This window comes from Lygodium microphyllum, chromosome 9 (genome assembly GCF_053477565.2).
Source record: "Lygodium microphyllum isolate KBCC chromosome 9, Lygodium_microphyllum_v1.1.10, whole genome shotgun sequence".
Lineage (NCBI taxonomy): Eukaryota > Viridiplantae > Streptophyta > Polypodiopsida > Schizaeales > Lygodiaceae > Lygodium > Lygodium microphyllum.
The window spans coordinates 141,734,796-141,878,974 of NC_141143.1; the positions used below are offsets into that span (position 1 = coordinate 141,734,796).

The 144,179-nt window shown below is 40.5% G+C and overlaps 1 protein-coding gene across 1 annotated transcript; it reads right to left on the bottom strand.

The window, feature by feature from the left end:
- Nucleotides 1-134,153: 134,153 nt before the first annotated feature.
- LOC148031662 (phospholipase A1-Igamma1, chloroplastic-like) lies at nt 134,154-136,365 on the bottom strand. The gene has a single exon (XM_087685778.1). The coding sequence runs from the start codon at nt 136,230-136,232 to the stop codon at nt 134,502-134,504; it is 1,731 nt and encodes a 576-aa protein (XP_087541904.1). The 5' UTR covers nt 136,233-136,365; the 3' UTR covers nt 134,154-134,501.
- Between the last annotated feature and the right edge of the window lie 7,814 nt (nt 136,366-144,179).

Genomic DNA, 144,179 nt, shown 5'->3' on the forward strand with positions numbered 1-144,179 from the left:
AGGCTGAGCAAGCTCCAGCGAGGAGCTTGTTGGCCCTTCTATTTCCCTCTCCCCTTCCAGCACGACCGTCGCCGATGGGAGAATAAGAAAAAAAAAATTCCCATTCACCTTAATAGGAGGTTCAATATTTGATATATTACATATAATGACCCGAATAGAGGAGCATTCAGGCCTCAAATGAAGAGAGTTCAAGGTCAAAATCAGGGACAAAGAAAGAAAGCAAGAACTAGCAATGTCAACAACTTTGTTCCTACTCAAAGCAATGGCCGAAACCTCTGATGTTTCCACTGTAACGAGCCCGATCACTTCAAGAGGCAATGTCCCAAACTTGGAGGAGGACATCGCCAAGCACATTTCCAAGGAACGGGCCATGGTCAAGGAGCCGCTACTCGAGGCAGAGGAAGAACCGCTTGCATTGCCAATAGGCAAATGTACGAAGAAGAAGAAGATCCGACCATGGAAGCAGAGTTTGAAAGGGCGACAGTCCATGCCACTCTTCACAAGAAAGGCCCAAATCACCAGTTCTCAGTGATTCAGACACCATTGGACTATCAAGGTAAAGGTTTCAAGACCTTGATTGATTGTGGCAGTACACATTCCTTTATCTCACCAGCTTGTGCAAAAAGATTAGGAATAGCCACAGTAGAAGCACCTATTTTTCTTGTAGAATTGGCAAATGGTCGTGAGGTTACTTATACCAGGTAAACTGCTAAGGTGGAATTCTTTCTGGGAGGGAAGATGACTTCGGTCAAAAATTTAAGTTCATGAATTTAGGTATCCATGAGTGTCTACTCGGAATGGATTGGCTTAAGACTAATGACGCCCACATTCATTGTGGGAAGGGCCAAATTTCCTTTCGTAACTCTAAAGGGGATTTAGTCACAACTCAAGGTGAGGCTGGAGTGCCAAAAATTCAATTGGCCAAGGCATCTCAGATTATAAAGGGAGTCAAAAAGGGACTACCTGTCTACTTGATTAAGCTCAACAAGTTAGATCAGAAGCAAGAGTCTAGTGAAGGACCTTCTTGGCTAAAGAAATACGTGGATGTATTTCCTGAAGAGTTGACAAAACTCCTGCCTCAAAGAGAAGTGGATCCTGAGATCAAGCTAGTACTTGGAGTTGCGCCAATTGCAAAGAGACCTTGTAGGATGTCTATACCAGAAGCAATTGAGCTGAAGGAATAACTCAAGCAACTGCTAGATCAAGGCTACATCCGTCCTAGCAATTCACCATGGGGAGCTCTAGTATGTTCCAGAAAAAGAAAGATGGAACACTACGACTATGTATTGATTACCAAGGATTGAATCAATCAACGGTCAAGAACAAGTACCCTATTCCCAGAATAGATGAGCTTCTTGATCGTCTTCAGGGTGCAAAGATCTTCTCCAAGATTGACCTCAGGTCAGGTTACTATTAGATAAGGATCAAGGAAGAAGATATCCCCAAGACGGCCTTCAATACAAGATATGGGCTTTTTGAATTCCTAGTTATGTCATTCGGACTTACGAATGCACCTACCACCTTCAACAGGTTAATGCAGGATATCTTTAGGCCATATCTTGATGATTTCGTGCTTGTCTTCTTCGATGACACTTTACTCTATTCTAAACAGGAAGAAGATCATGAACCCCAACTTCGAATTGTCCTTGAGACAATGAGGGCACATAAGTTGTATGCTAAGATGAAGAAGTGTGCATTCTCCAAGCATGAGATTGAATATCTGGTATTCATAGTATCAGTAGATGGAATCTAGTGGACCCAGCCAAGGTCAAAGATGTGCTAGAATGGCCAATACCAACATCTGTCAAAGAAATACGCAGCTTTCTGGGATTGACAGGATGGTATAGGGTCTTCATAAAAAACTATGCTTTGATTGCAGCACCTCTGACAGACTTACTGAAGAAGCAAACTTCCATTGCATGGTCAACTCCCGAACAAACTAGCTTCGATAGGTTGAAGCAGAGTTTGGTATCAACACCTATCCTCAAACTTCTAGACCTCAGTAAGGAGTTCCAAGTGGTAACTGATGCTAGCGCACTTGCCTTAGGATGTGTGCTCATGCAGGAAGGTCATCCTGTAGCATACTCTTCAAGGAAACTTAAGAGTCATGAGAAGAATTATGCTACTCATGATCTGGAATTGTTACCTATCATCCATGCTCTAAAGCTTTGGAGACACTATCTATTGGGTAACAAGTTTACCCTAGTGACTAATCATAAGAGTCTCAAGTGGATCTTCACCCAGAACGAGCTCAACATGAGGCAACATCGGTGGATTGAAGTGCTGGAAGAGTACAACTTTGAAATCAAGTATCGACCTGGGAAAGAGAGTGTAATTGCCGATGCACTCAGTCACAAGGCATTCCTTAATTCTCTAATCTTGCAAAATCCATCAACAGCTAGATCTCTAGCTACAAAAGTATCGATGCCAAACAATCCAATACTTGAGTTAGCTAGAGAGGATGCATGCCATGATCCAGCCTACCAAACAATGCTAAGGGAGATCTCTATCAAGGATTAGAACCAAAAGCTGCAAGCTAAGTATCTTGAATTCTCTATCAATAGTGGACTTGTCTACTATAGAACGAGGTTGTGTATACCAACAAGCCAGTCTGTAATATTTTCGCGTATCCGTACCGTAAATATTAACCTTCCGCACACCGTGTAAACCCTGTGCAAAGGGTATCTCTTGCATTGAAATTATTGACAGTGTAATGTGTGACTAGCGCGCGTGAAATGGGATCCTCCGCTTTGGTAAATCAAGACTGGGAGATCAAAACCGCAAGACCTGCAAAAACACCCTCTTGGGAGGGACAATTTAATTAAATTAAGGTAAATTTTTTTACTATTACCCCTTCCCCCAGCCGATGCATGGCTGGAGGAGAGGGAGTGTGGAGGGGGATGGCCAAGTGAGGGATTGCATGAGGAAGTTCTCCACGTGGGTGGAGACCCTCTTCCCCACCCCCATTCCTATATAAACACCCCTCATCAAGGGGGTGTGGGAAGGAGGGAGACTGTGGAGGAGGAATTTAGGGAGAGAGAGAGGGCCGTGCTGCAGAGGGAGGGCCGTGCTGGCCGCCGTGGAGAGGATCATCGACGCCGCGCTGCCGCCAGCTGCCACATCTGCCGCCCAGCCCTGTCCACCAGCCGCCTTCGCTGCCGCCACAGCCGCCAGACAGCCAGCACCCGCCCGCCACACTGATCGCGACCCCCACGTGGTACTGAAGAAGCTGAAGCTTCTTAGAAGCTTCTTAGAAGCTTCTAAGGGGGGGGCGGGGCCTCTTTAACCCCCTTTCCCACCATTTTCCCAAAGGCCCCTTCCCAATGGCCCCTTCCCACCACAATTCCGAAAAAAGCCCTTTCATATCCCTTCCCGGGATTTTTGAAGAGGGGACGGTGAAGCCATAAAGACCACCGCAAGATCCATCGAAAAGACTTCCGCAAGAAGATTTTAAGCCGCAAGCCGTCCGAGGATAAATACCGTGCCGATTCGAGTTCTTGGAGGACTCCTAAAACTTTTGCCGCAAGCACCATCCCGAAGAGGAAATCTCCCGCATACAAGGATAAAGGCAAAGGTCGGAAGGCCGCATTCCGAGGGCCGTCACTCCGTAGACCACAAAGGCAAATCGGAAGTCGAATTTACGACTACGATGGCCCCAAAAAGATCACAAGATGCGACCGCGGGAGGCTCATCTCCGAATGTACAAGTGGACATCTCCCCGACTCCACAAGTCCAGGTTCTTTCAAGTTATTCTCGCGTGATTAGGCACGCTTAGCTCATAGAGGAAATTGCATTTTTCGCTTAAATTTAATGCATACGGAAATTGGAAAGGAATACATGTGATAAAACATCTCTGGAAATATTAGGCAAGATTGAATTATGTCATAAATTTGGACGAGTTATCCACTTTAGAAGGCTAGTTGCATGTAGCTTTTGGTACATCATCAAAGTAAAGGGTCTAAACTTAGGCAAAGAAATGGAATTTATAAATGCATTATCTTTCGTCCTAGACATGGTAGGAATAAGCGGGTACCGCACATTAGGCAACATGCTTCTCATAATAACTTCATGAGGCAAGGTTAACACCATAAGGTATTATCCCAAAATGAATAATAGAGAACGAAGATGATCTTATGAACTTGTAAATAGCATGTAAGATGGAATAAGTTAGCACTAGCTTTGGATGAGTTCATTGACTACTTCGTAGCTAGGAGAATGTTGTGAAATGCGTAGTCGTCATGTGAAAAATGTCATTAAGAACCGCAATTAGGAGTCAAAGCATAAGATGCCAAAGTGTAGACAATAAGGTTGTAGGTATGACTATTGATGTAAGACCTAGTAGTCCTAGGAAAAGTTAGTACCCAGATTATCGTGCACCAAAGAAAGATAAAGTTATCATGGGCCATGTGATGCGTAAAGGCAATAAATCGCATGTTTACGCGTGTTGGTGTAGTTGTAAGTATTGTTACCCGTTAGATTTAGATTATTACCCTTGAGAAGGATCATCCTTGTCGCAAGACAAGCATAATTGAATTGACTAAGTAATCTAAACCACAAGGATTCGTATGGACATGATTGAGTCGATATGATAGGAATCCTAAGTGTTAACTAGGGTTTAGTGCAATTTGACCTAGCTTTAGACAAAAACCGTGATTCTAAAGATCCTACACACGTTCACAAAATGTCGAAGCAATGGGATGTTCATGCATAAAATGATCTAAGGTTTCATCCTAAGGATCACTCGTACAGATGACGAAACTCCGACTGAGTTGGAAATTCCTAGGGCCATGGGCCAATATAACTAGGAATGGATTGGGTAAGAAGATACCCTAAACCCTGCTACTCATCTGGAGGTAACCCCGTGACCCGGAAAACGCCATTCAATGGGTGGAATGATCCCGTGGAATAGATGCAATACATGTGCAAAAGCTGCAACTTTGTATAGACTTGAGATTTGGCCACCAGAGAGTTCATCATCTCTCGAAATGAGGTTGGCAAGTTAATTTACAAGAGGATGAGTAATCATCCTGTTACTCACTTTTCTTGGGGAATAATTGCCAAGGAAAAAGAAAGTTAGGTATTTGCGAATGACCCGACAATAAACGAAAGCGACATGGTCGCTGGATCCTGCCACAACAGAACCTTAAGCATTGGTAGGGTATGACCCTAACCCAAGAATGATAGGAATCTTGCCAAGTGGCAATTGATTCCGGATCGAATGCGGGTTGCATTCGGAGAAAAGGAGTCACTCCTTAACAGTTGCTAGCTAAACGACCATTGAAATTGATTGTGCTTGTAACAGTTTAGAAAGGACTGTTTGCATTGTTTGCTCAATGAACTAAAGGATGAAAAGATATCTAAAAGCTTCAGGTTGGTGCCTGAAGGGAGAGGCAGCTTCAGTTACCCCCGACTGCCTGCCTGACCCTAACCAAGGGGGTTGTTAGCCGCGCCGGGAACGTGGACCGAACCCGCCGTGAGAGGTCTCTCCGTTGAGTTCTGCTTGGAGCAGGAGGACGCTTGGGTGCCAGGGGGGGCTCTGGCTGTAAATCCCTCGCCTTCCCAGCCCTGCACAAGAGACTAACGTGACTCGAGATTGGATCTCGAGGCCCGCATACTAGTCTACGAGTGGAAACTTGGATTAGTGATCCCTGGTGGATTACTGGATAGCCTTCGGGCGGATTATGAATACGCCTACGGGCGGAAACTCCTTGTATTTCAAAGATAAAAGGTTATAATGATAATAAAGGAGTTGTTTGGCATTGTTTTCTTTATGTCCTGTGATAAAATTACGTGAAGGAACCAGTGCATAACAGGGTTAATCAAAGAAGCTGTTTGTATATGTCAAACTAATGTGGTAGGTAATTACATAACTAAAACAAACGGAGGAAAGCGCGGAGAATGGACCATGGGTCCGTCCTATGGATGGGTGGTCCCGGTTAGCCGGGAACTTTTCTCAAAGTCTTCAACGAACAAAGGATGATCGTCATCACCGAAACAAGTAACGAGAACGATGACTTAGAATTAACTATTACCCGATTCACGTTGTTTTAGGGGAACGGAATGGGACTATGCCTTATGGCAGAGAGGTCGAGCCTTGTATCCCTCTCGTTTCCCATTCTCCTTGAACCAAGTGCAGCATGAATCCGCTTCGGACCTGGCGTCTCTGCGTAAAGTAGTTCGCTCGGGTCTGACGCTAGTTGCTGCTAGCTAATGACCAAACAGGAAAAACCCAAATTCAGGTCGATCCTAAGTGGGAACGGCCAGGATACTTCCGCTACGTGGCAGACGCGGGAAGACCTAGATCGCAAGTCCCGTAACATTCCATGGGAGTGCCGGGCGGAGTCTTCTAGACATCCTTTCCGATGGACTGCTAAGACGTGTCCGGGATGATTCTAGTGGACACGTTACAGTTGGTATCAAAGCGAACCAACAAAGGAATTGTTTGTAGGAAATTTTTATAAGAAGAAGTAAAGCAAATGTTGTGTCCCAAACATTTCCTTACTTTGAATACCGTCTTGCAGAATTATGAAACATGGAACAGGTTTTTAGTGTTCCGAGTCTTGTTTATGACCGCGATGCATTCCACGGATTATCGACAAAGGGTTGAGATGATGAACATCCTAGATCGCATTTACAATCCATCACCTGTGTACGTGGAATGGAGATGGATGGGTGTTACAGGGATCTATTACATAACTGCCTATCAACCTGCGTACCTTCAAATTAACTTGAAGAGAATCAAGTGGATAGAGGATTTGAAGATCGTAAAGCTGTTCGTCTTTATTGAGGCTCACGCAAACGCGACCCTACAGGTTGGAGGTCGAAGGGTTAACCAGAATAAGTATGTGTACGGGGAAGTGATTCAAAGAATCCCTGCCGACCGAATCAAGGTTTTGGGGCGTCGTGAGAAGAATGGATATCGAAGGAAGAGATACCCTAATCTTCCAATGAACTACCGATTCCTGAAGATCAATGACCCCAATCCGTACTACTACTCAGTTCCTGTAGCTGAATGCAACAATATCTTATTCTCCTCGAATTAATGTATTAACTTGTTCCATCGGTCCAAGAAATAACTATACCATGAAAGGGCTATGCTGATATGAATGGAATAAAACTTTTTCCGATTGTATTGACTATGAATATTGATAAAGAAGTAAGGTGAATTGGTCACTTGGCTGAAGGAATATGTGGACGTAGTTTCTAAAGAGTTAACAGAACACCCGCTTCAAAGAGAAGTAGATCATGAGATCAAGATAGTAATAGGAGCTGCGCCAATTGCGAAGAGACCCTATAGAATGTCTATATCGGAAGCAATTGAGTTGAAGGAACAACTCAAGCAACTACTAGATTAGGGCTACATCCATCCTAGTAGTTCACCATGGGGAGCTCCAGTCCTATTCCAGAAAAAGAAAGATGACACTTCGACTATGTATTGATTACCGTGGGTTGAATCAATCAACAGTCAAGAACAAATATCATATTCCTAGAATAGATGAGCTTTTTGATTGCCTTCAAGATGCAAAGATCTTTTCCAAAATTGATCTCAGGTCAAGTTACTATCAAATCAGGATCAAGGATGAGGATATTCCTAAAACGGCCTTCAATACAAGATATGGGCACTTTGAATTCTTGGTTATGTCATTCGGCCTTACAAATGCACCTGCCACTTTCAATAGATTAATGCAGGATATTTTTAGGCCATATCTTGATGATTTCATGCTTGTCTTCTTCGATGACATTTTAGTCTATTCTAAACAGGAAGAAGATCATGAACCCCAACTACGGATTGTGTTGGAGACAATGAGGTCTCATAAGCTGTATGCAAAAATGAAGAAGTGTGCATTCTTCAAACGTCAGATTGAATATCTAGGATTCATAGTATCATCAGAAGGAATATCAGTAGATCCAGCCAAAGTCAGAGATATGCTTGAATGGCCAATACCAGTATCTGTCAAAGAGATACGTAGTTTTCTTGGCTTGACAGGATGGTATAGGATCTTTATCAAAAACTATGCTTTGATTGCAGCACCTCTTACTGACTTACTAAAGAAGCAGATTTCTATTACATGGTTAACTCCCGAGCAAAATAGTTTCGACCAACTGAAGCAATGTTTGGTATCAGCACCTATTCTGAGACTTCCTGATCTCAGTAAGGAGTTCGAGGTAGTAACTGATGCTAGCATTCTTGCCTTGGGGTGTGTTCTTATGCAGGAAGGTCATCCAGTAGCATATTCTTCAAGGAAATTGAAGAGTCACGAGAGGAATTATGCCACTCATGATCTGGAGTTATTAGCTGTCATCCATGCTCTAAAGCTTTGGAGACACTACCTGTTGGGAAATAAGTTCACTCTAGTAACCGATCATAAGAGTCTCAAATGGATTTTTACCCAGAACGAGCTCAACATGAGGGAACGTCGATGGATTGAAGTATTGGAGGAATATGATTTTAAGATCAAGTACCGACCTGGAAAATGTAGTTGTTGATGCATTCAATCGCAAGGCATTCCTTAATTCATTAATCTTGCAAGATCTATCAATAGCCAGATCTCTAGCTACAGAGGTGTCCATGCCAAACGACCTAATACTTGAGCTAGCTAGAGAGGAAGGATGCCATGATCTAGCCTATCAAAGGATGCTAAGGGAAGTCCCTATCAAGGACCAGGAACAAAAGCTAGAGGCTAAGTATCGTGAATTCTCTGTCAATAATGGACACGTCTACTATAGGACGAGAGTATGTATACGAGCAAGCCAGTTATTTAAATAGAAGATATTGTGTGAAGCTCATGATTTCACTTTCTCGGGACATCAAAGCTGCGAAGGATAGACAGAAGGCATACACGGATTTGAAGTGTCAAGATAGAATATTTGAGGAAGGAGACATGGTCTTCATTCACGTATGCCCAAAGAAGAGTTCTCTATCCTTAGGAGATTGCAGGAAGCTAAGTCCAAGGTATTGTGGACCATACAAGATCCTCAAGTGCTTAAGACCTAATGTTTATAGACTGCAATTCCCTGAAAACCTGAAGGTTCATAATGTATTCCATAACAGTCTATTGAAGAATGAAGTATGTACCTAACCCTAATCATGTACTTGTTGACCAACAAATTGTAATGCCTAGTCAAGGAGTCCTTGAACTAAGGACGGACAAGATTTGAGATGCTAGGGTGAGACAACTGAGATCCAGAACCTTGAAAGAATGCCTCGTCCAGTGGAAAGATTATCCTAAGGAAGATGCTACCTGGATGGATGAAAGCTCTCTCAATCTTCAATATTCCCAGTTTATCTCGAGATGAGGACATCTCGATTCTTCTAAGGGGGAGAGAATGTAATATTTCCGCGTATCCGTACCGTAAATATTAACCTTCCGCACACTGTGTAAACCCTGTGCAAAGGGTATCTCTTGCATTGAAATTATTGACAGTGTAATGTGTGACCAGCGTGCGTGAAATGGGATCCTCCGCTTTGGTAAATCAAGACCGGGAGATCAAAACCGCAAGACCCGCAAAAACACCCTCTTGGGAGGGACAATTTAATTAAATTAAGGTAAATTTTTTTACTATTACCCCTTCCCCCAGCCGATGCATGGCTGGAGGAGAGGGAGTGTGGAGGGGGATGGCCAAGTGAGGGATTGCATGAGGAAGTTCTCCACGTGGGTGGAGATCCTCTTCCCCACCCCCATTCCTATATAAACACCCCTCATCAAGGGGGTGTGGGAAGGAGGGAGACTGTGGAGGAGGAATTTAGGGAGAGAGAGAGGGCCGTGCTACAGAGGGAGGGCCGTGCTGGCCGCCGTGGAGAGGATCATCGACGCCACGCTGCCGCCAGCTGCCACATCTGCCGCCCAGCCCTGTCCGCCAGCCGCCTTCGCTGCCACCACAGCCGCCAGACAGCCAGCACCCGCCCGCCACGCTGATCGCGACACCCATGTGGTACTGAAGAAGCTGAAGCTTCTTAGAAGCTTCTTAGAAGCTTCTAAGGGGGGGGCGGGGCCTCTTTAACCCCCTTTCCCACCATTTTCCCAAAGGCCCCTTCCCAATGGCCCCTTCCCACCACAATTCCGAAAAAAAGCCCTTTCATATCCCTTCCCGGGATTTTTGAAGAGGGGACGGTGAAGCCATAAAGACCACCGCAAGATCCATCGAAAAGACTTCCGCAAGAAGATTTTAAGCCGCAAGCCGTCCGAGGATAAATACCGTGCCGATTCGAGTTCTTGGAGGACTCCTAAAACTTTTGCCGCAAGCACCATCCCGAAGAGGAAATCTCCCGCATACAAGGATAAAGGCAAAGGTCGGAAGGCCGCATTCCGAGGGCTGTCACTCCGTAGACCACAAAGGCAAATCGGAAGTCGAATTTACGACTACGATGGCCCCAAAAAGATCACAAGATGCGACCGCGGGAGGCTCATCTCCGAATGTACAAGTGGACATCTCCCCGACTCCACAAGTCCAGGTTCTTTCAAGTTATTCTCGCGTGATTAGGCACGCTTAGCTCATAGAGGAAATTGCATTTTTCGCTTAAATTTAATGCATACGGAAATTGGAAAGGAATACATGTGATAAAACATCTCTGGAAATATTAGGCAAGATTGAATTATGTCATAAATTTGGACGAGTTATCCACTTTAGAAGGCTAGTTGCATGTAGCTTTTGGTACATCATCAAAGTAAAGGGTCTAAACTTAGGCAAAGAAATGGAATTTATAAATGCATTCTCTTTCGTCCTAGACATGGTAGGAATAAGCGGGTACCGCACATTAGGCAACATGCTTCTCATAATAACTTCATGAGGCAAGGTTAACACCATAAGGTATTATCCCAAAATGAATAATAGAGAACGAAGATGATCTTATGAACTTGTAAATAGCATGTAAGATGGAATAAGTTAGCACTAGCTTTGGATGAGTTCATTGACTACTTCGTAGCTAGGAGAATGTTGTGAAATGCATAGTCGTCATGTGAAAAATGTCATTAAGAACCGCAATTAGGAGTCAAAGCATAAGATGCCAAAGTGTAGACAACAAGGTTGTAGGTATGACTATTGATGTAAGACCTAGTAGTCCTAGGAAAAGTTAGTACCCAGATTATCGTGCACCAAAGAAAGATAAAGTTATCATGGGCCATGTGATGCGTAAAGGCAATAAATCGCATGTTTACGCATGTTGGTGTAGTTGTAAGTATTGTTACCCGTTAGATTTAGATTATTACCCTTGAGAAGGATCATCCTTGTCGCAAGACAAGCATAATTGAATTGACTAAGTAATCTAAACCACAAGGATTCGTATGGACATGATTGAGTCGATATGATAGGAATCCTAAGTGTTAACTAGGGTTTAGTGCAATTTGACCTAGCTTTAGACAAAAACCGTGATTCTAAAGATCCTACACACGTTCACAAAATGTCGAAGCAATGGGATGTTCATGCATAAAATGATCTAAGGTTTCATCCTAAGGATCACTCGTACAGATGACGAAACTCCGACTGAGTTGGAAATTCCCAGGGTCATGGGCCAATATAACTAGGAATGGATTGGGTAAGAAGATACCCTAAACCCTGCTACTCATCTAGAGGTAACCCCGTGACCCGGAAAACGCCATTCAATGGGTGGAATGATCCCGTGGAATAGATGCAATACATATGCAAAAGCTGCAACTTTGTATAGACTTGAGATTTGGCCACCAGAGAGTTCATCATCTCTCGAAATGAGGTTGGCAAGTTAATTTACAAGAGGATGAGTAATCATCCTGTTACTCACTTTTCTTGGGGAATAATTGCCAAGGAAAAAGAAAGTTAGGTATTTGCGAATGACCCGACAATAAACAAAAGCGACATGGTCGCTGGATCCTGCCACAACAGAACCTTAAGCATTGGTAGGGTATGACCCTAACCCAAGAATGATAGGAATCTTGCCAAGTGGCAATTGATTCCGGATCGAATGCGGGTTGCATTCGGAGAAAAGGAGTCACTCCTTAACAGTTGCCAGCTAAACGACCATTGAAATTGATTGTGCTTGTAACAGTTTAGAAAGGACTGTTTGCATTGTTTGCTCAATGAACTAAAGGATGAAAAGATATCTAAAAGCTTCAGGTTGGTGCCTGAAGGGAGAGGCAGCTTCAGTTACCCCCGACTGCCTGCCTGACCCTAACCAAGGGGGTTGTTAGCCGCGCCGGGAACGTGGACCGAACCCGCCGTGAGAGGTCTCTCCGTTGAGTTCTGCTTGGAGCAGGAGGACGCTTGGGTGCCAAGGGGGGCTCTGGCTATAAATCCCTCGCCTTCCCGGCCCTGCATAAGAGACTAACGTGACTCGAGATTGGATCTCGAGGCCCGCATACTAGTCTACGAGTGGAAACTTGGATTAGTGATCCCTGGTGGATTACTGGATAGCCTTCGGGCGGATTATGAATACGCCTACGGGCGGAAACTCCTTGTATTTCAAAGATAAAAGGTTATAATGATAATAAAGGAGTTGTTTGGCATTGTTTTCTTTATGTCCTGTGATAAAATTACGTGAAGGAACCAGTGCATAACAGGGTTAATCAAAGAAGCTGTTTGTATATGTCAAACTAATGTGGTAGGTAATTACATAACTAAAACAAACCGAGGAAAGCGCGGAGAATGGACCATGGGTCCGTCCTATGGATGGGTGGTCCCGGTTAGCCGGGAACTTTTCTCAAAGTCTTCAACGAACAAAGGATGATCGTCATCACCGAAACAAGTAACGAGAACGATGACTTAGAATTAACTATTACCCGATTCACGTTGTTTTAGGGGAACGGAATGGGACTATGCCTTATGGCAGAGAGGTCGAGCCTTGCATCCCTCTCGTTTCCCATTCTCCTTGAACCAAGTGCAGCATGAATCCGCTTCGGACCTGGCGTCTCTGCGTAAAGTACTTCGCTCGGGTCTGACGCTAGTTGCTGCTAGCTAATGACCAAATAGGAAAAACCCAAATTCAGGTTGATCCTAAGTGGGAACGGCCAGGATACTTCCGCTACGTGGCAGACGCGGGAAGACCTAGATCGCAAGTCCCGTAACATTCCATGGGAGTGCCGGGCGGAGTCTTCTAGACATCCTTTCCGATGGACTGCTAAGACGTGTCCGGGATGATTCTAGTGGACACGTTACACAGTCGCTTAAGCAAAAGATATTGTGGGAAGCTCATGATTCCCCTTTCTCAGGACATCCTAGCTATGCCAAGACTCTCAATGCAGTTAGAAAGAGCTACCATTGGGAGAGGCTTAAAGGTGACGTTCTCAAATATGTCACCAAGTCTTTGTCTTGTCAACGTATCAAAGCCGAACGTGTCAAGATGCCAGGGAAGCTGCAACCGCTTGACATTCCCGAAATGAAATGGAAATTAATCAGTATGGACTTTGTTGTTGGCCTACCCTAAGTTCAGGGAGGATTCAAATCCATCATGGTTGTGGTTGATATGCTAACTAAGGTTGCACATCTTATTCTAGTAAAGACAAACTATAAAGCCTCGATCATTGCAAGATTGTTTATCAAGGAGATATTCAAGATACATGGGCTACCCAGAAGAATCATTAGTGATCATGATTCTCTCTTCACATCACACTTTTGGAAAGCTATCTTTGAAGCCATTGGGACTCAACTCTATTTTAGCATAGCTTACCATCCCCAAACGGATGGCCAAACAAAGCGAGTAAATCAAGTCATCGAGGATATGCTTAGGGCATACTGTTGTCGTGAGCCGAAGAGGTGGATTCAATACTTGCCTTTGGTTGAATTTGCCTACAATGCTTCTTACCAACAAAGAATTCAGATGATCCCTTTCCAAGCATTGTATGGTCATGACTGTCGTAGTCCCCTAAACTTCTCAGATCCAACCTTGAGGGTTCAAGCTTCAAGGCAGATGTTGAAAGAGATGGATGACCAAATAGAGTCAATAAGACAGGACATCCAAGTTGCCAAGGATAGACAGAAGGCCTACGCAGATTTGAAGTGCTAAGATAGAATTTTCGAAGAAGGAGACATGGTCTTCATTCGCGTACGCCCTAAGAAGAGTTCCCTATCCTTAGGAGATTGCAAGAAGCTAAGTCCAAGGTATTGTGGACCATACAAGATCCTCAAGTGCCTAGGGCCTAATGCTTATAAACTGCAACTCCCTCAGAACCTAAAGGTTCATAATGTATTCCATATCAACCTATTGAAGAAGTATGTACCTAATCCTAACCATGTACTTGATGACCAACAAGTTGTAATGCCTAGTCAAGGAGTCCTTGAACTAAGGCCTGACAGGATCTTAGATGTTAGGGAGAGACAACTAAGATCCAGAACCTTGAGAGAATGCCTCGTCTAGTGGAAAGATTATCCTGAAGAGGATACCACTTAGATAGATGAAGGCACTCTCAACCATCAATATCCCCAGTTTATCTCGAGATGAGGACTTGTTGATTCCTCCAAGGGGGAGAGAATGTAACATTCTGAGTTAGCATGCGTGAACCCTCTTTATAGCCATAAGGATAATTTCTTTAAGGCAAATTTTTTTAGTTTCCCCTCTCCTCTAGCCGACAGTTGATCTAGAGGAAGAGGGGAATAGCATGTGGAAGCAAGCTCCTTGCTGGAGCTTGCTTAGGCTATGGGGCATGCCCATTGACGCGTGGGGATGGGAAGATCTTATCCCCTCCCCTTATTTAAATTGTGGCTGCTAGGAGAGGTTGGGAGCTGCTGCTGTGAAGACCTTAAGGGAGTGCTACTGCATGTCATAAGAGAGAGAGAGAGAGAGAGAGAGAGGATTATTACACCGTGCTACGACACTACTCATGAGGGAGAGTGAGATTGAGAGTGTGGCTGCTGCCATAAGTGGGCTACTGTGGAATGAGAGAGTCTGATGCCTCTGTTGAGAGGGAGTTCTGTCAACGCCGCCAGTCAGCAGCCGCACCGTTCAGCCCGCCATCCGATGCCAGTTCGCCAAGTAACCCCCTTTCCCCCCCACGTGCCTTCCAGGAAGCCCTTGGAAACTTCCAAGGGTGGGCTTCCTAAGCCCCCCTCCTGTGGCCTTAATACTACCCCCCCCCCCCCCCCTCCAATTTTTCCCTTAAGGGCTCCTTTAGGCCCTTTTTCTTATAGCCTTTAAGACTACCCTTTCCCCACCCCCCTGGAATTTCTCCCTTAGGGCTCTATAAGCCCTTTCCCCCCCAAATTCTCCTTGGAGGGCCTTTAAGAGGTCTTAGGCCCTTTTCCCCCCTAAAAGCTTTTACTTTAAAAGCCCTTATCCTCCCCCCTGTATCTCAAATCCCCCTAAGGGCCCCCTTAGCCTTTTCTTTTTCCCCATGCAAAAATACCCCTTTTAGTCCCTTTCATACCTTCTTTCCCCCCCCCCCCCCCCAACACACACACGTAAAAGAAAAGAGGGTGTTAAGGGTTGTTTTTGTGACATCTTCTTTTCCCATACCAAAAGCCCTCGTAAGGGTTTTTTTTTACATTTTCCCTTTTCTTGTAAATCGTTAAAAGGCCATTAAGCCTTCCCCATGGCTTTAATGAGCCCTACTCAATGAAGGATTTTAAAATACCCCCTTTTCGGGTTTTGAATCCTTTTCGTGGTTTCCCCCCTCCTCCACAAGTATCCCTTCAAAGAGCTTCTATGAAAGAAAAGAACAAAAGACTCATAAAGTACGGTGGCATTTCAAAAAGGAGTTGCAAAGCTACATCCACGACGAAAAGGCTGCATTCCCGATGCCTCCTAAGAAAGCCCAAGGCGCAACTGCAAGAGGAACGTCTCCTAGCATCCACGTGGACATCTCACCACAAGTCCAGGTTTTCCTTCCTAATTTTTATTTGGTATTGTTATAATCATGCGAGGAAAATTTTTGGAAATAGAATGCATTTTTCGTCTTAAATGCTTTAGAAAATTGATATGCATTTAGTCCATATTTATAGAAACAGAATTAAGATAGTGCACTCCGTTTAGGCATGGAAGTATAAAATTGCATGTCACATTATTAGGCCATATCTTCTTCGCAATAAGTCATCATGGGAAGTGCTAATAACCCATAGTGAATTGCAAGGCATGAAATGATTCTTACGTTGCATAACTCTAGTCAATTATCGTTTTTCAACTGTATAACTACTAGTAAAAGGTTGCTTGTTTAGCGTGAATCTTGTTCGCAAGTTATAGGATGACTAGTTGGAATTAGGCTATAACCTAACCTATGCTTGATCTTAAATCGATAAGTTAGGGTTGAAAATCAATTTATGCGTAGACAATGAGTCATGTGTTTATAGAGATGATAGCGTAATTATCTTCGAGAATTAAACAAATTGGCATAAACCTAAACACCTAAACCCGGGGAGTACTCATTTTAGAAAGAGTTAATTCAATTCCAAATAACTCACTAGGATTTAATACGTGATCTAATCGCACGTATTGCTAAAACAGAAACTCCTATACCCTAAATACTTGCCCATATTCACCGAATGTAGGGACAGTGGAACATATTTGTGAAGTGATCTAGGGTTTGTCCCTAAGAATCTTACGCTAAAAAGATGGAACTTGGAACCCTAGGACTGACGACGTCAGCCTAATGTAATTAGGAACAGATTGTTTCATGACTCCATTTGATGAGTAGAATAGACTCATAGTTCGAAGTGACACTTGTGCAACAAGTGCAGAGTCATATGATCTTGTGATTGGATCACAAGGGAATGCCAAATTCTCGCAATGAGGTTGGTAGCTACTTACACAAGTTATCTTGCAAGAGGATGAATAATCATCCTAATATAATATCTTTCTTGAGTAAAGATAATTGTTTGGAAGCAAAAGACCAGCCGAAAAATTGGAATAATCTATGAACTTAAGGTTTGATCAAGTCAGGTTAATAGGGTACGCCCTAACCCAAGATATAGGGGATCTTGCCAAGTCGCAAGTCATCCCGGATCAAGCGCTGGATGCATTTGAAAAGAAGGATTCACTCCTTAGCAGTTGGCCAATAATAAACGACCAATGGAAATGATTGTGCTTGTTATAGATTTAAGAGCACTGTTTTGCTTTGTTTGATCAATGAATTAAAGGATAAATGGATATCTAATGCTTCAGGTTGAAGGCCTAAAGGAAGAGGCATTTTCAGTTACCCCCAACTACCTGCCTGACCCTAACCAAGGGGGTTGCTAATCGCACCGGGAAAGTGGACCGAACTCGTCACAAGAGATCTCTTCGTTGAGCGCTACTTGGAGCAGAGGGACGCTTGGGTGCTAGGGGGGCTCTAGCCATAAATCCCTCGCCTTCTGGGCCCTGCACAAGAGGCTAACGTGACTTGGGATTGGATCTTGAGGCTCGCATACTAGTCTACAGGCGGAATCTTGGATTAGTGATCCCGGTGGATTGCTGGATAGCCTTTGGGCGGATTGTGGATAAGCCTACAAGCTGGACTTTATGTATTTCAAAGATAAATATGATAACCTATTAACAAGGAACTTGTTTGACATTGCTTTTCTATGTCAAGTGATATGATTACGTGAAGGAACCAGTGCCTAACGGACTAATTAAGGAAGCTGATTGATACATGTCCAACTAAATGTGTTAGGTAATTAAATAACTAAAACAACCTGAGGAAAGTGCGGTGGATGGGCCATAGGTCCGTCCTACGGATGGGTGGTCCCAATTGGTCGGGAACTTTTCTCAAATCACGATGGACAGCCAGAAGATCGTCAACAAACACGAACAATAAAAGCGTTGACCAAGAGTTATGATTCATCCCGATTTACACTGTTTTAGGGGAATGGAATGGGACTATGCCTTATGGCAGAGAGGTTGAGCTTCGTATCCCTCTCGTTTCCCATTCTCCTTGAACCAAGTACAGCTTGAATCCACTTCAGACCTATTGTTTCTGCATAAAGTAGTTCGCTTGGGTTTGATGCTAGTTGCCGTTAGGAAATGACTAATAAGCAAAACCCTAATTCAGGTCGGTCCTAAGTGGGAACGGCCGGAATACTTCTGCTACGTGGCAAACGCGGGAAGTTCTAGATTGCAAAACCTGTAACATTCCATGGGAGTGCCGAAGTTGAGCTTTCTAGACATCCTTCCTGATGGACTGCTAAGACGTGTCCTAAAGATAATAGGTGGACACGTTACATTGTCGTATTGCTGCGCATTTGAGGCGTGTAAACCACCCAAAAGTTGTGCATGAGATTTGTTACTTTGTACATATTTAGTTGTTATGTTTGCTCTTTCATTCTATGCCGAAGATGGAGAGTTGTTGGATCGCATTCTCTCACGGGTGAAAGATACTCTGAGGAGGATGCAAAGGTTATTGTGGTGCAAATTTTGAACATAGTATCCTTCTACCACTTGCAAGGTGTTGTTCATCGGGGTCTGAAGCCAGAGAATTTTCTTTTCACAACGAAGGATGAAGCTGCATCAATGAAGGCTATTGATTTTGGTCAATCGGTTTTTGTCAAGCCAGAGGAGAGACTTAATGACATCATGGGAAGTGCCTACTATGTTGCACCTCATATAGCACAGAGGCTGATGTTTGGGAGCATTGGAGTTAATACTTATATTCTTCTTTGTGGAAGTCGGTTTTTTTTGGGGCTTGTACTGAGGTGGGAATATTTCAGGCTGTAGAGAGCTTTATGGGCTGTTTGTTTGCTTTTTGGGAGAACCTTAGCTTGGAATGGGGCTTAATTAGAGAATAGGAAAATGACGATGGAGGAAAGCGGAGGGGAAGCCTCGCTTTAGAAAAGGAGGAGCCTATTTTGGAAGAAAGGAGAGAAATAGAGGGAGAACAGGGAATCCGAAAAAGAAAAAGAAAGAGTTTGTTTTGAATCGGGTAGGAGGGAAAATAGGGAGAGGAAAGAAAGCAAAAGGGGAATGCTCCTGCGACGACTGTGGGGGGAAAGGAGCATAGGGGAAACAATGGAGTTCAAGACGGAGGAAGACGAGCGAAGGGGAGTTAGTCTCTCGGCCTCTTCTGGACCATACTGCTGTATATACTGATACTGTTGATGGTGTACCGCACTGCGTTTACGACCTGCCGATTCCATTGTAGAGACACTTTTGACCTTGCAAACACCGGCCCAGTAACCGGGCAGGCTATGACGTATCCCACGTCTCTGACATTCAAACCTTCTCCGACTCCCACCAGAATCAGAGAATCTACACAGTGACGCACTGAGAGATGAGGCGAATCCTGTTTTGGGAAAAGGAGGAAGCTATTGTGGAAGGGGCATATGGAGCCTTGCTGTTTTGGCACGAATAATCCGGTACTGTGGGAGAAGCCAAGGGTCGTTTTGCTAGTCCGCGAGCTGGAAGAGTTACTGGTTAATGCTGAACTAGATGGACCACCAGTAGATGAAGTTGCTGAAGGTAGCACATTTGCACCAGAAGGAGAAGACGACGATGACGACTGGGGTCCTGAAGTGTATAGTTTTAGACCAGAGGGTCCAGTTTTCTACCCTGGAATGACGTATGACCCAGAGGATCTTGATATATCAAGACCTTATAAACCACGGGAGAGATCACCGAGACAAAAATTGATTTTTTTCAGTACAAGAAGTCATTGACAAGGCAGATTTTCGGAATGTGAGGTTTAGAAAGTCACCAACTAGTATAAGCTAATCCAGGTATTCTATTTCATGATTCAACTACAACGACAGAGTACCAACACAAGATCACCATGTAGTGGAGAAATATCGGCTGCTGACGATCAGATCGATAGCCTATGCGAGCTCTGCCAGAGATATCATTCGGAAGGACAATCCTTCTTCAGATTCCAGTGCGAATGTCATTATACAGATTGATCAGGAGAGCATCGCAACAGTGGAGACCGAATCGACTACCCTGGAGGCTCCTGATCCGCGACAGAGTACGACTATGAAAGCTATTGCTGATGAACATCAGGTAATGTGAGGTTTTTGACAAAGTTTATCTCAGAAACTGGTACCATTCGGGCACGGAAGGAGTTCGATATGCGGAACAAGTCACATAACAAAATCACAAAGGCTATCAAAAGTGATGAAGAACTCTAGAGGATAGACGTACACTATGCATTTGATCGAAAGATCCTTTCCGAGATGTTGTTCAATCTTAGAGGCAAAGGAGGCATCAGATGAGCTTTGGATTCCATGAAGTGATGCTGCTTGTGATGATGCTCTTGAGGAATTTTATCAAATCTGGATTTTTATTGACCAGAAAGTCCTCTGTTTCTGAGGTGAATGTCTGCGACAGAGAGGAGAAGCAATAGAATGAAACATTTTTGACACCCTGCATCTATACATGAAAGGGAAAGAAGGGCAACATTCTGGACTTGGAGTCTGTGAACTGAACAGGGGCTCTCTGCCAGCAGTTTAGAGTGAAAGTCATGCTCAATTCTACTACTTGAAATTCTTACTCAAATCATGTTAAGAGCAAGGAGAGTTCAGCTTGATACTCTGATTATATGACTTGCTTAAACCTTCACATCTTGCTTGTAAGAGTGTATTTCATATAACACTGGAGTTCCTTCCGTCACAATGAAGATTTTCTATAGGGTTCAGAACTTTTCAAAGGATTCTCAAAGGCCATGGATGTGAATATAGTCAATAATTACCTGTCTAAATCAAAAGAACAAGCTGTTATAACAGAGTTCAGCTTCTCTGATGTAAAAGAGGGAGTTATTAAGCTAATAAGTTGTTTGTCTCATCAGTCTTCTGAAGAGTTGTTGGAATGTAAATATGATCCTTTGTGGAGGCCGCCACTATTGACCTTCTATCCTGAAATTATTCAAAGGCCTCTGTGGTCACGACTTTGCTTTTGAAAACCCTTCGACATCTTTGGTGAACCTGACGTGAAAGCGTCGCAGAAATTTCAGGATGGGAGACACTTCAGCCTCTATTTCAGCTTCTTCTACAACTCCTGCTGCCTCTACTTCAACTCCATCTATGACTGCTGCGTCAAGTACTTCAACGGAGGATCCAAAACAGATTTTGCAGAATATGTCCATGTATATGCAGCTCCAAAATCAGCAAACTCAAATGTATATGCAGCAGCAACAACAATTGCATCAACAACAGTTGTCTCAGCAAAGGCAACTCTATTCGGAGCAGGAGAATGCAAACAGTGCGACTAAGGCTATTGAAGCAGTTGAGAGTGAGAAGAAGCTATTTGACGGGCGTAATGTTTTAGCATATTTGAAGACATATGAGATCAAGATGGGGTTTTTTGGAGTTCCTGCTGGACTTATGAGTAAGTACTTCCTTCGTCTTGTCACACCTGCTTTGAGGACAAAAGTGACTGATTTATTTATTCAAAATACACATTGGCAAGATTTTAAGAAGGCTCTTAAAGAAGAATATTTCCTTGAGGACTTTGGTATGGCTACTCGACGGTCATTCCGAGAGTGGGTCTACATGCCAAACAAGGGTCTTGCTGCTTCGGAGTTGATTCGAGAATTCGAAGAGAGGTATAGTCAGCTTGATGCCATTGAACAAAGAGCATTGGATGTTGAAAAAGTTGAGCTTTTCTTGCAAGCTGCAGATCCTGCTCTTCAAGAAGAATTGGGTGAGCTTCTTGAAGATCGCACAAAGCCTATAGGTCTTAAAACTGATTGGCAGGATGCTCAGGATGCAGTTTCGACATTGACCAAGAGGAGGATATGGAAGACTCGTCTACAGAATGGTTCCATGACACCTACACCATCATCAGCTCCTATGCCTACTTCTATTCTTGTTATTTCTTCTCCTCCTCAGCCAGTTTCTTGGCCTATGCCAGTGCCTACTGTTTCTACTCCACCTATTCCTCCTGTTCCACGACCGATGCCTACACCTTCTGCTCCAAAACCATCCGCTCCATCGCTGCCTACTTCTCTTGATGACATAATCAAAGGTATCACAGATTTGACACTTGAGTCAGTCAAAGCGGAGTTGGTGGGTAAGTTGAAGGAGCAGTTTGCTTCGACTGTGCCCACTACTTCTTCTAGTGCTCCTACTGTACCTAGGAGTGCTCCTAGTGCTCCTAGGAGAGATCGGAGATGTATTTGGTGTGATAGTACGGAGCATCAGCATTGCAGGGATTGTGACTCTTTCCAGGATGCAAGGAGGCAGAATTTGGTATATTGGGGGCAAGATGGTAAGATTTGGTTGACTGAGACAGGAGCTCCACTTGCTACCAACTTTGGTAAAGGTGGAATGAAGAAGTTAGTGGAGGACATGGCTGCGCGTACTTCTTATGTGGCAGCTAGAGGTGATGCTTCTGCATATGGAGTACAGATTGAGAAGGGATCAGAGACTCAGTCCGCACTATGGACTTATGCTATGGAGACTGCAAACAAGGGGAAAATTCAGCAAACTGTTTTGACTAGCGTAGGCTCTAGCATCAGATCAGAGACAGGATGGGACTCGCCTGTTGACAAGTATTCTATTTATGCTTATTTGGTTAAATCTCATGGTGCAGATGTATTTGTTGAGGAGAAGCGTAAGAGGGATGAAGAAAATCCAAGTGCAGCTAAGAAGACTAGAGGGGGTGAGTTTGTTACTCCACCTACTGCAGGACCGTCTTCACGATCAGGGCCAGATCGACAGATGGAGGATGCTCAAAAGAGGGAAAAGAGGCAAGAGCCTAGAGAGAGAAAACAGCCAGGATTCAGATTGATGTCTGACATTGAGACATCCACAGACATGAAGAAAATCTTTAATGATAAGATACTTGGCAGTGAGGTGACTTTCACTATTTCCGAGATTTTGGGCATCTCAAAAAGAGAGTTTCAGGATCAGTTTCAGGAGGTCCTGAAGAGGAAAAGACATGCATTGTCTACCACTGATACACAGGGAGTTTTGATTGGAGAGTTGGATGAGGATGATGATGAGGTTATGGTTGATAATGCTTCTTTTTTGCCACAGGTAGAGAAGAGGGTTCAGCCTATGCATTATGCTGAAATTGATGAGCCTGTTTTGATACTGCGTAGTCACTTTTCGCGGAGCCATTGGGCTAGGGCAACTACAGAGACGATGGTAAAGGTTGGAGAAAAACAGGTGCCTTATGTTGCATTGGTTGATCATGGTTCAGAGATTAATCTCATTGTTCGTGGAGTTTATGAGAGTAATAGATGGCCTATGGATGTAGAGCATGGGTGGCGTATGAGAGCCGCCAATAACACTGCAGGTGATTTATATGCTGCTTGCCCTAGTGTCAGGGTTTCTATTGGTGATGTAGAGGAGGATTTTCATTTCTTTGTGCAGGATTCATGCTCATATCCTATAATTCTTGGTCAGCCATTCATTACAGAGATGCGCATGGAGACAAAGGTCATGGATGATGGATCTGCTTATGCACGGATTCGCAGTAAAGATGGTATGAGAGCAGTTCAGTTTATGACTGTATGTGTGAACCATGTTAGAAACAGAGATACTCTCAGAGATGCACCCTTACCCACTGTGAGGGATTCGGGTTTTCATTAGGTACCGCCGTTTCGCGAGACGACGGTGGTACAGAGGAGAGGAGATTGGAGTTCTCGCCTCCTGGCAGCGGTGTTTTCTCCTCCGGTTATGTTGGGATTTCAGCAAACAGTTCGATGAGCTATCAGAAGACTTCGAGATTGTCTAGAGCTGCCAGGCAGTATATATGCAGGAAGGAGAAAAATTTGAAAAATGCAGGAATTTTGGAGGATGATGAGCACATAGATGGTATGTATGACAGTGTGATTTGTGCAGATACGATGGCAGAGATGGGAGATATGCTGAAAACTGATATGCTGAATTGTCATGGTAATGTATTAGTGCAATCCCTGGACATGTTTCATGAAATTGCAGATTTTATGTCACAGATTGAGTCAGAGGCTGAGGTAACTCAGCAAAGAGTATTGAGTGCTGAAGAAATTCAGCAAACAGAGTTTCCAGCTGGTTATGATCAGCTTTCAGAGAGACAGAGGGCTGAAAATTTTCAGCCAACAGAGTTTACTGCTGAAATATTTCAGCATTCAGAGTTTGGGGCTGTTTCTATGCAGTCCATAGAGCAGAGGGCTGAGAATATTCAGCCATTGGAGTGCAGAATTGCTGATTTACAGCAAGATTTATGTAATGCAGAAGGGCATAATGAAGCCAGGGTTGACACGAAATACAAGACTGTGGATAAGAAGGTGGATTTTATAGGCAAGATTATGGAGTATTGTTCTACCACTTCAGAGATACAGAGATTCATTGGAGCTTGTGTGTTTTACATGATTTGGACACCCCATTTTGCACACATAGCAGATTGTTTATATGAGCTGTTTCGAAAGGGGCAGAAACTATTTTGGGATGAGAGCCACACTAGAACCATGCGGAAAATGAGGAAGTTATTGCAGATTTTTCAGAAGATGGTGAAAACATGGTTTGGGCCATACATAGTCAGACATGTCTTTGATAATGCAACATATGAGCTGACAGAATTGGATGAAACAGTGCTTAGAGTGCCTATTGCTGGAAAAAGAATCAAGATTTTCAAGAAAAGAGATGATGAGGAATATGCATTGGAAGAATTTTCGAGAGAAGAGCAACGACAAGAAACTCCAATGGAAGAGACAGATGATATGGCTGGATATCTTGTTGATCTACCGGAAATGCATAACGAAGAGATTGATTTGTTTGTGGATCTTGATGATAATGATCATGGGTAGTTGGCCCATTCGGAGGATGCGCAGGATTAGAGGGGGTGGATGTCGTATTGCTGCGCATTTGAGGCGTGTAAACCACCCAAAAGTTGTGCATGAGATTTGTTACTTTGTACATATTTAGTTGTTATGTTTGCTCTTTCATTCTATGCCGAAGATGGAGAGTTGTTGGATCGCATTCTCTCACGGGCAAAAGATACTCTGAGGAGGATGCAAAGGTTATTGTGGTGCAAATTTTGAACATAGTATCCTTCTACCACTTGCAAGGTGTTGTTCATCGGGGTCTGAAGCCAGAGAATTTTCTTTTCACAACGAAGGATGAAGCTGCATCAATGAAGGCTATTGATTTTGGTCAATCGGTTTTTTTCAAGCCAGAGGAGAGACTTAATGACATCATGGGAAGTGCCTACTATGTTGCACCTCATATAGCACAGAGGCTGATGTTTGGGAGCATTGGAGTTAATACTTATATTCTTCTTTGTGGAAGTCGGTTTTTTTTGGGGCTTGTACTGAGGCGGGAATATTTCAGGCTGTAGAGAGCTTTATGGGCTGTTTGTTTGCTTTTTGGGAGAACCTTAGCTTGGAATGGGGCTTAATTAGAGAATAGGAAAATGACGATGGAGGAAAGCGGAGGGGGAGCCTCGCTTTAGAAAAGGAGGAGCCTATTTTGGAAGAAAGGAGAGAAATAGAGGGAGAACAGGGAATCCGAAAAAGAAAAAGAAAGAGTTTGTTTTGAATCGGGTAGGAGGGAAGATAGGGAGAGGAAAGAAAGCAAAAGGGGAATGCTCCTGGGACGACTGTGGGGGGAAAGGAGAATAGGGGAAACAATGGAGTTCAAGACGGAGGAAGACGAGCGAAGGGGAGTTAGTCTCTCGGCCTCTTCTGGACCATACTGCTGTATATACTGATACTGTTGATGGTGTACCGCACTGCATTTACGACCTGCCGATTCCATTGTAGAGACACTTTTGACCTTGCAAACACCGGCCCAGTAACCGGGCAGGCTATGACGTATCCCACGTCTCTGACATTCAAACCTTCTCCGACTCCCACCAGAATCAGAGAATCTACACAGTGACGCACTGAGAGATGAGGCGAATCCTGTTTTGGGAAAAGGAGGAAGCTATTGTGGAAGGGGCATATGGAGCCTTGCTGTTTTGGCACGAATAATCCGGTACTGTGGGAGAAGCCAAGGGTCGTTTTGCTAGTCCGCGAGCTGGAAGAGTTACTGGTTAATGCTGAACTAGATGGACCACCAGTAGATGAAGTTGCTGAAGGTAGCACATTTGCACCAGAAGGAGAAGACGACGATGACGACTGGGGTCCTGAAGTGTATAGTTTCAGAACAGAGGGTCCAGTTTTCTACCCTGGAATGACGTATGACCCAGAGGATCTTGATATATCAAGACCTTATAAACCACGGGAGAGATCACCGAGACAAAAATTGATTTTTTTCAGTACAAGAAGTCATTGACAAGGCAGATTTTCAGAATGTGAGGTTTAGAAAGTGACCAACTAGTATAAGCTAATCCAGGTATTCTATTTCATGATTCAACTACAACGACAGAGTACCAACACAAGATCACCATGTAGTGGAGAAATATCGGCTGCTGACGATCAGATCGATAGCCTATGCGAGCTCTGCCAGAGATATCATTCGGAAGGACAATCCTTCTTCAGATTCCAGTGCGAATGTCATTATACAAACTGATCAAGAGAGCATCGCAACAGTGGAGACCGAATCGACTGCCCTGGAGGCTCCTGATCCGCGACAGAGTACGACTATGAAAGCTATTGCTGATGAACATCAGGTAATGTGAGGTTTTTGACAAAGTTTATCTCAAAAACTGGTACCATTCGGGCACGGAAGGAGTTCGATATGCGGAACAAGTCACATAACAAAATCACAAAGGCTATCAAAAGTGATGAAGAACTCTAGAGGATAGACGTACACTATGCATTTGATCGAAAGATCCTTTCCGAGATGTTGTTCAATCTTAGAGGCAAAGGAGGCATCAGATGAGCTTTGGATTCCATGAAGTGATGCTGCTTGTGATGATGCTCTTGAGGAATTTTATCAAATCTGGATTTTTATTGACCAGAAAGTCCTCTGTTTCTGAGGTGAATGTCTGCGACAGAGAGGAGAAGCAATAGAATGAAACATTTTTGACACCCTGCATCTATACATGAAAGGGAAAGAAGGGCAACATTCTGGACTTGGAGTCTGTGAACTGAACAGGGGCTCTCTGCCAGCAGTTTAGAGTGAAAGTCATGCTCAATTCTACTACTTGAAATTCTTACTCAAATCATGTTAAGAGCAAGGAGAGTTCAGCTTGATACTCTGATTATATGACTTGCTTAAACCTTCACATCTTGCTTGTAAGAGTGTATTTCATATAACACTGGAGTTCCTTCCGTCACAATGAAGATTTTCTATAGGGTTCAGAACTTTTCAAAGGATTCTCAAAGGCCATGGATGTGAATATAGTCAATAATTACCTGTCTAAATCAAAAGAACAAGCTGTTATAACAGAGTTCAGCTTCTCTGATGTAAAAGAGGGAGTTATTAAGCTAATAAGTTGTTTGTCTCATCAGTCTTCTGAAGAGTTGTTGGAATGTAAATATGATCCTTTGTGGAGGCCGCCACTATTGACCTTCTATCCTGAAATTATTCAAAGGCCTCTGTGGTCACGACTTTGCTTTTGAAAACCCTTCGACAACATTCTCCCCATTTGTTTGCTTGGAAATTATACTTGGATATGGAGTGCGTTGAAAGATCCAAGGGATAACATTATGGTCTCCTTGGGCACTTTGGTTGATGCTAGCCACCAAATTTTCTTTTCGGACTGCATACTACACAATCGGATAAGCATGTTATCTTTTGCATAGACCATGGTATAATTGATCAATGTAAGACACATCTCTCCAACTTGCGTTTCTTTACGATTTGGCATTTATCAAACTCGATAACAAGCTCGAAGGTTTAAATCAAACTTAGGAGAAACAAATGTACTATATTAAATCCATAATGTTAGATTAGGATATAGGTTTTGAGCATTACACCTTGTAGAAAAGAGCCATGGTACATTGTAACTTAAACAGGACAAAAAAATATTGTTGAAATTATCATAGTCATAAGAAATCTTTCCAACTTTAGCTCCGTCCACTTTTATTTTAGAAGTGATAAAAGAATAATTTTCTATTGAATCAAAAATGGATATATTTATGCTCGTCTTATAACTCTTAACCAAAATGGATGAGGCAAAATCATGTGATTTATTTTGTTATGAGCCAATGATATTATTATCGTATTGTATATGGTCTCATAGCCTTATTGACTAACCCTGATTGTATCACATACTATTTGAATTTCTTCTATGGATAAACTATTAAGAACATACCTAAGAACCTCATTTAAAATAGTAAGCCATAGTGATTGATATTGAGGGTCTCTCAAAATTCCAATCAAATGCTTGCATTTTAAGAATGCCTTTATTAGAAGCTTCACTTGTTGACTCTCATCTTGGCCTCCAAAATTATTGAAATTTTTTGTAACAAAGAATAGACATTCTTAGAGAATAAAGTAGATTTAGATTGTCCTTCAATACAAAATGATTAAGCTTAATGCTTACACACGTCTTTTCCATGCTCCACCATTTAAGGATAATGATAGTTGGAACCCCAAGAAGAACACCAATAAAATGGAAAATGTACTACAAGAAAATTTATCTTGTCATATCAACAAGCATGTTCTTCATATTTTAATCAACCACAAGAAGAAAAACAACACCAATCTTCACACAACATCACATAATAATTCTCCCATGGATTTATCATAATCAATATGAATCAACACATTCTTCATATTCTTCATAAAAATCATCAAAGAACCACAGTGACAAAAAGAGAATATCAAATTTGAATGGAATTCATCACATAGTATTCATCTTTCATCATCTTCATAGTCTTGCTCATGTAGATACAATGTTTCTCATAGAAAATTGACTATCTCTCATACTCTATCTCTCTCACATATACTCTCTCTCTATAGTACATTGAAATTATAATGAATAATTCTATCTAGGTTGTGGATACCCCTCCCAAGCGGTATGCCTAATATGAAGAGTCACCAAAGCCACTACAGTATTACTTGAGAACTTACTCATATTGTTAGTGTTACTAGAGTCTTCACTTTAAGTCTTCTTTAACTACTTATTCTACTTCTTCAAGCTATTTTGAGCTTATATTATTTCTCTTCTAAAATTACAAAACATTCTGCAAGCTAAATATCCAACCATTAAAACAAATATAGAAGCAAGTAGAGGCTTATAGAACAAAGACAAATGCTCTATAGAATACTACAAAGGTCAACAAAAGGCATAAAAAGCATATAGTTCAAACCAAAACCACTTCAAACCATCTAAAATTATCCAACACACTCTCAATCATTGCTCAAAATACTTATTCACAATCCCAACCTCACAAACAAAAAGAAATCAAATCAAAAGCGAGGCAAAATAGACCCTATTAGAACCAAAAACGGACTCATTACAAAACCTATGAGGACATCATATCTCAACCGAAAAATATCATGAGCTTCTCAAACATACTCCACCCATCTCAACACATTCCAAAATACTTCTAACACACCAAAAATCAATCAATAGATCTTGAAAATCAACCATTCAGCTCACAAAAATGGTAAAAATGAGTCTAGAAAACAAGTTAATTTAGCCCTCAACATAGGGATTTTTAATGAAATTTAAAGGTTTTTTTTAAATCTAATATTTTATCCAAAATTTTTAGCTAAAAATTGTGAGCCAAAAATATCATTGAGTTTTTGAAAAAAAATTGGATTTTATTTGAGTTTTTGTATATATTTTAAAAGATTTAACACATGTACTGGGATTCATGACATTGCATGTAATTAGTAATAATATCTCAGCACCACTAAAACTCCATGTGCATCCTCGAGTGTAAACGACAACTAAAGGAACACATCTAGATGCAAGAGAAAATTCCACGGAAACAAAGACGGACAAAACATGAATAAAATAAGGTATTGGAGTGGTTTTAGTTTAAAGGTCATATCCACCAGGGATGAGAGAGAAAACAAAGTAGAGAAAATGTGATAAAAGAGAAGAAAAAGAATAGGCAGGAGATACAAAAGATAAAGACAAAGCTTAATGATTCAAAGTACTATATAATGATAGAACCTGAGAAAATAAACAAAATCCTTGTATGAAACTCCAAATATACTTCAACCCTATGTATTCCTAGTTATCACAATAGTCATAAGCTAATTTTTTGATGGCTAGACTCCAAGACAAATGGTTATTGGATTATCTTGACAATGTCTATTACTAGTCGTCAAAAGCAATCTCCAAGTATTAGATCTCCTAGAGCTCCCTGTTATAGCAAAAATGCGCACCAGACACTTACTTCTCCTTTGCTACTCAAATGGAAAATTTGATGGTTCCATTGCCTCTAAAAGGGGGGTGAAATCCTAGGATGCTTGATTAGAATTTTACCAAATCGCTCCTTATTCTTCATCCCATTCTAGAGTGATGTTTGCTACTTGAAAACTCTGATTAAGCACCTGTAACATGTCCACCTGTTGACAAGACAAACACTTGGCTTTGATACATTGACAAGAAAAACACTCGGTGACATATTTGAGAATGTCACCTTTAAGCCTCTCCCAATGGTAGCTCTTCCTAACTACATTGAGAGTCTTGGCATAGCCAAGATGTCGTGAGAAAGGGGAATCATGAGCTTTCCATAATATCTTCTGCTTAAGTGATTGACTTGCCGGTATACATAGCCTCGTTCTATAGTAGACAAGTCCATTATTGATAAATAATTCATGATACTTAGCCTACAGCTTTTGGTCCTGATCCTTGATGGAGATCTCCCTTAGCATCATTTGGTAGGCTGGATCATGACATGCTTCTTCTCCAGCTAAGTCAAGTATTGGATTGTTTGTTTTTTTAATAGATACCTTTGTAGCTAGAGATCTAGCTGTTGATGGATTTTGCAAGATTAGAGAATTAAGGAATGCCTTGCGACTGAGTGCATTGGCAGCTACATTCTCTTTTCCTGGTCGATACTTGATTTCAAAGTCATACTCTTCCAGCACTTCAATCCATCGACATTGCCTCATGTTGAGCTCGTTCTGGGTAAAGATCCACTTGAGATTCTTATGATCAGTTACTAGAGTAAACTTGTTTCCCAACAGGTAGTGTCTCCAAAGTTTTAGAGCATGGATGATAGCTAACAATTCTAGATCATGGGTAGCATAATTCTTCTCATGACTCTTCAGCTTCCTTGAAGAGTATGCTATAGGATGACTTTCTTGCATGAGCACACATCGTAAGGCCAGTATGCTAGTATCACTTACTACCTCAAACTCCTTATTGAGGTCTGGAAGTTTTAGGATAGGTGTTGATACCAAACTTTGCTTCAATCTATCAAAGCTGGTTTGTTCGGGAGTTGACCATGCAATGGATGTTTGCTTCTTCAGTAAGTCTATCAGAGGTGCTGCAATCAAAGCATAGTTTTTTATGAAGACCCTATACCATCCTGTCAATCCAAGGAAACTGCGTATTTCTTTGATAGTTGTTGGTATTGGCCATTCTAGCACATCTCTGACCTTGGCTGGGTCCACTGAGATTCCTTCCGCTGATACGATGAATCCCAAATATTCAATCTGACGCTTGAAGAATGCACATTTCTTCATCTTATCGTACAGTTTATGTGACCTCATTGTCTCAAGGACAATCCGAAGTTGGGTCTCATGATCTTTCTCCTGTTTGGAATAGACTAAAGTGTCGTTAAAGAAGACGAGCACGAAGTCATCAAGATATGGCCTAAAGATGTCCTGCATTAACCTATTGAAGGTGGCATGCGCATTCGTAAGCCCGAATGACATAACTAGGAACTCAAAGTTTCCATATCTTGTATTGAAGGCCGTCTTGGGGATATCTTCTTCCTTGATCCTTATCTGATAGTAACCCGACCTAAGATCAATCTTGGAGAAGATCTTTGCACCCTAAAGACGATCAAGAAGCTCATCTATTCTAGGAATAGGGAACTCGTTTTTTATAGTTGATAGATTCAACCCTCTATAATCAATACATATTCGAAGTGTTTCATCTTTTTTTTTTCTAGAACAGTACTGGAGCTCCCCATGGTGAACTGCTAGGACGGATGTAGCCCTGATCTAGCAGTTGCTTGAGTTGTTCCTTCAGCTCAATTGCTTCTGGAATGGACATTCTATAATGTCTCTTTGCAATTGGCGTAGCTCCTGGTACTAGCTTGATCTCATGATCCACTTCTCTTTGAGGCGGAAGTTCTGTCAACTCTTGAGGAAATACGTCCGCATATTCCTTTAGCCAAGAAGGCCCATCACTAGACTCTTGCTTCTGATCTAACTTGTTGAGCTTAATCAAGTAGACAGGTAGTCCTTTTCTGACTCCCTTTATAATCCGAGATGCCTTAGCCAATTGAATTTTTGGATTTCCAACCTCTCCTTGAGTTGTGACTAATTTCCTTTCAGAGTTTCGAAAGGAAACTTTGCCCTTTCCATAATGAATGTGGGCGTCATTAGGTTTAAGCCAATCCATTCCAAGTAGACACTCATGGAAACCTAAATTCATGACTCTGAATTTGACCGAAGTCGTCTTTCCTCCCAGAGAGAATTCCACCTTAGCAGTTTGCCTGGTACAAGTAACCTCACGACCATTTGCCAATTCCACAAGAAAGATAGGTGCTTCTACTGTGGCTATTCCTAATCTTTTTGCATAAGCTGGTGAGATAAAGGAATGTGTACTGCCACAATCAATCAAGGTCTTGAAAATCTTACCTTGACAGTCCGACGGTTTCTGAATCACTGAGAACTGGCGATTCGGCCCTTTCTTGTGTAGAGTGGCATGGACTATCGCCCTTTCAAACTCTGCTTCCATGGTTGGATCTTCTTCTTCTTCTTCGCACCTCTGCCTATTGGCAATGCAGGCAATTCTTCCTCTGCCTCGGGTAGCAGCTCCTTGACCACGGCCCGTTCCTTGGAAAGGTGCTTGGTGATGTCCTCCTCCAAGCTTGGGACATTGCCTCTTGAAATGACCGGGCTCATTACAGTGGAAACAACAGAGGTTTTGGCCATTGCTTTGAGTAGGAACAAAGTTGTTAACATTATTAGTCCTTGCTTTCTTTCTTTGTCCCTGATTCTGACCTTGAAGTCTCTTCATCTGAGGCCTGAATGCTCCTTTGTTCGAGTCATTATAAGACCAAGTTTTTTTACCTCTTGGTCTAGACTGCACCTCTTGAATTATAGGGGTAGCTCGAATGAGTGCATCCTGAAGATCTGATGGGCGCATCAATTCGAGATGGGTATTCACTAGTGGGTTTAAACCAACACAAAATTTTGACACCTATTGTGTCATGTCCATCTATGGTGTATACTTTAGAAGTGAGAAAAATTTAGAGTAGTATGCGTCAAGAGCGAGTCCCAGCTGTTTTAGCTCGTAGAACTCGTTCATTTTCTGCATGCGATACGCAGGTGGTAGGTATCTTCCCTACACGGCTTTCTTCAGCTTCTCCCAGGTAACGGATCCTTCCGCGATCCCTTGATCTCTGCACCATTGCTTCCACCAAAGTCTAGCTTCGCCAGTGAGCTTCAACTTGATAAGCATAGCCTGATTGGCGAGTGCAGTCCCGGCTTCTTCAAAGTAATCCTCCATGGATTCAATCCAAATTTCAGCATCTGCTTGGACGGACTTGCCTCTCCCGTCAAATTCGGGCGGCTTAATCCACTTGAGAAGAAACTTCTTCTCCTAGATTACAACAGTACTTGATGTAGGAGGTGAACTGGGATAAAGGTTTCTTTATTGCTTGCACTCTTTCAATGAAAATAAGAAGCTTACATAAATCCAACATAGAGTTTCTTAATCGAAGAGATGTAAATAGATTTTGTAACAATATAATATAAGCCCATAGGAAAATTTGGTGGAAAACCTGCTCTATGGGACTTCTTGCAAGACATAGCTACAAATATGTTTCAACCAAAGGGAGAGAGGGAGGGTTAAATTTTTTTAAAGAAATTTAAAAATTTCTTTGGGGGGGTTCCTAAGGGAACATTACAATCAAGAACCATATGATAAGAAAGAAATAAGACGTCAATAGAGAAGCTACATTCTTACATGGAGAAACATAAAAGTGAACCTCGCAAGGATGTTCAAGGAAACGCAGAAGAGGACAATAATGTGATTGATGAAGTTATTGAGCAATATAGCAACACATCTGATAGTGGGATAGACTTATTTGTTTCGTTACCTCTTGGTAACATAGACCTAGAAGTAGATAGTTTAGCAAGGGCATGTCAGCTATCAATCAAGCAATCTAACCACTTAACTTTTATCAATTCTCATGCACAAACAGACATTGATAAAAGAAATTCTTATTGTATTTATATGGGAATAGCCCTTTCGGAATACAACATTTCTTGTGATGATAAGCCAACTGTTTACATTTAGTTTGGGGAGAATAATGTTGTATTACATTTATCTACAGGAACTGTATAATAGTATGGTTTTGGGTCATGGATCTTCAAGAATCGGTAAGTCATTGAAAGATCAAGGTATCATTTCCTTTGGAACCCATTCTTCTCATGGCGCCCCAACACTTTAATCCTATCAGCGGGGATTACACGGGTTACTTCCTCATATACATATGAGTTCAGCTCAACCCTCCGACCTCGAATATGCAAGGTTGAGTTTACGTGAGCTTCCACAAAAATGAACAGCTTCACGACTTTCAGGTCTTCCAACCACTTGATCCTCTTTAGGTTGGTTTGTAGGTATGCAAACCGATGGGAAGCTATATAGTAGATTCCTGAGGTTCCCATTCATCTTTGTTCCATGTACAAAGGTGATGGATTATAGATACGCTCTAGGATGTTCATCATCTCAACCCTTTGTCGATAATCCGGGGAATGCATCGCAATCATAAACATGACTCGGAACACTAAGAACTTGTTTCATTCTTTGTAATTCTGCAAGACAATATTGAAAGTAAGGAATTGTTCGGAACATCAACATTTGTTTTACTTCATCTCATTAAGATTTCATAAGAACAAATCCTTTGTTGGTTGGCTCTGACACCAACTGTAATGTGTCTACCTATTATCTTCAGCACACGTCTTAGCAGTCCATCGAAAAGGATGTCTAGAAAGCTCCGCCTGGCACTCCCATGGAATGTCATAGGGTTTGCGATCTAGGACTTTCCATGTCTGCCACGTAGCGGAAGTATTCCGGCCGTTCCCACTTAGGACCGACTTGAATTAAGATTTTCCCTATTGTAACCTTCATATGGCAATCATGATGAGTGTCCATAGGCCATGCACCATTCTCATATAATCCCCTCTTAATCTTGGGCTTGTATGCAAGCAAAGTAACACAAGGAGTCTTATGCTCCCCTATTTTCACTACCCTGCTTTAGTGGTAGCCCTTGCCTAGTGATGTCTTGTGTAATGAATCTGAAGGATAAATCCTAGAGTCTCTTCCCCATATTTTTGCATTTGCCTTACTCCACCATGCATATTGCGATAAGACAATGCATTTTCAGCCACTTTCTTCTCTTTTCCACATGCTATCCCACTAATTAGCAATATCCTCCCATTGATAAACCAAACACTTACATCATGCTTATATTCAATATGAATGTGATGTACTGACCATTAAATATAGTCAATAATGTTTGGTGGTCGTCTGTAATCTCTCCTAGTTGCCACCATCCACACTCCATTGGAATGTTTGGACTTTGATTATAGTCTAGGCAACTCGAGGTCCACCTCGCAGGTGAACGTTCTGCCTCATCCCACGAGGATCGACCTGAGTGTTTCCTACTGACCTAACAATCTCCTATCTTTAGCTAGCTCATGTTTGGAGATGTCCTTTGAGAGGCTTCTCATCTGAATAGAGAGGGGTCATTACCCTTGGTTCATGGAGTGCAATGTTTTTTTTCAATAATGGGCTCTGGTTCGTGGAACCCTAATGTGTTCTGGCACAGTCCTTGCACCTTTTCCCTAAGATAATGATCAGCACAGGTTCTAAGACTCTAACTCCATGGTAAGTCATCATGTCAGCTTGTATCCTATTTTTCCCTTTCAAGAATGCACCCAACTCATTGGGTCATCCCTACTATTGAACGCCTTTTGTCAGGAAAGGTCGCTTGCCCACTTTCCTTTAAACGATGTTTTCTTTAGTTTTCTAGACAGAGCATATAACCATGCTGTTGAACACATATTAAAACAGCTTCATTAATTATCCTTTTAGCACAGGGTTCATTTCACATCTTCATTAATTCACAACAAAAAAATCATGAAGCCAGTCCTTTCAAAACATTGGATAAAAGCATATATATATATATTCAGTTCCACCCTCAAAACTAGAGGTGCGCCTGCCCTCTAAAAGTAGAGAAGTGCTTCCAGCCTGCATCTCTAAGCTCCAATGCAAAACCGCATTGATAACAATACAGATTTCTTCTCTATCTTAGGACTCTTAGGGATGACTACATATTCTATGAATAAGTTCGGATTAGAGCCCCTCATGGTTATGAGTTACCATAAGAGGGAACCTTCCGTACTGGACCGTCCATCCTAGGCGATGGTCAGCACTAGTAAGATGCTCTAGGCATACCAAAAAATATATCCAGCTTATTCGATCTCCAATAGTTGACCCCAGGGAAAAGTCGACCACTAAAATATCCCTTAATCTGGGCAAGAATATTTCCTTCCATTGGTGAAGAAATCACAATCGCATCCAGATTTTGAAAATCAGAAACCATCAACCATTCAGTCCTTTACAGTCAATATTTCTTGAGCAATTAATGCTACTAAAAACAATAATTCATAAAGCCGGTTATAACTTTATCGAAAATATTTTTCAATGACTTTGATTTTTCTAAGGATTTCCATTCCCTGCTTCTTCCTTTTTGCAGCTATTGAATTTTCTACGAGAAGACTTTGCTTGATTTGTTTTGCAAATTTCTTATTTTTTCAAAATTATGGCAGCCAATTTTTTTCTTTCTTCGATTACCTTCTTTCCCTACGACATTTTTTTCTAAGTTTACTAAATCAATCATTTTCTATACTTTCGTATTTATATGTTTTGTCACCCAAGAGTTAAAGGAGTCTTCAATTCTATTAACAATTATCATTATCATAGAAATAAATCCTATATGTTGAAACATTTATAGAAACGGTTAATTTTTAGTCAAGAGGGTAACTCAAAGTTCAATGATGCATCTAAATAATTATTACTATAATTATTTTTTACTTTTAGAGATGGACTTAACTAATTTATCCTTAGTTTATATGTAGTATTTCTAAGGATTCCACTAATGTCATTCTTATAAGTGTGATACTAAAATTTATGGTTAGCTCAATCATGGAAAGAATTCTAATATTCTATATATATTTCTTTAATACTAATTCTAATATTCTAATAATGTTAGTTGTCTAATAGATTACTCTGGATAAGCGTTAAACTAGACATGATGCTAAATAAGATTTTTGACTTAAAATTTTATGTAAAATTTCCTGGAGCATAACAGTTAGCATAATATTCTAAGTTAGAAAATTTTCAAGCATACTTGTTTATTCTTAGTATAACATTCCATATTAGGATTTTTCTAGAGCATAACAAATTTTTTTTAAATGGAATTTATTGTCCCATCCATATATACAACTAATTTTCTAATTATTTCGAATGACTAGAACCTAATCTAACTTTAACTATAATTATCACTAATTCTTTCTTTCTAAAAAATAATTATCATTCGATAAAGAAAAAGATCATTAAAATGCTAACATTAAAAAACAATTTTGATCATTAATTTATTGAGCTTTTCTACTTTAAAGTAATAATCTAATTCATGCTTTCAAGAATAAAATGACTTTTATTATTTTTCTAAAATAAAATAGTATTTTCTTAATTTATTTTAGAACTTGGTTTTGGCTAGGATAGCTGGCTCCACATTAAGTAACGATCTTGGTGGCATAGCCACATTTGGGGGTGATGCCATACCTCATCTTCTTGGTGGCATAATGAGGATGTTTTTGGATTTTAGAGAAATAAGAAAATTAAGAGAAGATTTTGGCAGCATAAGGGTGTCGTTATCGCTTCTTTGATCGCCCTTCTTCATAGCAGAGTCTGTTTAGCTCCACACTCATGCTCTCACAATGGAGGGGAGGGGTCTTATTTATAGGAGAGGGGGGGTGTGTGGGATTCTCCCTGCATAAGCGGCATTTGAGGTGTCACATATGGCACCATGAAAATCATGGGTAATTGGCTGATTAACTAGCTGTCAACTTATTAAAATTTCCTAAATTCTTTTTAACATGAAAATGCCATATGTAGGATATTTCTAATAAGATGGCAGTTTGAGATTTTTCAAAAAAAATCTCGTTTTTTAATTTTAAGAGAAATTTAGAAAGAGAGTATGAGGTGTCTTGCTAAGATTGGAAGTGGCTAAAAATATCCCATTTTTTTAATGAAAATTGGAAAAACTGGAGGAGGAGTACTGATGTGGCAACTTAGGAATTTTCAATCAATAAAAGATAATCTCATTTTTGGATTTTCATGAAAAATTAGGATATGAAAAATGAGGTGTCTTGTGGAGGTTTAAAAATACTAGGATTTTTATTTTAAAAATTACATGATAGTTGGAAAAATAGGGGAATGAGTACTTATGTGGCAAGCGATGGGAGGAAAAGTACGCACTCTTTCTAATCATTGCTTATCTCTCTTGTAAAGTCCTACTTACAATTGAATTCTTTCTCTTCTTTAGTTAACTACTCTTTGGCTTTTAGTTAGAATTAGACTAACTAGATGTTTTTTCTTTTCTTCCCATTTTTCCTTTTCATGTAGGTATAATTTCTTACGTATTTTGTTGATGATTAAGGTGGAGTTTTCATGATAAGGAATAAAGGACCTACACTATTGAAAATAATTAGCCCGTGTTTGCAAAAACTATTCTTTTTGCACATGTTCGTGTACTTTTATGTAAATGCACAACTATACATCAAGAGTGAGTTCACAAGCATAAATTATATCTTTATTTATGAAATGTGCATGCACATGTTCACGTGTATACGCGTGCTCGTATACCTAAGGAGGAGTTCACATGGATAACTTTTCCCCACCGATTCGGTACTTTTAAGACTTAAGTCATTTTCCGCACCGATTCGTATACCTAAGGAGGAGTTCACATGGATTTTGCTCATGTATACGATGAAGAAAATTGCCATGGGAGATTTTTTAATTTTTTTGTGTGTACATTTTGTGTTGTCAAGGCGGTTTGTTGCATCTTCTTCCCATTGGAGAAATCGAGATGTCCTCATCTCGAGAGAAACTCTGGGCGGTCTCTCCAAAGAATGGACTCCTTGATCCAAGTGGCATCTTCTTTAGGGAAGTCTTTCCATTGTAGAGGGTACTTTGGAAGAGTACGATTTCTGAGAGGCTTCTCTCTAACCTCTAAAATTCTCTCACGCTAGACTTCTAAGATTCCTTGAGTTGGCATTTCAATCTTTCCATCATCTAAGACATGATCAGGACTTGGGACATATTGTTTTAGAAGATTTACATGGAAAACATTATTTTGAGATGAGGGAAAAGTTCTAATTTGTAGGCCTCCCTACCAAGACATTTGATAATTTTGTAGGGGCTATAATATCTAGGGCATAGCTTCTTGAATTTTCTAAGAGATAGAGAACTTTTCTTAGGTCGAACCCTTAAGAAGACCATCTTGCCCTCCTTGAATGTGCGAGAAGTTCTCTTCATGTCTGCGTAAGCCTTTTGCCTGTCTTGAGTACCCTTAATGTTTTAACGAATCGCTTTGGTCTGCTCTTTCATTTCTTCCAGCATTTTCCTAGATGCTTCTATCCTCAAGGTTGGATTTGAAAAATTTAGAGGACACAAGCACTCCTGCCCATACATAGCCTGAAAGGGAGTCATACCAATGCTTTGCTGGTACGAGGCATTATATGCAAATTCCACAAAGGAAAGATATTGGATCCACTTCTTAGGCTCTTTGCAGTAAGCCCTTAAAATGTCCTCCAGTACTTGATTGACCCATTCAGTTTGCCCATCTAATTGTGGATGATAGGCAATACTGAAGCACAATTAGCTCCTTGACAAACAAGCTAGCAATGTCAGCAAATCCACAACTACTAGGATGGAATCATAACCTCCTTGCACTATAGGAGGGCCAACCACAAAGTCCATATTGATACCTTCCCATTTCATTTGTGGAATGTCAAGGGGATGTAACTCTCGAGGAAGTTTGATCCTTTCTGCCTTGATTCACTGGAAACTCAAGCATTGATTCACATACCTTAGAACATTAGCTTTCATTCCTGGCTAGTGATAGCTCATCCTAACAGCATTGTCAGTTTTAGCATAGTCAAGGTGTCTAGCTACGAGACTATCATGGGCCTCCTAGAGAATCTTCTTTTGGAGGTCCCAATTGTTAGGCACACATAGCTTATGCTAATAGTACAACAACTCTATTTCAAGGTAATAATGTTTGTATCTAGGCTTAAATTTTGAATCATCACATCATGCTGTGATGGTCTCTCTTAACTCTAGATAATCTGTGTCATTGGGAATCTCTGCAGCCACTACTTCCAAGATGGGATTGTTTGGCATGGAAGTTAGGCTAGTAAGAAATCCTCTGTTACTAGGGTATTTTAAGAGTAAAGCATTGAGGAATGATTTCCTGCACAAGGCATTAGCTACCACATTTTCCTTTCCAGGGTGGAACTTGATCTCAAAATCAAATTCTTGAAGCACTTCAATCCATCTCCTCTACCTCATGCTTAAATCTAGTTGTGTGAAGATCCATTTAAGACTTTTGTGATCAGTCAAAAGTGTAAACCTTCTATCGAACATATAATGATGCCAAAGTTTCAAGGCATGGATGACTACTAAAAGCTCCAGGTCATGCGTAGCATAATTCTTTTCATAAGGTTTTAGCTTTTGAGAAGAATACGCAATCGGACAACCTTCTTGAGTAAGGACAGATCTGCGATGACCTCAAATTCCACTGAGAAGTCCAGAAACTTTAGGATAGTAGTAGTGGTGAGACACTCTTTTAGCTTGTCAAAGCTTTCTTGCTCTTCTTCTGTCCATACAATCTTAACTTGCTTCTTGAGAAACTCAATGAAAGGTGCCACAATCAAAGAATAATCCTTGATTAAAATCCTGTACCACCCTGTTAGACTTAGAAATCCTCTGATTTCTCTAACTTTTTGAGGTGGTGACCAATCTTGGATATCCTTGATCTTTGTGAGATCTACAAATATTCCTTCCTTTGAGACAATGAATCACAAGTATTCTATTGTCTTCTTGAAGAAAGAACACTTCTTCTTCTTAGCGAAGAGCTTGTTCTTGTGAAGCAACTCGAGAACAATCCGTAGATGAACTAGATGTACTTCTTCTTCCTTGGAGTAGGTGAGAATGCCATTAAAAAATGTGAGTACAAACTCATCTAGATAGGGCTTGAAGATATCATGGATCAACTTGTTGAAAGTGGCAAGAGCACTTGTCAGCCCGAATGACATTATTGTGAATTCATAATGGCCATACCTAGTATTAAAAGTTATTTTGGGAATGTCCTCTTCTTTTATCCAAATCTGATAATCCAGATCTCAGGCCAATTTTTGAGAAGATCAAAGCTCCTTGTAATTTATCCAGCAATTCATCAATTCATGGAATTGGATACTTATTTTTTATTGTAACCTGATTCAGACCCCTATAGTCAATGAATAATCTAATGGTTTTGTCCTTCTTCTTCTGGAATAGAACATGTGCACCCTAGGGAGAATTACTAGGAATGAAGCCTTGCTCCAGCAATTGCTTCAACTACTCTTTCAGCTCAATAGCTTTGGGTATCGACATCTTGTATGGCCTTCTTGCAACTGGTTCAGCTCCAGGGATTAATTTTATTTCATGGTCTACTTTCCGTTCAAGAGGTAGTTCAGTTATCTCCTCAAGGAAGACATTCGTGAATTCACCCATCAGCCATGAAGATTCTTCATCGTCTTTGTTATCCTCTACTTTGTTTAATTTTATGAGATAGACAAGGAGTCCTTTCCTAATACCCTTCAGGATTTGACTGGCTTTAGCTAGCTGGATTTTTGGCTTGCTTCACCGTCCTTGTGCTTGGATTGTTTCACCTAAGAGATTCTTAAATGTAACTCTCCTTCTCCATAATGAATATTTGCTTGATTGGGACTCAACCAATCCATTCCTAGCAGACAGTCGTATGCCCCTAAAGGCAAAACCCAAAAATTTTCTTTTGTGGTTTCTCCATCGAACTCAAATTGTATGCTAGTTACGGCATGAGTTGAGACTATTTCTCTACCATTTGCTAGCTCTACCATCAGTTTGCTAGCACGCTCAGGATTTAACTTCAGCCTCTTAGCACATTTTGAAAAAATAAAGGAATGATTTGCACCACAATCACCTCAATGAGGATTTTAAAAGGAATACCTTGATATTCTACTAGTGTTTGGATGACAGAAAACTGTCGTCCAACGCTCTGATTATTCATGGACGCATGAATGGATCCTCTCTCGACTTCTTCTTCCATAGTTGGATCCACTTCTTCTAGTGTGATGGCACATGCGTGGATTCTAGCTCCACAACTTGCTCCCTACCCCATTCCATGACCAACTCCTCACCTTGCTCCTCGCCTAGCTCCACGTCCACGTCCTCTATAATTATGAAAATTCTTATTTCTTTGAGGACATTGCAGTACGTTGGCATTGGCATTGGCATTGGTCCCTTTATTTGGGCATTCAGAGCTAAAATGACCTGGCTGATTACATTGTGGCTCATTATTCTAATTTTTATTTGTGTTGTTATCCCCACCACAATTCGGAGCAGCACTGACGGTATTAGCTTGTCCTTGATTGTAACACCTTTGTTGTTAATATCCTACCCGTGCTCTTTTGGAGTAGGGAAATCTATTATTGAACATATTATTTGACTTAGGGTAAGCCTTTGCCAAAGGTTGTGCCCTTAGTAGTGCATCTTCCAAGTTCATAGGCCTCATTGCGTCCAGCTATTCATTAAAGGAAAATTCAGACCTTGGTAGAAATGTGCCACTTGTTGCTTCATTGAAAAGTGAGGAGCATACTTTTGTAGGGTACAAACTGAGAATAGTACCCTTCCAAGGTCATTCCCAGCTACTTGAGGTCAAAGAACTCATTCTTCTTGAGTTTCTGATAGACAAGGGGTAAGTAATGATTTTGGATAGCCTCCTTAATCTGATTTGAGGTAATAGTAGGCTCAAAGAGTGATTTGTCTCTACACCACAGTTTCCACCACAGTCTCGCCTCACTTGTAAGCCTCAACCTTACTATCATTGCATGATTAGCAACATTTGTGCCAGCAATGGACAAATAATCCTCCATCTTCTCTATCTAGGTTTCGGTATTAATGGCGACTTTTTCTCCTTCGTCATTAAATTTTGGTAACTTTACTTCTTTGAGCAAAAACTTTCTTTCTTTCTCCTCAGCTACCAATTGCGTGACTAGGACAACAACTGCCATCGGTGTAGGATTGGAGGGAACCTGAAATTTGATAATTTCTTAGTGTTAAGAAATTCATGATTTATAATCCTTAGAGATGATAAGTCTTCTTTATCTCAAACCAAGATTTTTTTTCAACCATGAAAGAATCTTTCCCAAAAAAAAGTATATTATATATTTTTAACAAGCACCATAGGCTTTAGAAAATTTTTTGTTTTCATGGACTCATCCTGCAAACTACTAAAGCTCTATACATATTTTTTGACCTCTTGTATTTAAGAAAATTTACAAATTTATCCATGGATTCTGGATAAAGACACGGAGTAATAAGTAGGAGGTTCTTTGGATGTATCCAATGCCGAATAGCTATTAGGAAGATTTGGCAGTTCCTCCACCTCATAATTATCTTGACAAGTATGATAGGCTACCATCACATGATTTGATTGGATGATGTTGACAATGAAACTGTAGATCCATTAGAGACATTTTCTCGCCATTGTTGTGCACTGTTGGATTCATATCACTTCTATGAAATATATAGAGCTATACTCAATACTGCTTGTTCTATCAACAAAAGTTGGCCAGTAAGTAGGTGTTTGTGTCCAATTTTCCTTTAGGGTCCACCACTCAAGATCAGCCTAAATTTCTAGGGGAATAAAAATATTTTCCATAATGCGGAAAATTTCATCTCTCTATGAAAGAGAACATTGGTTTCCATGTTGACATATTTCCTAAAATATTTCACAGAATAATCGTTCTTCATCCTACACATAATTTCCAGGATGAGCAATGTTATTTAAGAAAAATTCAAGTGTGAGATTAGTAATATATTTTTGACCAATAACCTATGGCCTCAAACTGCATCATTTTACCCATAGATCCATTCGTAAATAATTCCTACAAATTTCCTTTGCAGAATATTTTCCACAGATTGTGCTTATGGCGATTTCTCTCTTAATGTGCTTAGATTCTTTACAATATTTTTCTTTTAAAAAACTATTTTTAAATTTTTGAAAAATAAATTTTTCTTGCTCTGATACCGCGTGTGACGTACTGACTGCTAAATATAGTCGATAATGTTTGGTGGTCGTCTGGGGTCTCTCCTAGCTACCGCCATCCACACTCCACTAGAATTTTTGGACTTTGATTAGTCTAGGACCCGAGGTCCACCTCACAAGAAAATATTCTGCCTCATCCCGCAAGGATCGACCTAAGTGTTTCTCTTGACTTAACAATCTCCTATCTTTAGCAAGCTTACGTTCGAAGGTGTTCTTCGAGAGGCTTTGCATCCAAATGGAGAGAGGTCATTACCCTTGATTCATGGAATACAACACTTTTTTCCAGTAACAGGCTTGGGTTCTTGGAACCCTAATGCATTTTGGCATAGTCACTGCACATTTTCCCTAAGTTAATGATCAGTCTGGGTTTTAAGACTCTAGCTCTAGGTTAAGTCATCGTATCAGCTCTTATCCTATTTTTCCCTTTTAGGAAAGCACCCGACTCATTGGGTGGTCCACCCTGCCATCGAATACCTTTCATCGGGAAAGGTTGCTCGTTTGCTTTCCTTTCAACGTTGGTTTCTTCACTTATCTAAATAGATCATACTAAAACACTATTGAACACATAAAATAGCTTCATTAATTACCATTTTAGCACAGGGTTCATTTCACGTCTTTGTTAATTCACGACACAAAAGAAGTGGAACTAGTCCTTTCAAAACATTGGATAAAAGCATATTTATATATTTTTAGTTCCACCCTCAAAACCAAAGGTGTGTTTGCTCTCAAAAATCAAAAAAGTGTTTCCAGCTTCTATCTCCAATCTCTAATGCAAAACCTCATTGATAATAGTACAGATTTCTTCTTTGTCTTAGGGCCGACTACATATTCTACAAATAAGTTCTGACTAGAGCCCCTCATAGTTATGAGTCGCCATAGGAGGCAACCTTCTATACTTGACCATCAGTCCTAGGCGTTGGACAAACGCTCTAAGCAGACCAAAAAATATATCTAGCTCATTCGAGCTCCAATAGTTGATCCGAGGGGAAAGTTAAGCACTCAAATCGCCCTTAATCCAAGCAAGTATATTTTATTCCATTAGTGAAGAAATCACAATCACATCTAGGTTTTGAAAATAAAAAATCCTCAACCATCCAGTCCTTTGCAATCAATATTTCTTGAGTAATTAATGTTACTAAAAATAGTTATTTATAAAGTTGGTTATAACTTTATCGAAAAGATTTTTCAATGACTTTGATTTTGACAGCTAATAATTTCTAAGGATTTCCATTCCCTACTTTTTCCTTTTTGTGTCTATTAAATTTTCTACGAGAAGATTTTACTTGATTTGTTTTGCCATTTTCTTAATTTTCCAAAATTATAGCAACCAATTCCTTTCTTTCTTCGATTGCATTCTTTCCTTATTACATTTGTTTCTAAGTTTACTAAATCAATCATTTCTTATACTTCCGTATTTATTCGTTTTATCATCCAAGAGTTAGAAAATCCATTTCTAAGTGATAATCTATATTTCATATGTCGTCTAAGATAGTTTATGATTACGAAAGTCTTTCCATGGCCAAATTGATAGTCACTATTCTTATTTAAAGGAGTCTTCAATTCTATTAACAATTATCATTATCATAGAAATAAGTCATATATGTTTAAACGTTCATAGAAATGGTTAATTTCTAGTTAAGATGATAACTCAAATTTCAATGATGAATCTAAATAATTATTACTATAACTATACTTAATTTTTAGAGATGGATTTAGCTAATTTATCCTTAAATAATGTTTAATATTTCTAAGGATTCCACCAATGTCATTCTTATAAGTGTGATACTAAAATTTATGGTTAGCTCAATCACGATTCTAATATTCTATATAAATTTTTAATACTAATTTTAATATTCTAATAATGTTAATTTTCTAATAGATTACTTTGGATAAGCCTTAAACTAGATATGATGCTAGATAAGATTTTTGACTTAACATTTTATGTAAAATTTCATAGAGCATAATAGTTAGCATAGCATTCTAAGTTAGAAAATTTTCAAGCATACTTGTTTATTCTTTAGTATAACATTCTATGTTAGGATTTTTCTAGAGCATAACAATCATTCTTTTTTAAATTTGACTTTATTATTCCATGTATACATACAACTAATTTTCTAATTATTTTCAATGACTAAAACCTAGTATAGCTTTAAATATAATTATCACTAATTTTTTCTTTCTTAAAAAAATTATCATTCGATAAAGAAAAAGACTATGAAAATGCTAACATTAAAAATCAATTTTGATCATTAATTTTTCGAGCTTTTCTACTTTAAAGTAATAATCTAATTCATGCTTTCAAGAAAAAAATATTTATTATTATTATTATTTTAAAAATAACATTTTCTTAATTTATTTTAGAACTTGGTTTTGGTTAGGATTATAGCTGGCTCCACTTTAAGTGACGATGTTAGCGGCATAGGCACAATTGGGGGTGATGCCACACCTCCTCTTCTTGTGGAAACATGATGAGGATATTTTTAGAGTTTATAGAAAGAAGAAAATGAAGAGAAGATTTTGGCAACATAAGGATTTCATTGTCACTTCTTTGATCACTCTTCTTCACAGCAGAGTTTGTTTAGCTCCACACTCATGCTCTCACAATGGAGGGGAGAGGTCTTATTTATAGGAGGAGGGGTGTGGGATGCTGCCTGCATAAGTAGCATTTGAGGTGTCACATGGTGGCACCATGAAAATGATGGGTGATAGGTTGATTAATTGGGTGACCAGCTTGTTAAAATTTCCTAAATCCTTTTTAATATGAAAATGCCATGTATAGGATATTTCTAGTGTGGTGGCAGTTTGAGATTTTTTTTTAAAATCTCATTTTTTTATTTTAAGAGGAATTTAGAAAGAGGGTATGAGGTATCCTAAAGAGGTTGGAAGTGACTAAAAATATCTCAATTTCTTTTATGAAAATTGAAAAAATTGGAGGGGGAGTACTGATGTGGCAACTTAGGAATTTTCAATCAATAAAAAAGAATCTCGTTTTTGAATTTTTCATGAAAATTTAGGATATGAGAAATGAGGTGTCTTGTGGAGGTTAAAAAGTACCGGGATTTTTCTAAATTATTTTATATGATAGTTAGAAAAATAGGGGAATGAGTACTTATGTGGCAAGAAATGGAAGGAAAAGTACACACTCTTTCTAATCATTGTTTATCTATCTCTCACCATGTATCATTCTCTTGTAAAGTCCTACTTACAATTGAACTCTTTCTCTCTTTTGGTTAATTACTCTTTGGCTTTTAGTTAGAATTGGACTAACTGGATGTTTTTTCTTTTCTTTCCATTTTTCATTTTCATAAATGCATAATTTCTTACGTGTTTTTGTCGACGACTAGGTGGATTTTTCATGGTAAGGAATAACGCACATACACTATTGAAAATAATTAGTCCGTGTTTGCAAAAACTATTCTTCTTGCACATGTTCGCGTGCTTTTAAGTAAATGCACAACCGTACATCAAGAGTGAGTTCACAATCATAAATTATATCTTTATTTATGAAATGTGCATGTACTTATTCACGTGTATACATGTGCACATATACTTGAGAAGGAGTTTACATAGATTACTTATCCCCACCAATTCCGTACTTTTAAGGCTTAAGTCCTTTGGCTAGTGGGAGGGGGGGGGGGGGAGTTCATGCAAGGTTCAACGATTTTGCTCGTATATACGATGAAGAAAATTGCCATGGGAGATTTCTTAATTTGTTTGTGTGTACGTTTTGTGTTGTCAAGGCGGTTTGTTACAATGAATACCCAACAAACCAACTTGCTCTTCAAATTGCAGTACTGCACTAGGGTATCTCTAAGAAATTGACGCTTTCTCTTAATTATGTCAATGATTTTGTCATGAAATTCATGCTTAGCAATGCCAAGCACCTATCCAAGGGTGAATTCCACTTGATTACTTAAAATATGTTATTCAAGAACCTTCTTGAGATCCTTGTCTATCTCAATATAAGACTACAGCTTATATCCTTGCTACTTGCCCTTCTTTTTTACCTCTTGTTTGCTATTATGTTTCTACTCTTGCCCAACCTCTTCCATAACATGCTCAAGAGGTGGTTGATTTTCACCTTTTGACTAATACACACTTCTTCTTGTCGCTCTCTTAGATGTCCCTATATTATCTTCATTTCTCTTCCACAAGTACATTTCTATTTTGCACTTTTCTTAATATGCATATACTGAATATGCATCTATCTATGATTCCCAATCAATTATGTCACAAATGTCTTGCCCTGCATGAGACATTTCACTATTATTAACTTTTCTTTGTTCAACTGTATGCCAAGTACATGTCCATATTGCAACCTTCAAACCAACCATCACTTGGCCTAGTGTTCTATCAAACTATAGACCAAAAGAAGCAACATGTATAGTTGCATAAGCATTCCAACATCCAATTCTTCCAACAACTTTTGCATACCTCCCTTTTCAAAATTCAAAGCAAGAGGCAACCTTATTTCTTGTGCATGGATCTTGCCATCTTTCCAAAAGATGAGATGTCGTGGCCAATGCCTCCTGATAAGAAGCACAATCCTTTGTTTCATATTGCAAACTATCACACCATATACATATTTTCCCTAGTTTAGGGGCTAGTGCCTGGCCCCTTTCCTCTTGTCCTTTCTCATTGAATTTTGCAACCTTCAAGTGGGGATCCCATATTCCTTTCACCAATTCATCTAATAGATCTTCCCTAACAGTGGCAAGAGCACATGAAGCCATCGGGGTAGCCATAGAAGTAGGTGGCTTATTGGATACATAAACAATTTTGCCTATAAAAGTGGGCAAGCTAGATATATGTAATCTTTCTCTTGTTCTATGTTTTTTCACAAATATAGTAAGAGCATCCTTAACATGTCTTCACTCTGTTTTAAGCCCTATCTCTACAGTATGATGCTCTAACAAATCATCAAGCTTCTCTCAAAGCTCAAGACCTACCACTTGCAAGTGCCTATTTTTCTGTAAGATTGAACTAATCAAACCGACTTTCAAATTCTCTTGATAACTTTGTAGCCATAAGATCCTTATTGGGTTTTAGAACCGAGTCTTGGAAAGTCGTGTGGGTAATCAAACCAATGTCTTCAATGTAAAATTCTTGCTAGAGTGTCTTCTTAGTGAAAGCCACTTAGTCAACATCCTACATGCAAGTCGAGCCACACCAAAGAACTCCATCTTTTGAGCATAGATATGCAAATATGTAGATACATTCCTACCATTAAATAACTTTGTCTCATGCTTTATTTCCTACATCACAATAGTTTCTATTTGAGCATAAGCGTGCATCACGTGTTATTGTTGTTGTACTTGCATAAACATGTTTAGATTTTGCACTAACTGCTACAAAACATCACTAGAAATTGTACTTGAAGGTTCTCCCATCCTGCCTTTCCTTTCAACAAACTTTCATGTCAAGTTCATCAATGTCAGAGGGGTTTTAGTGGAAAAGTCGTGTCAAGTGGGGATCAAAGAGAGAAGGAAGAAGAAAATAGGGGATAGAAGAGAATAAAAATAATAGATAGAAGGTACACAATAAACAAAATCTTTGTATGGAACTCCAAATACACTTTAGCCCTGTGTATTCCTAATTATTACAGTAGTCATAAGCTGATTATTTGATGGCTCATCTCCAAGACAAATGGTTCTTGGATTATCTAGACAATTTCTACTACTACTTGGAAGGAATCTCCAAGAATTAGATCTCCTAGAGCTCCATGTTATACAAAAAATGCACACCAAACACTAGCTTATTCTCTATTGCTTAGATGGAAAATCAGATGGTTCCATTGGCTCTAAAAGAGAAGTAAATCCCTAGGACACTTATACAGAATTCTCCTACATCACTTCTTTTGCTTCTTCCCAGTCTAGAGTGTTATTTGCTGCTACAAAATTGTAATAATTTCTTTTGCTTCTTCCTAGACTAGAGTGTTATTTGCTGCTACAAAATTGTGATCATGCATCATATGAATTCAAGAGCCTTTATTTTTGCATGAGATCTACCAAAACTAACTGAAAAGCAACTTGCATTTTATATGATACTCTATTCTAGAATTTCACTATACCTATTTGAGGATGATTATAAGAAATAATATCCAAAATATCAAAAATAGACTAAAAATTTCAAAGAATCTTGTATTTTGGAACTATATAAGTGGTAGCTTAGTGTTAAGCTTGATTAGAGGGAAAAAAACATGAAAAATGAAACACCATGGGAGAGAGACACATTTTCCCGATGCCTCCTCCATCCCCCCAAAAATGGTATTTTTTAGGGTGCAATGATTCCTTTCATGCTCTTGGGCATTGGCTACATCAAATTTTCACTCTCCATCTCTCTAATCTATGCGAGAAATGATGTAGTATTCATCAAGGTTAAATTTCAGTCTTTCTTTCTTCTCTTTTTATCTCACCATAAAAGTGGTTCATATGGGTTAAGAGAATGACTCAGTGGAATGGATGTCAATTCATGATGGATTGTCAAAGATAGATTGAGAAAGCACCAAGGAGACGTCAATGACTTTAAATGAGTATCAATAGCTTTCAGCTTTTAAAATATGACATATCTGTGTATAGTTTTATGTGTAAGTGACCTTCCTCTTGGTTTTATGATGCATATTGGCTTCCTATAAGATTGAAATTGGTTTCTAGTGCTTCAAAATGGTTCATTCTATTAAAAATATCAACATAAACAAAAACTCTTAATCATTTCATTTCTAGTGCTTAAAATTGGTTTCTAGCACTTGAAAATGGTTCATTCTATTAGAAATATCAAATAAATAGTACGTATGTATCATTTATGCACTTTATTCAAAACATGAAAAATATACAAAAGTGTGGTTTTCAACTAAATTTTCAATTTTAGGAGTTCCATCATGGTAGATTATGTTTCCATGAAGGAAAACAAGAAATAATAATGAATCTTGGTATTCTTAAGTGTCTCGCATCACAAAATACAAAAAATTTAAAAGTAGTCACAAATAATTATGAAACATAGAGAAACATGAGTTTTAATTGAGAAAATATTAGATATCACGCATGGAAAATTATGGAAAATTAGGGCTATGTTTGTATAAGTATAATGAAGGTAGGGCATGAGAATTTGTCTTAGCTCACCCCATTTCTATGTTCTAGTGTAAATTTATTGCTTACATTATAAAGAAACATACATAGAAACACCTTTAAACCTACCCATTGCAAGCAAAACCATAATTGGTAGGACGAGAGGGGGTTTAATGTGATGAATATGGTTCAAAATCTAATTTTTTTCTTTCAATTTTCATATAGGTTTCGATCTTATTTTAAGTATTAAGAGGTACAATGACATGGAGTAGTTTAGCATTGTCTTATCATCATAGCAAAGTTATTAGTGAAAGAAAATAATGGAAAAATGTTTGACTACATTCACAATGCTGATTTTGTTTAAGTAAAATGTTTGTACAATCAAAGTCATCCTAATAACCGAGAAATATGTGCAAATGAATGCACCAAATTGTGCTCAACATGGAAACATTTCTTGTAAACTAACTAATTGCAATTGTACCCTTTTGTAAAAAATCAAATATGAAGCAATGTAAAATGTTTAGTCCAAAAGGCTCACATGATAAAATATTGTGCTAGAAAAAGGGATGGTCAAGCACCTTTTGTCTCATGCTAAAATGAGGGCTCTCTAGGACCTTAAGAAAATGTATGAAAATTTAATTTTATAATATCAAGAAAAGAAAAAGGGTTTTTGTGAGCCGTGGAATTTGAGGAGGTGGGAGGTTGAGGTGGTTACACCCTCTCTCTTCCTTTATCTTCTTACCTTACGGTTCATTTCCCTCTCCCCTCATTTGGCATAACTCTCATTTCTAATTCTTTTTTCTTTCTCTCTTGTGCTCCTTTCCAAGATCTCATGGAGAGTGAGGAAGAGGAAGAGGGTGAGAATAGCATTAGTGACAAATTTCTTGTCTGCCTTCTATATTCTTGTGTGTTTTGAGGCATGGTTCTTGGTGAGAAGAAGAGGGTTTTCTTGCAGGTTTTCATGGCCCGCAAGCTATTTGCAGCCTCTACTTGACCAAGTTGTGCCTCATCATGTGCCCACAAGATATTTGCAGCCTGTCCATGAAGGTTGTGACTTGCTTGCTGTCGTTTGGCCACTACTTTCAATGATGTCAGTGCCATTTAGATATCAAGAATCTAACACATCTAGCGCCATTTACTGCCTCATCTGCCACATGGCACAACCTATAGCGCATTATACACCTACAGGATTCGTAGCAACGAGGACAACCACCAATGTCGTTTCGTCTTGTCCACACGCCTCCTCATCCTATGCGTGGCATTATCCTGTTATGCAATTCTTTCATTCTTTTAATTCTTTGGACCCTCAATACCATAAAGCAACAATTTTTAACCTTTAATTATCAAAAATGTCTCTAAGGCTCATTCACATGCATCATCTTTAAGTTTAACATGACCTTTCACCAAGATCATTCTCCTCCAAGCACAGAAGATAGTTTTCTGTTCTTCTTGTTTTATCTTTAATAAAACCTGCTTGCCTTTCCTATTTCGAAACACATTTTTTTGGATGGAGAGCTTCACACACATTTTTTTGGATGGAGAGCTTCATTATAATATCTTTTGTGAGAGTATGCACTATTTTGGGTTGTTTAATGAGCTTCATGATGTGGTTGTCATTTAATCCATGGTTGAGTGTGTTGCTATTTTTGTATACAAAATTGTTGGAGTGCCCTATCTTTTGGGTTTGGCTTGTGGTTTTACTTGGTGTGCTTGTAAATCTAGGCTCCCCATCCTAGTTGTGTTTTTTCCTTCCGTATCCAATGGCAGTTTAGAGACATTGAAGAAAAGAAGATGAAAATTCAAGTTGATCGTGGTTCTTCTTCAAATTTGTTCGTGAGGAGGCTTCACTCTTGAGCGTGGGAGGAATGATAATCGAGAAATATGTGCAAATAAAGGAACTGAAATGTGCTTAACATGGAAACATTTCTTGTAAATTGACTCATTGCAATTGTACCCTTTTGTAAAAAATCAGATATGAAGCAATGTAAAATGTGTAGTCTAAAAGGCTCACATGATAAAATATTGTGCTAGAAAAAGGGATGGTCAAATATCTTTTGTCGCATGCTAAAATGAGGGGTCTCTACTAGGACCTTAGAAAAATGTATGCAAATTCAATTTTATAATATCAAGAAAAGGAAAAGGGTGGTTGTGAGCTGTGGGATTGGAGGAGGGAGATTGAGATGGTCACACCCTCTCTCTTCTTTTATCTTCTCACCTTACACTTCATTTCCCTCTCTCCTCATTTGGCATAACTCTCATTTCTCATTCTTGTTTCTTTCTCTTGTGCTCCTTTGCAAGATCTCATGGAGAGTGAGGCATGACATTAGTGAAAAATTTCTTGTGTGCCTTCTATATTCTTGTGTGTTTTGAGGCATGGTTCTTGGTGAGAAGAAGAGGGTTTTCTTGCAGGTTTTCATGGCCCGCAAGCTATTTGCAGCCTCTACTTGACCAAGTTGTGGTTCATCATGTGCCCTAGCAGGGTGTTGTTCACATCCAGTTTGCATTGTATTGCATCAACATGGTATAAAGAGAACTATCTCCTAGATGCATAGCACTTGGTTTCAAACTATTGACCTACAATGAGTATGAGGATCCTTATGTTGTAGGTTTAGTAGGTTTCGTATAATCATTTCCTTGGGGATTGATTTGGTGAGGAATATACTATCTCTTGAAACAAATAGTGTGAAGAGTGAGCTTTGTGCTTATGTATTATATGTTGAAACAACACATCCTAGGGCTAATCCCTAGGGTATAGGAGAGCTATAGTGGGGCCAGCGTGATAAGTTGGGGGGCGCTCCCTTTGTTTATGTTACGAGGTGCTAGCCACCTATATGTTTGGGTACTCTCTTTGCTTGGAGTCGGGAAGCGCATCACCTTGGACTACAACCTAGAGATTATATCTACAAATGCATTCCTTTGATAAGTCAGTTCATAATGTCTATATACTCTTGTTGGCCACAAGGCCGTAGGGTTTTCTAGATGAGTATAGGAGGCCCGCATGGGCTACAGCCCTAAAGCTAGTATCAAGCCCATTTTTTGTCTCGACACTAGAAAAAAGGAAAAATGGACAAGGCATCATGAGGATTAGAATGAAAAACACGAACGAGATGTCCAATAGGTAAAACATACCTTCACGTGGAAAAAACAAAAAAATACATCAAAAAATTAATAACAGAAAAATTGTTGGTTGAAATGGAATGCAACGAAAAGGAAAAATATTAGGGTAGATAAAATGGACATGGTTATCAAATCAAAACATAGATGCAAGGAGAATCGAGGGCATTTACATGGAAAAAAGACAAAAACACACACAAAAAGCAAAACAAAATTTAATTCGAGACAATCCATGAGTCAAAACAAAGGGCAATGAAAAGAAAAAATCAGAAAGTAGTATTTGATAGAGCTACTAGATCATAATGTAGTTTCGGTGTGTGGAAAAAATGCATGTTCACATGGAATGAGATTAAAAATTTGCAAAAAAATATAAGCAAAAATTAACAACATAAAATCCATGCGCCCAAACAAAGGGGAGAAAAAAGAAAAAAAATTTGATGGGATCATCGGCTCAAGGTTGTCTAAGAAAAATACCATTCTATAACAGGAAGAGTGCATGTTTAATGAAAAATAGTAAAAAACACGTTTAAAAATACCTACAAACACACAAAAATGAATAATGGCCAATCCGAATGTAAAAAAAATAGACTATAAAAGAAAAATTATCTAAAGATAGGGAAGATCAAGACTATCATATTAAACTCTAAGCCTGGGGCGAGAAAGATACATTCATATAAAAACACGTATGATTCACGTAAAATTATTCAAAATTTAAAAATTGGAAAATTATTGCTTAGAATAGAGCGCACTAAAAAGAAAAACTGTCGAGTTCAAAGGGATAAACAAGGCTATAAGGTCATATCGCAATTTTGGTGAATGCAAGCTATGTTCACATGGAAAGATAACAAAACAAAAAAAAAAGCTAAAAGATGAGGAAAGAACCTAGGGACAGGATAAGATAGTAGTGTGTCCATGAATATATGCAAACAAGATATATAGAGACATGTTTTCATACTTAAAACTTAAATGATCTTGTTTTTCTAATAAACAGAGGCCTAGCACTTGGACCACGACCCAAACCCTTGCATCCCCATACTCAAGATGTGACATATAATATAAACACAAGAGATAGGGTTAGGAATAGTTGGCCCATTCAATTGGTCGATGTGGACAATCATTGATGCACTAGGAGTTTGAGTCATTCATATGAGGTACCACGACTCACCACATCATGTGCTTAACATGGCAGGGACCATGCAGTAGCACCTAGGGAGGTAGTGGCATTGATGAAGAAAGGTTAAGTTATGGATAACAAAGAATATAACACTAAGCTCATGTGAGAATGATAGATCAATCTCTTGCCTCTTCACTCACATCTCAAAGAGAAAGGAAGGAGAGCCCATATCTCACACTTGGGTGAGAAATCAATAAGGAGAATGATGTAGAGGGAGTATGCCAATGTACATAGTTGATGGTGTATGAGGGCATCCCAACCCATCTTGCATAGGTGTAAAAAGACAAACTAGGGTGCCTTACAGTGTAGTGCCCAGAATAGAGTGATGGGTGGAGTAGTGATGGTAGAGGCCTGTCTTGTGTGTCCATAGAAAAACGAAATGTGCCTGGTACTAGTGTCATAACATCCCTCAATCCGCACCTCTGAGAGTTGGTTGAAGGAATAATTAGTCAAGTTGAGCCCTCCCTTTGTCTGTTGATAAACATAGGAGGGCAACAATTGTCAGAGAGAGAACTAGAGAGAGAGAAAAAGGAGAGGGAAGACTTTAGAAGAGAGAGAAAAACTACAAGAAGAGAGAGAAAGAAAGTGAGAGGAGAGAGAAATATTAGAACTGGAGAGAGAAAGACAGGAAAGAAAGAGAAGCCATGGAAGATGTAAAAAAGATGGAAGAGAAGGACAGTAATTGTATTAATGTGTCAAAAGATGTGAAAAATTACATGTCCTCTCCTTTTATACCAATGTCTGTGTGACATGGCATAATATCAATATTAGTTTTTACACTAAATCCTTATTCCCATCTTCTTACAATCCATCCCTTCCCAAAAGTTTTTGTCCTCAAAAACAAACTTGAAAGACAAGAAAAGGATGGATAGAACTGAGTACTACTCTATTTTTACAGCTTTACAAATGGAAAAATGAATGAAGAATGACCAACATATGGACTAAAATTAAAGAACAAGAGTAGGCCTCAACTATATACATGATCTAGAATACTTCAAAAGTATATGGAACCATAAAATCTTCAAGAGATAATCTCAAAATGAAATAGACAGCTTGCTATGTAAACAGACCCTGCTAGACCAAATCTGCCATAACTTTTAGTAGAAATGAGGCGTGCCATATATCAAAACAGAGCTCTTGAAGAGTACTTTAAGCCCATGTAAATAGCTTAATTCTAAAAATTAGGCACGCTAAAAACTTTTCTAAAATAGCGTGCTATCCTGATTCTCTCGGCACCATAACTAGCTCCATAATCAATAGGCTTCAACCACTAATATGTCCCTTAAGAAAGGAAACTCATCCAATATAGAATCAAGACTCCAAGAAGCTTCCTCAGGTGGTAGACCTCTCCATTTAGTCAAATATTTCATGATAGAACGAGATTGAAGCTTCTTCTCACGCTGACCTATAACACCCTCTAAGATGTACTGAATAAGGCCTTCTTCATCAATAGGTGGCAGCTCATCAATTATATCCACTAGATCACCATAAAAAGGCTTGAGCTATCTAACATGAAAGACATTGTGAATCTTTGTGGAAGAGGGAAGCTCTAATCTATATGCCAAGTCTCCAATGCGTTTAAGGATCCGGTAGGGGCCATAAAACCTATGAGCAAACTTTTTACTAGATCCATCTTTTAATGTAGAGTATCTAGACTTGGGCGACTTTAGTAAGACCAACTCTCCTTCTTGGAACTCTAAAGGCCACCTCTTCTCATTAGCATACATCTTCATTTGGTCTTGAGCTTTCCTAAGATTCATCTTACATTGCTGAAGAAGGGTTTGCATTCTTTCTAACTCTTCCTTCCCATGAGGATTGATCCTTTCATTAAAGATGACTTTGGGTAAGGGCACCTTGTAACCATACAGAGCCTCAAAGGTGAAACTCAAAAACTAGCATGGGTAGATTTGTTATAAGCAAACTCAGCCAAGTGTAACCAGGAATCCCATGAAGTTTGGACATCATAGCAAAAATGGCGAAGATAAGTCTCCAACCATTTATTACCTCTTTTTGTTTGTCCATCAGTTTGTGGATGATAGGCCGTAGATGGAGTCAATTTAGTGCCCATAGATGTAAATATTGCCTACCAAAAGTTACTCATAAACTTTGAGTCTCTATCATGAACAATCGCCTGCGGTAATCCATGTAGTCTAAAAATATGCTCCATAAATTGACTAGCCACTTGAGAGGCAGTAAACTGGAACTTGGTTGGAATAAAATGGGCTGCTGGCCTTGGTGAGTCTATCTACCACCACATATATACTATTCCATCCCTTCTTGGTAGTAAGTAAGCCAATAATGAAATCCATAGTAATATGAGTCCATTTACCTATAGGAATAGGTAATGGCTGTAACAAACCTCTTGGCTTATGGGTGCTGTCCTTATTCTACTGACAAGGCATACACTTCATGACAAAGTCCTTGACATCTTTCCACAGTTCTTTCCAATAGAAACTTTTGCTGATCCTGTCATAGGTCTTGAAACTCCTAAATGTCCAACTAAAGGCGAAGAATGTAGTTCCTCCATAGCTTTCTGTGTAAAAGAAGAAGTGGAGTCCCAAGAGAGACACCAAGGAAAAAGGGATTCTACTGCAATGAAATCTATATTGTAACATCAGCAAGCTTTTATTTCATTCTTTTGATGACCAAAACAAAGAAAATAGCAAATCTTCATGCAGCATCATAGTAGATATCTCCCACGGATTTGATAGAATCAACCATAATCTTCAACATCTTCATAGAATCCATCAATAGAATAAGGAACATAAAAGAATACACCATTTTTGAATGGAAATCAATCACATAATATTCATCTTCATTGTCTTCATAGTTTTCACTCTCAATCTCTCATATATACAGATACACTGTTTTGATAGAAATTGACTATCTCTGGCTCTCTCTCTCAATAGTACATCATCTCCTCACTACTATACTTAATAATTACTCTCAATAATCCTTCTTAGGTCATGGATACACCTCCCAAGAGGTATGTCTGATGTAAGAAGGCACCAGAACCACTACAATGTCTCTTCATAGCTCACTATTGTCACTGTCACTTTAGTCTTTTCTTCAATCTTCAACAGCTACTTCTTCCATTTGTTTTAGCTCTTTTGAACATAGATTCATCCTTTCAAAAGTTAGAAAACTTTTCCAAATTCACACATACATTCTACAGAACACTTACAGAAGATCTACAGAATAGAATAGAACAGAGACAGAGATAGAGCAGAGACAGAGGCTCTATAGAAGGTTTACAGAGGGTTACAGAAGGTCATCACAAGAACATCAAATCCTCATAACTCATACTAAAACCATTCCAAACTATCAAAAACTATTCAATAAGCTTTCAAAATATTTCAACATTCATTAGTCATCAATCCATGCTTCATACAAAAGAAAATCAAAACAAAATAGAGACTAAACAGAAGGTATCAGAATCAATCAGAACATCACAGAGCTTCATATTTCTACTAAGAATCATCATGATCTTCCAAAACCTAATCAATATCATCCAAAACACTCTCAAACACTTCCATTGATAACCATATGTCACTCTACATCCATCAAAAGTAAACCATTCAAACCTCAAAAACAACAAAAAACAGTCAAAAATTCAGTCTTTTTCCACTCTCAACATATCCCCACACTTAGAAAGGAAGCATCCTCGTGACATAAGGAAAATAAGAATGTAAGTTCACTAAAGAGCTCAATTTGATCTTCTTCAGTATCTTCAATATTCACTCCACCACGACCCCAACTTATCACCTATATCTCTAGAAAAGAATACTACTAAAGAAAAACTTCATTTTTCATTAACATATCTGATAAACAATAAAAAGTCATAACAAATTTGTAAAGGATATAAGAGGTTCTTCACTTTTCCATCGTAGGCTTACCATCCACCATCACCATCAATAGTTGAAAAGAGAGCTCTCGAATAAATTATTCAACCAGCACGAGCTCACCACATACAAACTAATACAACACACACACAAACACAACCATCTGAATGGCACCTCCAAAAGATGTCTCATTAAGAAGCACAGAAGATACATCTAGAGGTATCAATGTGATCCCTCTTAAAGGCTTGATGATTTTGAAAGTGATCCAGGGATAAAGACTCATCTACAAAAGATTTTGGAGGATTCTGAAAGAATTGAAGGCAGCACATCCATTCTAGCAAAACAAGGTATCTATTAGGTAGACAAAGGGCATAAAAATATAGGACATCCAACTATTGGGAGTCAGTGTCACATTGACATTCATACAAAGCTTTGGAATGGCCTTTTGATCGTTATGGGAATGCCTATGCATATATGCTAGGTACCAAGCAAAATGGGCTGTCAATCTCACTAAAGGATCTAGAGATTGTGATTATTATGGAGAAAAATGGAGGTAATTTTGGTATGCTTGACTAGCAGTTGTCCAGTCCCCTGGAATTAATGGCCAATTAATCCGTGGTCCCATGAGAGAATCAGTTGAGCTCTATCCTCTTCTTCTCGGAATCTGCTAATCAAATCCTTTGTACCCACTAACCAACTGAGGGGGTTGAGAAATATAAGTGGAAGGAGATGGAATAGGAATGAGTAAAAGAGGATGAAGAGATGGGTAGGCAAAATCATAAAATGAGAAATAAGCTAAAGAAGGAGTGGCTGAAAATTTAGGCGAATCAGTTAGGAAAGGTGTCAATTGATAAGCAAGAAAAGTAGAAGGTATATGGATAGATGGAGAAGGACATGGCGGAGAAGGGGAAAAGACTCTATCTTCAACGAAAGAACAATAGGTAAAGATTGGAATTTGAGGAAAACCTTGAGGTTGGAAAAGGAGAGGTAAGATAGCTGCTGAGTTAGATTGATAAAGGGAAAAATAAGCATCATAGCGATGGGCCATTTGTTGGTAGTACAATAAGCTAGGAACAGAGGGACCTAAAACATATCATTGATGGTAGGCATCAAAGAAGGATGAATCAAATGGATGGTTTTTTGAAAGATAAGCTAGGAGATCCACCCTCAGTTCGTTAGTGCTCTGCACATAAGTAGAAGATGTATTTTGGCATTGGTTCAGGACTAGAGAATAAATCATTGAATGTCATAAAGTGTCTGGGCAAGTAGCCACTTTAGAAGACTAGCACTGGAACATGTCATCTATCCTCAACTCCAAATGGTTGACATACAATACAGGTTGTAAGACCACATCCCCCACATACCAAGCCAGATCTACATCATCTGAAATTAACAAATCACCTCGTAGATACATATAAGACAACAACATGGTATCCGTCATTATAGAATCTTCAAAGATCATACAGACAACTTCTGTCAGTAAATCAGAAGACCAAGCCCCACTCCAACCATCCTCTGGAAGAGGGAGATTCATCGTTGAGAGCTTAATATAGAAGGCCAACTTCTACAGCTGATAGTGGACAAAAAAGGAATGGTCAGGAGGAACATACTCTTGAAATTGCTTAAATATAGACCATAATAAATCCATCCTGGATTGCAATCTTTCCACTTTATCTTGAAACAAAGGACATAATGTGGCCTATCTCTAGAGAACTGCGAAGTCCTGCTGAGATATAGAAGGAATCATAGGAACATTGGGACTTGGAGGAATGGACCGTGACTATGCCAGTTGGTCCTACAACTGCTTAATCTGGGAAGCTTAGGATTCCAATGTATTGTGAGCAGTCTGCAAAGCGAACAGTTTCGTATCCAAAAGAGTCTTAAACTCTTGAGCTTCTTTGGACATTTTCTCTTTCTCTTCCGAAACTCTAGTGACCTCTGACTGAGCCTCTACTAACTGAATTTTCAAAGAGTATATTTCTTCTCTCTAGGTCTCAATCATTTGTGTTTGCTCCTCCATCTGCTTAAACAGATTGGCTAGAGTGTTTAGCAGAGGCTAACTCTGTGGTTGCCTTATGCATCTGATCTTTGGATTGTATCAATTCTTCATAGAAAGAAGCATATAACTGTTGAACACAAGTTGTCACGCTGAGAGCTCAAGAGAATTCTCGATGTCGTTACAAAGGAAAGGAATGGCATCCCCTGACACTAAGCTATTCAATGGAAGAATTGATATTTTCAAAGAACCCTCTCGATGTGCCTTGAATAAGTTGTTGCATGTGAGGTAGGCAGGGAGGTCACTTCCAGAGGTAGCAGGAACTGTTGCTGAAGGAATGACTGGAGGAATTTTCTCTACTGCACGCTTCAAGCGCTTCCACTGAATGACTAATAGAGGAGGGGAATCAAGATCCTCTATGTCAATGGGTTCTGAATCTTCTGAAGATGGAGGGGGATTCAGATGGAGGAGGAGGTAGCACACCCTCCTTAAGACCTGAATATGCCAAGAAAGAAGATAAATATGAACCATAGGTTACATTGGTAACATTCCCTCTGGTTACTTTGACAAAATGTTGGTCCATCTTCGTAAGAAGGTAAGTACTCCAATCAATGGCAACCCCATTTAAAACCATCCTGGAAGCTCTGAAGAGCTCCTTGGACAAATAGTGGGATGGTGTTTTGGCAGGCATAAACCTATCTTGGAGAAATTGGTAGAGTAGCTTCCAGAGAGGATCAGTGATCATTGAGAAGAAAGACACTCCTGAAGTGTTAATCACCTTCTTGACATCGAGGACCTCTTTAGTCTGCTTCTGTAATAGCTTGAGAATCTCGTCATTTGAGAATAATTGTCTGGCTGTAAGAAATTATCATGCTCTACTCAAAGATAGAGGTTTGTCCCAAAGGGATCTCAAAGACACATAAAAATAAAGAGGGTTTAAATAGGTTTGATCACATGCTCAATCTCCATCTCACCATTGGTAAAGGTACCTCCCCTTTATCACAAAGTCATATCAAACAAAAAAGGTCATTATAAGCTTGATCATAGGCTCCAGATCTCTCCTCAATTACATTGAAAAGGGAAAGGAGAAACTAGGAACCTATGTTGTGGAGCACAATATGAGCTTGAGCATGTGTTCAAGCTCCATCTCAAAGACACCTCAAAGTCATATCAAACAAACAAGTTGCTCTAGGATTGATCACACACTCAAGATCTCTCTCAAATACATTGAAAAGAGAAAGGAGTGGAAAGGAGATACCAAAAACCTATGTTGTGAAGCTCCTCTCTAAAAATGAAGGGTTTGTACAAGCTTGTGCACATGATCATCAAGCTATATCTCAAAGAAATTTCACTAATTCATATAAGAAAGAGTGTGTTGATACAAGCACTCAAGATCTATCTCATAGACATCTCAATGAGAGATGTGAAACGATCATGCGGCACTTAGAGATAGAGGGGAAATAATGTCACTAAGCTTCTCCCCTAGCATAAAGAAAGGGTTGAAACAACCTTGAGCACATGCTCAAGCTCCATCCCACAAAGATCTCAAAGTCATATAGAAATTGAGAACAGTTAAATTGGCTTGAGCACATGCTCAAGCTCTATCCCAGCATCTTTACAAGTTTTCCTCCCATCTATTTAAATGACACCTCAAATTCATACCAAACAAAGAAGGTTGCCATAGGCTTGATCACATGCTCAAGGTCTCTATCCAACAAGTGTTCATTCTTCATTCCAAAGACACCTCATAATCATATCAAGCAAAGAAGGTTGCTATAAGCTTGATCTCAGGCTCAAGCTCTCTCTCCAATTCATCTAAAATAGAAAAGAGAAATTAGAAACCTATCTTATGAGGCTGATACAAGCTTGAGTAGATGATCAAGATTTGTGTTTTGAGATTCATGTAAGGAAGATAGTGTTGATTCAATCTTGGATATATGTTGAAGTTATATCTCATAGTATCTCAATGAGAGAGGAGAAACTACCATGCTACCTTGACACATAAATGGGAAACAATATCACCAAGCTCCTTCCTAGTGAAGAGAGGGTTGATACAATCTTTTGAGCACATGCTCAAGCTCCAACCTAAAGGTATCTTGAAGTCACATAAAAATGGAAAGGGTATATACATGCTTTAGCATGTGCTCAATCTCTATCCCACAATCTTGATAGGTTTCCCTCCCTTTTGTCCAAACTAAAAGATATCTCAAATGCACATCAAATAAAGAAGGTTACATAGGCTTAATCACACACTCAAATTGTCTCTTGAATACATCCAAAAGATAAATGAGAGACTAGGAACCTATCTTACAAAGCTCCTGTTATAGAAAGGAAGGGTTGAGAACCTATGTCTTCAAGGCACCTCATAATCATGCCAAACAAAGAAATTTGATATATGCTTGATGAGAGGCTCAAGATCCCTCTCAAATACATTTAAAATAGAAAATAGATACTAGGAACCTACCATGAGATCCTCCCACCTCAAAAGAAAGGATTGAGAAAATGTAAAGTGTCTATCTGTTCCACTTGTAGAGCACGTCTTAGCAGCCTATCGGGAAGAGAGTCCAGAAAGCACCGCCCAGTGCTCCCATGGAATGTCACGGGGTTTGCGATCTAGGTCTTCCCGACTCTGCCATCACGAAGCGGAAGCATTTTGGCCGTTCCCACTTAGGACCGACCTGAATCAGAGTTTTCCTAATGGTCAAGTTTCTAGAAAGTAACTAGCGTCAAACTACTTGTGCAGAAACGTTGGGGTCGAAGTGGATTTATACTGCACTTGGTTCAAGGAGAATGGGAAATGAGAGGGATGCGAAGCTCAACCTCTCTACCCGTAAGGCATAGTCGCTCTGCCCGTTGACTAGTATGCGGGCCTCGAGATCGAATCTCGAGTCATGTCGGCCTCTTGTGCAAGACCCGGAGGCAAGGAATTTATGGCCAGAGCCCCCCTGGCACCCAAGCATCCTCCTGCTGAAAGTAGCACCCACGGAGAGACCTCTCACGGTGGGTTCGGTCCACGTACCCGGCACGGCTAACAACCCCCTTGGATAGGGTCAGGCAGACAGTCAGGGATAACTAATGCTTCCTCTCCCACCGAGATTTCAACTTAAAGCATTAGTTATTTTCCAACATTAGTTCCTTGAGCAAAGAAGTACAAACAATGCTCCTAAGTGTACAAACATAAGTATTCCAATGGTTGTTTGTACGGCCAACTGCTAAGGTGTGAATCCTTCTCTCGGAATACATCCAACATTTGATCCGGGATCAATTGCAACTTGGCAAGATCCCAAGGGTTTCGTAAGCTAAGTTGCTTGTTTACCCTTTTATCCTTGGGTTAGGGTTTATACCCAGCTAACCCAAATTGTTTCCACCTTATGTTTCCTTAAATTAAAGACAATAAATCCTGGGCAACCTCGTCGCCCTAACTTGATTGGTCAATTGCTTGCTATGCAATTTATAATTTCCCTAACTTGGCAAATCAGCCTCACAGAAGGGTGATGTAGCAGGATGTCTACTCATCCTCTTGCAATTAGACTTGTACTTAGAACTCGCCAACCCTTGTTCTAAGGAGTGGCAATACTATTTTGTGGTTTAGACACAAAAGCATGTGATACTGCAACTTGTTGCAAGAGTTAAGTGTTGCACCTAACTTGTGGGATTATTTCTCCCATCATACAATATTCCTTGGTCAAGAATACCTTTGGTCAAGATGTAGGGTTTGGGAGTCCTCTTGACCCAAACCAACCCTAACCCTACTAGGCCGATGACGCTTTGGCCCTAGGGTTCCTAAATTCAAATGGAAGTCTAGTATTTGGCCAATTGATCCTTAGGGTGAGAACCCTAGATCGTTCTTGCATAGGCATTCAGCTATCCCTAACATTTTGTGAATGTGGGTAGGACCTTTGAGGTCGGAAATATTAAGTCGGTTTCCCGAGTGTGATACTAGGCAGAATTTTATCACGGCTTAGCTCTATCTAGCGCATTGAGGTGATCATCATTTGAGTTACACCATTACAAGAGATTTACCTGATTGATCTAATTGTCTTGCGAGAAGAGGTGATCTTTCTTTAGAGATGCAAATACTTTTCCTAAAAGATGTAAATATTTGCAAGATATAACATTCCATGCAAATATGAGATTCATAGACTTTTTCCTTCTATGCAGCTATAAGTTCTACAATGATCGTTTCTTTTCCTTACCTAAACTATAATGATTGACAATTCAGTGCTAACTCGTATAAACCCTACGTTGATGCAACGAAATCAAAGCTTTAATATTTTTGATGAAGATGCATTCATAATTTGATAAGAGATCTCCATGCATGAGCGAATGCCATGAGACCATTATTGATTTAATCCATCCTTTAGCACTTAACCCAACCTAGGACGTAATTATCATCGCATGCAAATGGCAAGGTGCATAAATCCTTTCCATGCATTGCAACTACTCAGGCAACATTTAATGGAGGTCTACGATTATCTCATGCACAAGTCACAACTAGGAAATTATTACCTAGGTGCATTATGGACTGTTCTTTTTCGCAAGGCAATCAAGGATGCATTTAGACCAATCCACCTTTTAACTTATGCAATATGCATTCAGGATTGCAACTTAGATGTGCAAGCAATTTCAAATGCACGGCATGCAGCTAAATCCTGTAAAACGGCGAGCAATTGAAAATTTCCAAGTATTTAAAATTGCCTATGAGAATTAGACATGCCTAGTGCATTCTTTTCATGCGGAATTAATTTTAAGAACGTGGGCATTAAGGATTGGAGCATTGTCCACCCGTATACTCGGGTTGGAAGCTCCCGCATATGCGCCTTGTGACTTCTACTTAGGAGCCATTTATGTAGTGAATTTCATCGCAGCAACTCCCCCTTGGATTACTCGCGTGTTCCGAAGTCTTTCATTTCGAGATCTCCCTCTTCTGCATAGGACACGATCCTTGCAGACTTGGTTTTAAAACCCCGAGGGAGGCACGGGTGAATAGGGGCTATGGGAAGCTTTTATAGAAGCTTCCAAGCCTCTGGAGTACCAGAGATGACGTGGAGAGAGAATATGAGGATGATTGGGAGAGGACAATGACGATGATGATGAGGATGGTGATGATGATGATGGTAATAATGTAGGCGGTAGCAACGTGGCAACCAGGGTGGCGGCGTTTGTGGGCTGACGGCAGCAGCATGGCATCCTTAGGCGGCAGCAGCAGCACATCAAATCCTTACTTCCCCTCAATCTTGAGAGGGGGGGAGGTCATATAGGTAGAGGGGGGAGGGAATGGCCACACAAGTGGCCATTAGCGTGCCTCCTCCCCCCATGCTCTCCTACACCACACTCAAGTTCTTCTCACTCTCCCTCTCTCTACCATGCATCGGCTAAAGGGGAGGGGGTTATTATAAAAAAATTTTGTCAAAAATTTACCCATTATCCCTTTTGCTTTTCTCATGAAGGGTGTTCCCACATGGACTTGCGGTCTTTAGCCACGATCTTCCATACACGATGTGGGCTGGTGTTTATTGAAGCACGCGGGGTAAGCACTTAACCAAGGGTCTTTTGTCGTGGGGAGATTATTTTAAACTGATTTTTACACGGGGTGTGCAGGTCTAGGGCCGATTGATATTTCATTGCAGAAATATTACATTCTCTCCCACTTAGAGAAATGGAGATGTCCTCATCTCGAGAAGATTTGGGGCTATTGTTGGTTGAGAGTACTTTCATCCATCCAAGTGGCATCCTCTTCGGGATAATCTTTCCACTGGACGAGGTATTCTCTCAAGGTCCTGGATCTCAAATGTCTCTCCCTAACATTTAAGATCCTGTCAGGCCGTAGCTCAAGGACTCCTTGGCTAGGTATTACAACTTGTTGATCATCAAGCACATGACTAGGGTTAGGCACATACTTCTTCAATAGATTGATATGGAATACATTATGAACTTTTAGGTTTTCGGGGAGTTGCAGTCTATAAGCATTAGGCCCTAGACACTTGAGAATCTTGTAGGGTCCACAATACCTTGGACTTAGCTTTTTGCACTTACCCAAGGATAGGGAACTCTTCTTTGGACGTACGCGAATGAAGACCATATCACCTTTAATGAGGGATCTATCTTGACGTTTCAAGTCTGCGTAAGCCTTTTGACTGTCCTTGGTAGCCTGGATGTCCTGTCTTATTGACTTGATTTGGTGATCCATGTCTTCCACCATCTGCTTTGAAGCTTCAACCCTCAAGGTTGGATCCGAAAATCTTAAATGGGTACGATAATCGTGTCAAGATTGTGGGAGAGAAGGAAGGAGTGTCACTTGTATCTTTCTTGCTTGCACAATGGGGGAATACACACAAAGGTGGAGGCTAAAAACAGTTTTCCTCTTCTTAGTTGTGTAAGCCAAAAGAACTCTAGTACATAGAAATAGAAGATCCCTATATATGGGTCTCAAACCAAACTCAACTAACTAAGGTGGCATACTAACTGAGCCATGAACTAGAATAGATAAGGATAGTTGTCATCTAGCTATTATTCATGGGCGGTGTACCAACCGCATCTGCAACTGACAAGTCGGTGATATAAACGCACAACGTTCACCCTGGCATATCACGAGTGGAGCTCGATATCTCAACACTCCCCCTCGAGCTCAATCCCAATTCCTGCACACCAAGCAGGTCTCTGAACTTGTGCAGCTTCTCTGCGCCTAATGCCTTCGTAAATATGTCAGCTACCTAATCCTCTATGCTGACATAAACTAGATCAATAAGACCTAGTAAAACCCTCTCCCACCCATAGTGATAATGCACCTCAATGTGCTTTGTTCTAGCATGATAGACTGGGTTATTTTCCAAGTGTATACTGCTCATGTTGTCACAATAAATGACAACTAGCCCATCTGTAGGCTGATGCATATCATAAAGTAGCTTATGCAACCAAGCTACCTCACATGCAGTCATTGCTGCACCCCTGTACTCAGCCTTTGTACTCGGCAAGGCAACTGTAGGTTGTTTCTTGCTGCTCCAAGTGACTGCATCACTCACAAAAGAGAACACATATCCACCGGTAGATTGTCTATCAAAAATACTACCAGCCCAATCAGCATCAGTGTATCCATGCAACTGTATCTGAACCCCAGTCTCATAAAATAGTCCATACTGCAATGTGGACTTCACATACCCGAGTATGCATCTAGCCGCATCCAAATGCGGTTTCCTTAGAGCGTGCATAAACTGACTTACCAATCCAACAGCATAGCTCAAATCTGGCCTGGTAATAGTCATATAAATCAAACTTCCTACTATGCGTCTATACATAGTAGGGTCTTCCAAAAGCTCACCTGCATCTGCGCTCAGCTTCACATTCTGCTCCAAAGGAACTGAAATAGGCTTATAGCCTGTCATCCTATATTTGGACAGCATGTCCAATCCATACTGCCTCTGCAAGAGCTGTATCCCACTTGGTGATCTAATCACCTCAATGCCGAAGAAATAACGCAGCTCTCCCAAATCCTTCATCTCAAACTTTTGCTTCAATAGCATTTTCACATGAAGGATATCTTCATCACTGTCACTTGTCATAATCAAATCATCAACATAAATGACAAGTAGCATAATATCTTTCTCAGTTTTTCTCACATAAAGTGAGAAATCTTCCTTGGAAATATGAAAGCCAATAGTGACAAGATATTGTCCTATCTTGTAAGACCATGCTCTAGGTACTTGCTTCAAGCCATACAATGCTTTCTTCAACCTACAAACAAACTCAGGATGAACAGCATGCACATAACCTGGTGGCTACTCCATATATACCTCTTCTTGCAAATCACCATGCAAGAAGGAATTCTTTACATCCATATGATGTAAAGATCATTCCTTTGACGCAGCCATAGCAATGACTGCTCTTACGGTTGCCATCCTTGCAACCGGACTGAATGTTTCTTCATAGTCAATGCCATATGTTTGTGCATACCCCTTGACTACTAATCTTGCATTTTATCTGTTCACAGAACCATCTACATTGTGCTTCACCTTATAAACCCACTTACAGTCAATTGCATTCTTACCTTTAGGCAAAGGTAACAATTCCCATGTAGCATTTGCTTCCAAGGCATCCATTTCTTCATCCATGGCTTTCTCCCATTTTTCTTTTCCCATGGCTTGCTCAAAAGAAGTGGGTTCTAGTTCCTGTATCACTTTGACCATATATGCATAGTGAATGGCTGTAAATCCATCATATTTTAGCCTATCCACATGATATCTAACTCTGGTAGACCTGCACAAAGTAGGTTCACTCCCAGGTGCTCTCAAAACATCCCTGGTCTTCCTAACTCCAGGTGTAGCAATAGAAGGAATACCCAATTCATCATGAATGCTCTGTTCTGAGCCACTGGATTCACCATCCACATAAGAGTGACCTGCATTCACATCAAACATGGGCTGATCTACCTTCTCTTTTCCTTTTCGTGATACCTGCATACCACTATCTGCATTGCTTTGAGAAGATTCTACTGATCTCAATCTTCTTGTCCATGGCGAAAAATGTGAACCACTGCTAGAGGACGCTCCAGGTCCACTAATATTTTGTGACTGCTGCTGTGAATTCTGTGCAGCATTACCATTTTGTGCATCTACATCATCAATCACATTTACTAGTTTATACCAGCTACTCATCTCATCAAAAACAACATCTCTCCTCACTGTAAACTTACGAGTAGAAGGGTTATAGCATCTATACCCTTTTTGCTGCAGAGAGTAACCAATAAAGATGCACTTCTCAGCTTTTGGATTCAACTTGGATCTCAACTCATCTGGCACATGTACATAGGCAATGCAACCAAAAATTTTCAAATGAGAAATATCTGGTTTCCTACCAGTAAACCTCTCCTCTGGAGTCATCCCATGTATTGCTGCAGTGGGAGTCCTGTTCATTATATAGACTGCTGTAGCAACTACTTCAGCCCCAGTAAAAATCTGGCAAGTCTTTTTCGTTGAGCATGGCACGAGATACCTCTCCAATATGCCTATTTTTCCTTTTTGCAATTCCATTTTGTTGTGGGGTATGACTGCATGAATATTGCTGCTTTATGCCATGCTCTTGCAGGAACCTTGCAAACTCATTTGAGAGGTACTCTCCCCCTCCATTTGACCTTAGGCATTTTATTTGCAGGTCTGTTTCTTTTTCAACCATAGCTTTAAGAGTTTTGAAATGCCCAAAAACTTCACTTTTCTTTTTCATAAAATACACCCAAACTTTTCTACTATAGTCATCAATAAAAGTGACAAAATAATGATAGCCTCCAAGAGATGTAGCTTTAGTAGTCCACACATCAGAGTGGATTAATTCCAATGGCTTCTTACTCTCTTGAACATGTCTAGGAAATGGTTTCCTTGCCTATTATCCAAATTGGCAGGCTTCACATACCTTATGCATTTCTGCAACCTTGAATTTAGGCAATCCTGTAATAATATTTTGGGCCTGCATTGATTTAAGTCGCTCTACATTAACATGACCAATGCGTTTATGCCAGATATCAATATCTGCAACTACACCCATCCCATATGCAAACATTGCTGCACTCAATTCAGGCATGTATGCATCCAACGTAAACATTCTGCCCTTCTTGTTTCCTTTTGCTATCAAGCGACCTTTATTTTTCATATCCTCAACAAAGCATCCATGAGGATTAAATCTGACCTGCAAGCCCTGCTCAACCATTTGACCAACAAAAACCAGATTCTTGGTGATATTCGGGACATGAAATACATCGGACATGTATTTCTTTTTCCCATCCTGCATAGACAAAGGAATTTTTCCAATCTACACAATAGGATGTGCAGTATCATCACCAGTCTCCACAAATCCTGGTTTTTCAATTTTCCTTGCATCCTCCATCCATTCTGCATGACCTGTCATGTGGTTTGATGCACTTGAGTCAACATACCATACATCATTGCTTTCTTCTGCACTTGTCACAGAATTATTCATGTGCTGCACCATAAACAAATGCTCATTTCTGTCATCACCCTATCGACTAGAAGATGCATAATTCCCTTATTGCAGTTTTCCATTCATGATGTCATTCTGCTTTTTATAGCAGTCTTTAGCCATATGACCCATTTTACCACAGTAGTAGCATTCAACATTACTGTTTATATTTTGGCCTCTTTGCCATCCACCACGACCTCTTTGGCTCCCCCTGCCTCTAGAGTTACCACGTCCTCCTCCATAGGACTGGTTTTGTTAAGTTTGCTGCATATTCTGATTTCTACCACGGCCTCCAGATCTGCCTCCTCTACCTCTGCCTCTACCTCTTCCAGCATTTGAGTAGAAGACAGCTTCTTTTGAAGTTCCTCCTGACGAAGATGCACCACCATTTCTCTGCTCCTCAGAAATTAGAAGAGTAATCAACTCCTCAAAATCAGGAAATCTTTCACGGACGGAAATGGATGTTCAGAACTGTGCATAATCCTTTCCTAGACCATTCAAGGTCACAGAAACTAAATCATCATCTTCCACTGGCGACCCAATGGAAGCAAGTGCATTTGCAATCTTCTTCACCTTCATGTGGTAGTCATTGATGCTCATAATTTCTCTTTGCACATTATGCAACTCTTACTTGAGCTGCATTTTTTTGGCTTTCGTATTTGTGCTATACATTTTTGACAAAGTATCCCATGCCTCCTTTGGCGTACTTGCATCCTGAATATGCACAATCATAGAGTTTGAAATACTGATAGACAGCCAGTACATAACTTTCCTGGCTCTCTCATGCCATGCTTTAAATGCCTGCATTTGCTGTTGATTGGGAACATCAGGAAGAACTGGTTCTTTTTCATTTCCTGCAACAAATTCCCAATATCATTTTTCCATAAGGAAATTCGTCATTCTAAACTTCCATGCTTGGAAGTTTTTCTTGTCAAGCTTTTCAGTTACAATCTGTGAAAGAGAATCAGACGCCATTACAAAACACTGCAAAAAATTATGTCACTGCAAAAAGCACAGCTTCACCCTCACAAGGGCAAATCTACAAAGTGGTATTTGACCACACAGTCACTCCCTAGTGACGATTTTGCATAAACAGGAGCCAAGGATGATTCTGTAACTCCCAATGCCTTTGCACATAAGCATATGAAGCAATTTCTGTGGTAAGTTTTCACCGACCAGTAGAACAGTGGTTGCACAGCATAAAACAAGGCCTTTTCTTGAGTGCGTGCAGAAAACTTCCGCCTCCAAAACAGGCCCCGAAATGGCCTCAAATAAAAAAAACAGGGTCACCAAGGGCTAAAGCCCTTTCCCTCAGCATATACTGCCCTCTTGCTTCACCGCGAAGGGCGTCCCAACCTGAGACAATGCACTCCTGCACTTTCCGGCTGTGCTACCTGTAGAGATCTGTTCTTTAGCTAGCTCAAGAATTGGGTTGTTTGGCATGGATACCTTTGTGGCTAGAGATCTGGTCGTTGATGGATCTTGCAAAATCAGAGAATTCAAAAATGCCTTGTGACTGAGTGCATCGGCAACTACATTATTCTTTCCAGGTCAGTATTTGATTTTAAAATCATATTTCTCCAGCACTTCAATCCATTGACATTACCTCATATTGAGCACATTCTGGGTAAAAATCCATTTAAGACTTTTATAATTTGTCACTAGGGTTACCTAGCAAGTAGTGTCTCCAAAGCTTGAGAGCATGGATGTCAACTAACAACTCCAAATCATGGGTAGCATAGTTCCTTTCATGGCTCTTCAGTTTCCTTGAAGAGTATGCTATAGGATGACCTTCTTGCATAAGCACACATCCTAAGGAAAGTGTGCTAACATCAGTTATTACTTCAAACTCCTTACTAAGGTTCGAAAGTTTCAGGATGGGTGTTGATACCAAGCTTTACTTTAGTTTGTCAAAGATGGACTGTTCATCAGGTGACCATACAATTGATGCCTGCTTCTTCAGTAGATCTGTCAGAGGCACTGCAATCAAGCATAGTTTTTGATAAAGACCCTGTACCATCATGTCAATCCAAGAAAACTACATATTTCTTAGACAGAAGTTGGTGTTGGCCATTCCAGAACATCTTTGGTCTTGGCTGGATCTACTGAAATTCCTTCCACTGATACAATGAATCCCAGATATTCAATCTGTTGCTTGAAAAATGCACACTTCTTCTTCTTGGCATAAAGCTTGTGTGCCCTCATTGTTTCAAGAGCAATGCGAAGCTGGGGTTCATGATCTTCTTCCTACTTGGAGTAGACTAGGGTATCATCAAAGAAGACGAGTACAAAGTCATCAAGATAGGGCCTAAAGATATCCTGCATTAGCTTGTTGAAGGTAGCAGGAGCATTTGTCAACCCGAATGACATGACTAGGAATTCAAAGTGTCCATACCTTGTGCTAAATGCACTCTTCAGGATATCTTCTTCCTTGATCCTTATCTAATAATATCCAGATCTAAGATCAATCTTGGAGAAGATCTTTGCACCTTGAAGACAGTCAAGAAGTTCATCTATTCTTGGGATGGGATATTTGTTCTTAATGGTTGGTTGATTCAACCCTCTGTAGTCAATGCATAACCGAAGTGTTTCATATTTCTTCTTCTGAAACATCACTGGAGCTCCCCATGGTGAATTGCTAGGATGGATGTAGCCTTGATCTAACAGTTTCTTGAGTTGCTCCTTCAGCTCAATCGCTTCCGGGATGGACATTCTATATGGTCTCTTGGCAATTTGTGCAGCTTCTGGCGCTAGCTTGATTTCGTGATTGACTTCCCTTTGAGGAGGAAGTTCTGTCACCTCTTCACGAAATACGTTTGCATATTCCTTTAACCATGAAGGTTCTTCCCTAGACTCTTGATTGTGATCTAGCTTATTTAGCTTAATCAAATAGATAGGTAGCCCCTTTCTAACTCTTTTTATTATCCGTGTTGCTTTGGCTAGTTGAAATTTTGGCTTCCCAGCCTCTCCTTGAGTTGTGACTAGTTCCCCTTCAGAATTTTGAAAGGAAACTTGGCCCTTTCCACAGTGAATGTGAGCATCATTGGGTATTAGCCAATCCATTCCGAGCAAACATTCATGGACACCTAGGTTCATTACCCCGAATCTGACCGAAATTGACTTTCCACCCAGTAGGAATTTCACCTTAGCAGTTTGCTTGGTGCAAGTGACCTCATGACCATTTGCTAATTCCACAAGTAAGGTAGGTGCATCATTTGTCGTTATTCCTAATAGGGCGAACATTGCTAACAATTTCGTTCCTACCCAAGGTAATGGCCGCAATCTTCAGTGCTTCCGTTGCAACGAGCCCGGTCACTTTAAAAGGTAGTGTCCCAAGCTTAGTAGAGGACAACGTCAAGGGCCATTCCAAGGAGCCGCCAATGGGAAAGGAGCCACCGTCATCAGGGCCAGAGGGAGAACTGCCAGTGTTGCCAACAAGGAGTTGGGTGATGAAGAAGACCCAACCATGGAAGGTGACTTTGAGAGGGCAACAGTTCATGCCACTCTTCACAAGAAATGCCCGAATCGCCATTTCTCTGTGATTCAAACCCCTTCGCATTATTAGTACCTTTCTTGGGTAAAGTGACCAAGATACGGGGATTAGATATTTGCTTGGAAGCAAAAGACTAATCAATAAATTGGAATAATATATGAACTTAAGGTATTGACTAAGTCGGATTAATAGGGTACGGCCCTAACCCACGATATAGGGTTAACAAATAAACCCTTGGGGATCTTGCCAAGTCGTAATTGATCCCGAATCGAGTACTGGATGCATTCGGAAAGAAGGATTCACTCCTTAGCAGTTGGCCAAAAATAACGACCAATGGAAATGATTGTGCTTGTAATAGTTTTAAGAGCACTGTTCTGCTTTGTTTGCTCAAAGAATTAAAGGATGAAAAGATATCTAATGCTTCACGTTGAAGGCCTGAAGGGAGAGGCAGCTTCAGTTACCCCCGACTGCCTGCCTGACCCTAACCAAGGGGGTTGTTAACCGTGCCGGGAAGGTGGACCGAACCCACTGCCAGAGGTCTCTCTATTGAGTGCTACTTGGAGCAGGAGGACGCTTGGGTGCCGGGGGGCTCTAGTTGTAAATCCCTCGCCTTTCAGGCCATGCAAAAGAGGCTAACATGACTCGGGATCGGATCTCGAGGCCCGCATACTAGTCTATGGGCAGAATCTTGGATTAGTAATCCCTGTGGATTGCTAGATAGCCTTCGGGAAAATTATGGATAAGCCTATGGGCTGGACTTTATGTATTTCAAAGATAAATATGATAACCTGTTGAAAAGGAACTTGTTTGACATTTTTTTTAATGTCAAGTACTATGATTACGTGAAGAAACCAGTGCCTAACGGGCTAATTAAGAAAGCTGATTGATACATGTCCAACTAAATGTGTTAGGTAATTAAATAACTAAACAACGTGAGGAAAGTGCGAAGGATGTGGCCATGGGTCTGTCCTACGGATGGGTGGTCCCGGTTGGCCGAGAACTTTTCGCAATCATGATGGACAGCAAGAAGATCATTCAAAGAACATGAACAGCAAGAGCATTGACCCAGAGTCCAAGTTATAAATGATCACGATTTACACTGTTTTAGGGAAATGGAATGGGACTATGCCTTATGGCAGAGAGGTTGAGCTTCGCATCCCTCTCATTTCCCATTCTCCTTGAACCAAGTGTAGTATGAATCCACTTCGGACTTGACGTTTCTACGTAAAGTAGTTCGCTCGGGTTCAACGCTAGTTGTCGTTAGGAAATGACCAATAGGGGAAACCCTAATTCAGGTTGGTCCTAAGTGGGAACGGCCGGAATACTTCTGCTACATGGCAGACGTGGAAAGTCCTAGATCACAAATCCCGTAACATTCCATGGGAGTGCTGGGTGGAGCTTCCTAGACATCCTTTCTGATGGACTGCTAAGACGTGTCCTGAAGATAACAGGTGGACACGTTACAGTTGGTATCAGAGCGAACCAACGAAGGATTTGTTTTAAGAAACCTTAATTTTTTTTTCTTCTCCATCTCATAGTCTTCTCTCCCTCTCTCTTTCTCTCTCAGTCTCCCTATATCCTCCCCTAATTATCTTCCACTTCTCTCTATCCCTCTTCTTCTTCTTCTTCTCCTCTCTCTTCCTCTTCTTCTCCTCCTTTCTCCTTCTCCTTCTCCCTCTTCTTCTCCTTCTTTCTCTCCCTTCCTCTCCTTCTCCTTCTTTCTCTCCCTTCCTCTTCTCCTTCTTCTTCTTCTTCTCCTTCTCTCTCTCCCTTCATCTTCTTCTCCTTCTCTCTCTCCCTCTTCTTCTTCTTCTGCTCTCTCTCCTTTCCTCTTCTTCTTCTTCTGCTTCTCTCTCTCCCTTCCTCTTCCCTTCTCTCTCTCCCTCTTCTTCTTCTTCTTCTTCTCCTCTCTCTCTCTTCTTCTCCTTTTTTCTCTCCCTTCCTCTTCTTCTCTTTCTCCTTCTTCTCTTCTCTCTTCCTCTTCTTCCCCTCCTTTCTCCTTCTCTCTCTCCCTCTTCTTCTCCTTATTTCTCTCCCTTCCTATTCTTCTTCTTCTCTTCTCCCTCTCCCTCTCCCTCTCCCTCTTCTCCTCCTCCTCCTTCTCTCTCTCACACACTCTCTCTCTGATCACTTGGGGGGGTTGCTGAGGTCACGGCCAGGGGGGTGTTGTGTTCCCAAAATGAGGGGGGCTGCCGCTGCTGATGGACGACCAGGGGGCGCCTTAGAAGGTGAGAAAGGGGAGGTTATATGCTAGATGGAGGGGCGGGCAGCCATGCCGCACCCCACTTGGCTACCATGGGGAGGGGGGAGGCCTTTGGGGAGGGGCCACATGGCTCCCTCTCCCACACAGGTGGTGCACCCGTTTTCTCACACAGTCTCTCTCTCTTATCCAGTTGAAGGAGAGAGAGAGAGGTAAAAAATTTTGCATTCATTTTAAATAAAATTTTGCCTTTCAGAGTGGGGTTCATGTGCCAAGAAGCGGATAGGAAGGGGGAGGCTATTTTAATGACTGAAATGTTACACTTTGTAACTTATAAGGAAATCAAAGCAAGGAGAAAGTTTTCAGAGCATGTTAGATGTTTGAAGGAGATTAGAAGTACAATGAAAGCTCTAGATAATGCAATTCTAAAGCTGCCCTTTCAAAGGCTTATAAAAAAAAATTGTGACAAGCATAGTCTTGATAGTTTTAGATGGATAAGGACAGCTCTAAATTGCATCCAAGAGGCTTCATAAGATTTTATAATTGATTTTTTTAAAAGATTCATGTGTCTGTGCTACTTTTGCACATAGGCCTACACTTATGAACAAAGACATGATAATTCTTAGGATGTAGAGATACACATTTTCAAAGGTCCTTGAGCCACTCCCTCTTACTGAAGTGAAGACTTTCAATATTTTAAATGTGCCTCCATATAGAAGAAAGAAGTGTGTACATGTCCTTTGGTTGAAGATGTCGCCCATGAAAAGGGCACAAGACTACATGAGAAAGAGGAAAAGTCCATAGAAGAGCAAGAAAATAAATGGAGAGGGTATAAAAGGAAGAAAAAGAAAAAAAAAGGAAGCAAAGAAACTACCATATTTTGAAGAAGAGCTATCTACCCTTCTTGAAAGGCCTAATCCTAAGGGCTTCAATGTATGTTTCTTTTTACCTAGTAATATTAAGAGAAGATGTGATATGATATTTTCTGACTCTAATTGTGTTCAAATCCTCAAAAATAAAATGAGAGAAGTAAATGATTCTATTCTTCTTTCTAGGATGAGGTATAGTATACCTAAATTTGTTTTTACTCACTATATTTTTCTAGAAATAGGCTTTCATGTGTATGCTCACTATCTTCATTTCTTTGCTAGGTGTGTAATGCATGAGCTCTCCTTTGATATACACCAAAAAATTGAGATTATTGATCCATCTATCTCATACTATATGAGCAGTGAGCTTGATGTAAGTGCATTTGATCATTGGTTCAATGCAATTGACTTTGAAACTTTGGTGGTCCTTCTAATTCCATACAATGAAAAGTAAGTAATTTGACATTGTTAGATTTTATTATAATTTTTCTTGCTAAATTATTGAATTATAATTCTTTTCAATTTCCATTGGAGCATAATTGGAATAGATTGTGGAGATGCAATGTTTCTTCATCAATTCTATTAAAGGAATCCATGGAAATGCCAAGTTCTAACTTATACAATCGAGAGTCTCCTTGACATTTTGATCTTTTTTTTTTACAGAAACTCTAAATATTTTGTTTTTTTTTCAAAAACTCTAAATTTTTTTATCCTTTTTTGGCAATTACTCTAAATTGTCTTTTTGATACAGAGCTATAAAAAGATTGATTGAAGTACTAGAGAAAAAGCCTTCCATGCCTTTTGATTTACTTGCAACAATGCAATATAGACAAGTTGCTGCAAGGTCTTAATTAGTTTGATTGAAATATAATAAGAAAATTGATTCTATTAAATACCATAAACAAGTTTCATAGTTTTACTTTATATTGTTGGTTGCAGTATCCTCATTAGGATAATAGTCACTCTTGTAGAGATGGAGAGTAATTGCAAATGCTAGAATATTGGTTAACTTTATTTATCTCAATGATAATTAGCTTATAAAGGTAATATGAAAGATATTAAACATTAAGATTGAGGCTCATTGAAAAATAGTCCATTGATTATAATAATAAGAAATAACAATGAACAAAAAAAACTTTTCTTACAAATGTAAGATAGTTTTCAAGGGATTGCTATACAAGTGAGCATTTTTGGTATATAAGATCAAAAGTCATGAAGTACATAATAGTCAATTTTATGAAACCCACAAGAACAAGTAGTAGTAGGGGCTTGGACAGTGAAAGAGAGGAGATGCATATAACTATAGTAGGTGAAGCTATGCCTTCAACACCAAAGGCAACCAAAGCATCAAATAAAGGCAAAATGACTCCTAGAAAGGATGTCCCTTCTCCTAAGAAACGTCCTCAAAAAAAGAAAGCTACTAAGAAAATTCCTACAAAAAAATAAGTATCTTTGCCTCATTGCTTGTAAGCGATTATCTGTGTAAGACATAGAAATGGCTGATAAAAATTTACCACAAAAGCTTTACATGTATTTTATATTGATAGTATGCTGAGGGTTTAAATGATTTGATTTTTGGTTGATTTTCGTTATTTTTGTGGACTGAATGCTTGATTTTTTTGATGGATTTTGTATGATTATTAGTTTTTTGGGAAGTGTTTGGGAGTGTTTTGGATGAGGTTGATTAGGTTTGAGAAGCTGATGATGTTTTATCGTGGAGATAACTATTCTGTTTGAGTCTGCTCAGCTTTTGTTTTGCTCTGTTTTCTTTCTGTATGAGAGATTGGAATAATGATTGATGGAGTTTGAGAGTGTTTGGAACCTTATTAGTTGATTATTGATGGTTTTGAATGATCTATGTTGAGCTAAAGGGTTTTGTGATGACCTTTTGCATGGTTCTATAGACCCTGTGTATTGAGGTTTTGTAGAGCCTCTGTCTCTATTTTGTTTTGTTTTGTATGCCTCTCTAAGTGTGATGATGGATGAATGTGTAGCTTGGCTAAGTTTTCCAACTTTGGAAAGAGATGAATACAAGTTCAAAATAGCTCGAAGAAGTGGAAGAAATAGTTTTTGAAGACTTGAAGTAAAGACTAAAGTGACAGTGACACTGTTAAGCTACGAAGGGACACTATAGTGGCTCTGGTGATCTTTTATATCATACATATCTCTTGGGAGAGGTATCCATGACCAAAGAGGGGCTATGAATGATTTTTTTTCCTGATTATCTCATTGTACACTTAAGAGAGAGCATGTATGAGAGAGTGAGAGATATCCAAATCTATGCAAAACAACATATCTATGAGTGAGAGGTTGTAAGAGAAAGCTATGGAACCTTTGAAGAAGAATCCCATGTGATTATTTCCATTCAAATTGATGTATTCTCTTATGTCTTTGTGGTATCTTGATGAATTCTCTGAAGAATATGAAGAGAATAATCAATTTGGTTCAAGTTAAATCCATTGGGAGAATTGTTATATATTGTTGGTGAAGATTTCTTGTTCATGGTGTTCTTTTCCTTGTTGTGGTCACATCAAATATGAATAAAATGCTTGTTGATGATACAAGATAGATTTTCTTGTAGTATATTCTTCATTTTCTTGGTGTTCCTCTTGGGGCTCCATGTTTTTGGTGCATGGCCAAGGAAAACTGCCATCAACAACCATCAGAAAGAGGCTGAAAATGAAGGAAATGGCATTGCCAAGAGGAGAAGAATTCAATGGATGCTTGCAAAGTTCCTTCAACCACTGAATAATTCGAGATTCTCATTGCCAAATCCACTTTCTACAAGAATTTCATCCCACAATGGCGGAAATATATTACCATATTGATGCAGACTCTATGTGTGGACTATTTCCTCTCCCTATTGAAGCAACAAATATGTACATCCTAGTGAAAAGTTGTTTGAAGAAAATTAAAGTGTATAAATAAAGAGAATGACCAGCCATGGAATATTTAGCATTCATTGAAGAGTTTTCAAACATGAATAAGTGGGAGATCATGAAGAAGCTTCAAGAGTCGTGGTCAATTGAAGTTCATTGGAACAAGAAGGAAAAGAGTTGGAATTTGTTCGTGGATGCTCAATAGTAAGATATGTGAGATGCTTGGTGCATTGACAATCTTTTATTTGTCCAATTAGCAACATAGTGGAAGCTAGTAGATAGATTGTTCTTCACAAGGTACACTGTCCAAACCATTAGAAGAGGTGGCATTACTATGATGATGGCACTACAACGATGCTCAAAAGAATGAGTTTTGATACCTTCAGAATTGGATATCTTTCCCTCTTCTGTAACAGAATTAAAGCTAATTCAGAGACATTGAAAATAAGAAAATAGAAAAAATGTTTCTAAAGACTTAAGTCCTTATGATTTTGTTCTGTGGAGTATAAACTAATTGGGTGGAGCTAACTCCTCAATGAATAACACAATCAAGAGGCAAGCATTAGAACGATTCCATAGGTATGTGAGAAGAGAGAAGGAAAAGATCAAATCTTACAATGAGATAGTAGCATAGGCAAAAGCCTCCTTTGACGCCTTAGTGACACTCTTTATAGAAGTCTCCATGGTGACTCAAGGTCCCCTTCCTAGTTAGATCTGTAATCTTGGAAATATTGATAACATGCTAGTGAATGTAGTCATGTTGCCCATGCTTAAGGGAGAGTACAATGAAAATCCTAATCTTCATGTAACAGAATTCATGGTAGCATGTGTAGCTATCAATGCCAAAACCCTTGAGCATTGGTTGGCGATATTTCATACCACTTTCAAAGGACCGGTGTTTTAGTGATATGAGAGACAAGTAGTAGGAACTTTTGGCACATAGGATTGACCTTCCTCACTAAATTCAAGTGTAAAGGTTTTGAAGAATAGATGCCATAGGAGTTCATGAACTTAAGTCAATCCTCTGATGAACGGATGGAAGCATGAACTTAAACTTAAGTCAGTCCTCTGGTGAACGGGTGGAAGCATATGTCTCTAGAATGGAATCCATACTAAAGAGATGTATCAACCATCACTTGGATGAAGGCATCCAGAAGGGAATTTTTCTTATGAGCCTACAACCAAAAATTCATAAGTTTGTGGAACTGAGAAGACAAGTCAATCTGTAAGTTGCACTGGAAGGTGCAAGACTAAATGATAAAGTTGAAGCAAGGTTGTGAATGACCTCAAGAAGAGGAGTCCTATCTCCTCCCATGCTGTGAATAGTATATCCACCAAATGGAATCCCAAGGACAGTTTGCTACCCCTACTTTAAAATGCAAATTGTGCCCAATAATATGGTGCATCGAATCTACAGTGGCTTTGTAGATGATAATACCTCAAATGATGGTTCAACCACAAAACAACAGTGGCATCAAACAGTTCCCCCAATGGAAACTCAACAACAAAAATGGAACCCCAACCAAGTTGAATCAACAACCCCTAGTCTCAACAAGAGATTTGAATTAGAACCAAAGTAGAGGACCCTCTAGATCAACCCAACCAGTCTATGTGGTGATTACAGAAGCTTCCCAAAACCCTATTGCAAGTACTCTAAGAGGTGAAATTTTGAAGGACTACCTATCCAATTTAGTCACAAGCATGTGATTACAGAATAGTTGTAGATGTTGAAGGTGAATACTGCCAACATATCCACTCATGCAAGAGGTGGAAGAGATGTGATGCAATCTAATACACGGTGGAAAAAGTATCATCAAGCCGGACATTTAGCCACTAACTTGGGGAAGTTACTATATGTATATCCTCTACATCAAGTTCGTTCAAGTATTATTTATAAATATCCTTATTTGTGAAATTTTCATGAATAAAACATAACCCTCTTCTATTCAATCTATAAATAACACCTTCATATTACACCCTTCTGTATGTAAAAAATTATATAGAAATAGTATTTTAAAAATTCCTTATTCTAAATTCACGTGATGCACACAAATATTCATGAGTAACTCACTCCAGACCACTAAATATACTCAAAAACCAACCATCCCTAGAGCCTTCTATTTGTATTGTTTAAGGAAGAACCATACAGAGGATATTTGCTCTATGAAGGAGATGCACAAAAGGAGAAAGAAAGATGAAGAAGCAAGATTCAACTTGTTAGAATCCAAGATGACCACTGAGGATATTAGACCAAAGCCTAGGGAGTTTGGTCCTAATTTCGGCCGAAGGAGGTTTCTCTCTCAAAGTTACTAAGGATGATAGTCTAGTGGTGGCCAAAGATCAAAGGTGGAGTGTTATAGATGCAAAGAAAAGGGACATATCTCACTAAATTTTCCAAACCCCAAAAGGACCATGGACTACAAGCCCTTATGCAGCCGATGCAAAGGAGAAGGCCACACTGCAAAAGATTATCCAAGTCCTACTCTTGTAAAAGCTACCTCTGATACCCAAAAGAAGACCCAAGAACCTACCTCCAACTTGGTGGAATTGGAACTTGCCACAATCACACTTGCCAAGAAAGGAGAAACCATCGTTTCAAAAAAGAACATTCCCTCTACCAAAAGGATGAAGTTCAACCTTCCCAAGGAGAATCAAAACATTGCAAAGCATAACAGTGTAGTACAGAGCATTGCATTGCCACACAGAGAGCTACAGAGATAGTACAAAGTTAGGATGAGAGGTCCAAGAGATGGAGGAGGCAGAAGCACCTCCTATAGTAGAAGAAGTGCATATGTTTGTGCTCTTGGAAGAGAAAGGAAAGATAAAAGTGGGTGTTTCCCCATTCCCTAGTCAATTGGAAAAGCCATGGATCCTATTAAAGAATATGACTTGCTGAAAGACCTAGAAACCTTCAAAACAAATCTCACATGTAGACAATTGCTAATGTTGTCTCCCAATTGTCGAAAGAAATTCAAAAGCATACTAACTAGAAGAAGAGGCCTATGAAAGAAATGGATGTGGCTAACATCTTCTTGGATCCTAGTACCCTAGAGATCGATGTGTGGATTGAAGGATGCTTTATTGCAGATGCATTGATTGATAGAGGCTCATCAGTGAACATAATGGCAAATGTAATAATTAAGGATCTAAGCGTGCAAAGTATGCAACCTACATAGTGGCTTATCAAATTGGCAGACCAAGGAAGAATTAATCCTTTGGGCATTCTCCCATGTATGAAGACAAGCCTCACAGGAAGAGATTATAGACTAACCTACCTAGTGGTAAAACCAAATTTCTATAGGACCTCATACCCTTTTCTGATGGGAAGACCATGGCTTTTTGAAGCAAGGGCATAGATGGATTGGTTCAAAGGAACCCTAACCCTAGATAGAGGACCCAACAAAGTGGTATTGAAGCTGTATGGATCACAAAAAGGTAATGGATCCACTTCCATCGAAGTCTTAATAGAATCTTCCAATGAAGTAACAAATGGCACACATCACGAGATGAAGAGGCTCTCAAACAAATATTTCTCAAGAAAGCAAAGGCATAGTACCTAACAGTGGCACTATAAGCCACCTCTTGATCAGAGTAAATTCTTTGTCAATGGGGGAATACTTCCTACCTGAACCCAAATTGACTTTTGAAGTCACCTCTAACACTGAGATAGAAGCATGGATATATTGTTCTCCTTGTTACATGGTCGAAGTAGAGACAAAGACAGAGATAGACATAGGATCAGAGCTAGAGACAGAAGCAAAGCCAGAGATAAAAGCAAAGATAAATGTAGAAGTAGAGGGAGAAGATACAACAAAGAGTTTATTCTTCTCTTATAGAGCCCTTAGAGAGGTCAAAAAAGAGTTTGAAGGAGACAAAGAGGACATTACAGAAGAAGATTATGATAATGAACTGGAAGAATCTATCCTACTCACAAAATGCACATATGAGGAAGGAGTTCCAAAGGCTACAAAAGCAAAATCCCCCATACTATTAGATAGAATGACTCTGGTACCCTTTGGACTAGCTACTAAGTCATATTACATGCAAAAAATTTATAAGAAATAGATTAATAAGAATATGCCTTCCTTCAATAGTTGCTCTTGTCACCCAAAGCTACCCTTATCAAGAGAGGATGATGACGATGCACCATGCCAACAACCACCAGTTTGGTAACCAAAACAGACCTCAGAACGTTCCTCCTATATCACGTTCTTGGATGCATCTTGAGAAGACTAGTCCTCAAGCCAAGAAGTAAGTAATCCCTGAACCAAAGCTGAAATAGCAATGATACCCTTTCAGCTTCCCAAGGAGTAAGCCTAGTCCTCATGAAACAAGGAAATCTATTTTAGTGAGTAATAGAAGAGGAAACCACTCCCTTGAAGGAGTTGGGGATCTCTTTTCAAAAGCAATCCATGGGACCTTCATCCATGAAGTGAAAGGTGAAAATAAATTAACATTTGTGAATGCTAATGGTACAAAACATCACCTGAAGGTAGGAATCAGTCTTCCAAAAGAAAAATATCCGTCCTGCATGACCTCTTGAAAGAGAACCTGGATGTATTTGCATGGTCATACAAAGATTTAAAGGGGATGGATCTAACAAAAACAGACCTTAGAAGGTTCCTGTTATGTCACATTCTTGGATGCATCTTCTGAAGACTAGTCCTCAAGTCAAGAAGTAAGTAATCCCTGAACCAAACCTGAAATAGCAATGATACCCTTTCAGCTTCCCAAGGAGTAAGCCTAGTCCTCACAAAAAGAGGAAATCGATTCTAGTGAGTAATAGAAGAGGAAACCACTCCCTTGAAGGAGTTGGGGATCTCTTTCTAGAAGCAATCTATGGGACCTTCATCCATGAAGTGAAAGGTGAAAAGCAATTAACGTTTGTGAATGCTAATGGTACAAAACATCACTTGAAGGTAGGAATCAGTCTTCCAAAAGAAAAATATTAGTCCTGCATGACCTCTTGAAAGAGAACTTGGATGTATTTGCATGGTCATACAAAGATTTGAAGGGGATTGATCTAACCAAAAAAGACCTCAGAAGGTTCCTGTTATGTCACGTTCTTGGATGCATCTCAGAAGACTAGTCCTCAAGCCAAGAAGGAAGTAATCCCCAAACCAAACCTGAAATAGCAATGATACCCTTTCAGCTTCCCAAGGAGTAAGCCTAGTCCTCACAAAAAGAGGAAATCGATTCTAGTGAGTAATAGAAGAGGAAACCACTCCCTTGAAGGAGTTGGGGATCTCTTTCTAGAAGCAATCCATGGGAACTTCATCCATGAAGTGAAAGGTGAAAAGCAATAAACGTTTGTGAATGCTAATGGTACAAAACATCAACTGAAGGTAGGAATCAGTCTTCCAAAAGAAAAATATTAGTCATGCATGACCTCTTGAAAGAGAACATGGATGTATTTGCATGGTCATATAAAGATTTGAAGGGTATTGATCTTACAATATGTCAACATCACATCAAACACTAAGCATGTGAGGCAAAGATAGAGGTGCATGAATCCAAATTATTGCACCCTTGTGAAAGTATAATTATTGAAGATCCTTAAAGCAGATTTTATCTATCCAGTGGCCAATAGTGAATGGGTTTCACCCATCATGGTAGTACCCAAGTAGAATGGAAACCTGTGAGTATGTGTGAACTTTCAAAATTTGAATTTCAAGAGTAAGAAGGATTGTTTCCCTATCCTTTTTACATACCAAGTGTTGGACACAGTGGCACGCCATGAACTTTATTCCCTCTTGGATGTATTCAATGGATATAACCATGTCTACATAGTAGAAGAATATCAATCCAAGACAACCTTCACAGTAGAGTGGGGAACTTATGCTTATAGAGTGATGCCATTTGGGATTTGTAGTGCTCCTTCTACCTTCCAAACGAGTGATGATAGCCGCATTCCAAAACCATCTGCATGACTTCATTGAGGTGTACCTAGATTATTTTTGTGTCTATAGCATAATCATGAGCATTGTGGACACCTAGAACAGTGCTTTGACGGTGTCGAGAGTATGGGATCTCTCTCAACCCCGAAAAATGCGTCTTCAGAGTCTCATTTCAGGAGTTCTTCTTTGGCACATTGTCTTTGCACAAGGAATAGCAAAAGACCTTGCAAAGATCGAGAATATCACAGCCTTAATACTACAAACTAACCTTAAATTGTTGAGGGGATTCCTTGGCCATGTGGGCTACTATAGAAGATTCATTGCTCACTTTGGGACAAAGGCAGTCCCCTTGCATAAGATCTTGCGGAAAAATGCAGAGTTTACATGGAGCATTGAGTGTGACAAAACATTCAACACTCTGAAACAGTGTCTGATTGAAACACCCATCGTGTAACCTCTTGATTGGACAAAATGGTTCCATGTGCACACTAATGCATCTATAGAAGGCCTAGGCATAGTCTTATGTCAAAAAGGCTCCTAAAAAATGGATCAATCCATCAATTATGCAAGCTCAAAAGTAACCGACAGAGAATGAAAACATATAGTGATGGAGCTTGAGTGTTTGGCAATGGTATTCACCTTTTGGAGAAGTTTCGACACTAGCTACTGTCGACACACTTGAAATTATATGTGGATCATGAGGCCTTGTCCCTTTTTATGAACAAAGCCAATGTGAAAGGAAGGATAATGAGAAAGCTCCTTCTATTTCAAGAGTTTGACTTTGAAGTAGTTACCAAATTAGGTCATTCCCATATCCTGGCTGATCATTTGTCACAAATCCCTTAGAGCGATAAACAAGAGCAGGATGTCCCTTACCTCTCGGATGCTTTGCTTTTTCTAGTCAAAATTGTAAACCCATGGTATGTAAATATAGCCAACCTCTTGGCAATGCAACAATATCCCCGTAGTATCTGCAACTATGAGAAAAAGAAGCTTTTGTTGGTCTAATATATCAAATTAAGGAAAAAGGGGAAATTTTTTTCCCTTATCCTCCTATCTGCAACGCGTCGTGCTGGAAGGACGGAAGGGGATAGAGGAGCCAGCAAGCCCCTCATCACTGGAGCTTGCTCGGCTCCATAGGCATGCACCATGACACATAGGAGGGGGAGGATTCCCTCGCCTCCCCTATAAAAATGAGGGAGGGTCGTAGGCTAACCGGGAGGGAGGAGGAAGGACAGAAGACGTATGCTGCTTGATCGAGTGCCGTGAGAGAAGGGAGAATGATCGCCTGATGCTGCTGAGCTGCCGCTGCCTCCTGCCGCCTCTATCCTCTCTCCCCACGTGCGCCATCATCTGCCGCCTGCAGACTTTTCACCCCCCCCGTCCTCGTCGTCAAATTCCCCCCCCACATGGCTACAGAAGCTTCAAGAAGCTTCTTGAAGCTTCTAAGGGGGGGCTTCTTAAGCCCCCCTTCCTATACCTTAGAATACTTTCACCCCCCTCATATGCTTTCATTAACCCTTTCACCCCCTTCATACACCTTCATTAACCCTTTCACCCCCCTCACATACCTTCATTAACCCTTTCACCCCCCTCATATACCTTCATTAATTCTTTCACACCCCCCTCTGGTTTTTAAACCCTTAAGCCCTTTTCTCCCTTAAAGCACTTTCCCGTGGAGGCCTTAACCCTTTCCGAGGAACCCTTAAGCCTTCCCATGGAGCCCCCATAAAACCCTTCCCATGGATGGAATCCCCAAAATGAACTAAGGCTTGAAAAGCCTTATTACCCTTTCTCCCCCCGTGTTGCACCCCCCTCATATTCCTTTTTTAAACACCCCCCCCCTAAGCCTTTTTAACCCTGTGTCCCCTTTTTCCTTACACACCTTTTTCCCCGTGCTATAAACCCTTGTGTTACCCTTCAATTTCCCCCCTAGGTGTGAAACCCTTAAGTCCTTTCACTCCCATGCCCAAAGATCTCCCAAGGTTCATATTTTTGCGAAGCCACACTCACACACAACCTTTTTGCCATGTATATACCCTATAGGGCCTTTTAAGGCTTTGTAAACCTTTCCCTCCCGAAGAAGCTAAGACCTTAAAGGTCTTATTACCCCCTTCTCGTGGTCAATCCCTTAACGGCTTCTTGCCTCGAAAGAGAGAAGAAGAGTATTGAAGCGACGGTGGAATTCCAAAAAGGAGTGTAAAGCTACCTCCACGTTCGAAGGATTACAACTGCGATGCCGCCTAAGAAAGTCCAAGGAGTAGCTGCAGGAGGGTTTTTTAAAGTTCTCGGCCAACCGAGACCACCCAACCATAGGACCGACCCATGGCCCATCCTCCGCACTTTCCTTAGTTTGTTTTAGTTATGTAATTATCTAACACATTAATTGGACATGTAACAACCAGCTTCTTTAATTAATCCGTTAAGCACTGGTTCCTTCACATAATCTTATCACGTGACATAGAAAAACAATATGAGAGAAGTTCTTTATTAACATATCATCATATTTATCTTTGAGATACAAGGAGTTCCACCCGTAGGCTTGTCCATAACCCGCCCGAAGGCTATCCAGCAATCCACAGGGATCACTATTCCAAGTTTCCGCCCGTAGACTAGTATGCGGGCCTCGATATCCAATCCTGAGTCACATTAGCCTCTTGTGCAAGACCCGGAAGGTGAGGGATTTATGGCCAGAGCCCCCCTGGCACCCAAGCATCCTCCTGCTCCAAGTAGCGCTCAACGGAGAGATCTCTCGCGGAGGTTTCGGTCCACATTCTCAGCGCAATAAACAACCCCCTTGGTTAGGGTTAGGCAGGCAGTCAGAGGTAACTGAAGCTGCCACTCCCTTCAAGCCTTCAACCTAAAGTATAGATACTTATTTATTTTGTAGTTCATTGGTCAAACAAGTCAAACAGTGCTCTAAAATCTCTAGCAAGCACAAACATTTCCATTGATTGATTTTCTTGTTGGCAAACTGCTAAGGAAGGAATCTTTCCTTTCGAATACATCCAGCACTCGATCCGGGGTGTCTTGCAACTTGGAAAGATCCCTTATATTCTGGGTTAGGGCATACCCTATTAACCCAACTTGGTCAAACCCTAAAGTTCATTGGATACTTCAGTTTCCGGTTTTTTTAACCTTAGAAGGATATCAAAGTATACATCCTCTTGCAAGATAACTTGCGTAAGGATCCACCATCCTTGTTGCGGGAATTTAGCCTTTCTTCTTGTGAATCAATCACATGACCATATGGCTTTGTACTTGCCACGCAAGTCCTGCATCGTACTATGCGATAATGGAGTTACGAAACAATCGGTTTCAGTTTCTTTAAGCTGACGTTTGTCAGACCTAGGGTCTCCTAGCTTTATTATTTTCTTTTAAGAAACTAAGGGACAAACCCTAGTTTTTTTTTTTTCTGTTACAGTTTACTGACCCTATATTCAGGGAATGTGGACAAGTATTTAAGGTATAGACGTTTCTTGGAATTTTAATTCATTCCCAATGAATATTTTGTAGCATTTTAATTTGGTTAACTCTAGAAGGTAATTTCGAGATTACTTCAGTATGATTTGTTATCTACGTGTCAATTGACTTTTCAATCTTATACTTCATCGATTTGAGGTTAGGTTAAATCCAACTAATCTTCACTTTTCTTTGCGAACAAACTCATGCTAAATAAGCAATCTTTCCCTTGCTAAGTTATGTAGTTAGCAATGATAACTTCCTAGAGTTTAAGCATCGCAAGAATCCTTTCATGATTTGCACTTTCCATGATGATTTGTTATAAAAAGAGATAGGGTTAATAGTGCAAGATGCAGTTTTATACCTACTAGGCTTAACCGAAGTATACTACTTTAGTGGGTAAATAATCTTGCCCATAATTCGTGTCAATGCCTAATGCTATTTGAAGAAAAACTATGTTTATACTTTATTTATTTTGCATGTTCCATTAAACTAAATTCCTTCATCGTGAATAACTAGGACAAAATATATCTTATCCCTAACAATTCATCTTGCACAATTGAATTAAAACCGATATAAATTTAAGAAGGAAAACCCTGGGTTTGGGGTGAGATATCCACATGATACCGAGAGATGACCCTCCCGCAGCTACTCCTTGGACTTTCTTAGGAGGCATCGTAGATGTAGTCCTTGGAACGTGGAAGCAACTTTACACTCCTTTTTGGAATTCCACCATTGCTTCCTTGCACGTCAATACTCTTCTTCTCTTTTTCGAGTAGGGAAGAAACCAAGTCCAAGGGTATTTTGGAAAGGCAAGGAATCGTTAAGGGATTAACCACGAGGAGGGGTAATAAGACCTTTAAGGTCTTAGTTTCTTTGGGAGGGAAAGGTTTACAAAGCCTAAAGAAAAGGCCCTATAGGGGTATATACACGGGGAAAAGGGTGTGTGTGTGTGGTTCCAAAAGGCGTAAGAAGAGGTCTTGGGAGATTTTTTTTTTGGGCACGAGAGTGAAAGGTATAGGAAGGGGGTCTTGGAGGGGTTTTAGGACACGGGGGGGTGGGTGTGTGGACATGGGGTGAAAAAGGCTTAGGGGTTTAAAACCCGGGGGTGAAAGGGTAAAAGGGGAAAGGTGAAGGGTGAAAGGGGCTTATAGCACAGGGGGGAAAGGGTGTGTGAAAAGGTCACAAGGGAGGGTGAAAGGCCCTTAAAAAGGATTAAAACCGGGAGGGGGGGAAGAAATAAATGGTATAGGAAGGGGGGTAATTTAACAAACCCACATGAACCGAGGCTTGGTGGGAGACCACAAGAGAAATGGGTGTGGTGTGGAAGGGGGCTTAGGAAGCCCCTTGGAAGCTTCCAGAAGCTTCTGAAGGCTTCTGCACTTGGAGGCGCTACGTGGAGGAGAAAGAGGACGATTCAACGGCGGCTTGCTGGCGGCCATGGCTAATTGGTGGCCGTGATGGGTCTCGGCGGTGCCCTCCCTCAATCAGCAACTGCAGGTGGCGGCCGTTTCTCCCTGAAATTGGCGGCCTCATGGCTCGTGGCTCCCCCCTCTCCACTCCAATAGACGGCCGGCGACCTCCTCTCCACTCCAACAACGTTGAGTATGGCAGCATCGTCCTCCCTCCCTTCCCCTTTTTTGGGGGTTTTTATAGGGAGAGGGAAGGATTTCCTCCCTCCCCTCGTATCGCCCTGCATGAGCTTGAGGATACACAAGCTCCAATGAGGAGCTTGCTGTCCTTTCTAAATCCCTCACTCCCCTCCAGCACGAACCCGCCGAGAGAGAAAAAAAATTTCCATGAAAAATATTTGATATATTACACCCATCTTCCCTCCCCACAAACACTTCTTCTCTCTTCTCCTTTCCCTCCCTTCTGTAAGATATGATCAATGCCTCACCCTCATTAGGTTCCACCAATGATCCATGATGCTCAAAGTTGTAAGGCCCCCATTATGAGGAGAAGCCAAACGTGAGCCCAGACATTGGTTGAGTCTTGACTTGTATCAAATGAGTTCTATGTGACCGGATGGCAAAAAGGTGACTGTTGTGGGTCTAATTTTTGGGTTAGACAGAGTGGTTAAGCTGGTAGCAACTCGAGGCGCATTGCATCGAGTTGCGGGGTAAGGGAGTTAAAAGGGACCCCTATTTTGGGGTCCAGGATTTGAGGCCCCCCATTCTGAGAACAAAGTGTGTAAGCTGAAGAAGGTATTGTACTGGTTGAAACAAGCCCCCAGAGCATGGTACCAACGGATAGATAAGTTCTTTTTAAACCTAAACTTCAAAAGATGTGCCTTAGATGCTAACTTGTATGTTTACAGGGATGGTAAAAAGTCTGTAGTGATTGTCCTATATGTGGATGACCTTCTTATTATAGGTGACTATGAAGATATGATCAACCAAACTCAAAAGGCTTTGAGTTCTGAGTTTGAAATGACAGACTTGGGCTTGCTGCACTATTGTTTGGGGATTGAAGTATGGCAAGATCCAGTAAAGATCTTCATCTCTCAGAAGAAGTATGCATGGGAGATCTTGAAGGCATTTGGCATGACCGAGTGCAAGGAGATAGCTACACCTATGGAGGTGAATGCAAAGTTATCAATCGAGGATACACCAGCACTAGTAGACATTGGGAGGTATAGGAGGTTGTTCAACAGTCTGATCTACTTGTGTAACACCAGAATAGATATCAATTTTGTTGTTGGTGTTTTGAGCAGGTTCTCAAACAAACCTCATGAGAGTCATTGGAAGGCTGGAATGTGGGTGCTTAGGTACTTGAAGGAAACTCTTGACTATGGTATCACATAGAGTTTCGAAACTTCTCTTGTGGGGAACTATGATTCAGATTGGGCAAGAGATAGAGTGATTCCAGGAAGTCAATTTCTAGTTATTGTTTCTCTTTGGGTTCAGGAATTTTCTCTTGGATTAGTAAGAAGTAGCTAACAGTGGCATTGTCTTCTACCAAAGTAGAGTACAAGGCAGCTTGTTTTGCTACATGTGAAGCAGTATGGTTGAGAAGGATTTTATGGCATAAGGGAGTGCAGGATGAAGAACCAACTGTGCTAAGATGTGATAATTAGAGTTGCATCGCCATTGCCAAAAATCCAGTGTTTCATGCACGCACCAGATATATAGAGATCCAGTATCACTATGTGCATGATTTGATAGAGGATGGGATAGTGGAACTGGTCTACTGTTGGTCTACTGTCCAACTGAGGGGAATGGAGCAGATATCTTCACCAAAGACCTCCTTGCACAAGTTTTACGAGAATATCTAATATTTTTGTATAAGCTATTCAATTAGTTTGCAAATGTAAATCATGATAGATACATACTTTTCTTACCGTTGCTTGATGAATTATCTTTGATTGAGACTCACCAAAGCATCATATGTGTTCTATGGACACCTGAAACTTTCGTCTGATTGCCAACTTGCATTGAGAGCAAGGACATAAGATACACTAAGTAAGATATGCCTTGTGATCTTGGACATCACGACCATCATCATTCTTCATTTGGTCTATGTTATGGGAAACAATAGGTTTTTGTTCCCCTCATTGATGATCTTCCTTCATATTAATCTCTACTCTTCTTTCTCTCTCTTTTTCTTTAAATTTTTTTCTCCCTTGATCTCTCTTTGTTTGTTCCTTTTCTCTCCATGTCTCTGTGTCTTTATCTATCCCTCTCTTTCTTTCTCTCTCCATCCCTCTTTCTCTCTCTCTTTCCCCTTTTTTATTTTCCTCTCTTCATCCTTCTTTATTTCTCTTCCCACCTTTTATATTCTCTCTCTTTCTCTTTTTTTAATTTTTTTCCTTTCATCATTCTTTGTTTCTCTCTCTCCCCTCCATTTCTCTCTCAACGTTTCTTTCTCTCCCCCATCTTCCCTCCCCGCTCTCACTTCTTCTCTCTTCTCCTTTCCCTCCCTTCAGTTAGATATGATCAATGCCCCACCCTCATTAGGCGCCACCAATGATCCATGGTGCTCAAATTTGTAAGGCCCCCATTATGAGGAGAAGCCAAATGTGAGCCCGAACATTGGTTGAGTCCTAACTTGTATATCAAATGAGGTCTATGTGACCGGATGGCAAAAAGGTGACCGTTGTGGGTCTAATTTTTGGGTTAGACGGAGTGGTTAAGCTGGTAGCAACTCGAGGCGCATTGCATCGAGTTGCGGGGCAAGGGAGTTAAAAGGGACCCCTATTTTGGGGTCCAGGGTTTGAGGCCCCTATTTTGGGGTCCAGGGTTTGAGGCCCCCCATTCTGAGAACAAAGTGTGTAAGCTAAAGAAGGCATTGTATGGGTTGAAACAAGCCCCCAGACCATGGTACCAATGGATAGATAAGATCTTTTTAAACCTAAACTTCAAAAGATGTACATTAGATGCTAACTTGTATGTTTACAGGGATGGTAAAAAGTCTGTAGTGATTGTCCTATATGTGGACGACCTTCTTGTTACAGGTAACTATGAAGATATGATCAACTAAACTCAAAAGGCTTTGAGTTCTGAGTTTGAAATGACAGACTTGGGCTTGCTGCACTATTGTTTGGGGATTGAAGTCTAGCAAGAGCCAGGAAAGATATTCATCTCTCAAAAGAAGTATGCATGGGAGATCTTGAAGGCATTTGGCATGACTGAGTGCAAGGAGATAGCTACACCTATGGAGGTGCATGCAAAGTTATCCATCGAGGATACACCAGCACTAGCAGACATTGGGAGGTATAGAAGACTCGTCGGCAGTCTGATCTACTTGTGTAACACCAGACCAGATATCAGTTTTGTTGTTGGTGTTTTGAGCGGGTTCTCAAACAAACCTCATGAGAGTCATTGGAAGGCTGGGATGCAGGTGCTCATGTACTTGAAGGAAACTCTTGACTATGGTATCACATACAGTTTCAGAACTTCTCTTATGGGGAACTATGACTCAGATTGGGTAGGAGACAATGATTCCAGGAAGTCAGTTTCTGGTTATTGTTTCTCTTTGGGTTCAGGAATTTTCTCTTGGATTCGTAAGAAGTAGCCAACAAGGGCATTGTCTTCTACGGAAGCAGAGTACAAGACAGCTTGTTTTGTTGCATGTGAAGTAGTATGGTTGAGAAGGATTCTATGGCATACGAGAGTGCAGGATGATGAACCAACTGTGCTGAGATGTGATAATCAGAGTTGCATTGCCATTGCAAAAAATCCAGTGTTTCATGCACACACCAAACATATAGAGATCGAGTATCACTATGTGTGTGATTTGATAGAGGATGGGATAGTGGAACTGGTCTACTGTCCAACAGAGGAGAATGGAGCAGATATCTTCACCAAAGCACTTACGAAGGATCTGCTTCAAGTTCATCCTCAGAGACTCGGCATTGGGCTGAGGAGATAGTTCACTTATGGGTGGACATTGAGGGGGGTAATTAGATATGGTCAATGCCCTACCCTCATTAGGTGCCACCAATGATCCATGGTGCTCAAAGTTGTAAGACCCCCATTATGAGGAGAAGCCAAATGTGAGCGCGGACATTGGTTGAGTCCTGACTTTTATATCAAATGAGGTCTATGTGACCGAATGGCAAAAAGGTGATCCTTGTGGGTCTAATCTTTGGGTTAGACGGAGTGGTTAAGCTGGTAGCAACTCAAGGTGCATTGCAATAAGTTGCGGGGTAAGGGAGTTAAAAGGGACCCCTATTTTGGGGTCCCTAGAATATTCCCTAGCCGACTAGTGGAGGCTTATATGGTAGATCGGTCAGGCCGACCTAACGGCCTTTGCGGGCCATACAAGCTAAACCCCTTCACAGCCATCTATCATTCATCTTTCACTGAGTCAGAGTTGTTATTCCAGCTAGCATTAAGCTCTTCACCTATCTTCTGTCTAGATCGCCATCGAAGCTTCACACAATTGAAGCGCACGGGTGGACAGAGCCGTCTTTGTATCAGTTGTTTGGAGCTAAAGAATTTACGTATTCTCCTCTTATTTGTTGTGTACTCTCTATCTCTTTCTCAGATTCTGTTCGCTGCGCCGTGTAATTTTTTACACCTTCTTCTCCCTATGTATTCCTCTCTTTTTCTCTCCACTCATACTCGGTGCATCTTGTTACAATCAAAATAGAAGATAGAAAATAAAAAACTCATAAAATACGACATTGAAAGATCCTCTCTCCCCACCCCTGTTTGTATCTCTCTTCCCCCTCTTCCTTTAGTTTTCTATCAATTCATTCTCTCTAATTCTCTCATTGTTTATGTTTTTTGCTCTCTTGCTCTTTATTTGTTGTTCTCTTTATCTTTTTTTTTCTCCCTCTTTGCATCCCTTTTTATCCCTCTCTCTCTCTCTCTTTCTCTCTCTTTTTTTTCTGTAATATATTAAATATATAAAAACAAAAAAAATTATGCATTCATGGCGGCGCATCGTGCTGGAGCATCGAGGGGGGATAGAGTGGGGCCAACAAGCTCCTCGCTAGAGCTTGCTCAGGCCCCTCGCCATGCAAGCTGACAGGCAAGGGGGGAAGGATTCCCTCCCCTCCCCTATTTAAAGAGGGAGGGCCGCATGGTTGAAGGGAGAGGAAGAAGATACGTCACTGCTCTGCTCGATTGTTGCCGCCTGATGCTGCCGCCACCAACCCCGCCGCTGCCGCATATCACCTCTAGCTTCTCTCCCCACGGCGCCATCGTCGGCCACCGTTAGACTTCTCATCCCCCGCCAGATTGTCCCCCCCCCCCTCTTGCCACGTGGATAAATGAAGCTTCCTTGTAGAAGCTTCCTAAGCGGGGGGCTAATCAAGCCTCCATTCACCCTCTCATATCCCTTCCACTCCATAAATTTTTTTCCCTACCCTAGGTTTTTTTAAAACCCTCAAGCCCCCTTCCCGTGCTTTTTTTTCCCTTTCATCCCCCATATCCCTTTTTACACCAAAACCCCCTCCCCGGTTTTTCTTAGAACCCTTTTCACCCCCTCCCAGGTTTTACCCCTTAAAAGTCCTTTCACCCTACCTAGTCTTAGATCCCTTAACCTTTTTCCATGGGCCATTCAACTTCCACATCCCTTGGCCTCGTAAAACCACAAATTTCCTTTTCCCCTGTGCCTAAATCTATAAGTCCCCTCTTGTGAGCCCATATTTCACCCTATATTCCTTTTAATACACCCCCTAAGCCCTTTCTAACCCCGTGTTCCCTTTTCCCTCTCCTCCCTACTATAAACCTTTCCCTCTCCGAAGAAGCTAAGAACCTAAAGGTTTTATTATCCCTTCTCGAGGTCAATCATTTAAACACCTCCTTGCCTCGAAAGAGAGACGGTGGAAATCCGAAAAGGAGAGTAGAAGCTGCCTTCACATCCGAAGGGTTACAATTGTGATGCCACCTAAGAAAGTCCAAGGAGTAGCTGCGAGAGGGTCGTCTCCCTGTATCCATGTGGATATTTCACCCCAAAACCAGGTTTTTCCTTCTTGGTTTTCTATCAATTTTAAGTCGATCATGCAAAGATGAATTGTTAGGGATAGGATATATTTTTCCGAGTTATTTACAATGAAGGAGTTTAGTTTAATTGAACAAACGATAATGTATAGAACATAGTTTCCTTCGAATAGCATCATGTATTATAACGAATTATGAACCAGATTATCTACTTACTATAGTAGTATATTTCAGTTAAGTACTGAAGGTATAAAAATTGCATCTTGCACCATTAACCCTATTCTTTTTTTTTTGCAACGAATTATCATGAAATTCATGAAAGGTTTTTTTTATGTTGCTCGAATTACTAGGAAGGTATCATTGCAAATTGCATATCTTAGCAAGGAAAAGATTGTTATTTGGCATGAGTTTCGTTTGCAAGGAAAAAGGAAGATTAAATTGAATTCACCTACCTCAAAGCAATAAAGTTTAGGACTAAAAAATCAATTGTCACAAGGATAACAAATCGTGCTGAGGTGATCTCAATATTACCTTCCAAAAGATAACCAAATCAATCTAAACTTAGAAATACCATGCTGCAAAATATCCCTTGGGAATGATTTAAAGACCAAAGAAACGTTTATACCTTAAGCACTTGACTACCTTCCGTGATTGTAGGGTCAATAAATTCATAAGGTAAAAGAACTAGGGTTGTTCCTGAGGTTTTGAAAAGATACCCTAGGTCCGACATACATCAGCTTAAAGAATCTAAAACAGATTATTTCATCGCAGGACTTGTGCTGCAAGTACGAAGTCATATAGTCTTGTGATTGATTCACAAGAAGAAAAGTTAAATGCCCTCAATAAGGATGGCAGATCCTTACGCAAGTTATCTTGCAAAAGGATGTATTCTTTGATATCCTTCTAATTAAGGAAAGTTGAAAACCGAAAACTGAAGTATCCAATGAACTTTAGGGTTGACCAAGTTGGGTTAAAAAGGTATGCCCTAACCTAGAATATAAGGGATCTTGCCAAGTTGCAAGACATCTTGGAACGAGTGCTGATGCATTCAAAAGGAAAGAATCATTCCTTAGCAGTTTGCCAAACAACAAGGTCGATTAATGGAAATGTTTGTGATTGCTAGAGATTTTAGAGCACTGTTTGATTTATGAATTACAAATTAAATGTATATCTATACTTCAGGTTGAGGGCCTGAAGGGAGAGGCAGTTTCACTTACCCCCGACTGCCTGCCTGACCCTAACCAAGGGGGTTGTTGACCGCGCCAGGAACATGGATCGAACTTGCCGCGAGAGGTCTCTTGGTTGAGCTCTACTTGGAGCACGAGGACGCTTGGGTGCCAAGGGGGGCTCTAGCCTTAAATCCCTCGCTTTTCGAGTCCTGCACAAGAGGCTAACGTGACTCGGGATTGGATCTCGAGGCCCGCATACTAGTCTACGGGCAGAAGCTTGGATTAGTGATCCCTATGGATTACTGGATGGCCTTTGGGCGGATTATGGACAAGCCTACGGGCGGAACTCCTTGTATTTCAAAGATAAAAATAATGTTATGTAATAAAGAACTTTTTTGATATTGTTTTTCTATGTCACGTGATAAGATTACGTGAAAGAACTAGTGCTTAACGGTTTAATTAAAGAAGCTGGTTGTTACATGTCCAAATTAATGTGTTAGATAATTATATAACTAAAAACAAACTGAGGAAAGTGTGGAGGATGGGCCATGGGTCCGTCCTACGGTTGGGTGGTCTTGGTTAGCCAGGAACTTTTCTCAAAAATCTCGAAGAACAACGAGATGATCGTCAAAATGAATAACGAAAGCGATGACCTAGAGTTATGTCTTTCCTGATCTACACTGTTTTAGGGGAACGGAATGGAACTATGCCTTATTCTCATTGAACCAAGTGCAGCGTGAATCCGCTTCGGACCTGGCATTTCTGCGTAAAGTAGTTCGCTTGGGTCCGACGCTAGTTACTATTAGGTAATGACCAATCAAGAAAACCCTAATTCCGATCGATCCTAAGTGGGAACGGCGAGGATACTTCTGCTACGTGGCAGATGCAGAAAGACCTAGATCACAAGTCCCGTATCATTCCATGGGAGTGCTGGGCTGAGCTTTCTAGAAATCCTTTCCGATGGACTGCTAAGACGTGTCCTGGATGATACTAGCGGACACGTTATAGTTGGTATCAGAGCCGACCAATAATGGAATCGATTTTATAAAATCTCAATTAAATGAAGTAAAGAAATTGTTGCTGTCCAAACATTTCCTTACGTTCAATGCTGTCTTGCAAAGTTACGAAGCGTGGAACAAGTTTTTGGTATTTCGGGTCATGTTTATGACTGCAATGCATTCTCCCCTTTATAGACAAAGAATTGGGATGATGAACATCCTGGAGCAGATTTATAATCCATCACCTTTATACATAGAACGAAGATGGAGGGGGTCTTCAGGAATCTACTATATAGCCACCCACTGGTTTGCTTATCTACAGACCAACCTAAAGAGGATCAAGTGGTTGGAAGACTTGAAAGTCGTGAAGCTGTTCATTCTTGTGGAAGCTCACGTAAATTTGACTTTACATATCCGAGGTCGAAGGGTGGAGATGAACTCATATGTATATGAGGAAGTAACCCGTGTAATCCCAGCCGACAGGATTAAAGTGTTGGGGTGCCATGAGAAGTATGGATTCCAACGGAAAGGATATCCTGAACTTCCAATGACTTATCGATTCCTGAAGATCCATGATCCAAAACCTTACTATTACATAGTTCCTGTAGACAAATGCAATACAATGTTGTTCTCCCCAAAAGTGAATGTAACGATTGGCTTATCATCACATGAAATGTTGTATTCGAAAGGGCTATGCCCATGTAAATACAAATAAAGACTTATTTTTATCAATATTTGGCTGTGCATAAGAGTTATTAAAAAGTTAAGTAGCTACATTGTTTACGAGATAGCTGAACTAAAAATGAAAGATAAGCTAACGTTGATTATCATATAATAACGTTAAGAAAACATTTATTCAGGCACATCCCCAGGTACAGATTACAAATTCGCCTCCTACATCAAGTACTGCTGTGATCCAGGAGAAGAAGTTCCTCCTCAAGCAGATAAAGCCACCCGAGTTTGACGGGAGAGGCAGATTCGTCCAGGCTAATGCTGAAATTTGGATTGAATCCCTGGAGGATTACTTCGAAGCAGCCGGTAATGCACCTACCAATCAGACTATGCTCGCTAAGTTAAAGCTCACCGGCGAAGCCAGACTTTGGTGGAAGCAATGATGCAGGGATCAAGGGATCACAGAGGGATCCGTCACCTGGGAGAAGCTAAAGAAAGCCGTGCAGGAAAGATACTTACCACCTGCATATCGCACACAGAAAATGAACGAGTTCTACGAGTTAAAACAGCTAGGACTCACTCTTGACGCATACTACTCTAAATTCGTTTCACTTTTAAAGTATGCGCCACAGATGGACATGACACAGCAGGTGTCCAAATTTTGTGCAGGCTTAAATCCACCAATAACTACTCGTCTCGAATCTATGCATCCATCATTCAGGATGCACTCATTCGAGTGGTGCCTATAATTCAGGAGGTGCAAGCTAGACCAAGGGGTAACAAAACTTGGTCTTATAATGACCCAAACAGAGGAGCATTCAGACCTCAAATAAAGAGAGTTCAAAGTCATAATCAGGGACAAAGAAAGAGAGCAAGGACAAATAACGTCAACAACTTTGTTCCTACTCAAAGTAATGGCCGAAACCTCCGTTGTTTCCACTGCAACGAACCCGGTCACTTCAAGAGGCAATGTCCCAAGCTCAGCAGAGGACATCGCCAAGAACCTTTCCAAGGAGCAGGCCATGGTCAAGGAGCCGCTACCCAAGGAAGAGGAAGAACCGCCTGCATAGCTAATAGGCAAAGATGCGAAGAAGAAGAGGAAGATTCGACCATGGAAGCAGAATTCGAAAGAGCGACAGTCCATGCCGCTTTACACAAGAAAGGGCCGAATTGCCAGTTCTCAGCGATTCAGACACCATCGGACTATCAAGGTAAAGGTTTCAAAACCTTGATTGATTGTGGCAGTACACATTCCTTTATCTCACCAGCATGTGCAAAAAGATTAGGAATAGCCATAGTAGAAGCACCTACCCTACTTGTGGAATTGGCAAATGGTCATGAGGTAACTTGTACCAAGCAAACTGCTAAGGTGGAATTCTTTCTGGGAGAAAAGAAGACTTTAGTTAAATTCAGAGTTATGAATTTAGGTATCCATGAGTGTTTACTCGGAATGGATTGGCTTAAGCCCAATGATGCCCACATTCACTGTGGAAAGGGTCAAGTTTCCTTTCGAAACACTGAAAGGGAATTTGTCACAACTCAAGGTGAGGCAAGAGTGCCAAGAATCCAATTGGCCAAAGTATCTCAGATCATAAAAGGAGTCAGAAAAGGATTATCCATTTACTTGATCAAACTCAACAAGTTAGATCAAAAGCAAGAGTCTCATGAAGGACCTTCTTGGCTAAAGGAATACGCTGATGTATTCCCTGAAGAATTCACCGAACTTCCACCTCAAAGAGAAGTAGATCATGAGATTAGATTAGTGCCTGGAGCTGCACCAATTGCAAAGAGACCTTATAGAAAGTCCATACCAGAAGCAATTGAGCTGAAGGAACAACTCAAACAACTGTTAGATCAGGGCTACATCTGGCCTAGCAATTCACCATGGGGAGCTCTAGTACTATTTCAGAAAAAGAAAGATGGGACACTTTGTCTATGTATTGATTACCGAGGGTTGAATCAATCAATAGTCAAGAACAAGTATCCTATTCCTAGAATAGATGAGCTTCTTGATCGTCTTCAGGGTGCAAAGATCTTTTCCAAGATTGATCTCAGGTCAGGTTACTATCAGATAAGGATCAAGGAAGAAGATATCCCAAAGACAGCATTCAATACAAGATATGGGCACTTTGAGTTCCTGGTTATGTCATTCGGGCTTATGAATGCACCTGCTACCTTCAATAGATTAATGCAGGACATTTTTAGGCCATATCTTGATGATTTCGTGCTTGTCTTCTTCCATGACACTTTAGTCTATTCTAAACAGGAAGAAGATCATGAACCTCAACTTCGGATTGTCCTTGAGACAATGAGGTCACATAAGCTGTATGCAAAAATGAAAAAGTGTGCATTCTTTAAGCGTCAGATTGAATATCTGAGATTCATAGTATCATCAGAAGGAATATCAGTAGACCCAGCCAAGGTCAAAGATGTGCTTGAATGGCCAATACCAGTATTCGTCAAAGAGATACATAGCTTTCTTGGATTGACAAGATGGTATAGGGTCTTCATAAAAAACTATGCTTTAATTACAGCACCTCTAACGGATTTACTGAAGAAGCAAACTTCTATTACATGGTCAACTCCCGAACAAAATAGCTTCGACAGATTGAAGCAAAGTTTGGTATCATCACCTATTTTAAAACTTCCTGACGTCAATAAAGAGTTCGAGATAGTAACTGATGCTAGCATTCTTGCCTTGGGGTGTGTACTTATGTAGGAAGATTATCCAATAGCATACTCTTCAAGGAGATTGAAGAGTCATGAAAAGAATTATGCCACGCATGATCTGGAATTACTAGCTGTCATCCATGCTCTAAAGATTTGGAGACATTACCTATTGGGTAACAAATTTACTCTAGTAACTGACCACAAGAGTCTCAAATGGATCTTTACCTAGAACGAGCTCAACATGAGGCAACGTCGGTGGATTGAAGTGTTGGAGGAATATGATTTTGAAATCAAGTATCGACCTGGGAAAGAGAATGTAGTTGTCGATGCACTTAGTTGCAAGGCATTCCTAAATTCCCTAATCTTGCAGAATCCATCAACGGCCAGATCTCTGGCTACAAAAGTATCTATGCCAAACAACCCTATACTTGAATTAGCTAGAGAGGAAGCATGCCATGATTCGGCCTACCAAACAATGCTAAAGGAAATATCTACCAAGGAGCAAAATCAAAAGTTGCAAGCTAAGTATCAGGAATTTTCCATTGATAATGGACTTGTCTACTACAGAACCAGGCTATGTATACCAACAAGCCAGTCACTTAAGCAGAAGATAATGTGGAAAGCTCATGATTCCCCTTTCGCAGGACATCCTGGCTATGCTAAGACTCTTAATGCAGTTAGGAAGAGCTACCATTGGGAGAGGCTTAAAGGTGACATTCTCAAATATGTCATTGAGTGTTTGTCTTGCCAACGTATCAAAGCTGAACATGTCATGATGCCAGGGAAACTGCAACCGCTTGACATTCCCCAAATGAAATGGGAATTCATCAGTAAGGATTTTGTTGTAGGCTTACCCCAAGTCCAAGGAGGATACAATTCCATTATGGTTGTGGTTGACATGCTTACCAAGGTTGCACACCTGATTCCAGTAAAGACAAACTATAAAGCCTCCGACATTGCAAGATTGTTTATCAAGGAGATATTCAAGCTACATGGTTTACCCAGAAGAATCATTAGTGATCGAGATTCTCTCTTCATGTCACACTTCTGGAGAGCTATCTTTGAAGCTATTGGGACTCAACTCTGTTTTAGCACCGCCTACCATCCCCAAACGGATGGCCAAACAGAGCGAGTAAATCAAGTCATCGAGGATATGCTTAGGGCATATGCTGTCGAGAACCCAAGAAGTGGATTCAATACTTGCCTTTGGTAGATTTTTCCTACAATGCTTCTTACCAACAAAGCATTCAGATGACCCCTTTCCAAGCATTGTATGGTCATGATTGTTGAAGTCCCCTAAACTTTTCTGATCCAACCCTAAGGGTTGAAGCATCAAGACAGATGTTGGAAGACATGGATGATAAAATAAAGTCAATAAGACAAGACATACAAGCGGCCAAGGATAGACAAAAGGCATACACAGATTTGAAGCGTCAAGAAAGAGTCTTCGAAGAAAGAGACATGGTCTTCATTCGCGTATGCCCTAAAAAGAGTTCTCTATCCCTAGGAGATTGCAAGAAGCTAAGTTCAAGGTATTGTGGGCCGTACAAAATCCTCAAATGCCTAGGACCCAATGCTTATAGATTGCAACTCCCTGACAACCTAAAGGTTCACAATGTATTCCATATCAGCCTATTGAAAAAATATGTACCCAACCCTAACCATGTACTTGATGACCAACAAATTGTAATGCCTAGTGAAGGAGTCCTTGAACTAAGGCCAGATAGGATCTTAGATGTTAGGGAGAGATAGTTAAGATCCAGAACTTTGAGAGAATGCCTCGTCCAGTGGAAAGATTATCCCAAAGAGGATGCCACCGGGGTAGATGAAGGCACTCTCAACCATCAATATCCCCAGTTTCCCTCGAGATGAGGACATCTCGATTCTTCTAAGGGGGAGAGAATTTAATATATTAAATATATAAAAACAAAAAAAAATTATGCCTTCATGGCGGCGCATCGTGCTAGAGCATCGAGGGGGGATAGAGGGGGGCCAGCAAGCTCCTCACTCGAGCTTGCTCAGGCCCCTCGCCATGCAAGCTGACAGGCAAGGGGGGAGGATTCCCTCCCCTCCCCTATTTAAAGAGGGAGGGCCGCACCGTTGAAGGGAGAGAAAGAAGAGAAGAAGATACGCTGTCGCAATATATTAAATATATAAGAACAAAAAAATTTTACGCCTTCATGGCGGCGCATCGTGTTGGAGCATCGAGGGGGGATAAAGGGGGGCCAGCAAGCTTTTGGATGGAGCTTGCTCAGGCCCCTCGCCATGCAAGCTGACAGGCAAGGGGGGGACGATTCCCTCCCCTCCCCTATTTAAAGAGGGAGGGCTGCATGTTTGAAGGGAGAGAAAGAAGAGCAAAAGATACACGGCTGCCATGCTCGATTGCTGACACCTGATGCTGCCGCCACTAGCCGCCGCTGCCGCCTATCACCTCCAATTTCTCTCCCCATAGCGCCACCGTCGGCCACCGTCAGACTTCTCATCCCCCACCAGATTTTCCCCCCCCCTCCTGCCACGTGGACAAAGGAAGCTTCCTTGTAGAAGCTTCCTAAGGGGGGGGCTAATCAAGCCCCCATTCACCCTCTCATATCCCTTCCACTCCATAATTTTTTTTCCCTACCTCGGGTTTTTTTAAAACCCTCAAGCCCCCTTCCCGTGCTTTTTTTCCCTTTCACCCCCCATATCCCTTTTTACACCAAAACCCCCTCCCCAATTTTTCTTAGAACCCTTTTCACCCCCTCTTGGTTTTTACCCCTTAAAAGTCCTTTCACCCCGCCCAGTCTTAAATCCCTTAACCTTTTTCCATGGGACATTAAACTTCCACATCCCTTGGCCTCGTAAAACCACAAATTTCCTTTTCCCCCGTGCCTAAATCTATAAGTCCCCTCTTATGAGCACGTATTTCACCCTATATTCCTTTTAATACACCCCCTAAGCCCTTTCTAACCCCGTGTTCCCTTTTCCCTCTCCTCCCTACTATAAACCTTTCCCTCTCCGAAGAAGCTAAGAACCTAACGGTTTTATTATCCCTTCTCGAGGTCAATCATTTAAACACCTCCTTGCCTCAAAAGAGAGATGGTGGAAATCCGAAAAGGAGAGTAAAAGCTGCCTTCACATCCGAAGGGTTACAATTGCGATGCCGCCTAAGAAAGTCCAAGGAGTAGCTGGGAGAGGGTCGTCTCCCCATATCCATATGGATATTTCACCCCAAAACCACGTTTTTCCTTCTTGGTTTTTTATCGATTTTAAGTCAATCATGCAAAGATGAATTGTTAGGGATAGGATATATTTTTCCGAGTTATTTACAATGAAGGAGTTTAGTTTAATTGAACAAACGATAATGTATAGAACATAGTTTCCTTCGAATAGCATCATGCATTATAATGAAATACAAACCAGATTATCTACTTACTATAGTAGTATATTTCAGTTAAATACTGAAGGTATAAAAACTGCATCTTGCACCATTAACCCTATTCTTTTTTTTTTGCAACGAATTATCATGAAATTCATGAGAGGTTTTTTTTTACCTTGCTCGAATTACTAGGAAGTTATCATTGCAAATTGCATATCTTAGCAAGGAAAAGATTGTTATTTGGCATGAGTTTCGTTTGCAAGGAAAAAGGAAGATTAAATTGAATTCACCTACCTCAAAGCAATAAAGTTTAGGACTAAAAAATCAATTGTCACAAGGATAACAAATCATGCCGAGGTGATCTCAATATTATCTTCCAAAAGATAACCAAATCAATCTAATAGACTTAGAAATACCATGCTGCAAAATATGCCTTGGGAATGATTTAAAGACCAAAGAAACGTTTATACCTTAAGCACTTGACTACCTTCCTTGATTGTAGGGTCAATAAATTCGTAAGGTAAAAGAACAAGGGTTGTCCCTGAGGTTCTGAAAAGAGACCCTAGGTCCGAAATACGTCAGCTTAAAGAATCTAAAACAGATTATTTCATCGCAGGACTTGCACTGCAAGTACAAAATTATATAGTCTTGTGATTGATTCACAAGAAGAAAGGTTAAATGTTCTCAACAAGGATGGCGGATCCTTACGCAAGTTATCTTGCAAAAGGATGTATTCTTTGATATCCTTCTAAGTAAGAAAAGTTAAAAAGCAGAAACTAAAGTATCCAATGAACTTTAGGGTTGACCAAGTTGGGTTAAAAGGGTACGCCATAACCCTGAATATAAGGGATCTTGCCAAGTTGTAAGACACCTTGGAACAAGTGCTGATGCATTCAAAAGGAAAGAATCATTCCTTAGCAGTTTGCCAAACAACAAGGTCGATTAATGGAAATGTTTGTGATTGCTAAATATTTTAGAGCACTGTTTGATTTATGAATTACAAATTAAATGTATATCTATACTTCAGGTTGAGGGTCTGAAGGGAGAGGCAGTTTCAGTTACCCCCGACTGCCTGCCTGACCCTAACTAAGGGGGTTGTTGACCGCACCAAGAACGTGGACTGAAACCACCGCAAGAGGTCTCTCCGTTGAGCTCTACTTGGAGCAGGAGGATGCTTGGGTGCCAGGGGGGGCTCTGGCCGTAAATCCCTCGCCTTCTCCGTCCTGCACAAGAGGCTAACATGACTCGGGATTGGATCTCGAGGCCCGCATATTGGTCTACGGGCAGAAGCTTGGATTAGTGATCCCTGTGGATTACTGGATGGCCTTCGGGCGGATTATGGACAAGCCTACAGGCGGAACTCCTTGTATTTCGAAGATAAAAATAATGTTATGTAATAAAGAACTTGTTTGATATTGTTTTTCTATGTCACGTGATAAGATTACGTGAAGGAACTAGTGCTTAACGGTTTAATTAAAGAAGCTGGTTGTTACATGTCCAAATTAATGTGTTAGATAATTACATAACTAAAAACAAACTAAGGAAAGTGCGGAGGATGGGCCATGGGTCCGTCCTACGGTTGGATGGTCCCGGTTAGCCGGGAACTTTTCTCAAAAATCTCGAAGAACAGTGGGATGATTGTCAAAACGAATAACGAAAGCGATGACCTAGAGTTATGTCTTACCCGATCTACGTTGTTTTAGGGTAACGGGATGGGACTATGCCTTATGGCAGAGAGGTTGAGCTTTGCATCCCTCTCGTTTCCCATTCTCCTTGAACCAAGTGCAGCGTGAATCCGCTTCGGACCTAGCGTTTCTGCGTAAAGTAGTTCGCTTGGGTCCGACACTAGTTGCTATTAGGTAATGACCAATCAAGAAAACCCTAATTACAGTCTATCCTAAGTGGGAACGGCCATGATACTTCCGCTACATGGCAGACGCGGGAAGACCTAGATCACAAGTCCTGTATCATTCCATGGGAGTGCTGGGCTGAGCTTTCTAGACATCCTTTCCGATGGACTGCTAAGACGTGTCCTGGATGAAACTAGTGGACACGTTACATTTTCACTCTCCTTCGTCTCTTTACCTCATGCTTTTATTCACCTCTTCCTTCACTCTTAGCTTCTTTTTCTCTCTCCCCTCTCTTTCTTTCTCTCTTTCTCTTTCATTGTTGCCTCTCTCTTTGTTTCTCTCCCCCCCATTGTTTCTCTCACTCATTCTCCTCTCTCCCTTCCTTCCTCTCTCTCTTCCTCTCTTTCTTTGTTACCTTTCCTCTTTTTCTCTCTCTCGTTCTCTCTTCCTCTTCCTTCCTTCTTCTCCCTCTCTCCTTTCCTCTCTTTCTCTCTCTCTCTCTCTCCTTTCTGTCTCTCTCTCTCTCTTTGTCTCTTTCAATGCATCTCATTACAAAGAAAAAAAACAAAAGAAAAGAAGAAAACACAAGAACAAAGAAAGGAGAGGAAATGTACCTGCCACAAAGGCTCAAGAATGGATTCTTCACCTTCTCTTCATGTATAATGTGCCTGCCTATTGGCTATCCAAGCACGTTTTTAGCGGTCCATCGAGAGAGAAGTCTAAGCAATTTCACCCCGCACTCCCATGGAATGTCACGGGGTTTTTTGAATAGGGTTTCTTGAGTCCGCCTCACAATGGAATGTTTGCGACTGAGAACCCACTATGATTGACCTGAAACTTGAGTCCCTAGTGGTCAAGGTCTCCTGACAGTATTCTAGTGTCGGGTTTTGGACATCCTAATTTATGCAGAGATACCCAAGCCGAAGCAGATCCATGCCGCACTTCGTTCAAAGAGAATGGGAAACGAGAGAGATGCGGTACTCCACCTCTCTGCCCATAGGGTATAGTCCCATTTGAGTCTCCTAAAATGGCATAAATTGGGATTCCAACCTAACGATGTCTAAGCGTCGGTGGTTAGTAAAACCTTGTGAGCAGCTTTCCAGTTCTCTAGGACCACCTTGTGGTTGGACAGACCCGTCGGGGGTTCCGTCCTCCTACTTCCCTCACTTGGAGTACTTTAGTTGTCTAATTAGCCCTATCACTTTTAGGTGTGAACATGTAAAAACAACTTCCTTAATTAGCCTTTTAAAAGGACAAGGTTCATTCATGTAATCTTATGGCACTAACACGAAAATAAATTCAATCAATTTTCTTGGAGGTATTTAGTATTAGCAATTTAACAGAGATACAAAACTTGTTCAAAAGGGACAATATCCGCAATCCGTAAAGATGCACTTAACTTCCACCAAGTTACCACCTTGTACTAGTAATAAGGGCCCCTCGAGAATCTATCCCGAGTCACGGTGCTCGTTTGAGTAGGACCCAGAGGTAGGGAATTTACAGTTAGAGCGCCCCTCGATATCCAAGTGTTCTCCTACGTTCAAAAAAATCCATGGAGAGACCTCTCATGGCGGGTTCGGTCCACGTTCCCCTTGTAACATTCCTAATTACCAAGCACACGTTCCTCGCATGAACCTCCTCTTAATAGGAGGTAATTAATTGAATAATGGCAAATTTCTTTAATTATCCCTCTCTCCTCCAGCTGACTGTCGTGCTGGAGGAGAAGGGAATAGCAAGGGCCATCAAGCTCCTTTGCTGGAGCTCGCAAGAGGGTGGAGATCATGCTTGATGCCGCATGGCGAAGGGAGGATCCCTCCCCTCATCTATATAAGCTTTTGTTGAGGAGTGGGAGAGGGCAGATGGCCGTCGAGTGTGTGAGGTGAAGCCAGATAGGGTGGTCATGAGAGGAGAGAAAAGATCCGTCACTCTACTGCATCGTGTCACTGCCAAGATGGAGAATTGCAACCGTGAAGGAGAGAAAGAAGGAGCCGCTCTGCTAGTCGAGAGTGGAGGGAGGAGCCATAACACCGCTGAGGAGGAGCTGTAAAGGAAGCCGTGTGAGAGAGAGGGAGTTGACTCCAGCTATCGCTGCCATTCAGCTCGCCTTGCTGCCATCGAACCGCTGCAATTCGCCTCCTGCCATCATCACACCGCCTAAGGGAATTGTTTTCCTCCACGTGTCCTTTTTTGGAAGCTTCTTAAAGCTTCTAAGGGGGCTTCCTAAGCCCCCTTTCATATGCAAAAGGGATTTTCATGTGCAAAAGAGATGGCCAGCATCATAAATCTGTATCCAAGGTGGAAAGGCCAAATTCATGATGGCTCCTAACAAAGCTCAAGGCGCAACTGCAGGAGGATGATCTCCTAACATCCATGTGGACATTTCACCACAAGTCTAGGTTTTTTCTTCCTAATTTTGATTTACGTCATTATAATGCAATCGTGCATGGATCTTTTTTTTTTTTAGATAGGATACATCTTTCGATTTAAATACTTTGACTAATTTAAAGGAAAGAGCTCACAATGGAAGAATTTGGTCATTAGTATTTTTTTTCAATAAAACAAACAAAATAAAGTGTACATAAGATTTCTATGCATTTTTAACATGTGGTTTTTATGGATTAATTAGATTAATTAATGCCCATCTTTTATAGTACACTTCAGCATGGAAGAAATAAACCACATATCACATTATTGAACATATTTTCTTCGAAATGATTCGTTATAGAAAGTTGCTACCAATCGTAGGAAATTGTTAGGGCTGCATGAAGAAGAATTAACTCTAGGCAAGTGGCCTAAAAAAAAAAACTCAAATCAACGAAAGGTTGTGTAAGATCAGCTTACGATAAATTCATTCGGAAAAGAAAGTAAAAAAAGGCTGCATGCTTAAGCATAAAATCCTAAAAGCTTAGTAGCATGAATCTTGTTTGCATGTTATAGGAAGATCAATTAGAATTATGCTATAACTTAACCTATGCTTTGATCTTAAACCGAAAAGTTAGGGTTTGTAAATCAACTTATACACAGACAATGAATCATGTGGTTACGAAAATGATAGCGTAATTATCTTCAAGACCAGACAAGTTGAATTGGTTCAAACCTAAACACCTAAAACCGCGAGGTACTCGTTTAGAAAGGGTTAATTCAATGCAACATATCCCCAAGAGCTAGTTAGGATTTAACGCATTGAGAACATTACCTAGTCGCTCATATTACCAAAGCTGAAACTCCTATACCCTCAAGACTTGCCCACATTCATGGAATATAGGGACATTGGAACATACTTGCAAGAAGTGATCTAGGGTTTTTCCTAAGAATCTCTTGCTAAAAAGATAAAACTCGGAACCCTAGGACCGACAATGTCGGCCTAATGCAATCGAGAATGGATTGTTATATCTAACCATGATACCGTGATTAGAAGACACCATTGATGGGTAGAATAGCCCCATCGTTTGATGCAACACTTGTGCAACAAGTTGCAGAGTCGCATGATCTTGTAATTTGATCACAAGGGAATGGCTAATTCCTCGAAATGAGATTGGCAGATTCTTACGCAAGTTTATCTTGCAAGAGGATGAATAATTGTCCTGATATAGTACCTTTCTTGGGTAAAGTGACCAAGATACAGGGATTAGATATTTGCTTGGAAGCAAAAGACCGATGAATAAATTGGAATAATATATGAACTTAAGGTATTGAATAAGTCGGGTTAATAGGGTACGGCCCTAACCTAGGATATAGGGTTAACAAATAAACCCTTGCAGATCTTGCCAAGTTGCAATTAATCCTGGATTGAGTGCTAGATGCATTCAGAAAGAAGGATTCACTCCTTAGCAGTTGGCCAAAAATAACGACCAATGGAAATGATTGTGCCTGTAACAGTTTTAAGAGCACTGTTTTTCTTTGTTTGCTCAAAGAATTAAAGGATAAAAAGATATCTAATGCTTCAGGTTGAAGGCCTGAAGGGAGAGGCACCTTCAGTTACCCTCGACTACCTGCCTGACCCTAACCAAGGGGGTTGTTAACTTTGCCGAGAAAGTGGACCGAACCCACCACGAGAGGTCTCTCTGTTGAGCGCTACTTGGAGTAGGAGGATGCTTGGGTGCCAAAGGGGCTTTGGCCGTAAATCCCTCACCTTTCGGGCCCTGCACAAGAGGCTAACATGACTTGGGATGGATATCGAGGCCCGCATACTAGTCTATGGGCGGAATCTTAGATTAGTAATCCCTGTGGATTGCTGGATAGCCTTCGGGCGGACTATGGATAAGCAAACGGGCTAGATTTTATGTATTTCAAAGATAAATATGATAACCTGTTGAAAAGAAACTTGTTTGACATTGTTTTTCTATGTCAAGTGCTATGATTACGTGAAGGAACCAGTGCCTAACGGGCTAATTAAGGAAGCTGATTGATACATGTCCAACTAAATGTGTTAGGTAATTAAATAACTAAACAACCAAAGGAAAGTGCGGAGGATGTGGCCATGGGTCCGTCCTACGGATGGGTGGTCCCGATTGGCTGGGAACTTTCGCAATCATGATGGACAGTAAGAAGATCATTCAAAGAACACGAACAACAAGAGCATTGACCTAGAGTCTAAGTTATAAATGATCCCGATTTACATTGTTTTAGGGGAATGGAATGGGACTATGCCTTATGGCAGAGAGGTTGAGCTTCACATCCCTCTCCTTTTCCATTCTCATTGAACCAAGTGCAGCATGAATCCACTTCGAACCTAGTGTTTCTACGTAAAGTAGTTCGCTCAGGTTCGATGCTAGTTGCCGTTAGGAAATGACCAATAGGAAAAACCCTAATTTGGGTCGGTCCTAAGTGGGAACCGCCGGAATACTTCCGCTACATGGCAAACGCGGAAAGTCCTAGATCGCAAATCCCGTAACATTCCATGGGAGTGCCGGGCGGAGCTTCCCAGACATTCTTTCCGATGGACTGCTAAGACATGTCCTGAAGATAACAGGTGGACACGTTACAGTTGGTATCAGAGCGAACCAATGAAGGATTTGTTTTAAGAAATTTTGATTTGTTTTCCTTCTATCTCACCCTCTCCATCTCATAGTCTTCTCTCCCTCTTTCTCTCTCACTCTCCCTATATCCTCCCCTAATTATCTTCCACTTCTCTCTATCCCTCAGCTTCTTCTTCTTCTTCTCCTCTCTCTTCCTCCTCTTCTCCTCCTTTCTCCTTCTCTCTCTCCCTCTTCTTCTCCTTCTTTCTCTCCCTTCCTCTCCTTCTCCTTCTTTCTCTCCCTTCCTCTTCTTTTTCTTCTTCTTCTTCTCCTTCTCTCTCTCTCTTCCTCTTCTTCTCCTTCTCTCTCTCCCTATTCTTCTTCTCCTTCTGTCTCTCCCTTCCTCTTCCTCTTCTTCTTCTTCTTCTCCTCTCTCTCTCTTCTTCTCCTTCTTCGTCTCCTTCTCTTCTTCTCCTCTCTCTCCCTCTTCTTCTCCTTCTTTCTCTCCCTTCCTCTTCTTCTCCTTCTTCTTCTTCTCTTCTCTCTCTCCCTCTTCCTCTTCTCCTCCTCCTCCTTCTCTCTCTCTCACACTCTCTCTCTGATCACGAGGGGGAGGGGCGGTTGCTGACGTCACGGCTAGGGGGGCACTGTGTTCCCAAGATGAGGGGGCTGCCGCTGCTGACGGACGACCAGGGGGCGCCTTTATAAGGTGAGGAGGGGGAGGCTATATGCCAGGTGGAGGGGCGAGCAGCCATGCCACACCCCACTTGGCTACCATGGGGAGGGTGGAGGCCTTTGGGGAGGCGCCACATGGCTCCCTCTCCCACACAGGTCGTGTGCCCATTTTCTCACACACACTCTCTCTCTTATCGAGTTGACGGAGACAAAGAGGTTAAAAAATTTGCATTCATTTTAAATAAAATTTTGCCTGTGAGAGCAGGGTTCATGTGCCAAGAAGTGGGTAGGTACGAGGAGGCTATTTTAATGACTGAAATGTTACACTTCATAACTTACAAGGAAATCAAAGCAAGGAGAAAGTTTTCACAGCATGTTAGATGTTTGAAGGAGATTAGAAGTGCAATGAAGGCTCTAGATAATGCAACTCTAAAGCTACCCTTTCAAAGGCTTATTAGAGAAATTTGTGACAAGCATAGTCTTGATAGTTTTAGATGGATAAGAACAGCTCTAAATTGCATCCAAGAGGCTTCATAAGATTTTATAATTGATTTTTTTAAAAGATTCATGTGTCTGTGCTGCTCTTGCACATAGACTTACACTTATGAACAAAGACATGATAATTCTTAGGATGTTGAGATACACATTTTCAAAGGTCCTTTAGCCACTCCCTCTTACTGAAGTGAAGACTTTCAATATTTTAAATGTGCCTCCATATAGAAGAAAGAAGTGTGATACATGTCCTTTGGTTGAAGATGTCACCCATGAAAAGGGCACAAGACTACATGAGAAAGAGGAAAAGGCCATAGAAGAGCAAGACAATAAATGGAGAGGGTATAAAAGGAAGAAGGAAAAAAAAAGGAAGCAAAGCAACTACCATATTTTGAAGAAGAGCTATCTACCCTTCTTGAAAGGTCTAATCCTAAGGGCTTCAATGTATGTTTCTTTTTACCTAGTGATATTAATAGAAGATGTGATATGATATTTTCTGACTCTAATTGTGTTCAAATCCTCAAAAATAAAACGAGAGAAGTAAATAACTCTATTCTTCTTTCTAGGATGAGGTATAGTATAGCTAAATTTGTTTTTACACACTATATTTTTCTAGCAATAGGTTTTCATGTTTATGCTCACTATCTTCTTTTCTTTGCTAGGTGTGTAATGCATGAGCTCTCCTTTGATATACACAAAAAAATTGAGATTATTGATCCATCTATATCATACTATATGAGCAGTGAGCTTGATGTAAGTGCATTTGATCATTGGTTCAATGCAATTGACTTTGAAACTTTGGTGGTCCTTCTAATTCCATACAATGAAAAGTAAGTAATTTGACATTGTTAGATTTTATGATAATTTTTTTTGCTAAATTATTGAAGTATAATTCTTTTCAATTCTCATTGGAGCATAATTGGAATAGATTGTGGAGATGCAATGTTTCTTCATCAATTCTATTAAAGGAATACATGGAAATGCCAAGTTCTAACTTATACAATCGAGAGTCTCCTTGACATTTTGATTTTTGTTTTTACAAAAACTCTTTTTTTTTTGCCAAAACTCTAAATTTTTTAATCTTTTTTTTCCAATTACTCTAAATTGTCTTTTTGATACAAAGCTATAAAAAGATTGATTGAAGTACTACAGAAAAAGCCTTCCATGCCTTTTGATTTACTTGCAACAATGCAATATAGACAAGTTGCTACAAGGTCTTAATTAGTTTGATTGAAATATAGTAAGAAAATTTATTCTCTTAAATATCATAAACAAGTTTCATAGTTTTACTTTATATTGTTGGTTGTAGTATCCTCATTAGGATAATAGTCACTCTTGTAGAGATGGAGAGTAATTGCAAATGCTAGAATATTGGTTAACTTTATTTATCTTAATGATAATTAACTTATAAAGGTAATATGAAAGATATTAAACTTTAAGATTGAGGTTCATTGAAAAATAGTCCATTGATGATAATAATAAGAAATATCAATGAACAAAAAAACTTTTCTTACAAATGTAAGATAGTTTTCAAGGGATTGCTATACAAGTAAGCACGTTTGGTATATAAGATCAAAAGTCATGAAGTACATAATAGTCAATTTTATGAAACCCACAAGAACAAATAGTAGTAGGGGATTGGATAATGAAAGAGAGAAGATGCATATAACTATAGTAGGTGAAGCTATGCCTTCAACACCGAAGGCAACCAAAGCATCAAATAAAGGCAAAATGACTCCTAGAAAGGATGTCCCTTCTCCTAAGAAACGTCCTCAAAAAAGAAAGCTACTAACAAAAGTCCTAAAAAAAAAGAAGTATCTTTGCCTTATTGCTTGTAAGTGCCTATGTGTGTAAGTTATAGAAATAGCTGATAAAAATTTGCGACAAAAGTTTTACATGTATTTTATATTGATAGTATGTTGAGGGTTGAAATGATTTGATTTTTTGGTTGATTTTTGTTATTTTTGTGGACTGAATGCTTGATTTTTTTGATGGATTTTGTATGATTATTAGTTTTTTGGGAAGTTTTTGGGAGTGTTTTGTATGAGGTTGATTAGGTTTGAGAAGCTGATGATGTTTTATCGTGGAGATAACTATTCTGTTTGAGTCTATTGAGCTTTTGTTTTGCTCTATTTTATTTCTGTATGAGGGATTGGAATATTGATTGATGGAGTTTGAGAGTGTTTGGAATCTTATTAGTTGTTTATTGATGGTTTTGAATTATCTATGTTGAGCTAAAGAGTTTTTTGATGACCTTTTGCATGGTTCTATAGACCATGTGTATTGAGCTTTTGTAGAGCCTCCGTCTCTATTTTGTTTTGTTTTGTATGCCTCTCTAAGTGTGATGATGGATGAATGTGTAGCTTGGCTAAGTTTTCCAACCTTGGAAAGAGATGAATACAAGTTCAAAATAGCTCGAAGAAGTAGTTTTTGAAGACTTGAAGTAAAGACTAAAGTGATAGTGACATTGTTGAGCTACGAAGGGACACTATAGTGGCTCTGGTGATCTTTTATATCATACATATCTCTTGGGAGGGGTATCAATGACCAAAGAGGGGCTATGAATGATTTTTTTTCCTGATTATCTAATTGTACACTTAAGAGAGAGCATGTATGAGAGAGTGAGAGTTATCCAAATCTATGCAAAACAACATATCTATGAGTGAGAGGTTGTGAGAGAAAGCTATGAAACCTTTGAAGAAGAATTCTATGTGATTATTTCCATTCAAATTGATGTATTATCTTATGTCTTTGTGGTATCTTGATGACTTCTCTGAAGAATATGAAGAGTATAATCAATTTGGTTCAAGTTAAATCTGTTGGGAGAATTGTTATATGTTGTTGGTGAAGATTTCTTATTCATGGTGTTCTTTTCCTTGTTGTGGTCACATCAAATATGAATAACATGCTTGTTGATGATACAAGATAGATTTTCTTGTAGTAGATTCTTCATTTTCTTGGTGTTTCTTTTGGGCCTCCATGTTTTTGGTGCATGGCTAAGGAAAACTGCCATCAACAAGCATCAGAAAGAGGCTGAAAATGAAGGAAATGGCATTGCCAAGAGGAGAAGAATTCAATGGATGCTTGCAAAGTTCCTTCAACCATTGAAGAATTGGAGATTCTCATTGCCAAATCCACTTTCTACAAGAAGTTCATCCCACAATGGCGGAAATATATTACCATCTTGATGCATACTCTATGTGTGGACTATTTCCTCTCCCTATTGAAGCAACAAATATGTACATCCTAGTGAAAAGTTGTTTGAAGAAAATTAAATTTTAGAAATAAAGAGAATGATCATCCATGGAATATCTAGCATTCATTGAAGAGTTTTCAGACATGAATAAGTGCGAGATCATGAAGAAGCTTCAAGAGTCATGGTCAGTGGAAGTTCATTGGAACAAGAAGGAAAAGAGTTGGAATTTGTTCATGGATGCTCAATAGCAAGATATATGAGATGCTTGGTGCATTGACAATGTTTTGTTTGTCCAATTAGCAACATAGTGGAAGCTAGTAGATAGATTGTTCTTCACAAGGTACACTGTCCAAACCATTAGAAGAGTTGGCATTACTATGATGATGGCACTAGGACGATGATCAAAAGAATGAGTTTTGATAGCTTCAGAATTGAATATCTTTGCCTCTTCTATAACAGAATTAAAGCTAATTTAGAGACATTGAAAAGAAGAAAATAGAAAAAATGTTGGCCAGAGAGTCCTCTAAAGACTTAAGTCCTTATGATTTTGTTCTATGGAGTATTAAATTGGGTGGAGCTAACTCTTTAATGAATGACACAATCAAGAGGCAAGCATTAGAATGGTTCCATAGGTATGTGAGAAGAGAGAAGGAAAATATCAAATCTTACAATGAGATAGCAGCATAGGAAAAAGCCTCCTTTGATGCCTTAGTGACACTCTTTACAGAAGTCTCGATGGTGACTCAAGGTCCCCTTCCTAGTTAGATGTGTAATCTTGGAAATATTAATAACATGCTAGTGAATGTAGTCATGTTGCCCATCCTTAAGAGAGAGTACAATGAAAATCCTAATCTTCATGTAATAGAGTTCATGGTAGCATGTGTAGCTATCAATGCCAAAACCCGTCAGCATTGGTTGGCGATATTCCACACCACTTTCAAAGGCAGGGTGTTTTAGTGATATGAGAGACAAGTAGTAGGAATTTTTGGCACATAGGATTGACCTTCCTCACTAAATTCAAGTGTAAAGGTTTTGAAGAATAGATGCCATAGGAGTTCATGAACCTAAGTCAATCCTCTGATGAACAGATGGAAGCATTAACTTAAGTCAGTCCTCTGGTGAACGGGTGGAAGCATATGTCTCTAGAATGGAATCCATACTAAAGAGATGTATCAACCATCACTTGGATGAAGGCATCCAGAAGGGAATTTTTATTACGAGCCTACAACCAAAACTTCATAGGTTTGTGGAACTGAGAAGACAAGTCAATCTGTAAGTTGCACTAGAAGGTGAAAGACTAAATGATAAAGTTGAAGCAAGGTTGTCAATGACCTCAAGAAGAGGAGTCCTACCTCCTCCCATGCCATGAATAGTATATCCACCAAATGGAATCCCAAGGACAGTTCACTACCCCTACCCTAAAATGCAAATTGTGCCCAATAATATGGTGCACCAAATCTACAGTGGCTACAGATCATAATACCTCAAATGATGGTTCAACCACAAAACAACAATGGCCTCAAACAGTTCCCCCAATGGAAACTCAACAACAAAAATGGAACCCTACCAATTTGAATCAACAACCCCTAGTCTCAACAAGAGATTTGAATTAGAACCAAAGTAGAGGACCCTCTAGATCAATCCAACTAGTTTATGTGGTGATTACAAAAGCTTCCCAAAACCCTATTGCAAGTACTCTAAGAGGTGAAAATTTGAAGGACTACCTATCCAATTTAGTCACAAGCATGTGATTACAGAATTGTTGCAGATGTTGAAGGTGAATACTGCCAACATATCCACTCATGCAAGAGGTGGAAGAGATGTGATACAAATCTAATACACGGTGCAAAAAGTGCCATCAAGCGGGACATTTAGCTAGTAACTTGGGGAAGTTACTATATGTATATCCTCTACATCAAGTTCATTCAAGTATTATTTATAAATATCCTTATTTGTGAATTTTCCATGAATAAAACATAACCCTCTTCTATTCAATCTATAAATAACACCTTTATATTACACCCTTCTGTATGTAAAAATATATGTAGAAATAGTATTTTAAAATTACCTTATTCTGAATTCACGTGATGCACACAAATATTCATGAGTAACTTACTCCAGACCACTGAATATACTCAAAAACCAGCCATCCCTAGAGCCTTCTATTTGTATTGTTTAAGGAAGAACTATACAGAGGATATTTGCTCTATGAAGAAGCGGCACAAAAGGAGAAAGAAAGATGAAGAAGCAAGATTCAACTTGTTGGAATCCAAGATGGCCACTAAGGATATCAGACCAAAGCCTAGGGAGTTCGGTCCTAATTTCAGCCCAAGGAGGTTTCTCTCTCAAAGTTACTAGGGATGATAGTCTAGCGATGGCCAAAGATCAAAGGTGGAGTGTTATAGATGCAAAGAAAAGAGACATATCTCACTAAACTGTCCAAACCCTAAAAGGACCATGGACTCCAAGCCCATATTCAGCTGATGCAAAGGAGAAGGCCACACTGCAAAAGATTGTCCAAGTCCTACTCTTGTAAAAGCTACCTCTGACCCTAAAGAAGACCCAAGAACATGCCTCCAACTTGGTGGAATTGGAACTTGCCACAATCACACTTGCCAAGAAAGGAGAAACCATCGCTTCAAAAGAGAATATTCCCTCTACCAAAATGATGCAGTTCAACCTTCCCAAGGAGAATCAAAACATTGCAAAGCATAACAATGTAGTACAGAGCATTGATTGCCACATAGAGAGCTACAGAGACAATTACAGTGTTAGGACGAGAGGTCCAAGCGATGGAGGAGGCAGAAGCACCTCCTATAGTAGAAGAAGTGCATATGTTTGTCCTCTTGGAAAAGAAAGGAAAGATAAAAGTGGGTGTTGCCCCATTCCCTGATCAATTGGAAAAGCCCATGGATCATATTAAAGAATATGACTTGGTGAAATACCTAGAAACCTTCAAAACAAATCTCACATGTAGACAGTTGCTAATGTTGTCTCCCAATTGTTGAAAGAAATTCAAAAGCATACTAACTTGAAGAAGAGGCCTATGAAAGAAATGGATGTGGCTAACATCTTCTTGGATCCTAGTAACCTAGAGATTGGTGTGTGGATTGAAGGATGCTTTATTGCAGATGCATTGATTAATAGAGGCTCATCAGTGAACATAATGGCAAATGTAATAATTAATGATCTAAGCGTGCAAAGTATGCAACCTACATAGTGGCTTATCAAATTGGCAGATCAAGGAAGAATTAATCCTTTGGGCATTCTCCTATGTATGAAGACAAGCCTCACAGGAAGAGATTATCGGCTAACCTACCTAGTGGTAAAACCAAATTTCTATAGGACCTCATACCCTTTTCTGATGGGAAGACCATGGCTTTTTGAAGTAAGGGCATAGATGGATTGGTTCAAAGGAACCCTAACCCTAGATAGAGGATCCAACAAAGTGGTATTGAAGTTGTATGGATCATAAAAAGGTAATGGATCCACTTCCATTGAAGTCTTAATAGAATCCTCCAATGAAGTAACAAATGGCACACATCACAAGATGAAGAGGCTCTCAAACAAATATTTCCCAAGAAAGCAAAGGCATAGTACATGATAGTGGCACTATAAGTCACCTCCTGATTGGAGTAAATTCTTTGTCAATGGGGGAATACCTCCTACCTGAACTCGAATTGACTTCTGAAGTCACCTCTAACAGTGAGATAGAAGCATGGATATATTGTTCTCCTTGTTACATGGTCAAAGTAGAGACAAAGACAGAGATAGACGTAGGGTCAGAGCTAGAGACAAAAGCAAAACAAGAGATAGAAGCAAAGATACATGTAGAAGTAGAGGGAGAAGATACAACAAAGAGTTTATTCTTCTCTTATAGAGCCCTTAGAGAGGTCGAAATAGAGTTTGAAGGAGACAAAGAGGACATTACAGAAGAAGATTATGATAATGAACTAGAAGAATCTATCCTACTCACAAAACACACATATGAGGAAGGATTTCGAAAGGCTACAGAAGCAGAAGCCCCCATACTATTAGATAGAATGACTCTGGTACCCTTTGGACTAGCTACTAAGTCATATTACATGCAAGACATTTATAAGAATTGGATTAATAAGAATATGCGTTCCTTCAATAGTGGCTCTTGTCACCCAAAGTACACTTCTGAAGAGAGGATAATGACAATGCACCATGCCAACAACCACCAGTTTGGTAACCAAAACAAACCTCAGAACGTTCCTGTTATGTCACGTTCTTGGATGCATCTTCAGAAGACTAGTCCTCAAGCCAAGAAGTAAGTAATCCTTGAACCAAACTTGAAATAGCAATGATACCCTTTCAACTTCCCAAGGAGTAAGCCTAGTCCTCACAAAAAGAGGAAATCGATTCTAGTGAGTAATAGAAGAGGAAACCACTCCCTTGAATTCAGAAGCAATCCATGGGACCTTCATCCATGAAGTGAAAGGTGAAAAGCAATTAACGTTTGTGAATGTTAATGGTACAAAACATCACCTGAAGGTAGGAATCAGTCTTCCAAAAGAAAAATATCAATCCTGCATGGCCTCTTGAAAGAGAACCTGGATGAATTTGCATGGTCATACAAATATTTGAAGGGGATTGATCCAACCAAAACAGACCTCAGAAGGTTCCTGTTATGTCACGTTCTTGGATGCATCTTCAGAAGACTAGTCCTCAAGCCAAGAAGTAAGTCATCCCCGAACCAAACCTGAAATAGCAATGATACCCTTTAAGCTTCCCAAGGAGTAAGCCTAGTCCTCATGAAAAGAGGAAATCGATTCTAGTGAGTAATAGAAGAGGAAACCACTCCCTTGAAGGAGTTGGGGATCTCTTTCCAGAAGCAATCCATGGGACCTTCATCCATGAAGTGAAAGGTGAAAAGCAATTAACGTTTGTGAATGCTAATGGTACAAAACATCACCTAAAGGTAGGAATGAGTCTTCCAAAAGAAAAATATCAGTCCTGCATGACCTCTTGAAAGAGAACCTAGATGTATTTGCATGGTCATACAAAGATTTGAAGGGGATTGATCTTACAATATGTCAACATCACATCAAACACTAAGCCTGTCAGGCAAAGATAGAGGTGCATGAATCCAAATTATTGTGCCCTTGTGAAAGTATAATAATTGAAGATCCTTAAAGCATAGTTTATCTATCCAGTGGCCAATAGTGAATGGGTTTCATCCATCATGGTAGTACCCAAGTATAATGGAAAGCTATGAATATGTGTGAACTTTCAAAAGTTGAATTTCAAGACTAAGAAGGATTGTTTCCCTATCCTTTTTACTTACCAATTGTTGGACACAGTAGCAGGTCATGAACTTTATTCCCTCTTGGATGGATTCAATGGATATAACCATGTCTAAATAGTAGAAGAAGATCAATCCAAAACAACCTTCACAATAGAGTGGGGAACTTATGCTTACAGAGTGATGCCATTTGGGATTTGTAGCGCTCCTTCTACCTTCCAAACGAGTGATGATAGCCGCATTCCAAAACCATCTGCATGACTTCATTGAGGTGTACCTAGATTATTTCTGTGTCTATAGCATAATCTGTGAGCATTGTGGACACCTAAAACAGTGCTTTGACGGATGTCGAGAGTATGGGATCTCTCTCAACCCCGACAAATGCGTCTTCAGAGTCTCATCTCAAGAGTTCTTCTTTGGCACATTGTCTTTGCATAAGGGATAGAAAAAGACCTTGCAAAGATCAAGAAGATCACAACCTTAATACTGCCAACTAACCTTAAATTGTTGAGGGGATTCCTTGGCCATGTGGGCTACTATAGAAGATTCATTGCTCACTTTGGGACAAAGGCAGCCCCCTTGCATAAGATCTTGTGGAAAAATGCAGAGTTTACATGGACCATTGAGTGTGACAAAACATTCAACACTCTAAAACAGTGTCTGATTGAAACACCCATCGTGTAACCTCTTGATTGGATGAAATGGTTCCATGTGCACACTAACGCATCTATAGAAGGCCTAGGCATAGTTGTATGTCAAAAAGGCTCCTAGAAAATGGATCAATCCATCAATTATGCAAGCTCAAAAGTAACCGACGGAGAATGAAACCATATAGTGATGGAGCTTGAGTGTTTGGCAATGGTATTCACCTTTTGGAGAAGTTTCCACACTACCTACTATCGACACACTTGAAATTATATGTGGATCGTGAGGCCTTCTCCCTTTTTATGAACAAAGCCAATGTGAAAGGAAGAATAATGAGATTGCTCCTCTATTTCAAGAGTTCGACTTTGAAGTAGTTACCAAATTAGGTCATTCCCATATCCTGGCTGATCATTTGTCACAAATCCCTCAGAGCGATAAACAAGAGCAAGATGACCCTTACCTCTTCGATGCTTTCCTTTTTCTAGTCAAAATTGTAAACCCATGGTATGTAAACGTAGCCAACCTCTTGGCAATGCAACAATATCCCCCCAGTATCTCCAACTATGAGAAAAAGAAGCTTTTGTTGGAATCAACTCCATACACCCTGTTAGGTGGTGCTTTGTACAAGAAAGGAAAAGATGAAGTATTGCATGGATGCACAGTAGGAGATGAGATTGGAATAGTGCTAAAAGCATGCCATGACAAGCCCTATGGAGGAACTTTCCAGAAGAGGCAATATCAAGAAAGGCCTGGCTTGCACGATATTGGTGGCCAACCCTCCACAATGATTCGTATGACTACTACAAACATTGTGAAGCTTTTCAAAGAATAGGAAAGCCTACCAAATCCAGTGCCATGCCAATACAATCCATCCTTTCCCTAAATCCCTTTGAGAAATGGGGAATTGACTTTATTGGCCCCATTGATCCACCAACCAAAAGCAAGCAGAACATATACATTTTGATATGTATAGATTATGTGACAAAGTTGTGTGAAGCCAAAGTACTCAAGCGAGATGATGGCAATAATGTAGCCTTGTTCGTGTATGAGAACATCATCACCTGTTTCAGTAGTCCCCTAGAGCTCGTAAGTGACAGAGGTACTCACTTCCTTAACAAGATTATGGAAAAATTTACAGAGTTGTGCAAGATCGTCCATTTCAAGTCCACACCCTATTACCGTAGAGCCAACAGCCAAGTTGAAGTTACCAATCACATCCTTTGTTTAATCCCGACAAAAACGACTGTTGCAAATCATTGTGATTGGGACGATCGACTTACAGAGGCCCTCTGGGCATACAAAACCTCCCATAAGGCTACTACAAGATAGACCCCTTTTTAGTTGGTGTATGGTATAAAAGCCATCTTTCATGTTGAATTGGAACTAACTACCCTCTCTGCACGTGGCTATCAAAGAGCGCTTGCGAGATGATGAGTCCATGAAACACCATCTCTTCCATCTATATTGTGTGGATGAGACTCATAGGATGGCCCTACAATGCATGGAAGCCATACAAGCTGAAAGAAAGACCTATCACGATAGCTTCATCAAGCAAAAGGAGTTTAAGGAGGGTTACTTATTCCTTGCTTTTATGACTCCATATTTGGCAAGTTTGAAGGCAAGCTTCAATAGCAATGGATGGGTGCCTATAAGGTACATACCGTCAATCCTAATGACTCTGTCCAAGTGCGAACATTTGATTCTTCTAATGATACCTTCCCAATTAATGGCTATCATCTCAATAAGTATTACCCTCCCTGGGGATCTTGACAATCACCACTGATAGCTCCCTCATTCTTTGCACCTCGTTTGGTAAAGCTTTACATATTGCTTCTGATAGCCCTCATGCCTATCCTGATGAGGAGGCCTCATTCTTCTAGCCCCTCATAGCCACCTTCCACCCCAACGTTGCTCCCTTTTAGTCTCGTCCAAGAGAGGTGGTGAGGATGGTTCTGATACATGGTATTCATGCCATTCATATCGGCTATGGCAGAAAAGTTCAGTACCTGCCATGCCGACCTATTCTTCAAGAAAAGGTGGAAACACCCTCGCAAATAGGAAAAAATGAAAAAAAGAAGAGAACATAAAAAGAAAAAAAATCAAAATTGTTTTGGGAGAAAAGTAAGAGAATCCATGGCATAATAGGCCTCGTTCTAAGAAATGGTGGCACATACCCTTGGATGGTGCCATGATGCTATGCGGACACAGTGTTGGAAAGCGTGGAATGCATCATCATCTGACTTTCTTATTGATCAAGAGAGTCAATGCGATTTGAGTCATTAGTACTAGTGTGAGTTGCGTGGATTATCCAAAAATACTAGATTTTTGGATAATTTTAGCATATTTTTTATATTTTTTATTGTAAATAATCCAAAAAGTTAGAAAAGCTTTTGGTGAGATACTCGGCACCCATCATATAATGGTATGGACACTTTCTCTCTCAGTGGATCAGATGACTCGACATCCATGGGTATTAATGCATCGATCATTGCCTCCATGTCATGCTCCAAGATTGGAGGAAGGTCGCGAAGGCTGTTTTTCTCCTTTGGTATTGAGGGTGTAGACTGAGTCGTACCTTCCAATTGGTGTATCGGCTTAGGCACTCCATCCATCACACATCCACAAACTCTTCTAACGGGCTGCAATAGGTGCATTCCTTGGGATGAGGCATCACCTCCTTGCACAAGTTTTACGAGAATATCTAATATTTTTGTATAAGATATTCAATTAGTTTGCAAATGTAAATCATGATAGATACACACTTTTCTTACCGTTGCTTGATCAATTATCTTTGATTGAGACTCACCAAAGCTTATGTGTTCTATGGATACGTGAAACTTTCGTCTGATTGCCAACTTGCATTGAGTGCAAGGACCTAAGATACACTAATTAAGATGTGCCTTGAATCTTGGACATCACGACCATCATCATTCTTCATTTGGTCTATGTTATGGGAAACAATAGGTTTTGTTCCCCTCATTGACGATCTTCCTTCATATTAATCTCTATTCCTCTTTCTCTCTCTTTTTCTTTAATTTTTTTTCTCCCTTCATCTCTCTTTGTTTGTTCCTTTTCTCTCCATGTCTCTCTGTCTTTATCTATCCCCCTCTTTCTTTCTCCTCTCCATCACTCTTTCTCTCTCTCTTTCCCCTTTTTTATTTGCCTCTCTTCATCCTTCTTTATTTCTCTTCCCACCTTCTAAATTCTCTCTCTCTTTCTCTTTTTTTATTTTCCTCCTTTGATCATTCTTTGTTTCTCTCTCTCCCCTCCATTTCTCTCTCAACATTTTTTTCTCTCCCCCATCTTCCCTCCCCACTCTCACTTCTTCTCTCTTCTCCTTTACCTCCCTTCTGTTAGATATGATCAATGCCCCACCCTCATTAGGTGCCACCAATGATCCATGGTGCTCAAAGTTGTAAGGCCCCCATTATGAGGAGAAGCCAAATGTGAGCCCAGACATTGGTTGAGTCCTGACTTGTATATCAAATGAGGTCTATGTGACCGGATGGCAAAAAGGTGACCGTTGTGGGTCTAATTTTTGGGTTAGACGGAGTGGTTAAGCTGGTAGCAACTCGAGGTGCATTGCATCGAGTTGCAGGGTAAGGAAGTTAAAAGGGACCCCTATTTTGGGGTCCAGGGTTTGAGGCCCCTATTTTGGGATCTAGGGTTTGAGGCCCCCCATTCTGAGAACAAAGTGTGTAAGCTGAAGAAGGCATTGTATGGGTTGAAACAAGCCCCCAGAGCATGGTACCAATGGATAGATAAGTTCTTTTTAAACCTAAACTTCAAAAGATGTGCCTTAGATGCTAACTTGTATGTTTACAGAGATGGTAAAAAGTCTGTAGTGATTGTCCTATATGTGGACGACCTTGTTACAGGTGACTATGAAGATATGATCAACCAAACTCAAAAGGCTTTGAGTTCTGAGTTTGAAATGACAGACTTGGGCTTGCTGCACTATTGTTTGGGGATTGAAGTCTGGTAAGAGCCAGGAAAGATCTTCATCTCTTAGAAGAAGTATGCATGGGAGATCTTGAAGGCATTTGGCATGACCGAGTGCAAGGAGCTATACCTATGGAGATGAATGCAAAGTTATCCATTGAGGATACACCAGCACTAGCAGACATTGGGAGGTATAGGAGGTTGATCTAATTGTGTAAGAGTAGACCAGATATCAATTTTGCTATTGGTGTTTTGAGCAAGTTCTCAAACAAACCTCATGAGAGTCATTGGAAGGCTGGGATGCGGGTGCTCATGTACTTGAAGGAAACTCTTGACTATAGTATCACATACAGTTTTGAAACTTCTCTTCTAGGGAACTATGACTTAGATTGGGCAGGAGATAGTGATTCCAGGAAGTCAGTTTCTGGTTATTGTTTCTCTATAATTCATCTTTCACCGAGTCAGAGTTGTTCCAGCTAGCCTTAAGCTCTTCACCTATCTTCTGTCTAGATCACCATCTAAGCTTCACACAGTGGAAGCGCACGAGTGGACAGAGCCATCTTTGTATCAGTTGTTTGGAGCTAAAGAATTTACTAATTCTCCTCTTATCTGTTGTGTAATCTCTATCTCTTTCTCAGATTCTGTTGCTGCACTGTGTAATTTTTTACACCTTCTTCTCCCTATGTATTTCTCTCTTTTCCTCTCCACTCATACTCGGTGCATCTTGTTACAATCAAAATGGAAGATAGAAAATAAAAAACTCATAAAATAAGACATTGAAAGATCCTCTCTCCCCACCCCTCTTTGTATCTCTCTTCCCTCTCTCCCTTTAATTTTCTATCATATCATTCTCTCTAATTCTCTTATTATTTATGTTTTTTTCTCTCTTGCTCTCTATTTGTTGTTCTCTTTATCTTTCTTTTTCTCCCTCTTTGCATCCCTTTTTATCCCTCTCTCTCCCTCTCTCTCTCTCTCTCTTGCTCTCTCTTTTTTTTCACTCTCCTTTCTCTCTTTACCTCTTCCTTCACTCTCAGCTTCTTTTTCTCTCTCCCCTCTCTTTCTTTCTCTCTTTCTCTTTCATTGTTGCCTCTCTCTTTGTTTCTCTCCCCCCCATTGTTTCTCTCACTCATTCTCCTCTCTCCCTTCCTTCCTCTCTCTCTTCCTCTCCTTCTTTGTTACCTTTCCTCTTTTTCTCTCTCTCGTTCTCTCTTCCTCTTCCTTCCTTCTTCTTCCTCTCTCATTTCCTCTCTTTCTCTCTCTCTCTCTCTCTCTCTCTCTCTCTCTCTCTCTCTCTCTCTCTCTCTCTTTCAATACATCTCATTACAAAGAAAAAAAAACAAAAGAAAAGAAGAAAACACAAGAACAAAGAAAGGAGAGGCAATGTACGTGCCACAAAGGCTCAAGAATGGATTCTTCACCTTCTCTTCATGTATAATGTGCTTGCCTATTGGCTGTCCAAGCACGTTTTTAGCGGTCCCAAGTCTTAGCGATGTCGCCCTACACTCCCATGGAATGTCACAGGGTTTGTTGCCTAGGGTTTCTCGAGTCCGCCTCGCAACGGAATGTTTGCGACCGAGAACCCACTAGGATTGACCTGAAACTTGAGTCCCTAGTGGTTAAGGTCTCCTGACAGTATTCAAGTGTCGGGTTTTGGACATCCTAATTTATGTAGAGATACCCAAGCCAAAGTAGACCCATGCCGCACTTGGTTCAAAGAGAATGGGAAACGAGAGGGATGAGACACTCCACCTCTCTGCCCATAGGGTATAGTCCCATTCGAGTCTCCTAAAACGGCATGAATCGGGGTTCTAACCTAACGATTTCTAAGCGTCGGTCGTCAGTAAAACCTTGTGAGAAACCTCCCAGTTCTCTGGGACCACACTGTGGTAGGACAGACCCATCGGGGGTTCCGTCCTCTTGCTTCCCTCACTTGGAGTAATTTAGTTGTCTAATTAGCCCTATCACTTTTAGGTGTGAACATGTAAAAACAACTTCCTTAATTAGCCTTTTAAAAGGACAAGGTTCATTCATGTAATCTTATAGCACTAACACGAAAATAAATTCAATCAATTTCCTTGGAGGTATTTAGTATTAGCAATTTAACAGAGATACAAAACTTGTTCAATAGGGACAATATCCACAATCCGTAAAGATGCACTTAACTTCCATCAAGTTACCACCTTGCACTAGTAATAAGGGCCCCTCGAGAATCTATCCCAAGTCACGGTGCTCATTTGAGTAGGACCCGGACGTAGGGAATTTACAGCTAGAGCCGCCTTGACATCCAAGTGTCCTCCTACGTTCAAACAAATCCATGGAGAGACCTCTCATGGTGAGTTCGGTCCACGTTCCCATTGTAACATTCCCGATTACCAAGCACGCGTTCCTCGCATGAACCTCCTCTTAATAGGAGGTGATTAATTGAATAATGGAATTTTTTTTAAATTATCCCTCTCTCCTCCAGCCGACTGTCGTGCTGGAGGAGAAGGGAATAGCAAGGGCCATCAAGCTCCTTGCTGGAGCTCGCAAGAGGGTGGAGATCATGCTTGATGCCGTGTGGGGAAGGGAGGATCCCTCCCCTCATCTATATAAGCTGCTGTTGAGGAGTGGGAGAGGGCAGATGGCCGTCGAGTGTGTGAGGTGAAGCCAGAGAGGGTGGTTGTGAGAGGAGAGAAAAGAACTGTCACTCTGCTGCATCATGTCGCTGCCAAGCTAGAGAACTGTAGTCATGAAGGAGAGAAAGGAGGAGCCGCTCTGATGGTCTAGAGTGGAGGGAGGAGCCGTAACGCCGCTGAGGAGGAGCTGTGGAGGAAGCCGTGTGAGAGAGAGGGAGTTGATGCCAGCTGTCGCTGCCATTCAGCTCGCCCTGCCGCCATCGAACGGCTGCAATTCACCTCCTACCGTCATCATGCCGCCTAAGGGAAATATTTTTCTCCACGTGTCCTTTTTTGGAAGCTTCTTAAAGCTTCTAAGGGGGCTTCCTAAGCCCCCTTTCATATTGCACCCCTCCCCCCCACAAATTCCTTCCTGTGGGCTTCCTCCTAGCCCTTGTACATGTGGGTTCGATAAAACCCCCCCGAACTCCGAAAGCCCCTATCGTGGTTCTATACCCCCTGCCCTCCGGGATTTTTCCACCCATTTCGTTGCAAATTCCACCTAACCCCCTTCCATTGAGATTTCCACACAAGTCCTCAAATCCTTTCCGTGGGTTTCTCCCCTCCCCCACAATAAAAATCCCTCTAGAAGACCTTTTACGCCCTTGCCCTTTTCAATCGGCTAAAGTCCATTTAGTACCCCCTTTTCCCGGGGAGTCTTATCTAAGGCCTTTAAAAAGGCTCATTAAGCCCTTTTTTTTCCCTTGGATTTCCTACAATCTCCCAATTAGCCCGAGTGCTAAACCCCTTTCCATGTAGATAATTTGCACTCTGGAGCTTCTACGAAAGGAAGGAGAAAGTAATAAGTTCCATTTCTAAGGTTTGATTTTGAAGGACGATGGAATCACAAAGGGATTTTTGTGTGCAATAGAGATGGCCAACATCATAAATCTGCATCCAAGGCGGAAAGGCCAAATTCGCGATGGCTCCTAAGAAAGCTCAAGGCGCAACCGCAGGAGGATCATCTCCTAACATCCATGTGGACATTTCACCACAAGTCTAGGTTTTTTTCTTCCTAATTTTGATTTAAGTCATTATAATGCAATCATGAATGGATCTTTTTTTTTTTTGAGATAGGATGCATCTTTCCATTTAAATACTTTGACTAATTTAAAGGAAAGAGCTCACAATGGAAGAATTCGATCATTAGTATTTTTTTCAATAAAACGAACAAAATAAAGTGTGCATAAGATTTCTATGCATTTCTAACATGTTTTTTTATGCATTAATTAGATTAATTAATGCCCATCTTTTATAGTACACTTCAACATGGAAGGAATAAACCGCATATCACATTATTGAATATATTTTCTTCGAAATGATTCGTTATAGAAAGTTGCTAGCAACCGTAGGAAATTGTTAGGGCTGCATGAAGAAGAGTTAACTCTAGGATCCAGCATGTGAAGAGAGAGAAGAGAGAGACAAACAGATAGAGAAAGCAAACAAGATTGAGAGAGAGAAGAAGAACTCACCTTCTTTGCTTGTTCCAATGGGTGGCGGCTAGGTTGCAAGCTCCTTGTCCTCCTTCTCCCTTCCCTTGGTAAGTTGCTTGAATCTTCTTCTCTTCCTTGCTGCTTGGCTCTTGTTCTTTACTCTTTGGCTCTTATTTCCTCCTGTCCTCTTTTTACTCTTATTTCCTTGCCTCATTGTCTTCATGAAGTGATAGATAGACACGAGTAGTGATGTCTAGCTCAAACTGCAGAAAACGCGCAAAAAACGCAAGAAAGCACAGGTTTGAAAAGAAAGCCACAACTTTTAAAAAAAAATTCTATACCTGCGTGGCGCGTCTATAAGCGTGTGTAATTGCTCGTGTATATGCGCAAATAATGCCTATTACACGCACTTACAGACGCGCAGGAACAATTAAACTGATGAGATGCTAGCTTTTGGTTATTTTTGGATCAACATGACATGACTTTCCTAATCTTTCAATATCAAAATGTTTGCCTCCATGTTGTAAGTATCAATGCATGCATTTAGGGAATCAATTGACCTATGTGGTAACATATATAACAAAGCTTGAGGATAAGAGATAACACATTGACAAGTCAATTGGCACATATGTAGTGACTTAGTAGACTACCCCACTTACAATTGCATGCAAGTATCAATAGGTGGATAAAGAATGAATGGTTTTTAGCTAGAGAGAGATAATGCAATGAAGGTGTATACGAAAGAGATAGAGAAAGGCATATTATCCATCAATCAATCAAAGATATGTACATGAAATGACTTGATATAGTAATTAGAGTATCGTCATTTTTAGGATGCTCCATCGACTTCTGTAAGTTCCTATAACCTTGAAGTAGAATGTAGCCAACCACACTGTCCATGGAAGGAAAACTTGGCCTCATCAAATTAACCAAGTTAATTTACTTATACATTTCATAGATAAGAGATTTGTAGTTGGCTTGTTGGTATTGCAAAGTATCCTTACAGTGATCTATTTTTGTCAGCAACAACACACTGGCTAAAGATAATGAAAAGAGGACATGTGCACATTGGCTACATGTGGTCCACCTTATCTAAAATTATATGTGAGCTATAAATGCACCTTCACATGATTGAAATAGCTTGCACATGCACAAGCCAACTGATTTACATCAATCTACTCTTGCTATGAATTGGCATGCATGGCTAGGTTAAGTGCACAACAAATGAGACATGTGAGTGTATTGATTAGTTCTCTCTCTCTCTCTCTCTCTCTCTCTATATATATATATATATAGATATTGCAAATGCACAAGTCAACCTTTGATCTATATATACATCCAATCATCATGCCCTATCCAATCACATTTGTATAGGGCATGATTGGATGTATATAGGGCATGAAATCACATATATATAATTAGCTTTGAATGATTGGATGTATATTTGTAATACTCAGAAAGAAGTAAAGTTGGTAATGTATATCATGTCTTATTCATGTATATGCCCTATACATGTATATCATGTCGTATATACATGTATATCATATCCGTATGATCCTATACATGTATAACATGTCCTAGCTTATGATCCAGGTGTAATTATGTCGTATATACATCCAATCATGTCCTATCCAATCATGCCCTATTCAAACAAATACTAGCTATTAAGAGGTTTGGTCATATTTAGGGACTTTATGAGAAATGAAAAATATGTGCGTTTATTTTCGTATCTATAAGCGTGTTTATAAATGCCGATATATAGACGCGGTTTTTATACTAGTGTGAATAGACGCGCTGATATACGTGCTTATAAACACGCCCGCTTTTTCGCGTGTACAGTGTGCATCTATAGGGCCTTTCTCTTGTAGTGGAATCAAGTACTAAACGAAATCTATACTAAGTACCAAATCAAGTACCAAGCATTCAATCAAGCACCAAAGTACCAAATCTAGTACCAAGTACCAAGTTATGCCAAATCAAGTACCAAGCACCGAATCTAGTACCATATCTTCTATGTGATGATTGGGGCAATTGAGTTTTTTGAAACCAACATATATGTCATGCAACTGTTGCAAAGTTATAGGTGGAACCATTGAGGAACAAGCTATGGCATTAATGGAGAACTTATGAAATAGAGTTTGTCCTCTCTTAATTCCACCACAAAGGGATGGTATACTCTTCAATTATTGTTATATACAAGGTGTGATTAATAGAGCCTACGAGGTTTTTTCTTATGCACAACACCTACCGCACTATATCATGAGTCAAATTAGCAAGACATTATTTAGATATTCATGTCAGTAAGGTGCGAATTTGCTAGTTGTCTAGTCACAAGGAGCACTTCCAAGGAGATGTTGATTCTATCTTGCAATAATTCCCCATGTTTCTATTGAAGCACCCTTTGCCCTTGTGATAATGAGTTAAGCTATCTTATATGTGAAGATTGGGGTGATTGAGTTTTTTGAAACCAACATATGTCATGCAACCCTTGCAAAGTCATAGGTGGAGCCATGGCAAAACAAGCTTCAACATTAATAGAGAACTTATGTAATAGAATTTATCATTTCTTTGTTCCACCACCAAGAGGTGAAAATACAAGGTGTGATTAATAGAGCCTACCACTTTTTCTATTATGCACAACGCCTACTACGCTATATCATCAATCAAGTTAGTAACATGTTCTTTAGATGTTCATATCAATAACATGAACATTTGCTAGTTGTGTAGTAAGGAGCTAGTTCCACGGAGATGTCGATTCTTTCCTAAGAGTTTTTGAAACATTCTATATCTTGCACAACGATGGTGAGAGAAATGACACGACTCGAAGTTTTTCTTGCATCTTTGTCCTAAACAATCTACACATTCTCTGGTTACAGTGCTCCGAGCAACTGAACCAGCCAGATCGCTCGCGCTCTAAGTTTTGCGCCTCCGTCGAGTTGTTACTCGAGGTCTCTGTGGTTGTTCGGCGCCCACCTCCCGTTGGCATCTTTGTACAGGCCCTTGTTACCCTCCTGCCACCAAAAGGAGGGAATCCCATACTCATCGAGGAGGAGAGAAGTGTGCTTGTTCACGAGAGCCAGGTCCCGGCCGTGGGGTATAAAACCTTGGTCTGGTCTGGGGCCAGAATAGCCGTCGATGAGGTGCAGGTACACCTCCAGGTTATGGAGGAAGTGCGGGTTATGGGTAGGCTTGAGGAAGGACGACCGTTGGTTGTCGAGGAGGACCTGGGTGCCGACGTGGAAGTAAGTCCAGGGCAGGGTATGGAGGACGGGGAGGCAGCCTGCCACATCATAGTCTGATATTGAAGATGAGGATCTGGACATGGTACGTTTGATGTTGCGGGGGGTGCTGATGTGGCTACGACCGCGCTGCTCGCGGCTGGTGTGGCGGAAGGCGTGGAAGAAACGGGAGACTAGTGACTCGTTGACGAGGATGCCCGGGACCTTGGGGACGATGTCGCGGTGGTTGACGAAGCGGAGCATCTTGAGGTTGTTGAGCCTGGCGCAGTGGCGCTTAAAGACAGCGTTGCCCACGCGGGGGCTGCCGAATGTAAAGACGGTGATGGGAATCATGGTTGCTGTACAAACATTGGCTCCTTCTGGTGACTTCTCTTGCGCTGTAGCAGCAGCTGCTCCAGCTACGTCCAGCTGAACTGGTCGGCCACGTGCGAGGCCCGTGAGAGCCAGGTCGTAGGCGCTGACAGTGGCGAGAGCCCCCCCGAGGCTGTGGCCGGTGATGGTGATGCTCAGCTCCTCCGCCTCGTTCTTGTACTCCTCCAGTAGCCGCTGGATCTCTGCTCTCAATTGATCTCGGGCACTCAGGCGCGTCGAGGGCCAGGAGCCCACCGCCTCGGTCTTCTCATCTCCGCTCGTGGACACGTACACGCTGAGGAACCCCCGCTCCACCTTGACGTCCTCCGTGTCGTCATGCACGAGGTCATGGTTTCCAGCTGCAGTACTCTTAATAAGCTGCTGCCTCCGGTGTGAATCACGGTCATCCCCAGCAGTGGAGGAGCTGTATCCCAGCTTCCCCATCACGGGCACCAGCACGTCCCGGAAGTCCTCCGCCCACTCCGTCGATGTCACGGTCCCCCTCCAGCACACCACTATGTCGCGCCTCCCTAGCCTCGCCACCTCCTCCAGCGAGTCGCACACCGCCACGTAGCCCATCCAGTTGGACTGCGCGCTCTTACCTCGCTGATCTGCGGCCGAAGCAGCTGGGAATATCATGACCCCCCTGAAAGGATTCTCCGACGTGGCGTACAGGTACTTGGTCACCCGGTAGCCGCATGAGTCCGCACCCAGCCCCGCCCTCTTCAGTAGCTCCGCCCGTCTGTACTTGCAGGTGCCGCAGTAGTTGGACTCCGGGTCTGAGTCGAAGCTGTCATAGCACACTTGCGTCAGCTCGCCATAGCGTATGACTTCGGCCCGCAGAGTGTCGTTCATGGTCGGCTCGAGCAGGCCCTCCCAATCGGAAGCGCCCTGGATCTCCCTCCACATTGGAGCCACCACCGGACGATCTGCATATTGTTGCATGCATGCGCGGCTATTAGTCCTCGCGGGTTCATCATCACGAACCATAGTTCCCGACTGATGAGGAATATCGTGCTGAGCAGGGTTGGCAGTGCTATTGAGTTGAACTGTAGGGGCTGCCTGCACGCTGTTGGCCATGTGTGCGTGGATGTATGTGTCTGTGTGATACACAGAGCGAGCGACCGAGAGAGAGAGAGAGAGAGAGATTACTTAGGCAGGGAATTCCGTAAACTGAAAGAGTGATTCTCGGAGACGGCCAACAGATAACGAATTTACGCTACAGAAGTGTGATTCTCTCTCGATACCAGCCCGGTCTCCCTTTTTATAGGCTTCTTGGCAGTTCTCGGCCTTGAGAAATTCGATGCCGTCTGTAAACTCAGTCAACAATGGATTATGGCATAATGGCACTGTGCGCATTCTCCAGAGCATGAACAGACGTAAGCTGCTGGCAGCTGACCTCCTCTGGACATGGCGCCTCTATTTGCACAGTATATGAGCGGCTGACCTGGTCTCCTCATGGAGCGCACCTCTATTTGCACGGTAACATTCGATAGCTCGCAGCCACCTGAAAAATGAGCGACGCTAACGAACAAACCTAACTATAGCAGAAGGTCGTGGTGGCGTAAGGAGTCAGAACCCCACTTGCTTGTATGCGGTGGTAGTAAATATGGCGACCGACCTGGCGGTTCACCTTACCTGCGTCTTCTTTCCTCGCTTTTCGGTCAGCTCCAGACTTTAGCTTTCTTCGGATCAAATTTATGGCTTTCGTCATGTCGACTGCATAAAGCGTAGAGCCTTCAGGGTTACGTGTTCATGCCGGGCTTTTATGACATTATTTGACATACTTTATGGTAGTAAACAGACTTAAGTCATCACGAATGACTTTTACAATGTTGAAAAGCTTGCTATTGTTTAACCACCCTAGAGAGTCTACTCCTAAGAATTTGACGAGAGCTTATTATTTGATCTCATGGCTATAAAAACCTCAACATTTTTCGCATGTGCCAAATTATACATGATCATGCTTAGGTGAAGTCAAAAGAGGAAGTTATCATCATCAAAACCACTTATACTATGAATTATTAAACTCGTAATATTCTAGTTGGCACGCAATATGATGTAGTTGTTCTTTGGAGTCTTGGACTCAACCTTGCAATGACAATGCCTCTTACAATACATAGGCAATTCATAGCACATGTTAGATCAAATTAAAGTCATGCTAGGGAATGGTTTCTACCTTAAGAATCTTGGGTTTCTAGTTAAAGTTAGAGTAGTGTTGAAGAAGAGCTACTCATGAGTCAATGAACCCATTACAAGTCATGTGGAAACGGGCATTTATGCCATAACACCTATATTATCCATATGAGCAATGTGAACATTCCATTAATTATGAAGCATGTAGAATTCTCGAGAATGGTGACTCCAACTTTATGTTTTCAACTTTATGGTGAATCTTTCTAAACACAATACTTACGAAGGGGATACTTGAAACTATGATAGCTATAGGAATGTAAAAAGAATCAAGTGGAAAGATTAAGACAACAATACTAAAAGTATCTTGATCGTGGCAAGGGAGGGTGGTATAAATTACAAGTACCAATTTTGTCTATATAAGAAAGATAGACATGTGCTTTTCAATCAAATAACCTAGAGATGATCTACAAATCTCATGTATGACACTTTATGGTAGCATTAATATCTCTCATGCAAGCCACCATCATAGGAGGGTTTTTAAAACCAAACTTTAAAAGTGCAATCATCATAAGAGAAAAAGAGATCTTTGTATTCACAAAAACATAAAATTCCACTAATTTTTCTAATACCTCTTGAGCATAGGAAAACAAAGTATAAAGTATATTGATGGAACTTTTTAACTTCATAATGAACATTCATTAGAGTACAATTAAAGCTAAGTATTTCCCTTTTAAAAAAATCATTTAGAATTCTATCTCTATAAGGTAATGGGCAAATAGTGACACCCATTTTTGATGTAAAATAGCGGCATCTTTAACGCAAATTTGCATTGCAAATATTGATGGTATTTTGAAAAAAAGAAGCGTTGAAAACCCGAGTGTGGCATTCCTACAAACCAATTGTGAAAGCGAACAAATGAGAGAGCGATAGAGCTCAAAGCTTTGAAAGAGAGAGAGACAAAGAGACAGAGAAAGAGGGAGAGCTCATTATTGCCTCTGCTATCACCATCACTGTATGTGACAAAAAAGAAGAGGGGTGCAAGGGAGAATGGAGGAAAGTCGCAAAGGTGAGGTAGAACGAGAAAGGTGCAAGGGGTTCCATCTTTGAGCGTTTCAGGTAGGTATATTGCCTCTCCTTTATTTGTTTTTGTGTTTTTTTTATTTTTTTCCTTATTTTTATTTGTGGAGAGATGCATTGAGAGAGAGGGAGAGAGGGAGAGAGGGAGGGTTGAAGAGAAATAGAGTGAAGAAGGGAGGGAGAGAAACAAAAGTGAGAGAAGGAATTTGATGAAAAATAGAGAGAGGGAAGGAGAGAAAGATAAGGAGGAGAAGGGAAACAAATAAGGGGTGAGGAGGAGGGAGAGAGAAACAAAGAGAGAGAGAGATGGAGGGGCAGAGAGAAATAGAGAGATAGAGGGAGGGAGAGAAACAACGAGGGTGAGAGGAAGGGAGACATAAAAACAAAGAGAGAGAAAGAGAGAGAGAGGGTGGGGAGAGAAATAGAGAGGGAGGAGAGATAAAAATAGAGGGGGAGAGAGAATAAAGAGAGAGAGAGAGAGAGAGAGAAGAGTGAAAAGAAGAGAGAGGGAGGGAGAGACAAATAGAGAGATGGAGCAAAGGAGAAAAATAGAGAGAGAGGGGGAGAGAGGGAGGGAGAAATAGAGAAACAAAGAGAGAATAAGATAGGGAGAAAAAGAGAAAAGTAGAGAGAGATGGAGGAAGAGAGAGATAAAGAGAGGAAAGGAGAGGAGAGACAAATAGAGAGAGAAGAGAGAGATAAAGAGAGAAAGAAGAGTGGAAAATAGAGAAAGGGAGCAAGAGACAAATAGGGAGATGGAAGGAGAGATAAAAAAAGAGAGGGACAGAGATATAGAGTGAGAGGAGAAAGAAATAGAGAGGGAGAGAGACAAATAGAGAGCTGGAGTGAGAGAAAAATAGAGAGTGAAAGAGGGAGGGAGAGAGATATAGAGAGATGGAAGGAAAGAGAAAAATAGAGAGGGAGAGAGAGAGAGAGAGAGAGAGAGAGAGAGAGATAAACGGGAGAAGGAAAGAGAGAGGGAGAAGAAAGAAATAGAGGGGGAAGGAGATAAATAGAGAGATGGAGGAAAAGGTAAAAATAGAGAGTGAGAGAGACAGAGAGAAATAGAGAAAAAAAAAGAGAATGAGAGAGAGGGGAAAATGGAATAGATAAAGAGAGGGAGGGAGACATTGTCTCTCATTTCTTTGCTTCTCAAATTTCTTATTTTTTCTCTTTATTTTTGTTTGTGGAGAGATGCATTAAGGGAGAGAGAGAAATAGAGAGAAAAGGGAAGAAAGAGAGAGAGGAGGACAAGAAACAAAGAGGGTGAGAAAGGGAGGGAGAGAGAAATAAAGAGAGGGAGAAATAAAGAGATCGGGAGGGCAACGAGGCTCTTAGGCATAACAAGGAGACTAGTGAATGTTTGGTGTACATGCTGGGGTAGTATATCTCAGAGTAGCACCCATAAGGGTGTCACCTGTGGAGACGGCTGAGCGAAACCCGGAGTCACAAGAGTAGATATCCCTACAAGTGTGACAAATCTTGGAGGTTAGAGAGAAGGGATTCATACTCAGCTTCCATGGCCTCTTGCCATTGTTCCTTTTGTGGGGATGCAAGGGCATCGCTATAAGAGATAGGGTCTGAAAAAATATGGAGAGCATTCTTAAGAATATCAACATCATAAACATGGTAAGTACCATGCTTATTATCAATTGGAATATCAATATAAAGATAAACTCTAAGGTCATCATCAACAATAATGGGTGTAGGTTGTGAATCCTGATTTGAAGAGTCAATATTATCCCATAAAGAAGGAGATTCATCATCATATAGAAAAGGAAAAGAAGCAATGACATTGCATCATCAATGTTCTCTAATGATCACGTCTGCTAGTATCCTCTTGAGACCATGTGTTGCCCATAAGTTGCTCATTGAAAATAGCATCACAACTTATGATTACCTTCTTGGAAGATGGATCACAAAACTTGTATCCCTTAGGAACATTTGAATATTCAATGAAAATAACTTTCAAACCAAGAGGATCAAGATTTCTACAAGTTGCTTTGGATACATGAATATAAACAATACATCTAAAAGTTTGAAAATGTAAAACAAAATGAGTTTCACATGTCCAAGTATTAGTAATCACTATTTTACCAAAAGGAGCAATTGTAGGAAGATGAATTTGCACAAGTACTACTGCTAAGACTGCTTCAACCTAGAAACATCGAGATAAGCTAAAATGAATTAGCATACATCGCATGGCATTGAGGATAGTCCTATTTTTATGTTCAGCAATACTATTATGTTGAGGATAGTAGGGAACCATATATTCATGATGAATATCTTGATTATTACAATAATCATCAAAATATTTTGAGAAGTATTCTCCACCATTATCACTATAAGTTTTCTTGATGTGATGACCAATATGAAGTTGTGCAACTTTTTGATATTTCTTAAAAGATAATAAAGCTCCTGATTTGTGTCGCAAGAGAAAAACAACGGTGTATCTTGAGAATTCATTAGTAAAAGTCATGAAATATCGATATTGAGATTTCGATGGAGGAAAAGGTCCACAAATATTAGTGTGAATAAGATCAAGAAAATCTTTAGAATGATTTGTGGTGGAAATGGAAAAGGGTCTATGAAAACACTTTTCAAGTACACAATATTTACAAACCCCAATATGAGGACAAGCTTTAAATTCCATACCTTGAACAAGGTCATGTTGATAAAGATTGACAAGCTTAGAAAAATCAGAATGAACAAAGTGATGAGGCCACATTTTGGTATTAAGATCATCGTGAGCTATAACAACATTTGCAACATCTTCACTTAAAGATAACTCAAAAAGATTACCATTTTGAGGAGAAACAACTATGGTTTGGTCGTCTTTCTCAATGCAACACTTCGTATGGTCAAAACTAATAAAGAGACCAAGATCCAAAAGTCTTGCAACTGAAAGAAGATTCCTTTCTAGATTTGGGACATGTAAAACTCCACGCACAATTCTTGTTGAAGAAAGAGTACGAAGATATAAATCACCTATACATTTGACTTGACAGGTTATGTCATCATCAAGATAAACCAGATTCTTGACAAGAATAGGATGATAATTATGTAACCATTGGGATTGATATGTCATGTTTCCCATAGCACCAAAATCAATAATAAAAATAGATCCATCACATGAACATGAAGATTTTCTCCTTCATTAGTGTTGTCATGTGTAGCAGTATATGCTCTATTATGATCTAAATTAAAATGCTTCTTGAAACATAGATGGGTTGGATGATCAATGTTTTTGCAGTAGTCAGAAGGAGAGTAATCTCTAGATAAACGTGGTTGCTTATTTGTAATACTATGTTCTTCATAATGTTGTTTTGGCTAGCAATCATTTATAGTGCAATGAGAACAATGTCTATTAGGAAATTTGTGACACGAGAAGTTAGCACCACGACAACTCTTCCTTGGCCGATTTATTCAGATTGTGCATCCTCTTGTGAGATCATAATTGTATCTTGATTTGTGTGCTATCGTTCATGTGGCATTGTGAATATTCAATCAAAGATATAGAAGCTTGATCAAAATTGATCCTATCTTTGTTAGATAATATGGTAACAATATTATCATAAGTAGGATCCTTTACAGTGTCAAGAACCTGTGTTACCAATTTCTTTCGATGAATGGCATCACCAACAACAGCAAACTGATTGATAATGTTCTTGAATGAGTCGATATGTGTTGTCATAGAAGTTTCAATATTGTATTGTAACTTAGTGAGTTGACTACAAAGATAAAGTATGTTTGTAATAGATTTATTCTCAAAATTTACTATCAAATACTCCCATATAGCTTGTGAGGTTGAAAGATTATATACATTAAGCATAAGAGATTCTTAAATAGCAAAAATAATATATCCACAAGCTACTTTGTCATGTTTGACCCACTTATGATAAAGAATTTGCCATTCTCAAAAATAGGTTATTCAATTATTACAAGACTATTATCATGAGCCTGATCAATTGGTTGAGACGAAAATTTATTTGGAAAAAAATGAGCTCACAAATAGGTCCTTAAAAATAATATAGTTTAAGATGTGGGCCTTTTGGATTCTCCAATAGAAAGGCTAGATATTGACATTCATGGAGGGTGAATCTTCTCTTTCCTAATCTTGGGTTGTTTATTGAAGAAAGGGGTAGCGGGGATTTAAAAAAAGGGAGAATGAATAGTACACAAAATTTAAGTTTCCCTCATCTCGTACTTCCCCCTCTTTTTTGGAGAATTTTCAATTTTGATTTTCTTTCCTGTCACAAAATCAGTTTGACCCAAAAGTTGAGCAACATACCACTTTTCCTCTCTTCTCTATAATACTGGTGAATATTCATCTCCATTGAAGCTCCCTAATTAAGGTTTTGAGCATTCTGCTTACCTTTGCAGCTTCTTCTCCATGCAGCTCCAGATTTTGGGCAAAACACAAGTGCCCATCTCTCTTTGCATTTTCTCTTGTTTGTTATTTTTTCAATAGGTTTTGATGTCGTTTCTTACTGTTATTGTGGTTTTATTGTAGAGGTTGTTTTGGGCAAGAGGTAGAGGTGCTCATCTCTCTCTCTCTCTCTCTCTCTCTCTCTCTCTCTCTACAAGGAAAGAGAGGTATAGCGATGGCAGGTAGCGACGCAGGAATAACGGCATCGCTATTTGCATCCCCCACAGGGAAAAAAGCAGGGCCGAAACCCGAGCACGCTTCATTTTGCACATTTTCATGAGACATTTCGAGAGGGAGAGCGAGAGAGAGAGAGCGACCGTTTTGCATAGAGGGTGAGAGAGAGAGAGGAAGAAGGCTTGCCGCCGCCGCCGCTGCCGCCGCCATTCGCGAAGGAGAGGAGGAGCCTTCATCGCGAAGAGGAGCCGCCAAACCCTTGCCATATCTTTACGGTGAGTCCATTCTCTCCTTCTTTTGCTTGTTTAGGGTTTAATTCTCTCCTTCTTTTGCTTGTTTAAGAGAGGAAATGAGAGAGAAAGAGAGGGAGAGGGAGAGGGAGGGTGAGAAAGAGAAAGAGAGGGGGAGAGAAAGAGAAAGAGAAAGAGAGGGAGTGGGGAGGAAATGAGATAGGGAGAGAAAGAGAAAGAGAGGGAGAGAGAGTGGGGAGGAAATGAGATAGGGAGAGAAAGAGAAAGAGAGGGAGAGGGAGAGGGAGAGGGATGGAGAGGAAATGAGAGAGGGAGAGGGAGGGAGAGTGCATTCTCTCTCTTTTACTTTTGCTTATATGATTCGTGTATATATATTGAGAGAGGGAGAGGAAATGAGAGAGAAAGAGAGGGAGAGGGAGAGGGAGGAAATGGGAGAGGGAGGGGGAGGGAGGGAGAGAGAGAAAGAGAGGGATGAAATGAGAGAGGGAGAGGGAGAGGGATGAAATGAGAGAACGAGAGGGAGGGAGAGTGTATTCTCTCTCTTTTTTATTTATTTTCTGTATAATTTGTATATAATGAGAGAGGGAGAAGAAGGAGAAAGAGAGGGAAATTAAAGAGAGGGAGAGGGAGGAAGAGAGAGGAAATGAGAGAGAGAGAGAGAGGGGGAGGGGGGGAGACGAAAACATAATAGGAAAATGAGAGGGAGAGGGAGGGAGAAGAAATGAGAGGAAGAGAGCAAAAGGAAATGAGAGAGGGAGAGGAGAGAGAAAAAAGAGAGAATGAGAGGAGAGAGAAAAAGAGATAAGATGTTACACATAATAGGCAAAGAGAGAAAGAGAGGGTGTGGGTGAGATTGAGGGCGAGGGCGAGGGAGGGAGAGGAAGAGAGAAAAGGAAATGAGAGAGGGAGAGAAGAGAGAAAAAGAAATGAGAGAGAAAAAAAGAGAAAGATCATTAAACC

Excerpts from the sequence above, each read along its gene's own strand:
- LOC148031662 (XM_087685778.1), bottom strand. The coding sequence starts at position 136,232 with ATGGCCAACAGCGTGCAGGCAGCCCCTACAGTTCAACTCAATAGCACT.